At 46.6% G+C, this 121,896-nt stretch overlaps 2 protein-coding genes across 3 annotated transcripts; one reads left to right on the forward strand and one right to left on the reverse strand.

Annotated features, from left to right (window-relative positions):
• Positions 1–8,492: 8,492 nt before the first annotated feature.
• Positions 8,493–42,911, reverse strand: LOC120933622 (mitochondrial fission 1 protein-like). The gene is made up of 5 exons (XM_040346928.1): positions 42,760–42,911; positions 16,636–16,768; positions 15,924–16,000; positions 15,466–15,571; positions 8,493–8,941 (listed from the first exon to the last, which is right to left on the reverse strand). The coding sequence occupies exons 1-5, from the start codon at positions 42,802–42,804 to the stop codon at positions 8,847–8,849; spliced, it is 456 nt and encodes a 151-aa protein (XP_040202862.1). The 5' UTR covers positions 42,805–42,911; the 3' UTR covers positions 8,493–8,846.
• A 7,746-nt stretch (positions 42,912–50,657) lies between these two features.
• Positions 50,658–121,076, forward strand: LOC120933623 (phospholipid scramblase 3-like). 2 transcript variants are annotated; one of them, XM_040346929.1, is made up of 8 exons: positions 50,658–50,961; positions 66,981–67,023; positions 70,150–70,250; positions 80,251–80,278; positions 85,173–85,330; positions 94,221–94,379; positions 111,667–111,807; positions 120,278–121,076. In XM_040346929.1, the coding sequence occupies exons 2-8, from the start codon at positions 67,014–67,016 to the stop codon at positions 120,659–120,661; spliced, it is 981 nt and encodes a 326-aa protein (XP_040202863.1). In that variant the 5' UTR covers positions 50,658–50,961; positions 66,981–67,013; the 3' UTR covers positions 120,662–121,076. The 2 variants fall into 2 exon arrangements, with proteins under 2 accessions (XP_040202863.1, XP_040202864.1); XM_040346930.1 differs by lacking the exon at positions 50,658–50,961 and having other exon boundaries at positions 66,784–67,023.
• The last annotated feature ends 820 nt before the right edge of the window (positions 121,077–121,896 follow it).

Here is a 121,896-nt window from a genome sequence, read left to right on the forward strand (position 1 = left end):
GTGGAATGTGACTTCTCAGCTGTAGTAATTAGGTCATGTTAAATCGGTGCCAAGACCTCTGTCATAGAAATGTGTATTCTGCAGGTGAATCACTTATTGTCGGAGACGGAATGTCTGAGGAATAATTAACTCAACGGGATGTCATTGTCTAAGAGAGTGTGTATTGAAGTGATGTGTGGGTGGAGAGTTCTTTGTTCTTTTGATTATTGTAATATGGTGTACTGTATATAAGACTGAGAGTTACCATTAAAAGTGTTCATTCATTTTGACTCAGAAAACGGAGCTTGTCTCGTTATTTCTGGGGAAATGGGATGTCTGCTAGATTGTGGAGTGTCAGATGACCTGTCGTGAATGATGGAATGGAAATCGTAAACGGTGGTGACCGTTACAGTGTCATTGGAAGGAGCTGGGCCCCCTTGTTGGTGTCATTGGGAGGAACGTGTCCCCATTGTTGGTGTCATTGGGAGGAACTGGGCCCCATTGTTGGTGTCATTGGGAGGAACTGGGCCCCATTTTTGGTGTCATTGGGAGGAACTGGGCCCCATTGTGGGTGTCATTGGGAGGAACTGGGCCCCATTGTGGGTGTCATTGGAGGAACTAGGCCCCATTGTGGGTGTCATTGGGAGGAACTGAGCCCCATTGTGGGTGTCATTGGGAGGAACTGGGCCCCATTGTGGGTGTCATTGGGAGGAACTGGGCCCCATTGTGGGTGTCATTGGGAGGAACTAGGCCCCATTGCTTATGGCATTGGGAGGAATTGGGCCCCATTGTTGGTGTTATTGGGAGGAATTGGGCCCCATTTTGGATGCCATTGGGAGGAATTGTGCCTCATCTTTGGAGGAATTGTGCCTCTTTATTTGTGTCAGTGGGAAGGGAATTATGTCCCATCAGTGGATGAAAAGAGTGCCCCAAGGCCAAGGGCCAGATAAAAACAAGCAAAGGGCCACATTTGGCCCTCGGGCTGCAGTTTGGAGATCACTGCGATATACCAGAACAATGTGGCACATAATTGTGAAGTGGAAGGAAAATTATAAATGTTTTTCAAACATTTTTACAAATAAATATGTGAAAAGTGTGGGGTACATTTGTACGGCGCCCCCCTGAGTCAATACTTTGTAGAACCTCCTTTCGCTGCAATTACAGCGGCAAGTCTTTTTGGGGATGTCTCCACCAGCTTTGCACATCTAGAGAGGGACATTTCTGCCCATTCTTCTTTGTAAAATAGCTCAAGCTCTGTCAGATTGGATGGAGAGCGTCTGTGAACAGCAATTTTCAAGTTTTGCCACAGATTCTCAATTGGATTTAGGTCTGGACTTTGACAAGTCCATTCTAACACTGATTGGCTGATGAGGGGGACACCCAATACACCCTGAGGGCTCTTTCACACGGAGCGGATCCGTAATTGATCCGCTCCGTTAGCCCGTTTGGCTCAGCGGGGATTCCTCCGTAAATCCCCACTAAGCTGTCGGGGGACAGGGCGGTCCCCGCACACTGTGCAGAGACCGCCCTGTCTTTCCTCCGCTCTCCTCTATGGGGAATCGGATGAATACGGACCGTGTGTCCGTATTCATCCGATCCGTTCCGCCGGACGGAAGAAAAATAGGGTTTTCTTCCGTCCGCAAAAGCGGATCTTTGCGGACGGGGATGGTTGCGGACGTTAGCGGATGCATCATCCGCTAACGTCTGCAATCCCATAGGGATACATTACAAGTCCATAAACGGACTTGTAATAAACGGACCGTTTGTCCGTATGTGTGAAAGGGCCCTGACTCTGCTGCTGCCACCCTTGGCCTGGGGTGGTAACGACACCCCCAGGCGAACATTGGTGGTTACTCCCAGCACAGCCATGGCTGAAACAGAGGCTACATTTGGTCACAATTACACATATCTGAGTCAACTAACACTCAGACCGCCTCTAAATTTAAAGCAGCACCTGCCCAACAGAAGCAGTCCGATGCATATATATATATATATATATATATATATATATATATATATATATATATATATATATATTTGTAAAAAAAAAATTGAAAACCATTTATCATTTTCTTTCCACTTCACAATTATGTGCCACTTTGTGTTGGTCTATCACATAAAATCCCAATAACATACATTTACGTTTTGGTTGTAACATGACATGGAAAATGTCAAGGGGTATGAATACTTTTTCAAGGCACTGTACATATACACCGATCAGCCATAAACTTACGACCACCCACCTCATATTGAGGAGGTTCCCCGTTCTCCACCAAAATAGCCCTGACTCATCAAGGCATGGACACCTCTAGACCTCTGAAGGTATGCTGTGGTATCCGGCACCAAGCCATCAGTAGCAGATGCTTTAAGTCCTGTAAGTTGTGAGTTGGGGACTTCATGGCTCGGACTTGTTTTTCCAGCACATCCTACAGATCCTCGATTGGATTGAGAGCCGGAAAATTTAGGAGGTCAGGTCAGTCAGCACCTCAAACTCGTTGTTATGTTCCTCAAACCATTCTTGAACCATTTTTGCAGTGTGGTAGGGTGCATTATCCTGCAGAAATGCCTTGTACACACGGTCGGGATTCCCGACGGGTGAAGGTCCGTCGGAAATCCCAACAGGATAATCGAAAACCTGCTCTGCTGTACAAACGAGTGGGTTTTCCAACAGGAAAACTCAGATGAGAGCCTTTGGCCGGGAATCCCGGCCGTGTGTATGCTCCATCTGAGTTTTTTCCGACGGGAAAACTGCCGAAAACAGACGGTTTTCTCGTACACACGGCCGTGTTTTCCGGCGGGAAAAAGTCAGCCGGGAATCCCGGCGAGAAAAAAAAAAGAGAGCAGGTTCTCTTTTTTTGTCCGGCAGTTTTTCCGTCGGTTTTTAAATCAACACCTATGGAAAATTTTGAGTATGTTATTTTGTTTTGACTAAGTCTTGACAAATTGGACATCTATTTACTTGACTCATTTTTTTATAAATTTACAGAGAATGTGGAGAATTGTGATTCCAAAATCTAATTTCAATGTATTTTCTAAATGAAATTTAGATTTGATAAACAGTTGTGCTGATATTGTGCAACTTAAACAATTGCAACTGTAACCTTTTTTTTTTTCATATCTTATATTTTTATTTTATCAAAAAAGAGATACATACAAAATAAAATACATATTCCATAAAATTCACCGTTCACCAGATAACACATCGAACTAGACATCTACTTCTGCCTTTTTTATTCTATGGGTTCTCTGCTTTGAGAAATTTCAAAATGTTTTGGGGTTTTAGGTGCCCTTTTAGGTTTTAAAAAAAAAAATCTTTTTTATCAATGTGAAAAAAAAGGGCCAAATTATTCACTGTAGCGGCAGGGTCGCTTTAAGGTAGGTAGACATCTTCCTCTGCAATGGTCTGGTTACGGGTCAGCCAGCCAGTTCATGTTCTTTTAACTGCTTGTAGAGCAGGGCCGCATAAGCAGTTTGGTTGCCCTCAAAGAGCCGGTTGTAACTTGGGTGCACTATGTACAGAGTTCAGGATAAACACTTCGTACAGAGTGCAGGGTTCGGGAGTTCGTTATGTACTGAGTGCAGAGTTCAGGATAAACGCTTCGTACAGAGTGCAGAGTTCAGGATTATACTACTTACAGAGTGCAGAGTTCAGGAGTGCGTTATGTAGAGTGCAGAGTTCAGGATTATGCTACTTACAGAGTGCAGAGTTCAGGAGTGCGTTAGATAGAGTGCAGAGTTCAGGATTATGCTACTTACAGAGTGCAGAGTTCAGGAGTTTGTTATGTACTGAGTGCAGAGTTCAGGATAAACGCTATGTACAGAGTGCAGAGTTCAGGATTATGCTACTTGCCGAGTTCAGGATTATGCTACTTACAGGGTGCAGAAATCTGGAGTGCGCTATGTACAGAATGCAGGGTTTAGCGGTGCACTACATACAGAATGCAGAGTTTATGAGTGCACTGTGTGAAGGGGTCAGGAGTGGGTTACACAGAGTTCAAGGGTGTGTTTCATACACAGTGCAGAGTTTAGTGGTGTCCCATGTACAGAGTGCAGGGTTTAGGGGTGCATCCCATACACAGTGAAGAGTTTGGAACCCCAACACCCACCCCATTCTTCCTTGCATCTCTCTCCTACCTGGCCCGGCTCTAGTACCTCCCTCTGTAGGCTGCTCTGCCTTGCCTTACAGGGAGATCGTACTCTCCTTCAGATTCTGGAGATCAATCCCTGCCGTGAGCGCGTGCAGAGATCTGCGAGTCGCTGAAAGCAAAGCTGTCCCTGGCAGGGAGCACAGATTGTAAGAGATTGGCCATCACATTGGCTCTTCCTCCAGCCAAGACCAGAAAAAAACTAAGAATCAATGAACTGTCAATTTCAACCTTATTACCCACAATGCCAAAGGAAGTCCCCATTCTTAAGCCTGCAGTCCGCCCATCTCTGTGGTTGCAGGTGTCAGTTTAACAACACCCCCCCCCCCATTCTGAAGACAGAAACTGCCCACTCTCTTCACATCAACCGATCATCCTCGTGACAAAAGCCTTTTTTACTGCTATGATTAAGCACTGTGTAACGGTGTGAAACGCGTCAGTTTTTGTTCTAATTTTTGCTGTGGCATGTATTTTTTGTGACCAGTTTTAATAAAAGGAGCGTTTTTTGGAGTGCTGCTGTCCAAGTTATCCCCTATTTTTGCAAAAGCCTTTTCGTGGTGACACGTCGGAATGGAGCATGGTCTGGATGGACTTCCTGTGATCCTGTCCTGGAACAATAAAGTTTGGAGTGCTGTCAGTTTCTTTGTTTGAGCGTTCCACCATGGACCAGAAGAAACATCAAGGCGGCCATTGCCTTCATCTTATTATGCAAATGCTGGGAAAACTTATTGACTCGAGTATAAGCCTAGGTAGGGCAGGGGTGTCCAAACTTTTTTCAAAGAGGGCCAGATTTGATGAAGTGAACATGCGTGAGGGCCGACCATTTTGCCTGACATCCTTTGGACCATTAACATTTGTTCTAAGTGTGTTTGTTTGAGAAACTAATACACTGCCCAACAAGAATTCTCTTGCCTATGTGGCTGTGTGTGGTGAAGAGATGAGCGTGGGTGTGTTATCTGGATATACCGTATTTATCAGCGTATAACACGCACCTTCACTTCAGGAGGGAAGTTTCAGGGGAAAAAAAATGTAAATAAAAAAACTGAAGCAAAATAAGGGTCATTGCCCATCAATGCAGCCTAATCAGTGCCCATCTGCAGCCTCACCATTGCCATGAATGCAGCCTCTCCATTGCCATAAATGTAGCCTGATCGATGCCCATCTGCAAACTCACCATTGCCATGAATGCAGCTTCTCCATTGCCATGAATGCAGCCTGATCGATGTCCATCTGCAGCCTCGGAGGGAGAGGGGGCGGGATAAGCACCAACAGATTACATACAGGAGAATCTCCTATTTACACAGAAGCCTCTTTAATACAATTTCTCCCGCCTCCTATGATAGACAGAGGAGTCGTCCAATGGCAGCCCAGGAGACGGGACTTCCTATTACAGATGTCACGGAGTAAACAGGAGATTCTCCTGTATGTAATTGGACAGCACTCGTTCCCCCCTCTCCCCTCCGAGGCAGCGCCGATAAATACAGTATATATCCAAATTACCAGGGGGGCCACATTAAACTGGAACGGGGGCTGCAATTGGCCCCCTGGACGGACTTTGGACGTGCCTGGTTTAGGATCACTGTATACAGCGCTCTTAAACCGCCCCACTCCCACAACTGCATGCAGCACTTTTTGTAATGTCCCGCAAGCGTGTGAAAGCACTCGGGCTGTCACACTGGGGAGGCACGGAAGGCGGGGTTGTCGGGCCATATATATCTTGCGCTAAAACGCCTTTAGTGTGAAAGGGGTCTTATTGTCAGCTTCCGTCCATATGACAGCTTGCTTACTATTGTGATCTGTGACTGGCTACAGCTAAAATCACATGGTACAGGGTGGCAGCTACCATGTGATAGCTGTTGGCCAATGACAGCATCACAACAAGCTGTCACGAATGGCTTGGTTTACATTGTAATCATGTGAGCGCTAGGATTGGTCACAGCAATCACATGATACAGTGGCTGTACACCGAGTCCACCGGACACAACGGTCAAGGGATTATGCCGCTCCTCGCCCCAGGGTGGATGTGCGTCACAACCTACCATTACATCGCAGTGCCTGCAGCAGTAAATGTACAAGTGGATGTAAACCCCTCTCATCCTTTCTAAACTACTGCCATAGTGCTGATCTATAAGGATATAGATGCCCCCTGCATGTATCCTTACCTGTCAAATGTCTCCCCTCTGTCCGTTACAAGAACTGAAAGATTCTGTGGGTGGGTCTGTTGTCTGGAGCTCTGTGGGTGGAGTCGTGATGTCAGTAGACTCCCCGCCCACCTTTACACTCCTCTTACACTGAATTCTGCTATGATCAGGAACATCCAGTCAAAAGCCAGAAAAGTAACCACATGACTTCAGAAAAGGAGTGGGGGTGGGAATTAAAAAAAGAATGCCTGTCTCCAGGCTAGTGCATGAGATATGTAAATAACCTGTCATTCACAGCAAGGGGGCGGAACGGACTAAGATTTTTCTCTGTAGGTCTGTTTTATTTCACTGAACAATAAAAGAGGATTACTCAGAGCTGGATTAACTCTGTGTGGCAAGACTGGGCACAGAGGATAGGAAATCTTTTACTCTACATTGTTACATCCACTTTAAGCTCCAGTCCAGTGACTATGCCTAGGCTGAGATGATGTCATCAGTCTGCTGCAGGCAGGAGGCGGCAGTCCCCCACTCTTCTCTTCCCCAGTGATAAGACTGAAAGAAGGTGAGGGGCTGATCTGTGAAGCCAAGAACTGTACAGGCACCAGGATTTGTAGGATTATGTCATCTTTTTTGAGAAGCAGATGGTGACCCTGGATGATGCTGGTGACTTGTCGGTATTGTTTCCCTATCCAGACGGTTCCTGTAAGGACTGTGCAGGCGCAATCCTTGCCGACGGAAATCTCCGAACCTCGGCCGGCATCCAGGCTCATTCCTTATCATCCCCGTTGATTGGAGATTGTTAAAAAAAAAAAAAAAAAAAAAAAAAAGAGCCAGGAGGCCGAGCGACCAGACGTGAGGTTGACTGGCCACTTTCCTCAAATTCCACGTCGCCCTGGATGCCGGCCGAGGTTTGGAAATTTTCGTCGGCATTGATTGCACCTGCGCAGTCCTTACAGGAACCATCCTGATAGCCGGAACCATATTGGCAGATCACCGGAACAAACATGGCTCTCTCCTACTGGAGAGATAAGCAAATGAAGGCATTGGCAGGGGGGAGTACCGTGATTTCTGTGAGTGGCAATACATACCTGGGAGGTGTTACATTTTGTTGATAAAAACATTTTAGTCAACTAACTTATTAACCACTTCCCGACCGCCGCATGTAGATATACGTCGGCAGAATGGCACGGACAGGCACATGCACGTACCTGCCTAGACGTGGGTCAGGGGTCCGATTGCTCGGGGGGCGATCCGGGACGACGGCGCGGCTATTCGTTTCTAGCCGTTCCGTCGCGATCGCTCCCCGGAGCTGAAGAACGGGGAGAGCCGTATGTAAACACGGCTTCCCTGTGCTTCACTGTGGCGGCTGCATCGATCGAGTGATCCCTTTTATAGGGAGACTCAATCGATGACGTCAGTCCTACAGCCACACCCCCCTACAGTTGTAAACACACACAAAGTGAACACTAACTCCTACAGCGCCCCCTGTGTTTAACTCCCAAACTGCAACTGTCATTTTCACAATAAACAATGCAATTTAAATGCATTTTTTGCTGTGAAAATGACAATGGTCCCAAAAATGTGTCAAAATTGTCCGAAGTGTCCGCCATAATGTCGCAGTCACGAAAAAAATCGCTGATCGCCGCCATTAGTAGTAAAAAAAAAAAAAAATAATTAAAATGCAATAAAACTATCCACTATTTTGTAAACGCTATAAATTTTGCGCAAACCAACCGATAAACGATTATTGCGATTTTTTTACCAAAAATAGGTAGAAGAATACGTATCGGCCTAAACTGAGGGAAAAATAAATGTTTATATGTTTTTGGGGGATATTTATTATAGCAAAAAGTAAAAAATATTGAATTTTTTTCAAAATTGTCGCTGTATTTTGTTTATAGCGCAAAAAATAAAAACCGCAGAGGTGATCAAATAACACCAAAAGAAAGCTCTATTTGTGGGGAAAAAAAGGACGCCAATTTTGTTTGGGACCTACGTCGCACGACCGCGCAATTGTCTGTTAAAGCGATGCAGTGCCGAATTGTAAAAACCCCTTGGGTCATTTAGCAGCATATTGGTCCGGGGCTTAAGTGGTTAATGAGACAGATAAATGCCTGAATCGGCTGCAAAATTTCTGGCCACGCCTCGGCTATAATAAGCTCCGCCCATTTACACTACAACACACAGGAAAAAAAAAAAAAAAAAAAAGACTTGGGGCCACAACGGGGAAGAGATAAATAATTATAATTATTTCCAAAACAGCCGAGAATAGATAGTGCAAGTATATTAGAAAACATCTTCAAATAATTTACTTCCGGGGTGGACGTCTCCTCGAAGAGCCGCGTTATTCTAAGCTGTACGGCACGATATAAGCCGGAGGACAAGGACGGTGTGGAGCAGAATGTCTGTGGATCACAGTGATTGGCCGGTTGGATTCTGGAAGGTTTTATAGGAGGAAAGGACCCGACTCCGCTGCTACAATCATTTCTGACGTCCCCCGAATTGTGCGATTACAAAGAAAAGGTTTTTGGTTACTACGGGGTTAAACAGAAAAACAAGGCTTTGGCTAGCAACATGTTTTTTATTTAGATTTGGCGATGGCCAGACCGATCAGGCCGGCGAGTCCCGCCACTCCGATCGCCATTCCGCCGACGATGGCCATGCCGACGAGCCCCTCTGGAAGAAGATGGAGAGAATTGGGTGTGAGTACATGAAGGATTAAAAAGAGTAAAAACTCTAAAAAAAAAAAAAAAACCGATGGACTTTGTGGGCATAAACATGAGGCAGTAAATTATAAAAAGAAAAGAAGAAGGGGTATATCATTAACAAATATAATACAATAAAAAAAATAAAAAAAAAAGGGGGGGGGGGTATTATATGTGTTAATGATATACCCCTTTTTTTTTTTTTTTGTATTATATGTGTTAATGATATACAATATAAAAAAAAAAAGGAGGGTATATCATTAACACATATAATACAATGAAAAAAAAAAGGGAATATCATTAACACATATAATACAATAACAATTAAAATAAAAAAGGGTATATCATTAACACACATAATACCCCCCCCTTTTTTTTATTGTATTATATGTGTTAATGATATAATACAATAAAAATTAAAATAAAAAAGGGTATATCATTAACACATATAATACCCCCCTTTTTTTTTATTGTATTATATGTGTTAATGATATTCCTTTTTTTTATTTATTTTTTATTGTATTATATTTGTTAATGATATTCCCTTTTTTTTTCATTGTATTATATGTTTTATTGATATAATACAATAAAAATTAAAATAAAAAAGGGTATATCAATAAAACATATAATACAATGAAAAAAAAGGGAATATCATTAACAAATATAATACAATAAAAAATAAATAAAAAAAAAAAGGAATATCATTAACACATATAATACAATAAAAAAAAGGGGGTATTATATATGTGTTAATGATATACCCTTCTTTTTTTTATTGTATTATATATGTGTTAATGATATACCCCCTCCCCCCTTTTTTTTTAATTGTATATAATTAACACATATAATACAATAAAAAAAGAAAAGGGGAATATCATTGACGCATATAATACAATAAAAATTAAAATAAAAAAAGGGAATATCATTAACACATATACCCTTTTTTATTTTAATTGTTATTGTATTATATGCGTCAATGATATTCCCTTTTTTTTAAAAATTTTTTTATTGTATTATATGTGTTAATGATATAATACAATAACAATTAAAATAAAAAAGGGTATATCATTAACACATATAATACAATAAAAACAAAAAAAACACACAGACACCACCCTTAACTTGACAAGGTCAACAGATGCCCAATAGCACAAAAACATTGAGGCATGGATCCTTGCAAAGTTATAGTAGATCCGTAACTCACATGGAATTGGTGTGCATGTACCAACAAATTGGGTCCATGATCCCCTCCATGCTAGCGTGTCAACGCGTTTCGCAACATAAACTGCTTCCTCAGGACATACTGGGAAGGTTTTGCTTGACCTCAAGAAACAGGTATGGGGTGACGTAACAGACTAGGAGCCGATTTGGTCTGTCCACAACTCAGAGTATTAACCACTTGTCACGCATAAATATGCCGCTTTGAATTTCCTGTCGAGCGGGCGCAATCTCCTTCCCCGCGGACTCTATGTCCGCCGGTGTCCCACGATCGTGTCCTGGAACTGCAAGGCATTTCCCTGTTCTGCCTAGTGACAGGACACTGATCGTCTGCTCCCTCTCATCGGGAGCAGCGATGACTGTCGTGTCACTTGTAGCCACGCCCCCACACAGTTAGAATCACTCCATAGGACACACTTAACCCCTTTCCTTGCCCCCTAGTGGTTAACCCAGGCGAGGGCAAACCCCTGTTTTGAAACTACAAGTCCCATGAGACATTGCAAGACCCTGACAATCACAGGCATGACTCCTAGAGGCAGAGGCATGATGGGATTTGCAGTTTCACCACAGCTGGAGGGCCGAGATTGCCCACCCCTGGGTTAACCCCTTCCCTGCCAGTGACATTTACACAGTAATTAGTGCATTTTTATAGCACCGATCGCTGTATAAATGACAATGGTCCCAAAATAGCGTCAAAAGTGTCTGATGTGTCCGCCATAATGTCGCAGTCCTGATAAAAATCACTAATCGCCGCCATTAGTAGTAAAAAAAAAAAAAAAAAAAAAAAAATTATAATAAAAACGCCATAAAACTATCCCCTATTTTGTAGACGCTATAACTTTTGCGCAAACCGATCAATAAACAATTTTTTTTACCAAAAATATAGAATAATACGTATCAGCCTAAACTGAATATTTTTTTTTTTTTGGGGGGGATATTTATTATAGCAAAAAATATTGCTTTTTTTTTTCTCAAAAATTTCACTTTTTTTGTTTAGAACGCAAAAAAAAAAAAAAAAAGCAGAGGTGATCAAATACCACCAAAAGAAATCTCTATTTGTGGGAAAAAAAGACGTCAAATTTGTTTGGGAGCCACGTCGCACGACCGCGCAATTGTCAGAGCGACGCAGCGCCGATTTGCAAAAAAGTGCTCTGGTCTTTGGCCAGCCAAATGGTCCGGGGCTGAAGTGGTTAAAATGCCTGCATTATCCCAGTATGTTTTTGGTAAGTGCACCTTAGGCCAAAACTTGATTTTATTTTTTTGGAGTTTTGGATAAAAGTGATGAAGGGTTAGAGCTCATTTTTTTTTCATATAAATCTCATTACTTGATTGCTGTATTTCACATTCGGGAATGCAGATGCGCCCTCTAGTGGTCACCAATATAACAACAAAATAGGATTTGCCCATGGGTTGAAGGAAATAAAAAAAATTGCTCGATTCCCCCATCAACTCACTCAGTCAGTGTTGATGGGGGGTTTTGGTGGGAGGGGGGTGTTGATGGGGGGTGTTGGTGGGAGGGGAGTGTTGATGGGGGGTGTTGATGGGAGGGGAGTGTTGATGGGGGGTTTTGGTGGGAGGGGGGTGTTGATGGGGAGTGTTGATGGGGGGTTGTTGATGGGGGGTTTTGGTGGAAGGGGGGGTGTTGATGGGGGGTTTTGGTGGGTTATGATGGGGGGTTTTGGTTGGAGGTGGGGGGGTGTTGATGGGTTTTGGTGGGGGGGGTGTTGATGGGGGGTTTTGGTGGGAGGGGGGTGTTGATGGGGGGTTTTGGTGGGAGGGGGGTGTTGATGGGGGGTTTTGGTGGGTTATGATGGGGGGTTTTGGTTGGAGGTGGGGGGGTGTTGATGGGTTTTGGTGGGGGGGGGTGTTGATGGGGGGTTTTGGTGGAAGGGGGGGTGTTGATGGGGGGTTTTGGTGGGTTATGATGGGGGGTTTTGGTTGGAGGTGGGGGGGTGTTGATGGGTTTTGGTGGGGGGGGTGTTGATGGGGGGTTTTGGTGGAAGGGGGGGTGTTGATGGGAGGGGGGGGTGTTGATGGGAGGGGGGGGTGTTGATGGGAGGGGGGTGTTGGTGGGGGGGGGGGGTGTTGGTGGGGGGTTTTGGTGGGAGGGGGGGGTGTTGATGGGAGGGGGGTGTTGATGGGGGGTGTTGGTGGGAGGGGGGGGGTGTTGATGGGAGGGGGGTGTTGGTGGGGGGGTTTTGGTGGGAGGGGTTTCCCATATGTCAGAATACAATGATCACTGCCGATACTTAGAGCCGGGATCGCATGGAAATAACTTGACAGGCTAGTTGTACTGAAGTCGATCAATGGATTGACTTCAGTAACAACCAGCCTGCCCACAGTTGAATCAAAATTCAGCCAGTTCCTGCTCAACCAACCAAATTTCAATCCGTCTATTACACGTTTATCACCCTCTAAAGAACGACTGGTGAATCGTTTTTCAGAGAGCGTTTGAGATTTTGCTTAGGAGGCAATGTCACCTTCTCACTGCCCGTTTACCCCGCACCGCAACCACATGCATGACTCGCAACTGTGGCGAGGCCCAATGTAGGGGGAGGTGTTTGTGAACTACAAAACAAGGGATTTCCCAGCTCACTTACCGGCCAGCCTGCAAAACAACCAAATTGTCCCGTCTAACAGTTTACGTTAAAATAGAGAGATTTGTTTGCACAAGTTTAAAGGGGTTGTAAAGGTAAAACATTTTTCCCCTAAATATCTTCCTTTACCTTAGTGCAGTCCTCCTTCACTTACCTCATCCTTCCATTTTGCTTTTAAATGTCCTTATTTCTTCTGAGAAATTCTCACTTCCTGTTCTTCTGTCTGTAACTCCACACAGTAATGCGAGGCTTTCTCCCTGGTGTGGAGTGTCGTGCTCGCCCCCTCCCTTGGACTACGGGAGAGTCAGGACGCCCACTAACACACAGCTCCTTTCTCTATCTGCAACGTAGAGAGCGTCCTGACTCTCCCGTAGTCCAAGGGAGGGGGCGAGCACACCACTCCACACCAGGGAGAAAGCCTCGCATTACTGTGTGGAGTTACAGATATAGGTTAGGGGCGATGGGCACCGTGCTGTAAAGGGCAGTTATAGGTCGGGGCTGTTGCCGTATTCTTTGTACAGTTGGATGAATTGGGTGCGGAGAGACACACCGGATGCCTTCACTGCCATTGTGCCACCGCTGGGCATTCCTGTGCCTTTAAGGAGGGGTGGGCTCCCTCCAGGCATACCCACCCTTTACCTATCCATTGATCTATGTGCTCCTACTATGGGGGCTCTGGAAATGATAGAATTGGGACCGCCGTATATACAGAGACCCCTCGGCGTGGGCACTGCGGCTTCCGCATAGATCTGTGCAAAAAAATCCCTCCGTTTTTAATGGAAACTGTCAGATGGGAGAATTTGGTTGTTGCAGGCTGGCTGGTCAGTGAGCTGGGAATTTTTTTATTTATTTTTTGTGATGCGTGTTGCTATTTTTTTTTGTACAGTTTGGAGGTGTTTTGTAGTCCAAGTTTAGACTTCAACACAGGACAGCGCAATTTCTGATCAGATCAATGGATTTTTTTTGCACAGATCTAGAAAAACACTTTCAGTGTTCTAATAAAACAGATCGCGGTGCGAGTTTACATTCTCTTTATCTTTAGCTTTGTTCATACAGGTCCACTATAATCTCCCCTCCCCCCCGAGGTGTGTTCTGCTTCCCCAGGCCTCAAGTCACAGCTTATAGACTCCGTCCATGTGACGGCACCGGGGGGCAATGATTTCCCAGCACTGTCACATGACGCGTCTCCTCCGTCCCCAGAGGCACCAATACGTTTACTTTGATGATTGGAGCAAAGAATAGAAGAGTATGTGCTGCTGGGGGATGGGGGCACTTCTCTGGTCCCCCTCCCCCTCCCAGTCATCAACATGCCAAGAACATTTTTAAATGAAACCAATTTCCATGACATGCCTTATTTTACATCTGGGTCCCCATCGGACTCTCCCCTTACCTCAGGGTCCCCATCGGACTCTCCCCTTACCTCAGGGTCCCCATCGGACTCTCCCCTTACCTCAGGGTCCCCATCGGAATCTCCCCTTACCTCAGGGTCCCCATCGGAATCTCCCCTTACCTCAGGGTCCCCATCAGGCTCTCCCCTTACCTCGGGGTCCCCATCAGGCTCTCCCCTTACCTCGGGGTCCCCATCAGGCTCTCCCCTTACCTCGGGGTCCCCATCAGGCTCTCCCCTTACCTCGGGGTCCCCATCAGGCTCTCCCCTTACCTCGGGGTCCCCATCAGGCTCTCCCCTTACCTCGGGGTCCCCATCAGGCTCTCCCCTTACCTCGGGGTCCCCATCAGGCTCTCCCCTTACCTCGGGGTCCCCATCAGGCTCTCCCCTTACCTCGGGGTCCCCATCAGGCTCTCCCCTTACCTCGGGGTCCCCATCAGGCTCTCCCCTTACCTCGGGGTCCCCATCAGGCTCTCCCCTTACCTCGGGGTCCCCATCAGGCTCTCCCCTTACCTCGGGGTCCCCAACAGGCTCTCCCCTTACCTCGGGGTCCCCAACAGGCTCTCCCCTTACCTCAGGGTCCCCAACAGGCTCTCCCCTTACCTCATGCTTCCCATCAGAGTCCCCCCCCCTTACATCAGAGTCCCCCCCCCCTTACATCAGAGTCCCCCCCCCCTTACATCAGAGTCCCCCCCCCCTTACATCAGAGTCCCCCCCCCCTTACATCAGAGTCCCCCCCCCTTACATCAGAGTCCCCCCCCCCCTTACATCAGAGTCCCCCCCCCCTTACATCAGAGTCCCCCCCCCCTTACATCAGAGGACACACAACTAAAACCAGCTTCAGGACAAATAAAACTTTGTATCAATCCAGACATGTCCTGCAGTTCTTTGGAGACCCCTGGGCTAGATAATGCTGGATGTCCTCCATCCACGAAATGAGGTGGGATCTATCTGACTTTCTGCAGCTTCTAATGTACATTGTGAAAAGCTCACAGTGTTCAGCGAAAGCAGAGCAAGCCATTTCAGTCCACGAGAGGAGCCGTTACAACTGTGCAAGTCTGGAGGGAAGGCCAAATGTCAGCTTTAGCTACAGAGCTCTGTTATGAAGCGGTTATGCACACTCAGGAGATGGTGGGTGTTAGATCATGGAGGGTCAGAGGTCAGAAGTTGGGCATAGCAACAACTGCCAGTCTCCAGGGGACCTCTCACCTCCGACTACCATTCTTAGGTCAGCCCAGGTTAATGCAATATCAGAAATCGCTGCCCCCCCCCCCGTATCATCATCCTGCTCACCTTTCTGCATCTTCTTCTCGATGACCTTCTCCAGCTCCTGGGCCTGAGTGTTTTTGGGTTCTTTGTGAAGAAGTGTGCGGACGTACTTCAGAGCCTTCTCATATTCCTGGAAAGTGGAGGACAATAAAAGTTACGCCAAAATTTACATCCCACACCTTCCAAGCCCTATATAGCTTAGCCACTTGAGATCCGTGCTATAGCCAAATGACGGCCACAGCGCGGACCTGAATTGCCGGGAGGCCGTCAGACGTCCTCCCCTTTGCACGCACCCCCTGCAGTCACTGAGACTCGGGTGATCACAGAACCGAGTAAGGGGCCAAAAATATGTATATATAATTTTTTTTTTTAATTATTACATTAATAATAAAAATATATAACAAATGTAAATAAAAATTAATAAAAAAAAAAAAAAAAAGAAGAAACAGAATCTAGATTTTTGCACTTTTGAACCCGCTCACCTTTAACCTGTGATGGGCTACAGACAGGTAGAAGAGATAATCCCGCTGTTCATCTTTATTTGCCTTTGGCAAAAGATCTGTAAAAACACAGAAAAGCACTAATATCAGTTATATCTGGAGAGCGGTGATGTCACTCCTGTATAATATATCTGGAGAGCGGTGATGTCACTCCTGTATAATATATCTGGAGAGCGGTGATGTCACTCCTGTATAATATATCTGGAGAGCGGTGATGTCACTCCTGTATAATATATCTGGAGAGCGGTGGTGTCACTCCTGTATAATATATCTGGAGAGCGGTGGTGTCACTCCTGTATAATATATCTGGAGAGCGGTGGTGTCACTCCTGTATAATATATCTGGAGAGCGGTGATGTCACTCCTGTATAATATATCTGGAGAGCGGTGAGGTCACTCCTGTATAATATATCTGGAGAGCGGTGGTGTCACTCCTGTATAATATATCTGGAGAGCGGTGATGTCACTCCTGTATAACATAACTTTTTATAAATACTTAAAACGAATGCACCGACATTTCCAAATCCTGCGTCAGCATCTATCGGGTCTCTCTAATACCGACACGGCTCCATAGCCAATCACTGTGACCTGTATAATACATTTCCTCATAGGAGAAGAACTCTTACAAAGCATTCTGGGTGATGCATTATAACAGGTTTATAAAGATTCTTCCCGATGGCCCGAGTATCGCTCACCTTCTAGAAGCCCCACCCCTTTCTGAATGTCGGCGGAGTACTTGCTGCGAATCAGACACCAGGCGTACTCAAACTGCGTCCCCTTACTCAGCGATCCCGAAGTCAGCTCAGCCAAGTACTTCTTCTCAAATCTCTGCAAAACAAAAAAAAAAGTATTAAAAGATTATAACAGACTCTGCCTAAAACGTATTACACAGCTGGTGTCCCCGATGGAGAAATTTCTCATCATTTCCTATACTGACAGGAAGTGAGAGCGAATATCTCCAGCAGAGACAAAACTAAATTATGAGAACCTGAGGATCCAACTCTTCCCCACTCCCAAAATGCCATAAAAAGTTTTGCCTGGAGTTGGGCAGAGGATCCGGCAACACCCGATGGAGATGGGGAATGTGAAGCAGCTGGCTTACTTGCCTGTCTTCCGGCGTCCCTTTCATTGGCTCCTGACTTTCCCTACTGCACGAGGTGGGTTCATCATGTCTTTCCTCCCAGCTTTAACTTGCGGGCAACAAGTACCGCCACCATTTCTCCTCTCCTTGGCTAGTGTTCTGGTTGCTGGACAACTGGACGCAGCCTCCTACTTCCACCGAGTCTTTACTCACTGCTATGCTTTAGGCTCTGCCTGTCCTGACTGTCACAGGAGGTGCCTTCTTTAGACCTCATTAAACTGTGCCTCTGTTTTCATGCTGACCAAGTCCACCTGTATCTATGACCGTTTGTTAATGTTATGTACCTTTGTAACGCTTAACGGATACATCTCCTGTCTGCTGCCTGCCCTGACCTTAGCTAAATGTAATGGATACTTCTCCTGCCTGCCTTGACCTTAGTTAGATATTATGGATACATCTCCTGTCTGCTGCCTGCCCTGACCTTAGTTAGATATTATGGATACATCTTCTGTCTGCTGCCTGCCCTTAGCTACGTTTAATAAATACATCTGTCTGTTGCCTGCCCTGATCTCAGACATTTTTAATGAATACTTCTGTCTGTTCCCTGCCCTGACCTTAGCTAGATGTAATGGATACTTTTCCGGTTTGCTGCTTGCCCCGACCTTAGCCAGATTTAAGGCCCCTTTCACACGACGGACCGTTCAGGTCCGCCTGTCAGTTTTGATGGAGGACCTGAACGGCTGCTCCATGCAGTCCTATAGAGCGTCAGATGTCAGCGGAGACATGTCCGCTGACATCCGACCCGATCCGATCAAATCAAACATATGGCGATACGTCCATATCCATCCATGGCAGATCGGGTGAGATCCGATGAAAACAGACATGCTGTTCGTTTTCATCAGATCGCTCCATAGGAATCAGGGGCGCTGCACAAGCCCCTCCCCGCGCAGTGAGCAGAGAGGAGCTTTTCATCAACCGGCTCAGTGGAGATCTGCGGACTGATCTCCTGCTGAGCTGGTGGACTCCGTAGCGAGTCCACCTCGTGTGTAACTGGCCTTTAGGATACATCTCCTGTCTGCCCTTAGCTACGTTTAATAAATACTTCTGTCTGTTGCCTGCCTCGATCACAGCTATGTTTGATGGATACTTCTGTCTGCTGCCTGCCCTGACCTTTGCTGGATTTAATGGATATTTCCCATCTGTTTCCTGTCCTGACCTTAGCTACAGTCAATGGGTACTTCTGTCTGTTGAGTACCCTGACTTTTGCTACATTCAAATGGATTCTTGTCCTGTAGCTGCCTTCCTGAGCTCCATTTAACAGATACATCTCCTGTCTGCTGCCTGCCCTGACACGATGTTTGCTACTTTACCAGATGTCTCCATATGCTGCCTGCCCTGACACGATGTTTGCTACTTTACCAGATGTCTCCATATGCTGCCTGCCCTGACACGATGTTTGCTACTTTACCAGATGTCTCCATATGCTGCCTGCCCTGACACGATGTTTGCTACTTTACCAGATGTCTCCATATGCTGCCTGCCCTGACACGATGTTTGCTACTTTACCAGATGTCTCCATATGCTGCCTGCCCTGACACGATGTTTGCTACTTTACCAGATGTCTCCATATGCTGCCTGCCCTGACACAATGTTTGCTACTTTACCAGATGTCTCCATATGCTGCCTGCCCTGATGTTTGCTGATCCCACAGATTGCCTCCACTGCCCGCCTTCAATCCCAGCTTCTCCAAACTGACTTTCCGCCATTGCAGTACATTACGTCTACTCTTCCACCTTGGGTCCACTAGTGACAATCTACAGTCAGAGTAAATAATTTCTTGTATTAAGCCCTGAAGGCAACTAGTACTATAAGCCCTAAGGCTAAGTGGACTAATAAAGGTGAAGATACAACACAATTTCCTCTGACTGCATTGTCTGCCTTTGGACCGTACAGGGAAGTCTCTGAAAAGGCTATAGGATCAGAGGGCAACATAATTACAGGTTGCAACCTTGGGCGGTTGGCTAATGTAAAGCTCAAGGTAAGGCCTCATATTAATAAAACCCAGGTAAAGGCCGGATGACTGGAGGTCACCCAATTCACCGTAGGAAGGCAGCAGGAACAGATTGAAGAGCCGAGTTCCAGCAGCTGCAGCGGGAAGACGCTACTTCAAAAGCTGAATGGCGAGTGTGACATTCTACCAAGTAGATGACATCAGCGCTCAGTCCATCAGTAATAGAGTGGCATTCCAGGCTGGAACTAACTAAGCTTAAAACAGCTCCCACCCCCCATTCTTACTCCTAGACTAAACTATCCTGTAGAAGGAAGATGCATATACTTTGCTATGCCCAGGGTACTCCAATCTGGTCATGTGATCGGCTTCCAGCTTCAATGTAGAGGGACAGCTGGCAATGGATGCCCCATAGAAAGCATACTGGGGGAGGTCATTCCCCAGGCATTCCATCCGTTGTTGGCGTTCTTTCCTCTCACCTGAAGCCAGGCCGATGGGGAAATCATGTGACCGGGCCCAAGTACCCTGAGAATAGATAAGTATCATCATCTTCCTTCTACAGGGTAGTTAGTATAGGTGCTAGAATGGGGTGGGAGCAGTTTTAAGCTCAAGTTTTAGCCTAGAATTCCACTTTAACTGCAGAAACTGGGAAATTTAAAAGTTGCCCGGCGTTCAGGTAAAAGAGGGAGCGCCTGGTGCTTAGCCAAAATGGAATATCCATGAAATGAGTCTGAGACAGCCCAGGGCTCAGCCCGACCAGCCTACTCATTGAGTCTTCAGAGACAGGGATAGCTCGGTCATCAGCCTGATTGAACTACTCATTGAGCGAGTCTTAAGACACACAGGTTAGCCCAAGGCCTAGCTTTGTCGGCCTACTCATTTAGTGAGTCCACACACACACACACACACACACACACACAGCTCAGGGCTCAGCCCGGTTGGACTACTCATTGAGTGGGTATTCAGACACACAGGTTAGTCTAGGGCTTAGCCCAGTCTGCTTCAGTGTTCAGTGATTCTTCAGACACACAGGTTAGGCCAAGTCTCAGCTTGGTTGGTCTACTCATTAAATGAGTCTTTAGACACACAGCTTAGTGCAGGGGACAGCCTTCTCATTGAGTCTTCAGAGACAGGGACAGCTTGGTCGTCAGCCTGACTGAACTACTCATTGAACGAGTCTTCAGACACACAGGTTAGCTAAAGGCCCAGCTTGGTCGGCCTACTCATTTAGTGAGTCTACACACACACACACAGCTCAGCCCGGTCGGATAACTCATTGAGTGGGTCTTCAGACACACAGGTTAGTCTAGGGCTTAGCCCAGTCCGCTTCAGCGAGTCTTCAGACACACAGGTTAATCCAGGGCTCAGCCTGGTCGGCATACTCGTTGAGTGAGTCTTCAGACATACAGGTTAGTCCAGGGCCCAGCACGGTTAGCCTACTCGTTGAGTGAGTCTTCAGACACACAGGTTGGCCTACTCGTTGCGTGAGTCTTCAGACACACAGGTTGGTCCAGGGCTCAGCCTGGTCGGCATACTCATTGAGTGAGTCTTCAGACATACAGGTTAGTCCAGGGCTCAGCACGGTTGGCCTACTCGTTGAGTGAGTCTTCAGACACACAGGTTGGTCCAGGGCTCAGCACGGTTGGCCTACTCGTTGAGTGAGTCTTCAGACACACAGGTTGGTCCAGGGCTCAGCCTGGTCGGCATACTCATTGAGTGAGTCTTCAGACATACAGGTTAGTCCAGGGCTCAGCACGGTTGACCTACTCGTTGAGTGAGTCTTCAGACACACAGGTTGGTCCAGGGCTCAGCACAGTTGGCCTACTCGTTAAGTGAGTCTTCAGACACACAGGTTGGTCCAGGGCTCAGCCTGGTCGGCATACTCATTGAGTGAGTCTTCAGACATACAGGTTAGTCCAGGGCTCAGCACGGTTGGCCTACTCGTTGAGTGAGTCTTCAGACACACAGGTTGGTCCAGGGCTCAGCACGGTTGGCCTACTCGTTGAGTGAGTCTTCAGACACGCAGGTTGGTCCAGGGCCTGGTCGGCATACTCATTGAGTGCATCTTCAGAGATGCAGGTAGCCCAAGGCTCAGCCTTGTTGGTCCAGTCATTAGGTGAGTCTTCAGCGACACAGACAGCATATGGTTCAGCCCGATTGGCCCAATCGTTGAGTACACACAGACAGAAGTATAAACCTGATGGGGACTTCAATTCTTCTCCACTCTATTCAGCATTTCATAATAAGTGTTGCCTGCAGTTGCGCTTTCAATAAAGCCAAATGGCAAAACAAATTGAAATCAAACTTCACAGAAAGCAGAAATGAGTCAGCCCTGGGCAGGGAGCGGAGGGCACGGAGTGATTCAGAGGCCGAACCTTCGTATTGTCTGTGTCGGATGAGGACATGCGGGGACATCTCCACCAACGTGACACTGTTTACTCAGCGGGCAAGTAATACGTCAATGACAACGCTGGGCAAGGATTAAGAAAGATTTGTTAACCCCTTCCAACTCAACCCTGGCATCTCTTTAACCACTTAAGCTCCGGACCAATACGCTGTCTAAAGACCAGAGGTGTTTTTACAATTTGGCAATGCGCTGCTTTAACTGGTAATTGCGCGGTCATGCAATGTTGTACCGAAACGAAACTTGCGTCCTTTTCTTCCCACAAATAGAGCTTTATTTTGATGGTATTTGATCGCCTCTGCGATTTTTATTTTTTGCGATATAAACGCAAAAAGACCGTAAATTTTGAAAAAAAATGATTTTTCTTATAACAAAAAGTAAAAAAAATAGAATAAACTAAATTTTAGTCAAACATTTAGGCCAAAATGTATTCAGCCACATGTCTTTAGTAAAAAAAATCGCAATAAGCGTACATTTATTGGTTTTCGCAAAAGTTATAGCGTCTACAAACTAGGGTACATTTTCTGGAATTTACACAGCTTTTATTTTATGACTGCCTATCTAATTTCTTGAGGTGCTAAAATGGCAAGGCAGTACAAAACCCCCCCAAATGACCCCATTTTGGAAAGTAGACACCCCAAGGAAACTGCTGAGAGGCATGTTGAGTCCATTGAATATTTAATTTTTTTGTCCCAAGTGATTGAATAATGACGAAAAAAAAAAAAAAAAAAAATGTTTACAAAAAGTTGTCACTAAATGATATATTTCTCACACATGCCATGGTTATATGTGGAATTGCACCCCAAAATACATTCTGCTGCTTCTCCTGAGTACGGGGATACCACATGTGTGGGACTTTTTGGGAGCCTAGCCGCATACGGGGCCCCAAAACCCAAGCACCGCCTTCAGCATTTCTAAGGGCACAAATTTTTGATTTCACTCCTCACTACCTATCAAGGTTTCGAAGGCCATAAAATGCCAAAATAGCAAAAAAAAAAAACAAATGACCCCATTTTGGAAAGTAGACACCCTAAGCTATTTGCTGAGAGGCATGTCGAGTCCATGGAATATTTTATATTTTGACACAAGTTGCGGGAATATGACAAACTGATTTTTTTTTGAACAAAGTTGTCACTAAATGATATATTGCTCACACATGCCATAGTTATATGTGGAATTGCACCCCAAAAGACATTCTGCTGCTTCTCCCGAGTACGGGGATACCACATATGTGGGACTTTTTGTGAGCCTAGCCACGTACGGGGCCCCGAAAACAAAGCACCGCCTTCAAGATTTCTAAGGGCATACATTTTTGATTTCACTCCTCACTACCTATCACTACCTATCACAGTTTTGAAGGCCATAAAATGCCAAGATGTCACACAACCCCCCCAAATGACCCCATTTTGGAAAGAAGACACCCCAAGCTATTTGCTGAGGCATGTTGAGTCCATGGAATATTTAATTTTATGGCCCCAAGTGATTGAATAATGACCAAAAAAAAAAAAAAAAAAATTTTTTACAAAACGTTGTCACTAAATGATATATTTCTCACATATGCCATGGGCATATGTGGAATTGCACCCCAAAATACATTCTGCTGCTTCTCCTGAGTACGGGGATACCACATGTGTGGGACTTTTTGGGAGCCTAGCCGCGTACGGGACCCCGAAAACCAATCACCGCCTTCAGGATTTCTAAGGGCATAAATTTTTGATTTCACTCCTCACTACCTATCACAGTTTCGAAGGCAATAAAATGCCAAAACAGCACAAAACCCCCCCAAATGACCCCATTTTGGAAAGTAGACACCCCAAGCTATTTGCTGAGAGGCATGTTGAGTCCATGGAATATTTAATTTTTTTGCCCCAAGTCACTGAATAATGACCAAAAAAAAAAAAATACAAAACGTTGTCACTAAATGATATATTTCTCACACATGCCACGGTTATATGTGGAATTGCACCCCAAAATACATTCTGCTGCTTCTCCTGAGTACGGGGATACCACATGTGTGGGACTTTTTGGGAGCCTAGCCGCGTACGGGACCCCGAAAACCAATCACCGCCTTCAGGATTTCTAAGGGCATAAATTTTTGATTTCACTCCTCACTACCTATCACAGTTTCGAAGGCAATAAAATGCCAAAACAGCACAAAACCCCCCCAAATGACCCCATTTTGGAAAGTAGACACCCCAAGCTATTTGCTGAGAGGCATGTTGAGTCCATGGAATATTTAATTTTTTTGCCCCAAGTCACTGAATAATGACCAAAAAAAAAAAAATACAAAACGTTGTCACTAAATGATATATTTCTCACACATGCCACGGTTATATGTGGAATTGCACCCCAAAATACATTCTGCTGCTTCTCCTGAGTACGGGGATACCACATGTGTGGGACTTTTTGGGAGCCTAGCCGCGTACGGGACCCCGAAAACCAATCACCGCCTTCAGGATTTCTAAGGGCATAAATTTTTGATTTCACTCCTCACTACCTATCACAGTTTCGAAGGCAATAAAATGCCAAAACAGCACAAAACCCCCCCAAATGACCCCATTTTGGAAAGTAGACACCCCAAGCTATTTGCTGAGAGGCATGTTGAGTCCATGGAATATTTAATTTTTTTGCCCCAAGTCACTGAATAATGACCAAAAAAAAAAAAATACAAAACGTTGTCACTAAATGATATATTTCTCACACATGCCACGGTTATATGTGGAATTGCACCCCAAAATACATTCTGCTGCTTCTCCTGAGTACGGGGATACCACATGTGTGGGACTTTTTGGGAGCCTAGCCGCGTACGGGGCCCCGAAAACCAAGCACTGCCTTCAAGATTTGTGTGAGTGAAATCAAAAATTTATGTCCTTAGAAATCTTGAAGGCGGTGCTTGGTTTTCGGGGTCTCATACGCGGCTAGGCTCCCAAAAAGTCCCACACATGTGGTATCCCCGTACTCAGGAGAAGTAGCAGAATGTATTTTGGGGTGCAATTCCACATATAACCATGGCATGTGTGAGAAATATATCATTTAGTGACAATGTTTTGTACATTTTTTTATTTTAATTTTTTTTGGTCATGATTCAATCACTTGGGGCAAAAAAATTAAATATTCCATGGACTCAACATGCCTCTCAGCAAATAGCTTGGGGTGTCTACTTTCCAAAATGGGGTCATTTGGGGGTTTTTTGTGCTATTTTGGCATTTTATGGCCTTCGAAACTGTGATAGGTAGTGAGGAGTGAAATCAAAAATTTGCGCCCTTAGAAATGCTGAAGGCGGTGCTTGGTTTTCGGGGTCCCGTACGCGGCTAGGCTCCCAAAAAGTCCCAAACATGTGGTATCCCCGTACTCAGGAGAAGCAGCAGAATGTATTTTAGGGTGCAACTCCACATATAACCATGGCATGTGTGAGCAATATATCATTTAGTGACACATTTTTCTTTTTTTTTTTTTTTTTTCTCATTATTCAATCACTTTGGACAAAAAAAAAAAAAATCAATGGACTCAACATGCCTCTCAGCAGTTTCCTTGGGGTGTCTTCTTTCCAAAATGGGGTCATTTGGGTTTTTTTTGTGCTATTTTGGCATTTTATGGCCTTCGAAACTGTGATAGGTAGTGAGGAGTGAAATCAAAAATTTACACCCTTAGAAAGCCTGAAGGCGGTGATTGGTTTTTGGGGTCCCGTACGCGGCTAGGCTCCCAAAAAGTCTCACACATGTGGTATCCCCGTACTCAGGAGAAGCAGCAGAATGCATTTTGGGGTGTAATTCCACATATGCCCATGGCATGTTTGAGCAATATATCATTTAGTGACAACTTTGCGCAAAAAAAAATATATATATATATATATATTTATATTTCCCGCAACTTGGGTCAAAATCTAAAATATTCCATGGACTTAAGATGCCTCTCAGCAAATAGCTTGGGGTGTCTACTTTCCAAAATGGGGTCATTTGGGGGGGTTTTCAATTGTCCTGGCATTTTATGCACAACAATTAGAAGCTTATGTCACACATCACCCACTCTTCTAACCACTTGAAGAAAAAGCCCTTTCTGACACTGTTTGTTTACATAAAAACATATTATTTTTTTGCAAGAAAGTAAAGTTGAACCCCCAAACATTATATATTTTTTTAAAGCAAAGGCCCTACAGATTAAAATGGTAGGTGTTGCAAAAAAAATTTCCACACAGTATTTGCGCAGCGTTTTTTCAAACGCATTTTTTGGGGAAAAAATACACTTTTTTTTATTTTAAAGCACTAAAACACACTATATTGCCCAAATTATTGATGAAATAAAAATTATGATCTTAGGCCGAGTACATGGATACCAAACACGACATACTTTAAAATTGCGCACAAACGCGCAGTGGCGACAAACTACATACATTTTTAAAAGCCTTTAAAAGCCTTTACAGGTTACCACATTAGATTTACAGAGTAGGTCTACTGCTAAAATGACTGCCCTCGATCTGCCCTTCGCGGTGATACCTCACATGCATGGTAAAATTGCTGTTTACATATGACTCCAGACCGACGCTTGCGTTCGTCTTTGCGCAAGAGCAGGGGGGGACAGGGATGCTTTTTTTTATTTTTTTATTTTTTTATATATTTATTTCGCTTTTTTTATTTTATTTGTTAACTGTTCCTTCCATTTATTTATTTTTTTACCATTTTTATTGTTATCTCAGGGAATGTAAATATCCCTTATGATAGCAATAGTTAGTGACAGGTACTCTTTTTTTTTTTTAAATGGGGTCTATTAGACCCTAGATCTTTCCTCTGCCCTCAAAGCATCTGACCACACCAAGATCGGTGTGATAAAATGCTTTCCCATATTCTCAATGGCGCCGTTTATATCTGGGGGGGGGGACATTCCCTCCCACTGAATGTAAAAGCAGTCTAGAGGCTAATTAGCCGCTAGGACTGCTTTTACATGAAAGCCGACCGCTGGCTGAAAAGAATGATACCAAGATGATGCCTAAACCCGCAGGCATCATTCTGGTATAACCATTCAAAATCCTGCAACATACCAGTACGTTGATGGTTCTTGTTGGACATGTATTGTAATCTTTTTTTTTTTCATGCAGTCTGTTGGCTGAACAAAAAAAAGATTGATCGGTGGGTATGCCCACCATTAGAATACCTCCCTTCATCCACCCACTTCTAATGATGGGCATACATGCACCATTTATATATGCCGAAGCATGGGGGCATCCTCCCGCAAAAAAGTTATGCCGCGTACGGTCGGACTTTTCTATGCCGCGTACACACGGTCGGACTTTTCTATGCCGTGTACACATGGTCAGACTTTTCCACAGGAAAGCCTCCGTAGGAATGTCAACCGTATGTACGCGGCATTAGGAGCAAAATCGCTCCTCCGCCCCTAATGCCCCCATGCTCCGGCATATATGCTCTTTTTTGAACTGTAGTGGTGAAATCACCTCCTACAGCATTGGAGTCGCGGCTTTATATATCGTGGGAGCAAACGCTGTTGCTGTCACGCTAAATAAATCCGCACTGCAACTGAATGGCGTACCTGCTAAGCAAATGATGGTTAACATTAAAACAAAGTAACATTCCAGTATAACAGTAAGATCATACCATACCTGCAAAGCAAATACCTATAAAAAAACATAGTAAAAAATAAAACATTTTTTAACGCAACCTGTGCCTAAAATATATATATATGCCAAAGCATGGGGGCATCCTCCCGCAAAAAAGTTATGCCGCGTACGGTCGGACTTTTCTATGCCGCGTACACACGGTCGGACTTTTCTATGCCGTGTACACATGGTCAGACTTTTCCACGGGAAAGCCTCCGTAGGAATGTCAACCGTATGTACGCGGCATTAGGAGCAAAATCGCTCCTCCGCCCCTGCTGCCCGCATGCTTCGGCATATATGCTCTTTTTTTTAACTGTGGTGGTGAAATCACCTCCTACAGCACTGGAGTCGCGGCTTTATATATCGTGGGAGCAAACGCTGTTGCTGTCAAGATAAATAAGTCCGCGCAACAGCTGAATGGCGTACCTGAAAACAGTAAAATAAATTACATACCTGAAAAGCAAGCATGAAAAAACATAACAACAATAAAACTTTGCAGAATAGAATACAGTAAAAAAGAGCAGAACAATAGAGAGAGAATAGAGAGGGAGAGAACAATAAAACGACAACTATTTTTGGTTTTTTTATTTTATATTTTTTTGTGTGTTTTTATTTTTTACTTTTTTTATTTTTTTTTTTAACACTTTTTTTTGTAACTGTGAACTGTAACTTCAACTTTTCGGTTCCAGGTTTGGGTCTCTCAAAATGCGATGGCATCTTGGGAGACCCTGTGTGAGTGTGCCTAGCCTGTGAAATGTTTCACCCTACACTAATAATTAACGTGTGTGTGGAAGCGTTCAAAACATTCACCAATACAAAGACCAGGATTGCCAGGACATTTGGGACAAAAATAACGGGTGTCACGCCTAAATCCGCGCTTGGTACAGACACGACATTTTCTTTGGGGGGCTCGTTGGGTAGGGGTACTCGGGAGGACATAAGAAAAATGCCTCTCATGCAGTCGGCTTACTGCATTTGGTAGGGGATGGTGAGGTACAGTACCGCCTGGATACAGGAGTTCTGTGATGATATCCCTCTGGAATTGAAGGAAGGATTCATTCCGTCCTGAAGCTCTGTATACGACATGAGCATTCAGTAGAGCCAATTGAAATAAATGTAGAGACACTTTTTTGTACCAGCGTCTCGTCTTACGGGCAATATGATACGGCGCCATCAACTGGTCGTTGAGGTCCACCCCTCCCATATTAAGGTTATATTCGTGGACACAGAGGGGTTTCTCCACAACACCAGTCGCCGTACGAATTTGGACTGTCGTGTCTGCGTGAAGGGTGGTAAGAACGAAAACATTCCTATTGTCCCGCCACTTCACAGCGAGCAAATTTTTACATCTGCAGCAGGCTCTCGCCCCCGGCCTAACACGGGCATCTACAAGCCGCTGGGGGAAGCCCCGGCGATTAGGTCGCACGGTGCCACATGCTCCAATCTGTTGATCAAATAAGTGGCTAAAAAGTGGCACGCTGCTGTAAAAATTGTCCACATACAAATGGTACCCCTTTCCGAATAAGGGTGACACCAAGTCCCAAACAATCTTGCCAGCGCTCCCCATGTAATCTGGGCATCCTTCCGGCTCTACCTGACTATCTTTTCCCTCGTAAACCCTAAAGCTCCATGTGTAGCCTGTGGCCCTGTCACAGAGCTTATAGAGCTTGACCCCGTATCTGGAACGCTTGCTGGGAAGGTACTGTTTGAAAGACAAGCGGCCAGCAAATTTAATCAGGGACTCATCAACGCATACAACCTGCTGGGGATTAAACAAGGCTGCAAAACGTTCGTTGAAATGGTTTACGAGGGGCCGAATTTTGTAGAGCCGGTCAAATTCAGGGTCTCCACGTGGACGACAAAGTGCATTGTCACTGAAATGCAGGAACCGCAGGATCGCCTCGTATCGTTTCCTGGCCATGTGAGCAGAGAAAATGTACATATGGTCAATGGGATGTGTGGACCAATACATCCGCAATGACGGAAATTTGTGTATGCCCATGTTGAGGGTAAGGCCCAGAAAGGTCTTAAATTCGGAAACCTCGAGAGGTTTCCATTCTTTGGCAAGGCGAGACTGGGGGTTAGCGGCGATGTAAGTACCAGCATATAAATTGGTCTGGTCCACAATAGATCTATAGAGATCTTCCGTGAAATACAGCGAATAAAAATCAAGTGACATAAAGTTCGCTGTATCCACCTGAATACCGGGTTGGCCAGTGAATGGGGGAAGTACAGGTGCTGTAGAAGTGGTGGGGACCCAATCAGGATAGGCAAATTCTACAGGAAGGGCACTATGGGCACGACGGGCCTGTCTCTGTCTTTTTCTTGGTGGCAGCGGGACACTACTTGTGCTTGCCACATCGCCAGCTTCAACTGCACTTATGGGACTCGCCACGTCACCAAGTGTTACTGCAGTGCTGGATAAACGACCAGGGTGTACTAGGCCGCTGGTGCTTGCCAATTCACCAGAAGGAATAGCGGCGCTAGTACTGGATCTCTGCTCCATACGAGGGTCCTGCGGTTCTTGCTGCTCAACAACATCAGAATGGGATCGGGTACGCCTGGCCTTAGCAGGGACCTCAACTTCGTCGTGCGAGCTATCTGACATGGAGCCGCTGTCGTAAACGGGTTCATATTCTGAGCCAGAATCTGTCAGATGCGTGACCTCCTCCTCTTCACTATCTGACATGCACATGAACTCCAAGGCCTGCTTATCATTGTACCTTCGGTTTGCCATTTTGGACTCTAAATTTAGTGGTACAATGGTAAGGATTCACAGGTAAAAAAAGCACCTGACTATAGAAAAGCAAATGTAGAAAACGCTTCAAAAAAAACTGTAAGCGATCGCAGGGATCAGGCCTGTCTCTGCGAACGCTGCAGTTATGTGTCTTGTGTTTTGTAAGTGACAGTGATCGATCGATACTGCACTTGGGTGGGTTGGGCTGGGCAGAGGGGGAAAACGCAGGTGCTAGCGGGTATCTGGGCTGATTCCGCTAACAATGCGTTTTTGGGTACCCTAAACTGCTGGGTACGCTAGTATAGATCTGATCAGATCAGGTATCGATCCGTTCAGATCCTATACCACTAAGGGGGGTGTATGCTTAGCGAGTGGGTGTAAGCGGTACTGGCTCTAACCTAACGCTGCCTGGGGTGACGCAGACCCTGACTGGCGCTAAAATTAAATTTATATCACCCGCCGGGTGATCAGGGGGTTAAACCTATTGGGTTATATACGGCGGGTGCTCTGATGCTATAAACAGCAAACTAACCAACCAGCGTCAACCGTAACACTTATACGGTGATCACTGGTGAAAGGGTTAACTAGGGGGCAATCAGGGGGTTAAAACCTTTATTCGGTAATATATGGGGGTACCTAACGCTTTCTAAAAACCTGGTGGCGAACCTAAAATAACTAAATAACTAACTGGCTAACCACGTCACCAGTGACACTTATACAGTGATCAGTGGTGAAAGGGTTAACTCTAGGGGCAATCAGGGGTTAAAACCTTTATTTATGGGGGTACCTAACGCTATATAAACCTGGCGGCGAACCTCAAAAAAAACTAACTGCCTAGCGGCAACAGTGACACTAATACAGCGATCAGAAACCGATCGCTTAGTGACACTGGCAATAGGGGTGAAAGGGTTAACTCTAGGGGCAATCAGGGGTTAAAACCTTTATTTATGGGGGTACCTAACGCTATATAAACCTGGCGGCGAACCTCAAAAAAAACTAACTGCCTAGCGGCAACAGTGACACTAATGCAGCGATCAGAAACCGATCGCTTAGTGACACTGGCAATAGGGGTGAAAGGGTTAACTTTAGGGGCAATCAGGGGTTAAACCTTTATTGGGGGGGGGTAGGGGGCTACCCTGGACCTAAAGGGGCCTAAACCTAACTGCCCTGACACTTTTTTCTGTCACACTGACACTAAAAGCAGTGATCAGAAAATAAATGATCACTGCAATCAGTGACACTGTGACAGGGGGTGATCTGGGGGTGCTGGGGGGGTGATCGGGGGGGGTTATGTGCCTATGTGTGCTGTGTCAGTGTGCTGTTGGTGCAACTCACAGTACTGACGTCTTCTCTCCTCTGGAATCAAACGAAAAGACCGCCAGAGGGGAGAAAACGTCACTTCCTCCCTGCCTGTGTTTACAGTTACACAGGCAGGGAGGGCTCTGCTGCAATCCGATTCGCCGAGGGAGATCGAGAGGGGACGGCTGGAAACCAATAGCCGCCCCCTCCTCCCGGACCTCCCGTACACCGTTCCCGGCCGCCGCATGTACCGGAGGGGGTCCCGATCGGACCCCCGAACCGAGGTAAGGCGGGGACGTACCTATACGCCCATGTGCCTGTACGTGCCATATTGTGGACGTATATGTACATGCGGTGGTCGGGAACTGGTTAAGTGTGTTAATTCACATGTGGGGTGGCTGGGACTGTCTGATCACGTGAGCTCCGATATTGGCTTTTACAGTGGTCACATGATCAGAAGCTGAACCAGATGGTCCCCAAATATTACTAAAACAGGGTATGTAATGAAATCACAAAAGATTAATTTTTCATGATTTAATTATCAATGTGATGAGCAGGGGGACGCAATAGGCAGACTTCAGACCTAAACCGCAGTACACGGTAAATCACCACACACTTAAAGTGAGCAGCTACAAATACGGCAGCTGCTGACTTTTAAAAAATGGACACTTAACTGTCCAGTGCGCCCGCGATGTCAGCAGCCGAGGCTGAGCAATCGTTCGGTCCTCGGCTGCTTCCGCCGCCATGCTCGGCGAGGGAATCAGGAAGTGAAGCCTGACGGCTTCACTGCCCGATTCCCTACTGCGCATGCGCGAGGATCGCGGCGTGCCGTCATTGGTCCTCGCTCTCTCCTGGGAACAGTGTTTCCCAGAAGACAGCGGGGGGAGTGACGTCACAGGCTGGATTCCCCGTGGGGATCAGACCTGGAAGTGGTGCAAATACCTGTCAGACAGGTATCTGCACCCCCTGAAAGGTGCCAAATGTGACACCGGAGGGAGGGAGGGATCCAAAAAGCGGATTGTGTGAACCTCCGCTTTAAGGAACGCCCCTGAAAATTTAACACACCACAATGCATAGCAATGCACCGCTGTGTGCTGGGGTGGAATAGTGGTACGTGTGTTTTCTGCTCGGATTTGAATGGGCTTCCTTTAGGCTCCATTCACACCTAGGCGTTTTTACGCCCGACGCTATTGCAGCCTGAAATACGCTGGAGGGGTAATTTAACATTGTCGGCTATGGAGATGGTTCACATCTCCACGCTGTACGCCTGAAGCTCAAAACAAATCCCTGACCCTTTTTTTTCAAGCGGCTTCGGCATTCGGCCATAGCCGACAATGTGTAAATCACCCCTCCAGCGAAAACCGCGGTAAAAAACGCTGCGTTTTGTCGCGGAAAAACGCTGCGGTTTGTCGCGGAAACACGCTGCAATTTGTCGCTGCAAATCGCGGTACAATACGCTGCGTTCAGGTGTGAATGGAGCCTCAGGGACATCTCCACGACGAACGCCGTATGCCTGAAGCTCAAAACAAGTCCCTAAGGCTCCATTCACACCTGAACGCGGCGTATTGTACCGCGATTTGCCGCAACAAAACGCAGCATTTTTTACCGCGGTTTTCGCTGGAGGGGTGATTTACACATTGTCGGCTATGGCCGAACGCCGAAGCCGCTTGAAAAAAAAGGGTCAGGGACTTGTTTTGAGCTTCAGGCGTACAGCGTTCGGCGTGGAGATGTGAACCATCTCCATAGTTGACAATGTTAAATCACCCCTCCAGCGTATTTCAGGCTGCAATAGCGTCGGGCGTAAAAACGCCTAGGTGTGAATGGAGCCTAACCCTTTTTTTCAGGCGGCTTCAGCGTTCGGCCATAGCCGACAATGTGTAAATCACCCCTCCAGCGAAAACCGCGGTAAAAAACGCAGCGTTTTGACGCGGCAAATCGTGGGACAAAACGCCGCAATTTGTCGCGGTACAATACGCCGCGTTCAGGTGTGAATGGAGCCTAAAGGGGTTGTGTAAAAGGTTTTTATTTTCAAAATAGGTTCCGTTAAGCTTGTGCATTGTTGGTTCACAGCATCTCCCCACACGGATGTAGTCCCAAGAGAGGGGGTGAACACGCCGACTAACCCCCCAGCCAGAACGGCTCAGATGATGGAGGAAAGCTTACTGAGGAGGAACAGGAAGTGAGAAATTCAGACAAAGGAACAACATTTAGAAGGGAAATCGAAGGAAAAGGTAAGTGAAGCAACAATGCACTAGCTTAAAGGAACCTATTTAGAAAATAAAAAGCAAACCTTTACAACCCCGTTAAAGCATCACACGATCCTTCTTCAGTAAGGGGAGGGACACCCTGATTTTTTTTTTTTACCAATCGTCCATGGCAGGCACCACATTCCTATCCTCGGAGGATCACTTTAATCCTTGTGGTTCCAGGTTGGCTGTGATGGAAGGATTCCCATGCTGTGACCCATAGAGGAGTGTTTACCCAACACGCTGACAAGTGTCTGTACACACAATGCTGGCAAACACTCAGGACACTCAGGCCCGGATTTACGTAGAAGCGCGCATCTTTGTGCGGGCGTAACGTATCCTATTTACGTTACACCTCCGCAACTTTTACAGGCAAGTGCCGTATTCTCAAACGTTGCGGCGGCGGCGTAGCGTAAATAGGCCGGCGTAAGCCCGCCTAATTCAAATGCGGTAGATGTGGGCGTGTGTTATGTAAATTTTATGTGACCCCACGTAAATGACGCTTTTTACGAACGGCGCTTGCGCCGTCCGTTAAAGTATCCCAGTGCGCATGCTCCAAATTAACCCGCAAGAAGCCAATGCTTTCGACGTGAACGTAAATGACGCACCGCCCTATTCGCGGACTTATGCAAACAACGTAAAATTTTCAAAATTTGACGCAGGAACGACGTCCTTACTTAACATTGGTACGCCGCATCTACGCCTCATATAGCAGGGTTAACTTTACGCCGAGTAAAGCCTAACGTAAACGGCGTAACTGTACTGCGTCGGCCGGGCGTATGTTCGTGAATTCGCGTATCTAGCCGATTTACATATTTCTAGGCGTAAATCAGCGTACACGCCCCTAGCGGCCAGCGTAAATATGCAGTTAAGATACGACGGCGTAAGAGACTTACGCCGGTCGGATCTAATAGAAATCTATGCGTAGCTGATTCTAAGAAACAGGCGCATAGATACGACGGCTCGGACTCAGAGTTACGTCGGCGTATCTGGAGATAGGCCGGCGTAACTCGTACGTGAATCCGGGCCTCAGCACCTCCACAATACGGAGTCGGGGAACCTGCTGCAGGTCAGAGGACATCATGGAGATCCTCCATCATGTGTGACAGTGTTAGGTCCCATACACATTGGGCATTTAACCCCAATATCTCAGAGCCCGGCGGAGAGTCCAGACCTAGAGCCTGTTAAGCTCTATGAGAGGCTGACAGCTGGGGGAAGGGGGAGGGGGGGGGCGGACACACCCACAAGTCATACTTCATATTCCCATCGCACACATTCCTGGATGAGCTCTTGGATTTGGGCGCAACCAGCTGGATACGGGTACAAGTCACAATGAGAATATTTGCCAGCACACCATGGAACGATGTAAATCGCGTCCAAACGGATGATTTATCGCATGATCACAACATAAGGAGGGTGCAACATTTCGGAGCCACGCAGGACCCCTTCGTCACGTCATACCAGTCTGGGGGTGGGAGGAGCTTGCTTTTCTTGTGCGTTTTTTTATTTTTCTGGCTTTTTTGATTGGTTGATGGCTCTAAATTTTGCACACTGTAACCCCACATTTATCACATGCCTGACGAAGGGGTCCTGCGTGGCTCCGAAACGTTGCACTCTCCTTGTGTTGTGATCATGCGATAAATCATCCGTTTGGACGCTATTTATGTATTTTCATGGTGTGCTGGTAACATTGACACCCACAAGGCAGACCCCCGGGTTCATACTACCTTAAAGCCCCTTTCACACTGGGGCGTTTTCCAGGCGAAGCCTCATCTGCAATCCCAATGTGCTTTCAGAGCCCTTTCACACTGCCATCGCCCGAAAAACGCTGGTATAGCACCGCTAAGACCCTAACGTTTTTAGGGTGTTTTGCAGTGCCTCAGTGTGAAAGGGTAAGGCGTTTTTACAGCGCTTTCAATTCATTTCAATGGAGAGGGGCGTTTTTGGAGCGTTTTTTCAGCACCCAAAAGCTGCTCCAAAGATGCTGCTTGCAGGACTCAGTATGAAAGGGTCCATTGAGATGCATGGAGAGCGTTTTATGAGTGTTTTAACCACTTAAGACCCGGACCTTTATGCAGGTAAAGGACCCGGACAGTTTTTGCGATTCGGTACTGCGTCGCTTTAACTGACAATTGGGCGGTCGTGCAACGTGGCTCCCAAACAAAATTGGCGTCCTTTTTTTCCCCACAAATAGAGCTTTCTTTTGGTGGTATTTGATCACTTCTGCGGTTTTTAGTTTTTGCGCTATAAACAAAAATAGAGCGACAATTTTGAAAAAAAATATGAATACTTTTTGCTATAATAAATATCCCCCAAAAAAAGATATAAAAAAAAAAATTTCCTCAGTTTAGGCCGATACGTATTCTTCTACCTATTTTTCGTAAAAAAACAAAAAAAAAATCGCAATAAGAGTTTATTGATTGGTTTGCGCAAATGTTATAGCGTTTACAAAATAGGGGATAGTTTTATGGCATTTTTATTAATATTTTTTTTTTTACTAGTAATGGCGGCGATCAGCGTTTTTTTTTTTCGGTACTGCGACATTATGGCGGACACTTCTGACACATTTTTGGGAGCATTGGCATTTTTATAGCGATCAGTGCTATAAAAATGCATCGATTACTATAAAAATGCCACTGGCAGGGAAGGGGTTAACACTAGGGGCGGGAAAGGGGTTAAGTATGTTCCCTGGGTGTGTTCTAACTGTAGGGGGGTGGCTTCACTAGGGGAAATCACTGATCGCCGTTCATACATTGTATGAACCAGACGGTCAGGCATTTCTTCCCTGACAGGACCGGGAGCTGTGCGTTTACACACACAGCTCCCGGTTCTCGCTCTGTAACGAGTGATCGCGGGTGCCTGGCGGCGATCGCGCCCGCCGGGCACGCGCGTCGTGATCAGGGACGAGCGGGGGGCGGGCACGCGCCCCTAGTAGCTGCTTAGCTAGGCGACGTAGAGCTACGGGCTCTCGCGCAGGCGAGCCGACCTGCCGCCGTAGAACTGTGGCGGCTGGTCGGCAAGTAGTTAAAGCGCTTTCAATTCATTTCAATGGAGAGGGGCGTTTGAGCGTTTTTTTTTTCAGCGCCCAAAAGCTGCTCCAAAGATGCTGCTTGCAGGACTCAGTGTCCATTGAGATGCATGGAGAGCGTTTTATGAGCGCTATTTTTAACGCTAAAACGCTGTAAGAACACTTCAGTGTGAAAGGGGTCTAAATGTTCATTATGGCAATCGGGGAAGAAGCGATGCTCAGTCAGCTTCAGTAGAGTGTAAAGGTGACATTAGAAGTCTAATAAAAAATTGGTCACCTGCACAATGCTATCACACTTGTGAGTCCCCTTATACCAGCAATAAAGCCAAAGTAAAAATTAAAAAAAAAAGTTTTAAAAATTAGAAAAAAAAAAAAAAAAAATCAGCCCCGCCCACATATGAAGAACAAACAGGTGCATGTATACATACATTACAATTGCGTCACATGTATTCCATATCACCACATATGTTGGGGTGACATCATTCACAGTTATCTTTAAATTAATAACCTGTAAAGGCTTTTAAAACATTGCCTATGGACAATTTGGGGTACCGCCGTTGGTTGCCATTTCACTGACATGTTTGGTAATTAACCACTTGCCGCCCGCCAATGACACATTGACGTCGGCAAAGTGGTTGTAGAATCCTGACTGGACGTCAGACGCGAGTAGAGGAGAGCCGATCGGCTGCTCCTGTGACGGGGGGGTTTGTGCTGATCGATTATCAGCACAACCCCCCCCCCCCCCCCCCCCGAGGATGCCCACTGGACCACCAGGGATTGAAAAAATGAAAATAAAAGGTATGCCACCCTAGACCACCAGGGATGAGGACACAAAAAATGGATGCCAATCAGTGCCCACAATGGGCATCACTGATTGGCAGGCATTGTTTGGCACTGATTGGCATCCATTAGTAAAACACATACAATAGTGCCCATCTATGCCCATCCTTGCCACCTATCAGTGCCCATCCGTGCCGCCTATCAGTGCCCAGCCGTGCTGCCTATCAGTGCCACCTGAAAAAGGTGAGGGAGGGGGCGCTAGACCTAGTGAATGGTGTGCATATATAATACAATATACAAATATTAATTTATGTTACTATGTACATATATGAAACAATAAAAAAGTCCAATCATGTGCTAATTTTGGAATAGAAAAGTGATCAAAAAGTCCTTTAGTATAAGTAGTTCTTGTGAAGAAAGATCTGTATCTTGAATGAGTAGTGAAGCCTCCACCAGATAAATGACAATCACCCGATGTGAATAAATAAATTGGCTCCTTACCAACTAGAGTGGACCCTTTAACTAAAAAGAGGTCAAATCAGCTTTGTTACACAAGGTAACCATGGTAAGTGCAGATGGAAAGGTCCCAATCAGCGATCAGAGGCCTGGTAACGGATCTCACATCCCATCGAAAATATAAAAGAAAGGCTGCAATAGTATAATACCGTTTATTAAAAGCAATAAAATAACAGGACAGCCGAATGGCTCCTTACTTGATCAGGTGCCAAAGTCCCGGCACTGAGGCTACTGCGCGTGGTATCGAATACAGAGAGCGGGTCTCTGTGTGTCTCTGTGTGTCTCCGTGAGCGGGTCTCTGTGTGTCTCCGTGTGGCGTGCGTTCCAACTCCACCAACAAGACCCGGAAGTAGCGTGCGTCAGCGTGACCAGTGTGCGCCTCGACATACGTTTCGTAAGGAATTACGTCATCAGAATTACGTCATCCTGATGACGTAATTCCTTACGAAACGTACGTCGAGGCGCACACTGGTCACGCTGACGCACGCTACTTCCGGGGCTTGTTGGTGGAGTTGGAACGCACGCCACACAGAGACACACAGAGACCCGCTCTCTGTATTCGATACCACGCGCAGTAGCCTCAGTGCCGGGACTTTGGCACCTGATCAAGTAAGGAGCCATTCGGCTGTCCTGTTATTTTATTGCTTTTAATAAACGGTATTATACTATTGCAGCCTTTCTTTTATATTTTCGATGGGATGTGAGATCCGTTACCAGGCCTCTGATCGCTGATTGGGACCTTTCCATCTGCACTTACCATGGTTACCTTGTGTAACAAAGCTGATTTGACCTCTTTTTAGTTAAAGGGTCCACTCTAGTTGGTAAGGAGCCAATTTATTTATTCACATCGGGTGATTGTCATTTATCTGGTGGAGGCTTCACTACTCATTCAAGATACAGATCTTTCTTCACAAGAACTACTTATACTAAAGGACTTTTTGATCACTTTTCTATTCCAAAATTAGCACATGATTGGACTTTTTTATTGTTTCATATATGTACATAGTAACATAAATTAATATTTGTATATTGTATTATATATGCACACCATTCACTAGGTCTAGGGCCCCCTCCCTCACCATTTCCATATATTGTTCAGTCACCTGAATTTGGGGAGCAGCTCAATTTAATTTATCCATTTATATATATATATTTTTCACATTTACTGGTTCCACTTCTAGGAGTTCCCGCCGTGGCGCATAGATTTTTTCCATACCTATCTGTGCCACCTATCCGTACCGCCTATCCAAGCCCATCCATGCCGCCTATCCATGCCGCCTATCCATGCCGCCTATGAGTGCCTATCCGTGCCGCCCATCAGTGCCGCATATTAGTGCCCATCAATGCCACCACATCAGTGCCACCTCATCGGTGCCCATCAGTGCCGCCTTGTCAGTGCCCATCAGCTAAGGAGAAAACGTACTTATTTACAATGTTTTATAATAGAAACAAAAAAAAAACGTATTTTTTTCTAAATTTTCGGTCTTTTTTTTTTTTTGCAGAAAATAAAATATCCCAGAGGTGATCAAATACCACCAAAAGAAAGCTCTATTTGTGGGTACAAAATGATAAAAATTTAGTTTGGGTACAGTGTAGCATGACCGCGCAATTGTCATTCAAAGTGCATCAGTGCTGAAAGCTAAAAATTGGTCTGGGCGGGAAGGTGTATACGTGCCCGGTATGGAAGTGGTTAATTACTCAATGCAACCTCATGTTTTATTTTTTACCAAAAATGTAAAATAAATAAAAAAATAAAAGACTGCACATGCTGGCATCAGGTGCTGTGTTCTGGAGGGCCCAACAGATAAAATGAGATGATTGGAGCACAGTGGGCACAAGCAGAACTTGTTACCAGTCATCTGGTGCCACCTAGTGGTCCTATGCAGGAACCACACTGTACACACATTTTATATTAATTATACACACACATTTGTGTGAATATTTTCTTCTATCTTTTCATGTGACAACACTGAAGAAATGACACTTGTGCTACAATGTTGTGTAGTGAGTGTACAGCTTGTATAACAGTGTCAATTTGCCGTCCCCTCAAAATAACTCAACACACAGCCATTAATGTCTTTACATTGTAGCAAAGTGTAATTTCTTCAGTGTTGTCACATGAAAAGATACAAGATAATATTTACATAAATGTGAGGGGTGTACTTACTTCTGTGAGATACTGTAATATATATATATATACACACACACACACACACACACAGAAGTATTGGGACGTCTGCCTTTTCACTGTGCAGCCCCAGGAATGGGTGAGGGGGTAAGACCGGCAAGTATTGGATCTCGCCACCCGACTCCCGGATAGTAGTATTTGTACCCCAGGGGATAATCCAATGGGGGTTCCTCATTATCACGGCCTCAGCGATCTGACTTTCCTCTTAGGACGGAGCCTCTGTCAGGTTTTTACTGCAGAGTTGTGAAGATCTCCCATCCTGTAGAGATAGGAAGTGATAGAAAATCTCCAGACACACAAACCCTCGTCCCATTAAGCACTTTCCTACTGCAATATGTGTGTAATAAATATATATATATTAGGGCTGCGGAAATTAACGATTAATTGGTCGATTAATCGTTAATTTCTTTGGTCGATTAAAATTATTTTGATCGATTGACGATCCGCGGAGTGAGCTCCGCGGTCTCGCCCATAGGAAAGGCCGCGGCTTCGGCCTAGCTCCGGAGCCGCGGCGCGCTGACGTCATCATCACCTGCCCGCCTGCTTGCATCTTCTTCCCTTGCGCACGTGTGTCCATCAGCTACTCTGCAGATGGGTCTGCCTGCCTGATAGTCAGGTAAGAAAGGACAACCATCTGTGTGTGGTAACATTATGGGGCAGATGTATATATTCCTGGAGTATGGGGACAGATGTGTATATTAAAGCATGGGGGCAGATGCTGTAATGTACACATCTGCCCCCATGCTGTAATGCACACATCTGCCCCCATGCTGTAATGCACACATCTGCCCCCATGCTGTAATGTACACATCTGCCCCCATACTGCAAGAATATACACATCTGCCCCCATGCTGTAATTTACACATGGGGGCAGATGTGTATATTCTTGCAGTATGGGAGGCAGATGTGTATATTAAAGCATGGGGGCAGATGTGTATATTACAGCATGGAGGCAGATGCTGTAATGTACACATCTGCCCCCATGCTGTAATGTACACATCTGCCCCATGCTGTAATGTACACATTTGCCCCCATACTGCAAGAATATACACATCTGCCCCCATGCTGTAATGTACACATCTGCCCCCATACTGCAAGAATATACACATCTGCCCCCATGCTGTAATGTACACATTTGCCCCCATGCTGCAAGAATATACACATCTGCCCCCATGCTGTAATGTACACATCTGCCCCCATGCTGTAATGTACACATCTGACCCCATGCTGTAATGTACACATCTGCCCCCATGCTGTAATGTACACATCTGCCCCCATGCTGCAAGAATATACACATCTGCCCCCATGCTGTAATGTACACATGGGGGCAGATGTGTATATTCTTGCAGTATGGGAGGCAGATGTGTATATTAAAGCATGGGGGCAGATGTGTATATTACAGCATGGGGGCAGATGCTGTAATATACACATCTGCCCCCATACTGCAAGAATATACACATCTGCCCCCATACTGCCCCCACCACATTTACCAGTGGCTAATGCAGAGTTGCAATGCAAGGAGATCAGCTAAAAGTAGTTGTATCTGTATGTGCGTTAATTAATCGAAATTAGTCGATTAATCGATTAAAAAAAAAAAAACGATTAATCGAACACAAAAATTTTAATCAGTCACAGCCCTAATATATATATATATATATATATATATATATATATATATATATATATAATTATATATCTATTGTGGTTTCCCAGGTTATAGATGAAGATTTCAGCCATAACTCCAGTATTATTTATTTCGGCCAGCAGGTGGCGCTCTCATGAAAGTGTTCCGAGAGGCTCAAGGGGACCTTGGAGGACCGGAGAGACATCATGACGTCACTTCCTGTCTTTTTTTTTTTTTTTAATCAATAGATCACTTTTTTTTTTTTTTGATCTTTTTGCTTTTACACACTAATGTTTTAGGCGACTTTTTCATTCGCCGGTCATCATCTTTGTGTTTTTTGTTTTATGCACTCAGCTGATTGGTTGTGGGGAATAATATTTCAGTGATGAGGAGTATCGGAGCTCCCAAATGTGGGTGGGGGGATCAGTGATGAAGAGACGTGTTATGAGGGGGGGGACAGGACAGACCCCCCCCTCATCCAGTCATGGAGGACACAGGGTGTACACATCACTATGGAGGAATGGTGACCCAGAGCCACCAATCAGCTTCCATCCTAGGGACAAGATGAACGCAAACTGGTTACAAGCCTGGACAAGGTACATGCTGATTGGTTCATCTAGGTTATCAGTTTGAACAAGAGGGGTGCTCATTGGTTGCTTCGGGTAAATACAAAGCAACCAATGAGCACCCCTCTTTTTCAAACTGGTAACTGATATCAACCAATCAGCATCTACCTTGTCCAGACTAGTAACTCAGAGCAACCAATTAGCTGCCCCCTTGTCCAGACTGGTAACCCAGAGCAACCAATCAGCTTCCCTCTTGTCCCGAATGGTAACCCAGAGCAACCAAGGAGCATCCCTTCTGTCTAGACTGGTAACCCAGAGCAACCAATCAGCTTCACTCTTGTCCAGACTGGTAACCCAGAGCAACCAATCAGCTTCACGCTTGTCCAGACTGGTAACCCAGAGCAACCAATGAGCGTCCCTCTTGTCCCAACTGGTAACCCATGCCAACCAATCACTATCCATCTTATCCAGTGTAGTAACCCATAGCAACCAATCAGCATTCCTCTTGTCCAAACTGGTAACTCAGAGAAACCAATCAGCGTCTATATTGTCCAGAGTATTAACCTATAGCAACAAATCAGAACACATCTTATCCTGTTAGAGTGGTAACCCAGAGCAACCAATCAACATCCACTGTCTCCAATCCTCAGAGGAGTGAACTCTGATTGGTTGCTACAAGTTACCGAGCTCCTCACAGCCCACACCGTACATCCCCTTCCCCCCTCCGCTCTCACCACCAGATCCTCCACGGCCACCAGGTCATTGAGCACGGCCTCCATCCCGACAGGAAGCGGAGTGTCAGGCGCACCCTTCTCTCGTACCTCTAGGTCCCTCTTGCACTCTCCAGCGTCACTAATTCGCGGCGGCCATCTTAGTTGTGGGAAACGCCACTAAGACTATCTGCGGTCGCCATGCCTACTATGGGCAAGGCAATAATTGATTTGACTGTTGGCGGCCATTTTGGTTCCTGGTACACGTCCTCGTGACGCTGGAGGATCACATGGCTGAGGACGTCACTGACATGAGACCGCTATAGTGACACGAGACAGACGGATCATAGAGAACGGATCACAGAGAGAGGGAGAGATGGATCATAGAGAGAGGGAGAGATGGATCATAGAGAGAGAGAGATCATAGAGAGAGAGACGGGTCATAGAGGTTGAGACGAGTCATAGCAGATCATAGAGAGAGATAGATCATAGAGAGAGAGACAGATCATAGAGAGAGAGACGGATCATAGAGAGAGAGACGGGTCATAGAGATAGAGACGGATCATAGAGAGAGACGGATCATAGAGAGAGACAGGTCATAGAGAGAGAGACGGGTCATAGAGAGAGAGACGGGTCATAGAGAGAGAGACGGGTCATAGAGATAGAGACGGATCATAGAGAGAGACAGGTCATAGCGGATCATAGAGAGAGACGGACGGGTCATAGAGAGAGAGATGGGTCATAGAGATTGAGACGGATCATAGAGAGGGAGACGGGTCATAGCGGATCGTAGAGGGCGAGAGATGGATCATAGAGAGGGAGACGGGTCATAGCGGATCGTAGAGGGCGAGAGATGGATCATAGAGAGGGAGACGGGTCATAGCGGATCGTAGAGGGCGAGAGATGGATCATAGAGAGAGAGAGACGGATCATAGAGAGAGAGAGACGGGTCATAGAGAGAGAGACGGGTCATAGAGAGAGAGACGGGTCATAGAGAGAGAGACGGATCATAGAGAGAGACGGGTCATAGCGGATCATAGAGAGAGACGGACGGGTCATAGAGATTGAGACGGATCATAGAGAGGGAGACGGGTCATAGCGGATCGTAGAGGGCGAGAGATGGATCATAGAGAGAGAGAGGCGGGTCATAGAGAGAGAGACAGGTCATAGAGAGAGAGACGGATCAAAGAGAGGGAGACGGATCATAGCGGATCATAGAGAGCAAGAGAGAGATGGATCATAGAGAGAGAGAGAGATTATCCATACAGCACAAGAGACTGATGCACAGGGGAGAGGGGGATGGACTACCCGTGTGTCCCCAGGGATGTGATGGGCATTATCTAGGCCTTCCACGTAGGGTTGCCACCTCATCCCTTTTAAACCCGAACACACATAAGAATTAAACAGGATCTGAGGCCAGTTTATTGCAGATGAGGCCCCAAGTGATCTTGATGACCCCCTTAATCATCCACACAACCCGTGTAATTCATATGTGTTCGGGTTAAAGGGATGAGGTGGTCACTCTACTTCTCCGCACAGTGGGGAGAGGAACTGGTGTGGGACTTTCTCCAGGTTTCCAAACCACAGAAGGGGCCTCACAACCAGGAAGCTTGGCCCCGCTACCAGGACACCAGAGCTGGGGACGCGCTATCTACACCGAGTGGTGAGTGTCAAGGCCGAGCCCCAGCTGCTTGATTGCCACTCGGGACGGAGAAATCACCAGATTGCCAAACCCCAATTTAGCTGTGCCTTCAGATGGAGATCCTCTGCCGGATTTATGCCTTTCATCCTCCTGGAAGTTCATAGTTGCCAACATTGTGAAAAAAAAAATATAGGGACACTTTTTTTGTATGTAAGCAGAGTCTTGTTATAATTAGGGGGCAGGGCATTCGTTTGTAGGCGTAACTTGCTTATTTTTGCGCCGCTGCGAATAATGGGAGTGGTTACACCTTACATCAGGTGTCCCCAGCAGAGTCTCTCCTTACATCAGGTGCCCCCAGCAGAGTCTCTCCTTACATCAGGTGCCACCAGCAGAATCTCTCCTTACATCAGGCGCCCCCAGCAGAGTCCCTCCTTACATCAGGCGCCCCCAGCAGAGTCTCTCCTTACAACAGGTGCCCCCAGCAGAGTCCCTCCTTACATCAGGTGCCCCCAGCAGAGTCTCACCTTACATCAGGTGCCCCCAGCAGAGTCTCTCCTTACATCAGGTGCCCCCAGCAGAGTCTCTTCTTACATCAGGTGCCCCCAGCAGAGTCTCTCCTTACATCAGGTGCCCCCAGCAGAGTCTCTTCTTACATCAGGTGCCCCCAGCAGAGTCTCTCCTTACATCAGGTGTCCCCAGCAGAGTCTCTCCTTACATCAGGTGCCCCCAGCAGAGTCTCACCTTACATCAGGTGCCCCCAGCAGAGTCTCTCCTTACATCAGGTGCCCCCAGCAGAGTCTCTCCTTACATCAGGTGTCCCCAGCAGAGTCTCGCCTTATATCAGGTGCCCCCAGCAGAGTCTCTCCTTACATCAGGTGTCCCCAGCAGAGTCTCTCCTTACATCAGGTGCCCCCAGCAGAGTCTCACCTTACATCAGGTGCCCCCAGCAGAGTCTCTCCTTACATCAGGTGCCCCCAGCAGAGTCTCTCCTTACATCAGGTGTCCCCAGCAGAGTCTCGCCTTATATCAGGTTCCCCCAGCAGAGTCTCTCCTTACATCAGGTGTCCCCAGCAGAGTCTCTCCTTACATCAGGTGCCCCCAGCAGAGTCTCTCCTTACATCAGGTGCCCCCAGCAGAGTCTCTCCTTACATCAGGTGCCCCCAGCAGAGTCTCTTCTTACATAAGGTGTCCCTCCTTACACCAGGTGTCCCCAGCAGAGTCTCTCCTTACATCAGGTGTCCCCAGCAGAGTCTCTCCTTACATCAGGTGCCCCCAGCAGAGTCTCTCCTTACAGGTGTCCCCAGCAGAGTCTCTCCTTACATCAGGTGCCCCCCAGCAGAGTCTCTCCTTACATCAGGTGCCCCCAGCAGAGTCTCTCCTTACAGGTGTCCCCAGCAGAGTCTCTCCTTACATCAGGTGCCCCCAGCAGAGTCCCTCCTTACATCAGGCGCCCCCAGCAAAGTCCCTTCCTTACATCAGGCGTCCCCAGCAGAGTCTCTCCTTACATCAGGTGCCCCCAGTAGCGACACCACTGGTGATTTGGTCTCTGCGCCATCTACAGAAGACCAGCTCGTGTAGGCTGAAGGGAATAACCGAGAGGCAGAGCCTGGGTTCTGCCTCTTGTTTCTTCCTCACAATAGTTGGTCTTCTGTAAAATGCCGGCCAGCGGAGACAATTCACCAGTCCTGGCCGTGGACCCCGCTAGGCGGCAGCGGAGTTCTGCAGCAAAAAATCTAGAAAAAGATTTCCCGGGATACAATAAGACCGGGACAAAGGTCTAAATACCGGGAATGTCCCAGGAAATATGGGACTGTTGGCAACAATGCAAGTTGTGTAATCCAATGAGAAGGTGTGGGGTGAGGCCTAGGAGACTCGCTTCAATGCTGTTTGCTGATGGAGGGGCTCCTTCTCTACATTACCTAACCGCTTGCCACCTGTGTGCCAGATAACATATACGATATATTACCAAAAGTATTGGGACGCCTGCCTTTACACGCACATCAACTTTAATGACATCCCAGTCTTAGTCTGTAGGGTTTAATATTGAGTTGGCTCCGCCCTTTGCAGCTATAACAGCTTCAACTCTTCTGGGAAGGCCGTCCACAAGGTTTAGGAGTGTCTATGGGAATGTTTGACCGTTCTTCCAGAAGCACATTTGTGAGGTGTGTCTGCTAAAAAAGAATATATATATATATATAATTAGGGGTGTAACGGATCGTCACCGATCCGTGATCCGAACGGGCCACCCCGTTCGGATCGGCACACCCCGCGATCCGCGGAGCGCTCCGGAGCCTAGGCCTAGGAAAGTCCCCGGCTTCGGCCTAGCTCTGGAGCGGCGGCCAGTCTGCTTGCCAGAGCCCAGCGTGACACGCCTCCCCGGGGAGGCGTGTCACGCTGTGCACTGGGCTCTAGCAAGCTGAATGGGAATGTTAGCAGTGAAGCACTGGTGTGAGAGGAGGGGGGGGAAGGGGGAAAAAAGAGCACAATAGCAATTCACAGGGGTGGATTAAAGAGGAAGCAGGTGAGGCTGTTTGGGACTTAAAGTACAATCTTGATGTTTTTACAGCAAAAAAAAAAAAAAAATATATATATATATATATATATATATATTTTGCTGTAAAAACATCAAGATTGTACTTTAAGTCCCAAACAGCCTCACCTGCTTCCTCTTTAATCCACCCCTGTGAATTGCTATTGTGCTCTTTTTTCGGATCAGCAAAATAAAAAAAAGGTTCCTTTTTTTAATTGGTCCAAAAAAAAAATATATTATTTTATTATATTATATATATATATATATATATATATATATATATATATATATATATATTTTTTTTTTTTGGACCAATGAAAAAACGGACCCTTTTTTTTTTTTTTTGCTGATCCGAAAATGATCCGATCCGTGACTCCTGATCCGAGGATCGATCCGATCCGTGAGTTTTTTGATCCGTTGCACCCCTATATATAATGTTTGGGGGTCCTGATTAATTTTCTAGCAAAAAAATTGTGATTTTTACATGAAGGAGAGAAGTGCCAAAATAGGCCCGGTGGTTAAAGCGGGAGTTCACCCGAATTTTTTTTTTAACATTAGATTGAGGCTCGTTTTGTGAAGGGGAATCGGGTGTTTTTTTTTTTTAAATCGAAGCCGTACTTACCGTTTTAGAGAGCGATCTTCTCCGCCGCTTCCGGGTATGGTCTTCGGGACTGGGCGTTCCTATTTGATTGACAGGCTTCCGACGATCGCATACATCGCGTCACAAGAAGCCGAACGCCGGTGCGGCTCTATAGGGCGCCTGCGCACCGACGTTCGGCTACTTTCGGAAAATCGTGACGCGATGGATGCGACTGTCGGAAGCCTCTCGGAAGCCTGTCAATCAAGTAGGAACGCCCAGTCCCGCAGCCCATACCCGGAAGCGGCGGAGAAGATCGCTCTCTAAAACGGTAAGTACGGCTTAAAAAGGTTTTTGGGTGAACCTCCACTTTAATCTTTTACAATTTAAAAATTTTTTTTTACTTTTGATGCTTTGCAACCACACCCTAAATGCGTTGTAGGCCAAGACAAGTTTTCGGTGCATTTGTGACATATTTAAAATAGAAATGGATGGTGGCAACTTCAAAGTGCAGATAGAGCTATACTTGCTGCCACGTAAAAGCACACAAAGGCAGCCGTGTGTACACCTCCATCCGCTCCCTGTTGTAACAATTGTTGATTGTACGTTTTGGCATAGTCTTGCTCCTTAAAACTGTCCAATTGCACAGTGCTGTACCATCAGCTGACCATGAGCTTACACTGTAGTGGGCACAGCCAGATATTTTCCTAGAAGGATTTGGTGTGTCAGTCCTCAGGAGCAGCAGCTAAAAGCGACATCTGCCCCTTGCGAACGTGACCCAGGTGCCTATTTTCAATGGGCTAGATTCAGGTAGTAGGCATGTGCAAAAGGGAAAATTTTGTTTCGTTTCGTTTTAATTCGTTATTTAATTAATTTCGTTAAGTTAGGTTCGTTACATGTGTTAAATTCGTTTTCGGAACTCGTTCGTTTTCGACCGAATTTCGAAAAATCCGGTCGAATTCGAAAATTCTCTCTTCGAATATAATTTCGAAATTCGATCGGAATTCGAAAAAAAAAAAAAATTCGAAATCCAAATTCGATCGGAATTCCAAAAAAAAATAAAAAAAAATTTCGAATTCCAAATCGAAAACCCGCGGACGAAATTTGATCGGAATTCCAAAAAAAAAAAAAAAAAAAAATTATTTTTCGAATTCCAAATCGAAAACCCGCGGACGAAATTCGATCGGAATTCGAAAAAAAAATAAAATTCGAATTCCGATCGAATTTCGTCCGCGGGTTTTCGATTCGGAATCGAAAACGTTCGTTCGGATTCAATAAATTCATTAATATTGCAATTCGGGAATTCGTATGCATCCGAATGTCCGAATAATGAAAAATTCGTCCGAATTTCGATTCGAAACGAAATGCACATGCCTATCAGGTAGTAGTTATGGCGGCGTATCATAATTTCAAATCTGCGCCGTCGTATCTTTACGCCGATTCTCAAAGGCAGATACGTTCAAAAAATAGGCTTCCTCCGCCGACGTAACTTGAATACGGCGGCGTATAATTGTGTGCAATTTTACGCTGGCCGCTAGGGGCGCTTCCGTTGTTTTCGGCGTAGAATATGCAAATGACCTAGATACGCCGATTCACGTACGTACGGCCGGAGCAATTTATTTACGTTAGGCTTTTTCGGCGTAAGGTTGCTCCTGCTATTAGGAGGCGCAGCCAATGTTAAGTATGGACGTCGTTCCCGCTTCGAAATTTGAATTTTTTTACGTCGTTTGCGTAAGTCGTTCGCGAATAGGGCTGGACGTAATTTACGTTCACGTCGAAAGCAATGACGATTTACGGCGGAATTTCGAGCATGCGCACTGGGATTCTTTCACGAATAAAAAACGTAAAATACGCGGGGTCACCATTAATTTAAATAAAACACGCCCCCCTCATCATCATTTGAATTAGGCGCGCTTACGCCGGCCCCATTTACGCTACGCCGCCGTAAGTTAGGAGGCAAGTGCTTTGTGAATACAGAACTTGCCTCTCAAACTTACGGCGGCGCAGCGTAAATACGATACGCTGCGCCGCCGTAAGATCGCGCGCAGCTACCTGACTCTAGCCCAATTTCTGTGTGAATGAGGCCTTCAAGCTTAAAGTGGACATTGCTAAAGGAGAATTCCGGGGTGTAGTGGCACCTGTATTTCTCGGGGACATGTTCATAGCTCCCAGCTGTCCCTGACTTCGAGGGACTGTCCCTGATTTGGAGCAATGTCCCTCTGTCCCTAATTTTGGTCTGATCTATATAGTTTCATATAAAATGCACTTTTTATCTATCAAAAACAGTTTTCTAGCACTAAACCTTTTTGCTGTATTTGTAAATTCTAAAAGTCAATATAAAAGGAATAGTGGGGTAGATTCAAAAAGCAATTGCGTCTGCGTAACCATAGTTACGCAGCGCAATTGCTTACTTGCGCCGGCGTATCGAATGCTCCTGATTCAGGAACCTCGATACGCCGACTGCAGCCTAAGATATGCCTGGCCTAAGGCTCTTATGCCGTCATATCTTAGGGTGCATTCTTACGCAGGCCGCTAGGTGGCGTTCCCGTAGTGGTCAGCGTAGAGTATGCAAATTGCATACTAACGCCGATTCACAACCGTACGCGCGCCCTGCTTACGCAGTTTACGTCGTTTGCGTACGTCTGTTTTTGCGTAAGGCTGCCCCTGCTATTAGCAGGGGCAGCCAATGCTACGTATACCCGTCGTTCCCGCGTCGCGTTTTGGAAAAATTACGTCGTTTGCGTAAGTGAATGGCGCTGGACGCCATTCACGTTCACTTTGAAGCAAATGACGTCCTTGCGATGTCATTTACCGCAATGCACGTCGGGAAAGTTTCCCGACGGAGCATGCGCACTACGTTCGGCGCGGGAACGCGCCTAATTTAAATGATCCACGCCCCCTACGGGATCATTTAAATTGCGCGCTCTTACGCCAGGCATTTTTCAGGAGCGCCCACGCAATTTACGGAGCTACTGCTCCGTGAATCAAGCTTAGCGCAGGAAATTTACGGAGGCGCAGCGGCAAAACGGTGCGCTGCGCCTCCGTAAGAAATGGGCAAATGTACCTGAATCTACCCCACGAGTGGTAAAAAAAAGCACTTGTGGGTTTAACCAATATTGTTTTTTGTACAATTCTCCTTTAAGGGGGTGTGGCAAGGGGTGTGTCTTATGCCTGCATACTCTTGCTGACAGGTGTCCCTCATTCCCATCTCAAAAAGTTGGGAGGTGTGCATGTTGGGTGTTGTAATGAAATGTCATCTGCTGCCAATCAGACGGTTTATCATCACAGCCCACAGACACTTCTTCCTGCGGCACAGCGACATTACACAATCAGATTTTGAAATACGAGAATTATTGGTAAGGGGAGGAGTCAGAGGAGAGGAAAACGCAGACTGACTTCCAGATCTGTCATTCCACACACAGCCCCGGAGAGCTGAGACACAGGAGCTGACAATCTACACCCAGCCGAAGCGTACAGGTACTCACCGCTGTCTCTGATTGGCTGCTGCATTCTCAGATTAATTTATCTATTTTTATCCTCTAGATCAGCTGCTGACTATCTATCATCTTACAGCGAACCTGCTGTTAGAATAAAGCCTCGTACACACGATCGGACTTTCTGCGGACAAAGCGGCAGACTTTTGTCCGAAGGGCGTTGTCCATGAACTTGTATTGCATACAAATCAAAGGACAAGGACCAAAACCTAAGAGCGGCGAGCTCGTCTCTCCGCCGTCAATGCGTGTCGGATCTGGTGCTCCTGTTCCCTACGCGTGTCGTCACACCACGTGACTTCTTCAGGGGATCTGTACACAGGCTCGGAAAATCCAACATTTGTCCGTGGAAAATCCGACAACAATTGTCCGATGGAGCGTACAAACGGTCATCACACAATTCCTGTCGGAAAATCCTATCGTGTGTACGAGGCTTAATAGACAGATAGTCAGCGCTGAGCGCTTCTTGTAAATACTACTCACCTGACTGACCCATGGATACTACTGAGCCAGGCACCCCAAGTCATGGACCTGTCGGCCATCCAGGTCACAACAAGCTCAGCTACTGCAGGGCAGGCAGGTCAGCAGAATGAGCTCAGCATTGAGGAGGGAGCAGAATTTGAACCCTTCACCCCCCAGCATCTGCCTGGAGCTGGAATTTCAGTTTACGTCAAAGTGACCTCAGGGTAATATTTACAGAACATCAATTGATTATTGTACACATAGGGCCAGATTCAGGAATAATTACGGCGGCGTAACGTATCCCCTTTACGTTACGCCGCCGCAAGTTTTCGGCGTAAGTGCCTGATTCACAAAGCACTTGCCTGTAAACTTGCGGCGGCGTAACATAAATCTGTCCGGCGCAAGCCCGCCTAATTTAAATTAGGCGCGCTCCCGCGCCGAACGTTCTGCGCATGCTCCGTATGAAAATTTCCCGCCGTGCTTTGCGCGAAATTACGGCGCCCCGACGTGTTTTTTGAACGGCGATGTGCGTAACGTACTTTCGTATTCCCGGACGTCTTACGCAAAAAAATAAAATAAAATTTAATTCGACGCGGGAACGACGGCCATACTTTAACATGGATGGTGTAATTTTACACCATCTAAACAGCACTCTTAACTTTACGACGCGAAAAACCGACGTCCGAGATTGCGACGAACGCGCATACCTTCGTGGATCGCCGTAAACAGCTAATTTGCATACCCGACGCTGGAAAACTACGCGAACTCCACCCAGCGGCAGCCGGAAAATTACACCTAAGATCCGAAGGCGTACGCCTGTCGGATCTTAGCCAAAAGCCTTTGTATCTTTGTTTGTGAATTACAAATAAAGATACGACGCGGCAAATTTGAAAGTTCGCCGGAGTATCAGTAGATACTCCGGCTTACTTTTTCTGTGACTCTGGCCCATAGAAGTGAGAAGACGGATTTTCCCTGGGAGCACATTGTCACAGCTCCCAACTGTCCCTGATTTCAAGGGAATGTCCCTGATCTGGAGCAATGTCCCTCTTTCCGCCTTATTTATCCCTCATTTTGGTCCGATCTATAAAGTTGTATATATATATATAGCCAGATTCATAGAGAGTTACGCCGGCGTATCAGTCGTAACTCTGAATCTACGCCGGCGTTAATTTAAGCGTATTCTGGAAACCAGATACGCTTAAACTAGGCTAAGATACGAGCGGCGTAAGTCTCCTACGCCGGTCGTATCTTAACCACTTCCATACCAGGTACTTACGCAGCTTCCCGCCCAAGCCAATTTTCAGCTTTCAGCACTGTCGCACTTTGAATGGCAATTGCGCGGTCATGCTACACTGTACCCAAACAAAATTGGCGTCCTTTTTTCCCCACAAATAGAGCTTTCTTTTGGTGGTATTCGATCACCTCTGCGATTTTTTTTTTGCGCAACAACTAAAAAAAGGCTGAAAATTTGGAAAAAAAATTACGTTTTTATTTTTTTCTGTTAATTTTTTTGTAAATAAGTTTTCTCTTTCAATTACGGGCACTGATATGGCGGCACTAATGGGCACCGATGAGATGGCACTGATGGACATCGATGAGGTAGTACTGACGGGCACAGATGAGGTGGCACTGATTGGCGGCGCTGGTATGCGGCACTGATGGGCACACATAGGCGGCACTGATGGGCACACATAGGCGGCACTGATGGGCACACATAGGCGGCACTGATGGGCACACATAGGCGGCACTGATGGGCACACATAGGCGGCACTGATGGGCACTCATGGGCGGCACTGGGCACTCATAGGCGGCACTCATGGGCAGAACTGATGGATACTTATGGGTGGCAAAGATGGGCACTGATAGGTGGGCACTGGGCATGGATGGGCACTGTGGGGTGGCACTGATGGACACTGGGGTGGCGCTGATGGACACTGGGGTGGCAGCACTGATTTTTGCCAGGTTGCCAGTCAGTGCCCATTTGTGGGCACTGACTGGCATCTTTTTTTTTTCTTTATGCTTTTTTTTTTTTTTTTCTGTCATTTTTTTTTTTTTTTGTCATTTTTTTTTTTTTGCCCACCCTGGTGCTCCAGGGTGGGCATCCCTGGTGGTCCAGTGTGGCGATCCGAGGGGGGGCTGCGCTGATAAACAATCAGCGCTAACCCCCCCTGTCAGGAGAGCCGCCGATCGGCTATCCTCTCCTCGCGTCTGTCAGACGCGAGTGAGGAAGAGCCATCGGCGGCTCTTCCTGTTTACATCGTGATCAGCCGTGGTTGGACACGGCTGATCACGTGGTAAAGAGTCTCCGCCGGAGGCTCTTTACCGAGATCGGAGATGCAGGGTGTCAGACTGACACCCCGCATCACCGATCGCCGCGATGCGCGCCCCCACGGGCGCGCGCGGCATGAAATCCTGCAGGACGTTCTAGAACGTCCTGTCAGGATTTCATAACCACTTCCCGGACGTAAATCGGCCATAGGCCGGGCGGGAAGTGGTTAAAGTGTAATTTTTAGGCTGGCCGCTAGGTGGCGCTTCCGTTGAGTTCGGCGTAGAATATGTAAACGACTAGATACGCCGATTCACGAACGTACGTGCGCCCGTCGCAGTAAAGATACGCCGTTTCCGTAAGAGATACGCCGCGTAAAGATAAAGCTGCACCCTAGGAGGCGTAGTCAATGTTAAAGTGGAGGTTCCCCCTAAAAAAATTTTCTAACAATACATTGAGAAGACTGATTACACTGCGGGTATGCTGTTTTTTTATTTTTTTTTCGTACATACCTCGATATCGCCGTTTCATCCCTCGGCTTCCGGGTATGATTCTTGTGGGGCTGGGCGGTCCTAGTTGATTGACGTTCCTCCGACCGGCGCATACTGCGCGTCACGACTTTCCGCCAGAAGCCGAACGCCGCTGCGCAGGCGCTGTATAGAGCCGACTCTATACGGCGCCTGCGCAATGACGTTCGGCTTCTGGCGGAAAAGTCGTGACGCGCAGTATGCGCCGGTCGGAGGAACGTCAATTAACTAGGTCCAGCAAGAATCATACCTGGAAGCCGAGGGATGAAACGGCGATAACGAGGTATGTACGGAAAAAAAAAAAACAGCCTAACCGCAGTGTAAGCAGTCTTCTCAATGTATTGTTAGAAATTTTTTTTAGGGGGAACCTCCACTTTAAGTATGGCCGTCGTTCCCGCGTCCGAAATTTGAAAATTTTACGTCGTTTGCGTAAGTCGTCCGTGAATAGGGCTGGACGTCATTTACGTTCACGTCGAAACCAATACGTCCTTGCGGCGTACTTTGGAGCAATGCACACTGGGGTATGTACACGGACGGCTCATGCGCCGTTCGTAAAAAATGTCAGTCACATCGGGTCACCACCCATTTACATAAAACACGCCCCCTCATCCTCATTTGAATTAGGCGCGCGTTACGCCGGCCCCATTTACGATACGCCGCCGTAAGTTAGGAGGCAAGTGCTTTGTGAATACAGCACTTGCCTCTCTGATTTACGGCGGCGTAGCGTAAATACGTACGCTACGCCGCCGCAAAGATACACACATGTATCTGAATCTGGCTAATAGCTCCCAACTGTCCCTGATTTCAAGGGAATGTCCCTGATCTGGAGCAATGTCCCTCTTTCCGCCTCATTTGTCCCTCATTTTGGTCTGATTTATAAAGTTGTATATATAGGGGCAGATCCACAAAGAAAGTACGCCGGCGTATCTAGTGATACGCCGGCGTACTTCCAAATTTCCTGCGTCGTATCTTTGTTTTGAATCCTCAAAACAAGATACGACAGCATCTGGGTTAGATCCGACAGGCGTACCGCTTCGTACGCCTTCGGATCTAAGATGCAATTCTTCGGCGTCCGCTGGGTGGCGTTCCCGTCGTAATCCGCATCGAGTATGCAAATTAGCTATTTCCGACGATCCGGCGGCCGTCGCATTCTTTTACGTCGTTTCCGTTCGGCTTTTTTGGCGTATAGTTAAAGCTGCTATCTGGTGGCGTACGCAATGTTAAGTATGGCCGTCGTTCCCGCGTCGAATTTGAAATGTTTTATTTCGTTTGCGTAAGTCGTCCGTGAATGGGGCTGGACGCCATTTACGTTCACGTCAAAACCAATGACGTCCTTGCGACGTCATTTAGCGCAATGCACGGCGGGAAATTTAGGCACGGCGCATGCGCAGTTCGTTCGGCGCGGGGACGCGCTTCATTTAAATGAAACAGGCCTCCTACTCGCCGATTTGAATTACACGCCCTGTTACGCCGCGAGAGATACACTACGCCGCCGTAACTTATGGCGCAAATTCTTTGTGGATTCGAAGATTAAAAAAGTAAGTTACAGCGGAGTAGCGTATCTCACATACGCTGCGCCCATGCAATTCTACGAGGATCTGCCCCTTATGGGTTTAGCAAATTTATTTTTTTTGTATACTTCTTCTTTAACCACTTGCTGCCCGCCCACCGTTAAATGACAGAGGGGCGGTGCAGGTCTCTTTCTAAAACAACGTCATATGACGTTGTCCCAGAACGGCCGCTCCAGCGGGGGCGCGCAGCGACCAGGAGCGCTTTGTGTTGCTAGGACACAGCGGGACCCTGATCTCTGTAAAGAGCCGCCGCAGAGGCTCTTTAACCCCTTCCATACACAGCATTTTCACCCCCTTCCTGCCCAGACCAATTTTTAGTTTTCAGCGCTGTTGCACTTTGAATGACAATTGCGCGGTTATGCAACACTGTACCCAAACTAAATCTTTATGTTCCCCCCCCCCCCCACAAATAGAGCTTTCGTTTGGTGGTATTTGATCATCTTTGTGGTTTTTATTTTTTGCGCTATAAACAAAAGAAGAGCGATTTATTTTTTAAAAAAACACAATATTTTTTACTTTTTTATTTAATAAATATCACAATTAAAAAAAAAAAAAATGTTTCCCTCAGTTTAGGCCAATACGTATTCTTCTACATATTTTTGGTAAAAAAAAATCGCAATAATCGTATATATTGATTGGTTTGCGCAAAAGTTATAGCGTCTACAAAATAGGTGATAGATTTATGGCATTTTTATTTTATTAATTTTTTTTACTAGTGTTGGCGGCAATCTGCGATTTTTTTATTGTGACCGTGACATTGCGGCGAACACATCGGACACTTTTGACACGTTTTTGGGACCATTCACATTTATACAGCGATTAGTGCTATAATAATGCACTGATTACTGTGTAAATGTGACTGGCAGGGAAGGGGTTAACCACTAGGGGACGCTGAAGGGGTTAATATGTTCCCTAAGGTGTGTTCTAACTGTAGGGGGGAGGGGACTCACAAGGGGAGGAGACCGATGTGTGTTCCTCTGTACTGGGAACACACATTGGTCTCCTCACCTCTGACAGGACGTGGATCTGTGTGTGTTTGCTTACGACGTGAACGTCATTCTACGCAAAGCCCTATTCGCGAACGACTTACGCAAACAACGTAAAATTTTCAAAAATTTGACGCGGGAACGACGTCCATACCTAACATTGAGTACGCCTCATATAGCAGGGGTAACTTTACGCCGAAAAAATAGATACGCCGTCGTAACTTCATTGTGGATCTGCCCCTTAGTGTATTGAGATGCCATTCAAGAGAAATTCCACCACAACACGCGTTGTGTTTGACGTTGCGATGATTGCGTGCAGTAACACAATATTTACCGCAATGCAGAAATGTGAATACGGCCTAAAAAAGTGGCGTCCGGAAACAGCGAATAGACGGGTGCCTGCAAGGGGTTAACATGTTTTCCTGCGCAAGCCCTTGTTTCCCGCGGCTGTGCTCATTTCCTCCTGCTAGCTGAGCCAGAAAGGTGCCAAGCATTGCAATGTTGTTCTGTTTCCTGTGTCCTCGGTGACCTGGGAGCGAGGGGTAACCAGGCTGTAAGGGTTAACGATTCATATATAAAATAAAGTGAAATCGCGCTGAAAGGATACAAGCAGCTGCCATAACAATCAATATAAATTGTGTACAAATAATAAATAAATGCCGCGCTAAAATGGCAAAATGCATGCAGTTAAAATACATATAGCTGGATTCACGTAGGGCGGCGTATGTTTCAGCCGGCGTAGCGTATCGTATTTACGCTACGCCGCTGTAAGTTAGAGAGGCAAGTGCTGTATTCACAAAGCACTTGCCTTCTAAGTTACGGGGGCGTAGCGTAAATGGGCCGGCCTAAGCGCGCCTAATTCAAATGAGGAACAGGGGGGCGTGTTTTATGTAAATGATTCGTGACCTGACGTGATTGACGTTTTTTGACGGCATGCGCTGTCCGTGGACTTATCCCAGTGTGCATTGCTCCAAAGTACGCCGCAAGGACATATTGGTTTCGACGTGAACGTAATTGACGTCCAGCCCCATTCACCGATGACTCACACAAACGACGTAAAATTTTAAAAATTCGACGTGGAAACGACGGCCATACTTAACATTGGCTACGCCACCTAGGGGGCAGCTTTATCTTTACGCAGCGGAAACGGTGTATCTTTACTGCGACGGGCGCACGTACGTTCGTGAATCGGCGTATGTAGTCATTTACATATTCTACACCAAACTCAACGGAAGCGCCACCTAGCGGCCAGCCTAAAAATTACACTTTAAGATACGACGGCGTAGGAGTCTTAGCCTAATTTAAGCGTATACATAGGTAGATTCACAAAGAGTTAGGCCGGCTTATCAGTAGATAAGCCGACCTAACTCAGAATCTACGCCGACCTATGTTGAAGCGTATGCTCAAACAGAGATACGCTTAAACATATCTAAGATACGACGGCTTGCGCCGTCCTATCTTAGATTGCAATATTTTGAAAGGCCGCTAGGTGGCGCTTCCATTGCGGTCGGCGTAGAATATGTAAATGAGGGGATACGCCGTTTCACGAACGTACGCCAGGCCGACACAGTACTTTTACGCCGTTTACGTAAGAGATAGGCCGCGTAAAGTTAGAGCTAGGCTCTAGTGGAATAGTAATGTCAAGTATGGCCGCCGTTCCCGCCGTGAAATTCAAAATTTTTACGTCGTTTGCGTAAGTCGTCCGCGAATCGGGATTTACGTCCACGTCGAAATCAATAGGCCTGTACGGCGTACTTAGCCGCAATGCGCACTGGGAAATGTAGGCGCCCGGCACAGTAGCCGAAAAACGTAAGGTCAAGCCTCATTACCATTAAACACGCCCCCCTCCAACCCATTTGAATTAGGCGCCCTTACGCCCGCCGCGTTTACACTACGCCACCCTAAGTAAGGAGGTAAGTGCCTTGAGAATCATGTACTTACCTCTCTTACTTAAGGCGGCGTAGTGTAAACACGCTAGGCTACGCCGTCTTAAAATTGCGCGCCCCTACCTGAACCTACCCACTGGTTTCCAGAATACGCTTAAATTTAGGACAGCGTAGATTCAGAGTTACATCGGCGTAAATCTTTCTGAATCCAGCTAATAGTAAACAAAAAAGCTAAATTTATTCCCAAAAAACAACAAAAAAAACAACCAAAAGTCAGCAAAAATACAAAACTGTGATAAAGATCGTCCCAAAAGAGGCGAATCTTGCAACACCATCAAATCTCCAAGCGCTCCACCACCTCAGTGCGCAATAGAACCTCTTACCAGAGTAGATGCACTCTAAAGCCTCGTACACTCCATCGGACTTCCATCGGACAGATCCGTCTGCATACAGATTTCCAGCCTACATACACCAAACAATGGGGTAGATTCAGGAAGCAATTACGCCTGCGTATCCATAGATACGCCGCGTAATTGCTAAGTAGCGCCGGCGTATCTACTTTCTGTATTCAGAAAGCTAGATACGCCGACTTTAGCCTAAGATACGACTGGCATAAGGCTCTTACGCCGTCGTATCTTAGGGTGCATTCTGACGCTGTCCGCTAGGTGGCGTTCCCGTAGTGGTCAGCGTAGAGTATGCAAATTGCATACTTACGCCGATTCACAAACGTACGCGCGCCCGACGGTAGTTTTTTACGTCGTTTGCGTACGTCGGTTTCGTCGTAAGGCTGCTCCTGCTATTAGGAGGCGCAGCCAATGGTAAGTATGGACGTCGTTCCCGCGTCGCGATTTTCAAATTTTACGTCGTTTGCGTAAGTCGTCCGTGAATGGCGCTGGATGCCATTTATGTTCACGTCGAAGCCAATGACGTCCTTGCGACGTCATTTACCGCAATGCACGTCAGGAACATTTAGGGACGGCGCATGCGCGGTACATTCGGCGTGGGAACGCGCCGAATTTAAATGATCCACGCCCTACGGGATCATTTGAATTACGCGCGCTTACGCCGGCCCCTTTTACGCAACGCCGCCGCAAATTACGGAGCAAGTGCTTTGTGAATACAGCGTTGCTCCTGTAATTTACGGCGGCATAGCGTAAAAACGATACGCTGCGCCGCCGTATCAGTGCGCGGCCCTACCTGAATCTGGCCCAATGTGTTTTGTCAGCTCTTTACCGCCACCCTTTGGGCAACTTCTGCTATTGTTGTCTGATGTTTAGCATTGGTTCTGAGCATGCGTGTTTGTACTTTGGATTTTAGTCTGATGGATTTGTGTACACACGATCGGATAATCCGACGGAACACATTTGTTGGCGGACAATTTGAAAGCGTGCACAGCCAACATTTGTTGTCGGAAATTGGTGTTGGCGCTTTAATCATCCCGGCACCATGGTTGTTATGGTGTCAGGATGATTGGAGCGCATTATTTCTATTATTACATTGTTATATAGAATGAAATCATTCAACTCACCATAATGCAGAATCAGTGGGACCCCTGAGCGTGTCACTTGCCATGTTGCTTGCCATCAGGTGCCCCCAACAGAGTCTGTCCTTACATCAGGTGCCCCCAGCAGAATCTGTCATTACATCAGGTGCCCCCAGCAGAATCTGTCATTACATCAGGTGACCCCAGCAGAATCTGTCATTACATCGGGTGCCCCCAGCAGAGTCTGGCCTTACATCAGATGCCCCCAGCAGAGTCTGTCCTTACATCAGGTGCCCCCAGCAGAGTCTGTCCTTACATCAGGTGCCCCCAGCAGAGTCTGTCCTTACATCAGGTGCCCCCAGCAGAGTCTGTCCTTACATCAGGTGCCCCCAGCAGAGTCCGTCCTTGCATCAGGTGCCCCCAGCAGAGTCTGTCCTTACATCAGGTGCCCCCAGCAGAGTCTGTCCTTGCATCAGGTGCCCCCAGCAGAGTCCGTCCTTACATCAGGTGCCCCCAGCAGAATCTGTCCTTGCATCAGGTGACCCCAGCAGAGTCCGTCCTTACATCAGGTGCCCCCAGCAGAATCTGTCCTTGCATCAGGTGACCCCAGCAGAGTCTGTCTTTACATCAGGTGCCCCCAGCAGAATCTTTCATTACATCAGGTGCCCCCAGCAGAGTCTGTCCTTACATCAGGTGACCCCAGCAGAGTCTGTCCTTACATCAGGTGCCCCCAGCAGAATCTGTCATTACATCAGGTGCCCCCAGCAGAATCTTTCATTACATCAGGTGCCCCCAGCAGAGTCTGTCCTTACATCAGGTGCCCCCAGCAGAATCTGTCATTACATCGGGTGCCCCCAGCAGAATCTGTCATTACATCAGGTGCCCCCAGCAGAGTCTGTCCTTACATCAGGTGACCCCAGCAGAGTCCCTCCTTACATCAGGAGTTCCCAGTGGAATCCCTCCTGACATCAGGCATTCCCAGCAGAGTCCCTCCTTATATCAGGTGCCCCCCCTTGGAGCCCCCCTTACATCAGGTGTCCCCCCATTGGAGCCCCCTTAATCAGGTGTCCCCCTATTGGAGCCCCCCCTTACATCAGGCTTCCCCCACCCCATTGGAGCCCCTCTTACATCAGGCTTCCCCCACCCCATTGGAGCCCCCTTACATCGGGTATAGCGGTGTCTCTGCCGCCATTACGGTTTCCCTGTTCTCTTAGGGGGACCAAAATAGGGGGTGGGGGGTGGGCGGTCGATGCCGCAGCTTAATTTCTATAGTAGCCAACCGTGTTCTTCTTCTGGTCTTCTTAAAAATGGCTCCGCCGGCCGCAGACCGGAAAAACGTGAAAAAACAGATTTCCCGGGACACAATAAAATCGGGAAAAGGGTCCAAATCCCGGGAATGTCCTGGGAAATTCGGGACAGTTGACAAGTATGATCTTGAGCTAATTCCAAACTGATGGCCAATAGGGGCTTTTGCCTATTGAAAATATAGGACACTGAAGTTCATTGCCGCTCTGCAGGCATGCACACATTTTAAGTTTGACATGTTGGGTATCTATTTACTCGGCGCAACAATCTTTTTATTTTACATAGTTGGGTAATATTTGGCGTTTTTGTGCCCTAAAATTTACTTTAATGTAATTTTTACTGAAAATTTGCACTTGATAAACTGCTGTGACTTGGAGCTACTAATACTTTATTCTCCAGGTTCTCTGCTTTCAGAAAATATAGAATGATTGGGGGTTTTAAGTAATTCTCAAAATATTACAAAATTGGGTAAAATATTAAAATTACAAAATATTACAAAATTAGATAATATATTGCGTTTTTGTTTCCTACAATTATCTTTAATAAAATATTTATTGAAACTTTGCACTTGATAAACCAATGTGCAAATATTTTGTGCCTTGGAACTACAACATTGTTATTCTCCAGGGTCTCTGCTTTCAGAAAATATATTGGGGCAGATCCTCGTACCTTTGCGCCGGGCGCCAGGGCCATCTTTTCCATTGGGCACGCTGGGCAGTTGCCCGAGGGCCCCACTTGCCTGGGGGGCCCCACCGGCTGCCCAGCAACTCCAGTAAAAAATTGTGGAGAGTGACGAGTTAGAACTGCTAATGCCCAGTTTGTGGAAATCACAGAGAAGATCCGATCCTCTACGAGTGCGGGGGGTTGCTGATGTAAGGGGGGAGTGAATGCAAAAATGTAAGGGGGCACTGATATAAAGGTTCCCCCTCCTATATTAGTGACCCCCCTTACCTTAGTGTATTTACTCTACGGAAGGTGGTCTCTGGTCACCAGAGTGCCCCCCACATCAGAGTTCCCCTTTACATCAGAGTCTGCAGGATTCCCCCTTACAATGCAAGGGGGAACTCAGTCTGCGGACCCTGATGTAAGTGGGAAAGAGAAAGCAGTGGACTCTGATATAAGGTGGTCTCTGGTCACCAGAGCCCCCCTCCACATCAGAGTTCCCCCCTTAGATCATTATCTGCAGCGTTCCCCTTTACATAAGAGTTCCCTTTCACTGTAAGGGGGAATCCTGCAGACTCTGATGTAAGAGGAAACTCTGTGCTGGCTGGGTTATAGTAACCTGACCTTCATGTCAACGAAGACATTTTATAGTTTAAATACTGACATTTGCATTGTTCGGCACTGAAAACTGTAATTTTAGGTACTTTTTTTTGCACTGGCAGTAAAAGATGTGGTTCTGCCAGTAAATTTTTATGATTTTTGTCAGTAAATTCTCGTGCGTGATTGTGTAGACCGGGCCCCAGTGCGCACTGTATTGCCCGGGGGCCTATAATGCTCTTAAGATGACACTGCCGGGCGCAGCGTATCTAAGATACGCTACGCCGCCGTAACTTATCTTTTTTTTTTTTAATCCACAAAGAATCCGCGCCGTAAGTTACGGCGGCGTAGTGTATCTCTTGGGTAAGGGTGCGGAATTCAAATGGATGGAATGTGGGCGTGTTTTAGGTAAATAAGTCGTGACCCGACGTAAACAACGTTTTTTTTTAACTGCGCATGCGCCGTCCGTGGGGGTATCCCAGTGCGCATGCTCGAAATTAAACTGGAACCAGCCAATGCTTACGACGGTGACGTCATTCTATGCAAATTCCTATTCGCGAATGACTTACGCAAACGACGTAAAAAATTCAAAATTGGACGCGGGAACAACGGATATACGTTACATTGAGTACGCCTCATAATAGCAGCTTTAACTATACGCCGAAAAAAGCCGAACGCAAACGACGTAAAAACAATGTGCCGGCCGGACGTACGTTTGTGGATCACCGTAACAAGCTAATTTGCATACTCGACGCGGAATTCGACGGAAACGCCACCTAGCGGCCGCCGAAAAATTGCAGCTTAGATCCGACGGCGTACTAAGACGTACGCCTGTCGGATCTAGCCGAGATGCCGTCGTATCTTGTTTTGAGGATACAAAACAAAGATACGACGCGCAAAATTTGAAATTACGCGGCGTATCAAGAGATACGCCGGCGTAATACCTTTGTGGATCTGCCCCATAATGTTTGGGGGGTATCACCCAAACCGTCTTCTCCGCTCCTCCCAAGACTTTCTGCTCTCTAGCTCCCTTGTCTCCTCCTCCCATGCTCATTTCCAGGACTTCTCCGGAGCCTCTCCCATCCTCTGGAACTCACTACCCCATTCTGTCCAGCAATCTCCTACTCTGTCCACCTTTTAGACGATCCCTGAAAACTCATCTCTTCAAGGTGGCCTATCCTGCCTCCAGCTAACAACTGAATCTTCTACTCCCCTCATCAGTTCATCCCTCACAGTCCCTACTTTTTGTTTCACCAGCCCCTCCCTCTTAGATTGTAATTTCGCAGGAGCAGCGCTCCTCTAACCCTCTTGTTTTGAATTGTACTGTTGGTGTTGTGTCTCCCTACATTATAAAGCGCTGCGCAAACTGTTGGCGCTATATAAATCCTGTATAATAATAATGGTTGTTGGTGCCAGATGGACTGGTCTGAGTATTTCAAAAACTGCTGATCTACTGGGATTTTCACACACGACCATCTCTCGGGTTTACAGAGAATGGTCAGAAAAAGAGAAAATATCCAGTGTGTGGCAGTTGTGTGGAGAAAAATGCCTTGTTGAGGTCAGAGGAGAATAGGCAGACTGGTTGGAGATGATAGAAAGGCAACAGTAAAGCCCTGTACACACGATCAGATTAATCGATGAAGCTGACTGATGTGCCTACGCACCATAGGTTAAATAACCGATCGCGTCAGAACGCGGTGACGTAAAACACAACGACGTGCTGAAAAAAACGAAGTTCAATGCTTCCAAGCATGCGTTGACTTTATTCTGAGCATGCGCGGATTTTTAACTGATGCTTTTGCATACTAACGATCGGTTTTGACCTATCGGTTAGGCGTCCATCAGTTCAATTTTAAAGCAAGTTCTACATTTTTTGACCGAAGGATAACTGACCGATGGGGCCCACACACGATCGGTTTGGTCCGATGAAAAGGTCCTTCAGTCCGTTTCCATCGGTTTTGACCGACCGTGTGTACGCGGCCTAGCTCAAATAACCACTCAATACAACCAATTAGGTAGATTCAGAGAGATTGGCCTAAGATTAGGACGACCTAGCCTACTCTTTATAGGCTACACCGCCTTAAATTATTTAGGTTAGAAGTGATTCTCCAACCACTTACCTTCAAATTTTCGGCGGCGTAACCTAAAACGAGCGGGCGTAAGCGCGCCTAATTCAAATGACTGGGAGGGGGGCGTGTATTATTGAAATGATGCTTGACCTCACGTTTTTTGACGTTTTTTACACTGCCCATGCCCCGGGCGACTACATTTCCCAGTGCGCATTGCGGCTAAGTACGCCGTACGGGCCTATTGATTTCGACGCGTACGTAAACAACGTAAATCCCGATTCGCGGACGACTTGCGCAAACGACGTAAAAAATTCGAACCTCGCGGCGGGAACGGCGGCCATACTTAACATTGTTATTCCACCTCATAGGTGGAATAACTTTAGGCGGCCTATCGCGTACGGAAACTACGTAACTCGACGGTGTAGGCCAGGCGTACGCTCGTAAATCGTCGGGAATCGGCGTATCCCCTCATTTACATAATCTAGGCCGGCCGCAATGGCAGCGCCATCTAGCGGCCAAAAGAAACATTGCAGCCTAAGATAGAATGGCGCAAGCCAGCCCATCTTAAGTATGTTTAAGTGTATCTCTGTTAGAGAATACACTTAAACATAGGTCGGCTTAGATTCAGAGTTAGGTCGGCTTATCTGTAGATAAGCCGGCCTAACTCTTTGTGAATCTACCTAAATGTATGCCGAAAGCCATTTCTGAATGCACAACACACCCAACCTTGAAGCAGATGGGCTACAGCGGCAGAAGACCACACCAGGTGCCACTCCTGTCAGCTAAGAACAGAAAGTTTAGGCTACAATTTGCACAGGCTTCCAAAAATTGGATATCAGAAGATTGGAAAAACGATGCCTGGTCTGATGAGTCTTAATTTCAGCTGCGACATTCAGATGGTAGAGAGGTGGAGATAAACCAAGAGTTTTGGGTCAAGTAAGGCCCCTTTCACACTACCGTGACTTTAACCACTTAAGCCCCGGACCTAAATGTAGCTAAAGGCCCAGGCCAGGTTTTGCGATTCGGCACTGCGTCACTTTAACAGACAATTGCGCTGTCGTGCGACGTGGCTCCCAAACAAAATTGACGTCCTTTTTTTCCCACAAATAGAGCTTTCTTTTTGGTGGTTTATCGGTTGGTTTGCGCAAAATTTATAGCGTTTACAAAATAGGGGATAGTTTTATTGCATTTTTATTAATTACTTACTACTAATGGCGGCGATCAGCGATTTTTTTTCGTGACTGCGACATTATGGCAGACTCTTCGGACAATTTTGACACATTTTTGGGACCATTGTCATTTTCACAGCAAAAAATGCATTTAAATTGCATTGTTTATTGTGAAAATGACAATTGCAGTTTGGGAGTTAACCACAGGGGGCGCTGAAGGAGTTATGTTTCACCTAGTGTGTGTTTACAACTGTAGGGGGGTGTGGCTGTAGGACTGATGTCATTGATCGTGTCTCCCTATAAAAGGGATCACACAATCGATGCAGCCGCCACAGTGAAGCACGGGGAAGCCGTGTTTACGTACGGCTCTCCCCGTTCTTCAGCTCCGAGGGAGCGATCGCGAGGGGGCGGCTAGAAACGAATAGCCGCGCCGTCGTCCCGGATCGCTCCCTGACGATTTTTTCTGACCGCCGCATGTACCGGGCCACATGTACGCCCATCTGCCTGTTCGTGCCATTCTGTGGACGTATATGTACATGCGGCGGTCGTTAAGTGGTTAAAGTCGCGCGATTTTGCCACGATTTCACCGTCATTTTGCGCCAGTGATTTCAGGGAATGCCTGTGTAAACTTGAGGTCTATGGACCTTAACTCGCATCAAAGTTGGACAAAGTAGTACAGATATGAACGGTACTCATTGGAAGTCAGGGTGTACGACTTATCCTGCAACTTAGCAGTCCCAAGTCGCAGGACAAGTCACACAAGTGTGAAAGGGGCCTTGGGACAGGCTTACCAATGTGTATTGGCTCCAGCCTGTTTTATGACTATTTACGACAGCTATTGGGAGGTTCTGGCTCTTACACCCGACATACAGGATAAGAGAAGTGGTGCAGTGCAGAGTCCATATATACAGAGTAAGGACAGATACTGAGAATTACACCCAGCGGCACAGCGGCAGTCACAAGTTGCTGAAGAATATTCATAATTATTGTGAATCTAATCATCTTTCTCTTATTTCCTTAGTGAAAATATTCGAATTCCTGTCTTCAGAAAAACATGTCTGCAGGTAAGAAGCACATTTTTAGTGCAGAACAATGCTTTACAATGAACTAGGGTTGTCCCGATACCACTTTTTTAGGACTGAGTACAAGTACCGATACTTTTTTTCAAGTACTCGCCGATACTGAATACCGATACTTTTTTTAAATGTGTCCCCAAATGCAGCCATGTCCCCCCCCATATGCAGCCATGTCCCCCCACAAATGCAGCCATGTCCCCCCACAAATGCAGCCATGTCCCCGCCATATCCAGCTATGTTCCCCCCATATGCAGCCATGTCCCCCCCATATCCAGCTATGTCCCCCCCATATGCAGCCATGTCCCCCCATATCCAGCCATGTCCCCCCCATATGCAGCCATGTCTTCCCCCCATATCCAGCCATGTCTCCCCCCCATATCCAGCCATGTCTCCCCCCCATATCCAGCCATGTCCCCCCATGCAGCCATGTCTCCCCCCATGCAGCCATCTCCCCCCACATCCAGCCATTTCCCCCAAATGCAGCCATGTCCCCCCACAAATGCAGCCATGTCCCCGCCATATCCAGCCATGTCCCCCCCATATGCAGCCATGTCCCCCCATATCCAGCCATGTCTCCCCCACATCCAGCTATGTTCCCCCCATATGCAGCCATGTCCCCCCCATATCCAGCTATGTCCCCCCCATATGCAGCCATGTCCCCCCATATCCAGCCATGTCCCCCCCATATGCAGCCATGTCCCCCCATATCCAACCATGTCTCCCCCCCATATCCAGCCATGTCTCCCCCCCATATCCAGCCATGTCTCCCCCCCCCATATCCAGCCATGTCCCCCCATGCAGCCATGTCTCCCCCCATGCAGCCATCTCCCCCCACATCCAGCCATTTCCCCCCAATGCAGCCATGTCTCCCCCCATGCAGCCATGTCCCCCCATGCAGCCATGTCTCCCCCCATGCAGCCATGTCTCCCCCCATGCAGCCATGTCCCCCCATACAGTCATGTCTCCCCCATGCAGCCATGTCTCCCCCCATGCAGCCATGTCCCCCCCCATGCAGCCATGTCCCCCCATATCCAGTCATGTCTCCCCCCCATATCCAGCCATGTCTCCCCCCCCATATCCAGCCATGTCTCCCCCCATATCCAGCCATGTCTCCCCCCATGCAGCCATGTCTCCCCCCATGCAGCCATGTCTCCCCCCATATGCAGCCATGTCCTCCTTACCTGCATCCCGCCGCATCCCCGCTGCCGCCGACTGGTTAATACGGGTGGGGAACATTACACAGCTTTCATTTGAATAGCTGTAATGATTCGCGCCGCGCTGCGTATAGACACTCCCCCTCGCTCGGGATTGGACAGTTCACCCGAGCAAGGGGGAGTGTCTATACGCGGCACGAATCATTACAGCTATTCAAATGAAAGCTGTAATGTTCCCCGCCTGTATTACCCAGTCGGCGGTAGCGGGGATGCGGAGGGATTCGGAGGGATGCGGCGTAACGGCGGCCTCGATGCGGCATAACGGCGGCGGCAGTATTCTATTTCGGTATCGGGGGTATTTGCGGGAGTACTCCCGCAAGTACTCGAAATCGGTCCCGATACCGATACTAGTATCGGGACAACCCTACAATGAACGTTATTGTGTTATTGAGTGGTGTGGTTCACTTCATTACATGCATTAGACTACTGTAGCAGGATAATCTGAACCCAGCCTAACACAGTACCGTGCTTCCCCAAAAATAAGACCTACCCGAAAATAAGACCTACCCAAAAATAAGACCTACCCGAAAATAAGACCTATAGCTAGATTCACGTACTTGTGCCTAACGTTAGGCAGGCGTATCGCATATACGCTACGCCGCCGTAAGTTAGAGAGGCAAGTGCTGTATTGACAAAGCACTTGCGTCCTAAGTTACGGCGGCGTAGCGTAAATGTGCCAGCGTAAGCGCGCCTAATTCAAATTGTGAAGAGGTGGGCTTGTTTTATGCTAATGAATCGTGACACGACGTGATTGACGTTTTTGCGTCAAATTTTTAAATTTTTACGTCGTTTGCGCATGCGCCGTCCGTGGACATATCCCAGTGCGCATGCTCCAAATTACGCCGCAAAGACTTATTGGTTTTGACGTGAACGTAAATTACGTCCAGCCCCATTCACTGACGACTTACGCAAACAACTTAAAAATTTAAAAATTCGACGCAGGACCGACGTCCATACTTAACATTGGCTGGGCCAGCTTTTTGTTGGACTAACTTTACGCCTGAAAACGCCTTACGTAAACGGCGTATCTTTACTGCGACGGGCAAGCGTACGTTCGTGAATAGGCGTATCTCACTGATTTATGCATTCTAGCCGTAAATCAGCGTTCACGCCCCTAGCGGCAGGCCTAAATAGACAGCTAAGATACGATGGCGCAGGCAGTCGTATCTTAGCTAGATTTAAGTGTATTTCAATTTGAGAATACACTTAAATGTACGACGGCGCCGATTCAGAGTTATGACGGCGTATCTACTGATACGCCGGCTTAACTCTTTCTGAATCTGGCTATCAGTGTTATTTTCTAGGAGGGCTGCAATATGCAGGTGATACTCTAAAAATTAGAATATCGTGCAAAAGTTCATTTATTTCTCTAATGCAAATTAAAAGGTGAAAGTAATATATGAGAGAGACTCATTACATGCAAAGCAAGATAGTTCAAGCCGTGATTTGTCATAATTGTGATGCTCAGGCCCGGACTGGCCATAGGGCACACCGGGCAAATGCCCGGTGGGCTGGGGCCAACAGGCTGAACTTCAGGGCCGCGGTCCGATACCTGTTGATGACCGGGCCGCACAGCGGGAGGTAAGCGGCGACCACGGCCTGGAGAGGGTTAACACAGGCCGTGGTCGCGGCTAAACTCCCGCTGTGTGGCCGTGTCTGTGTCTCCTCTCCAGGCACTCCTGCCCTGCCGACAATGTCATCTATCAGCAGAGCAGGGGCGGGAGGAGCCGGAGATCTGTACACTGACCACGTGCAGGGATCCATGGTTGCTATGCAGCAGGTCGGATCCAATCAGAGCAAAGATTGCTGTCCGTGCACGCGTTCTGCTGCTGTGGCTAGGCAATGGGGACGCTGCCAGGGCTACACTTGAATAGTATTTTTTATTTTTTGTTTGTTACAGGATATCCTGCACTTATCCAGTCCCAGCCACAATGGGAGAACGGCTCCACTATCTCAAAACCAACCGCTATGGTGCCGCCAGGACTGGAGTGTCTTGTAGAGGTTGGTAATACAGCAGCCTATATGAAAGCACTAGGGGGGCGGCTGAGATGTATGTTTTTGCTTAGGATCTACTGTTAAATGGAACTCTGTATATATGATGCAGTCTGTGACTTGTATTAAGGTTTTTTTAAGTTCTCCCTGTAACATATATTTACATTCAAATAGAACAGGTTGTAGCCTATTTACATTTGTGTTTTTTTTCCCATTAACACAGAATGAATGTACATGCACTTGCACTGGGCAAATTGATAATTCTTTATAAATCAACCCTTAAAGCGGGAGTTCACCCATTTGTAAAAAAATTTTTTTTATCCCCTTAGCTTCCTGCTCGTTCGGTCTAGGGGAATCGGCTATTTGTATTAAAATATGAGCTGTACTTACCCGTTTTCGAGCTGCATCTTCTTCCGTCGCTTCCGGGTATGGGTCTTCGGGAGCGGGCGTTCCTTCTTGATTGACAACCTTCCGAGAGGCTTCCGACGGTCGCATCCGTCGCGTCACTCGTAGCCGAAAGAAGCCGAACGTCGGTGCGGCTCTATACTGCGCCTGCGCACCGACGTTCGGCTTCTTTCGGAAAATCGTGACGCGATGGATGCGACCGTCGGAAGCCTCTCGGAAGACTGTCAATCAAGAAGGAACGCCCATTCCCGAAGCCCATACCCGGAAGCGACGGAGAGGATGCATCTCGTAAACGGGTAAGTACTGCACATATTTTAAAATAAATAGCCGATTCCCCTAGTAAAAACGAGCAGGAATCTAAGGGGGAAAAGTGCCCTCTAAGGGTGAACCCCCGCTTTAAATTCATTTAAAGACAAACACAAATCTATAGCCACACAAAAAGGTTGAAGTGGTTGTAAACCCTTGAAGAAAAAAAAGAACCCTGCAGGACAAAGGCATAATGAGCTAGTATGCATAGGAGGATATCGTACCCGTCTCCGGCTGATGACATCTCTCCCGGGGGTTACTTGCGGGTATATCGACTTTGGCGATGTGATTGGCCGGAGCCGCGATGACGTCACTCCTGTGCATGCATGTGGGAGCCGCCGATAACAGCATACTCACTGAAGCAACCGCACATATGTGTCATTGCTTCAGTTTGCCCCAATGCGCATGTGCCAATGACATCGGCACATGCAGGGGACAGAGGATATCTCCTAAACCGTACAGGTTTAGGAGATATCCTAGGTAGCTACAGGTAAGTCTTATTATAGGCTTACCTGTAGCATAAAGTGGTTGTAAACCTTTACAGACCACTTTAAACAAAAAAAAAATAATAATACTAGGGGAGGCGCATTCTCAAGGCCACTGTTGACAGACGTGCTTTCAGTAAGCTCTGCTCCTTACAAGCATTGAACCAATCCTAAAAACAGGCCAGATAAAAGAATATTGTCTATTGGGCTCATTATCACTTGATGCTGCTATTTAGGACCCGAATAAGGTACCTCCCAGCAATGCTGTATCCTAGCCTAGGCCAACAAGGCCCAGGCCTAGGGCAGCACTTTGAAGGGGGGCAGCACGGAAGAAGTCTCCGCCGGCTTGTGCTACACTATTAGTGTAGCACCAGTCTTATGGGGAGGTCTGGGCTGAGAGGCAAATTAGTCTAGCGCCCCCATAAAGCAGCTGCACTGCTTCTGGTATGTGGGTGGCTGGCATTACGCAACTGTGGGGGGGGGGGGGCTCTGCTTTTCATCCTGGACCACAAACCTTCTTCACTGTGCTATATGTTTTCTGCTGCGCCATTGGCATGGTTATATTTTCTTAGTTCTCTCCATAAAATTATCAGAAATGTGTTATAGAGTACGGGAGGGTTGTAGCCCCTGTCAGTTTATTTTTTACCATCCCTGTCCCATTACAGAGATATCTCTTCACTTCCTGCCCCATAGCCAAACAGGAAGTGAGAAAAAATCTATGCAAATTAAGGGAATTCATTGCCCCCCTCCCAGGCCCTCAGAACTAGCGTCCCTGCTCGAAAAATTTCAGGACGGGTCTTAAACAGCAAGGGGCATGGCCTTGACAGAAATGGGTGGGTTATATTTAAATTAGGGGGTGCACAAGTTTAGTCAGGCCTAGGGGGTGCACAAGTTTAGTCAGGCCTAGGGCCTAGGGCAGCACAATACCTAAATACACTCCTGCCTCCCGGGCGTGAGAAGCAAGCTATGGAGCAGCTCTATCAAAAAGGCTCTGGTCCAAGCTGCAGCTAAGATGACGCCTGCTGAATTTGACCTCATTCATAGCTATCTGTATCTCTACTCCACAGAGAAGATGAAGAGGACAGACATGGAAGCTCTCCTTCACCTCAAATGGACATATCAGCCTACAAGGACCTGTTGTCTCAAGGAGATAAAATGGTGCATAAGGCTCTACAGACAATGTCTAAACAGATGAGGGTGCTTCTCAAAAGAGATCCACCAGCTCAGTCAAAGAACGTCTTACATGGAGACAAAAATTAACTACCCCTCAGTCATGGTAAACAACCATAACAAAGAATTAGAATTAGAAAATATTGCTGTCCAATACAAATTAGAGGACCTTGAAAATAGGTCACGCAGGTCTAACCTATGCTTTTGTGGCATGCCAGAGAACATCATGGATCTCCAGTCCACAGTTGCAGCACATATCGAGAAACTGCCTCCTACCATCCCTATTTAAAAACCGGAGTATTTGTCCAAAGTGCAAACATGATTCGAGTGATCTAATTCATATGTGCTGGCGCTGCCTGAAATGATTTTGCCATTGGAAATAAGTTACGGATACTATACCCACAGTATATGTCACTATACTGTCCTGGTAGATCCTGTAATCTGCTTTCTGAGTGCGATAGATGAGGACCCGTATCCTCCTCCGACTCAAATCGTATGACCAGACATGACCAGACAATTTCCTAGTTTCTGAATGTCTCCTCATATCCTCACCAAACAAATACGGCTAGAACAAGGAATTCAATATTAATAAGGGAGACGCTAACATATCAGCATAGGAATACCCTACAAAAATTTTACTCTACATGGCAACATTTTCTGGATACTCCAGGCCTGGTTGCCACCCAATTGATTCTCAATCAGCTCCTACAGTAGGGTGACCAGACATCCCTGGTTTCCGTGGACAGTCTCCAGATTAAGGACACTGTCCCTAGACCAAGTCTGTCCCCGGTTTTGTCTCGGGATTGGATTTGAACAGGGGGTGGGGCAATTTCAAAGACAGTCAGCGCAGAATAATAATATATATTTTTTTTAATTACACCCCCCCCCTCGCTCTGCCGCTCCTACTAGCTTAGGAGGGTCTATTTCTTTCCATTATCTGTGCCCCTTTCTGATGATCATGTGCTGGTCGGATGTTCTTTTGCCTTGGTTCAAGTCCCGGCCAGCCGCCTGCCTGCTTATCTCCTTGCCTTGCCTGGCAGAATGATCTTCCTCCGCTCCCCACTCAGTAGTAGCTGAGGCCCAGAGAGTGAGATCTGACAGGCTGTGAGGTGGGCGGCCGATTGCTGCTAGTAAAAAAAAAAACATGGCCCTGGATTTCATTTTAAAAATCTGGTCACCTTAACCTACAGTTACTGAGGATTTTAATGTTAATCTTATTCTTCAATTCTTATGCACTGTTTTCTCTGTGCTCTGAATCCTATATACCGTATATACTTGAGTATAATCCGACCCGAATATAAGCCCGAGGCACCTAATTTTACCACAAAAAACTGGGAAAACTTATTGACTCGAGTATAAGCCTAGGGTGTCCATCTGCATGCCTCATTGTGCCTCACTTTGCCTCACTGTGGACCATATTCTCATAGAAGTTACGATGGAGTATCTCAGGATACTCCATCGTAACTCCCTTTTTAGGCCAGTGTATCTATGCGACTGATTCTTAGAATCATTTTCGCATAGATACACTTAAGATCCGCCATCTGTAAGTCACTTACACTGGCGGATCTTAAATGTAATGACGCCGGCCGCCGCTAGATGGCATTTACGTGAAGGACTCATTTGCGTATGCAAATGATCCTTCTACGCCAATTCCCGAACGAGTTTGCGTCGCGTAACCGTCGCTAACGTCGTTTGCGTAAGCGGAAATTTAGTCCTGCTATATGAGGATTACATTTCCGCCAGTCCCACGTAGGCCATGTTACGGATGGCGTCGGGTCCGCGTCGTGTTTTTTCGTCGTGTTTTTTCGTTTGGAGCATGCGCACTGGGCTTTTTGAAGCCCGGCGCATGCGCAGTTCATTAGAATCGGGGGCGCGCTTAATTTGAATACAAGCCGCCCCCTTGGAGATCCGCCAGGCTACGCCGGGGCATTTACACTCCGCCATCCCAACTTACGGAGCAAGTGTTTGGGGAATACAACACTTGCTCCTGTAAGTTGGGACAGCGGAGTGTAAGTGCCTTAAGCGCAGCCCACGGATTTTTACAGAGAATATGGGCCTGTGTCCATATCCATGCCTCACTGTGCCCATGCCTCACTGTGCCCATGCCTCACTGTGTCCATGCCTCACTGTGTCCATGCCTCACTGTGCCCATGCCTCACTATGCCCATGAATCACTGTGTCCATGACTAGGCTGACGTTTAACATGGGAGTTTATGGAAGGGGTGCCCGGATTTGAAAAATCGGTACTCCCCAGCCATAGGTCCTTTAGACAACAAACCTTGCTCACTTGTAGAGGAGAAAATGGGCTACACGTGTGCCAAGTTCCGGGCCCAGGGAACCTACGACCGGCCAATACTTGGTCCCCAAAGTCACCGGAGAAATTACCATTTAACATGGGAGTCTATAGAAGAGGTGCCCGGCTTGGAAAAATCGGTGCTCCACGGCCATAGGTCCACCAAATAATTGTGTGCCAAGTTTGGGGTCCAGGGGACCTACGGCCGGCCGGTACCGTTTCCCCAAAATCCGGGAAATCAGGTGCAAAAGGGTGACTCGAGTATAAGCCGAGGGGGGCATTTTCAGCACAAAAACATGTGCTGAAAAACTCGGCTTATACTCAAGTAATACGGTATGTTTCCCTTTTCGCACTCCGGTACCCTCAATGGCCACAACATGTTAATCCTAAATGTCTAAGCTTCATGTAATCCTCGTCAAAGTTAGGGGTCTAAATTCTCCTAATAGTACTCCATATTCCATTCGCACACGTTCCTGGAAAAGCTCTCAAGGGTTTGGGTGCTGCAGCAACAACCAGCTGGGAACTGGTTCAGAAGTCACAAGGAAAATGTTTGCCAGCACACCATGGATCAACACGGAAGTGTCCAAGCTAATTGTTTAATGCATGATCACACCACAAGAGTAGTGCAAGGTTTTAGAGTCACGTAGGGCCCCCTCGGCATGTGTAATAGTCATTGCGCATGCGCCGTGTAGAGCTGACTCTGAGCTCTACATGTTTGGCTATTATCGGAGGCTCATTTGAGGTTCGTACTGCGCAGTACAGGGGGGGTCCTTATCTTATTCGGCAGAACACCGGCCGTGTGTATGCTCCATCTCAGTTTTTCCCATAGGAAAACTGCCAAAAACGACAGCGGCAAAAAAGAGAGCTGGTTCGGAAAAACTGCGATGAGAATAAACACGACCGGGATTTCCGGCCAAAAGCTCTTCTCGCAGTTTTCCCGTCGGAAACATTTCATTTTTGAAATGATAGAAAGATATACCGCAAGAAGCGGAAGTGGTTTCCCCGTGACCGGTGTTTCTCAACTCCAGCCCTCAATGTACCCCAACAGGTCATGTTTTCAGGCTTTCCATTATTTTGCACAGTTTCACTGCCTGAAGCCACGTACACACGGGCCAGAATCTCGTCAGGAAAAAAACATAGTTTTTCCTGACAAAATTCTTGGCAAGAATCTCTTGCCGCCTGAGCAGTGGCGGCCCGTCCATAGGGGGCGCCCGGGCGCCGCCCCCCCTCCCCCCAAGTCAGTAAAAAAAAAAAAAAAAAAAAATTATTTAAACATGTCCCTTTAAAAAAAAAAAAAAGCAAAAAAAGGTCCCTATGTGCACTGTGCCCGGGTGCTGGGCGCCGGGTGCAGTGCGGTACGAGTAGCGCCACGTCTGTGCAATCACAAGATTGCAGACGAGGCGCTACATTGGCAGGCAAAATATGCCTTTGTGGCTATGCCCATCGCGCCACTTGCTTCCGGCGCGATGGACTTGTGACCGGGCGGGTGCACGGCACCCAGTGTATACTGTGCATAGTGCCGACAACAGGAAGTGACGTCAGCACTATGCATCTCAGAGGGACGCATCAGAGTGAGCCTGCAGCCAGGTGAAGATGCCTGCTCCCGATCCCCCTCTCCCTTAGTAAACTTATGGAGGCAGGAATCATATAACTAATCCATCACTAATGGATGGGCACTGGAGCTGACCGTGCCGAACCTGAGCCTGAAGCTGAAGGTGAGTGTGGGGATCGGAGGTTCTCTCTCTCTCCAGCTGAGAGTTAATTTCTCCTCTCATGTGTCACTCTCTTGCAGCATGGCTCCGTTTGTGTTCACCCCTCTCCCCCCCCCCTCCAGATTGTTCTCCACTGGCTTTCCCTGTCATATCTCCCCTCTGTCTCTGTGAAGCTGCAGGATGTTTTTATCTTTTCAGTCACACTGAGCTAGTATTGCAGACCACTGAGCTAGGATTGCAGCCTTTTTCTCTTGTACTTTGCCTCTTATCAGACCAGTTATCTCCCTGCAATCCCAGCATTCCAACTGCTTAGCCTAGTAATATATACAGGCATACCCCGCTTTAAGTACACTCACTTTACATACACTCGCAAGTAAGGACATACCCGCAAGTGTATGTAAAGTGCCTTACAAGCACTGTACAGACATTTTGCAGCCGCAGTAGAAGGAGCTGAAGCTCCGAGAGCATAGCCCGCCCTGTTCCAGTGTGCCCCTGACACCCCCACCACAGCCCCTGAGACCTCAAATACAGCTTTTGACACCCCCACTACAGCCCCTGACCCCCCACTACACCCTAGACGTGAAAAAAATGTATTGTTTCACTTTAAGTACATTTTCGTTTTACATACATGCTCTGGTCCCATTGTGTACTTAAAAGTGGGGTATGCCTGTATATATTATCTGCTCTCCCCCCCATCACAGGCACAGCTGATCAGCTTAATTCCAATGGGATGTACAATTAACTCTACACTGTCCAGCAGCTGCCTTTTTACCTTGTGCCCTATATAATGTGCCCTGCACCCCTCCCCATGTAATGTGCCCTGCACCCCTCCCCATGTAATGTGCCCTGCACCCCTCCCCATGTAATGTGCCCTGCACCCCTATCCTACATGCACCACCATACACTCCTCACCCCTCTCCTACATGCACCGCCATACACTCCTCACGCCTCTCCTACATGTACCGCCATACACTCCGCACTCCTCTCCTACATGTACCGCCATACACTCCTCACGCCTCTCCTACATGCACTGCCATACACTCCTCACGCCTCTCCTACATGCACTGCCATACACTCCTCACCCCTCTCCTACATGTACCGCCATACACTCCTCACGCCTCTCCTACATGCACCACCATACACTCCTCACGCCTCTCCTACATGCACTGCCATACACTCCTCACGCCTCTCCTACATGCACTGCCATACACTCCTCACCCCTCTCCTACATGCACCGCCATACACTCCTCACGCCTCTCCTACATGCACCACCATACACTCCTCACGCCTCTCCTACATGCACTGCCATACACTCCTCACGCCTCTCCTACATGCACTGCCATACACTCCTCACCCCTCTCCTACATGTACCGCCATACACTCCGCACCCCTCTCCTACATGCACCGCCATACACTCCTCGCACCTATCCTACATGCACCGACATACACTCCTCACCCCTCTCCTACATGCACCGCCATACACTCCTCGCACCTATCCTACATGCACCGCCATACACTCCTCACCCCTCTCCTACATGTACCACCATACACTCCTCACCCCTCTCCTACATGTACCGTTATACACTCCTCACCCCTCTCCTACATGTACCGCCATACACTCCGCACCCCTCTCCTACATGTACCACCATACACTCCTCACCCCTCTCCTACATGTACCGTTATACACTCCTCACCCCTCTCCTACATGTACCGCCATACACTCCGCACCCCTCTCCTACATGTACCACCATACACTCCTCACCCCTCTCCTACATGTACCGCCATACACTCCGCACCCCTCTCCTACACATACCACCCACCACTATACACTCTGCAGTATTTGCAGTCTTTGATTCTGTCCCGTATGCTGTTAGATCATGGTATTGTAAAGCTGTTTAAAGCAATGTAGACATTTCTTAATTTTTCATTGCATTGATTTTTTTTTCTTGCTAAATACTCCTGACGCTAGTGGAATACAGGGGCGGAGTGGGTGGATTATATAAGGGGTGTGGCTTATGAAAAGAGGGAGTGGTCAACAAGGAGGGGCGGAGTCTGGCGCCCCCCCATTCTAAAAATTCACCAGCCGCCACTGCGCCTGAGTGTACAGACTCTCCTTTCAAAAGAACCGCGGTTCTCTTGAAAGGCAAGAATGTGGTGACGTCATCGTGTACGACGAGCATGCGCTCGTCACATTCAAAGCCATTGCCGCCATCTTGCTGCACCCTACCTATGCCTAGGAAGCTACCGCACATGCATCAAAGTCATTTCGAGCATGCACGGGTTTCCACGGCGACCAGGTTAGTATACACACTCTCGGGTTTCTTGGCAGGAAAACACTGCCGAGAATCACGACGAGAATGTGTTCTTTATTTTTCTCGTCGAGATTCTGGCCAGTTTTCTTGTCGAGAAACCTAAAAGCCTCGTACACACGCTCGGTTTACTCGGCAAGAAAGCTCTGCCAGCAGTTTTCTTGCTGGTTCTTGCCGAGAAAGTCGAGCGTGTGTACGAGGCTTTAGTAATTACCACAGCCGTTTCATCTGAGGGAAATCCTGAAAACATGACCTGTTGGGGCGCCTTGAGGACTGAAGTCGAGAATCACTGACTGAGACTACCAGAGTCTACCCATATAGCTAGATTCAGAGACAGTTACGCCGGCGTATCAGTAGAGACTCCGTCGTAACTCTGAATCTACGCCGTCGTAAATTTAAGCGTATTCTGGAAACCAGATACGCTTAAATTAGGCTAAGATACGAGCGGCGTAAGTCTACTACGCCGTCGTATCTTAGGGTGCATATTTACGCTGGCCGCTAGGTGGCGCTTCCGTTGAGTTTGGCGTAGAATATGCAAATGACTAGATACGCCGATTCAGAAACGTACGTGCGCCCGGCGCATTTTTTTACGTCGTTTACGTAAGGCTTTTTCCGGCGTAAAGTTAGTCGAACAAATAGCTGGCCTAGCCAATGTTAAGTATGGCCTTCGTTCCCGCGTCGAAATTAGAAAATTTTACGGCGTTTGCGTAAGTCGTCCGTGAATGGGGCTGGACGTAATTTACGTTCACGTCAAAACCAATACGTCCTTGCGGCGTACTTTGGAGCAATGCACACTGGGATATGTCCACGGACGGCGCATGCTCCGTTCGTTAAAAACGTCAATCACGTCGGGTCACCAATCATTAACATAAAACACGCCCCCCTGTTCCACATTTGAATTAGGCGCGCTTAGGCCGGCCCATTTACGCTACGCCGCCGTAACTTAGGAGGCAAGTGCTTTGTGAATACACCACTTGCCTCTCTGACTTACGGCGGCGTATTAGTGAGTCGGCGTATCGTATTGTATTTACGCTACGCCGCCGTAAGTCAGAGAGGCAAGTGGTGTATTCACAAAGCACTTGCCTCCTAAGTTACGGCGGCGTAGCGTAAATGGGCCGGCCTAAGCGCGCCTAATTCAAATGTGGAACAGGGGGGCCTGAATCTAGCCCTTAGATGGGTCCTCAGCTTCGGTTAGATAACACAAGAGAGACTTCCAAGAAATAACAGTACAGCACATAAAAGCACAAAACAGAAACATGGAAAAAATAAATAAAAAGAAAACAATATCAAAATTACTTTTTTTTAAAACATTTGTTTATTTACTTTCAGGTGGAAGAAGTGATATTAAAGGATAAAGGTAAGAGAAGGGAATGATTAGAGATTATTATAGAGTTTCCTGTCCCTGATGCCGGTCACTTTTTCTGGAGTAACAAGGATCTCCGTACTTTCTAATGAGAAATGTGACTGTCAGGGAAGGGGTTAACCACTAGGGGGCTAGGAAGGGGTTAAGTGTGTCCTAGGGAGCGATTCTAACTGTGTGGGGGCGGGGCTTACTGTGACACGACACTGATCGCTGCTCCCGATGATCATCTTTTTTTTACAGGTTTTTAACCACTTGCCGACCGCTGGCCGTCATATGACGTCCTCCACTTTGTGGTGGGATATCTGAATGATGGCATCCTTCAGATATCGGCGATTTCCTGCACCATAAGAACGATCATAGCGGCTGTTCCGCCGCTTGATCGTTCTTACGGGCAGCGAAAGGGGACGCCCCCCTACCGCTGCCCTCCGGTGCTTCTACCGACTCACCTGTGCGATCGGTAAGTCTGTGACAGGCTCCGCCGGCCCTGGATGTTGATCATAGAGATTTCTGGTGGACCAGATGGTCGTTGAAGTCTCTATGATCGTCGGAGGCCGGGCGCAATGTCATGACGTCACGCCCGGCCTCTGCATTCGAAAAAAAGGCGCCGCTTCAGTTGTGAAGCGGTGATCTTCTTTTTTTTTTATTATTTTAGGCTTCACAGCCTAGAGGTGAGATGTGGGGTCTTATTGACCCCCATATATCACTGTAAAGAGGACCTGTCATGTCATATTCCTATTACAAGGGATGTTTACATTCCTTATAATAGGAATAAAAGTGAGCACATTTTTTTATTTTTTTTAAAGTCTCCAAATATTTTTTTTAAAATAAACTTAACAATATTTTTTTTTTAAAGTGCCTCTGTCCCCGTGTGCTTGCACGCAGAAGCGAACGCATACGTAAGTCCCGCCCACATATGAAAACGGTGTTCAAACCACACATATGCGGTGTCGCCGCGAACGTTAGAGCGAGAGCAATAATTCCAGGCCTAGACCTCCTCTGTAACTCAAAACATGTAACCAGTCGCCTATGGGGATTTTTAAGTACCGAAGTTTGGTGGCCCTCTCGCGAGTCCTGTCCTCCGTGACCACGCCCGTGGGACCCAATTGCTGCCGGTGTCCCGCGATCGGGTCACAGAGCTGAAGAACGGGGAGAGGTAAGTGTAAACAAACCTTCCCCGTTCTTCCTAGTGAGCTTGTCACTGATCGTCTGTTCCCTGTCATAGGGAACGACGATCAGTGACATCACACACCCAGCCACGTTCCCCCCTACAGTAAGAATCACACATTAGGGAACACTTAACCCCTTTAGCGCCCCCTACAGGTTAACCCCTTCACTGCCAGTGTCACATTCACCGTAATCAGTGCATTTTTATAACACTGTTTGCTGTAAAAATGACAATGGTCCCAAAATAGTGTCAAAAGTGTCCGATGTGTCCGCTATAATGTCGCAGTCACGATAAAAATCGCTGATCACCGCCATTACTAGTAAACTAGTACTAGTAAAAACACTAACGGCTCTATACGGCGCCTGTGCACCGGCGTTCGGCTACTTTCGGAAAATCGTTACGCGATGTATGCGACCGCCGGAAGCCTGTCAATCAAGTAGGAACGCCCAGTCCCGCAGCCCATACCCAGAAGCGGCGGAGAAGATCTATCTCTAAAACGGTAAGTACTGCTTCGATTAAAAAAAAAACAGTCTGTGACGGTATTGGTATGATATCCCCGTCAAAGTCTTCCCTTCTTCCCATAAAGATAATCACCCCAATATTCCACGAGGAGGGATATTCCTGGGATCACCCAATAAGCCACACATGCCAAGCTTACTGCTGGAACAACACACTTTAATGCCAGCATTCAGCTGGTTATATGCAGGTTACAAGCTGTTAATGACAATCTCCGCCCCCCCTCACACAGTGGGGGTCTTCAATACAGATCCTTGGAAACAATGATCTCTCCTTGAACTAATCAGTCTCTAGACCCTCTGGCACCGAACCTGCCAGACACATTTCTTTAGATACTGACATCAGTGGGGGGTAATTATTACAATGAAGCAATCAGAATAATTAACATGCCACTTATCTAATCATTTAGCTTGATGATACAATACACATCTTTTAAGGGTAAACACAGATCTCCTTCACACAACACAATAGACCAATTAACCTTTAGAATAGTGAGGGGACATTAGCACTTCAACAGGCTGTTTAGCAGAGGACTGAATCACACATTAAATGACTTTCTACCTCTAACACAGCATCAAACAAGCAGGGAGAATTACAATGAGACATATAGGCAAATGCATCACACAGTCGATTCCCCTAGACAAAATGAGCGTCAATCTAATCTTAAAAATTAACATTTCCACTTTAAATTGTCGCTCGTTTCGATTTTTTTTGTTTATAGCGCAAAATAAAGGTGATCAAATACCACCGAAAGAAAGCTCAATTTGTGGGGGGAAAAAAGGATGTAAAATGTATTTGGGTACAGCGTCGCATGACCGTGCAATTGTCAGTTAAAATAACGCAGTGCCGTAGTGCAAAAAAAGGCCTGGTCATTAACCACTTCAGCCCCAGACCATTTTGCTGATCAATGACCGGGCCACTTTTTGCGATTCGGCACTGTGTCGCTTTAACTGACAATTGCGCGGTCGTGCGATGTGGCTCCCAAACAAAATTGGCGTCCTTTTTTTCCCCACAAATAGAGCTTTCTTTTGGTGGTATTTGATTACCTCTGCGGTTTTTATTTTTTGCGCTATAAACAAAAATAGAGCGACAATTTTGAAAAAAATTCAATATTTTTTACTTTTTGCTATAATAAATATCCCCCAAAAACATATATGAAAAAAATGTTTTCCCTCAGTTTAGGCCGATACGTATTCTTCTACCTATTTTCCGTAAAAAAAATCGCAATAAGCGTTTATTGATTGGTTTGTGCAAAAATTATAGCGTCTACAAAATAGGAGGTAGTTTTATGGCATTTTTATTAATATTTTTTTTTTATAGTAATGGCGGCGATCAGCGATTTTTATCGGTACTGCGACATTATGGCGGACACTTCGGACAATTTTGACACATTTTTGGGACCATTGTCATTTTTATAGCGATCAGTGCTATAAGAATGCATTGATTACTGTAAAAATGCCACTGGCAGGGAAGGGGTTAACACTAGGGGGCGAGGAAGGGGTTAAGTATGTCCCTGGGTGTGTTCTAACTGTAGGGGGGTGGACTGACTAGGGGAAATGACAGATCGCTGTTCATACATTGTATGAACAGACAACCAGTAATTTCTTCCCCTGACAGGACCGGGAGCTGTGCGTTTACACACACAGCTCCCGGTCCTCGCTCTGTAACGAGCGATCGCGGGTGCCAGGCGGTGATCACGCCCGACGCGCATTGACACCAGGGGCAAGCAGGGGGCGCGCGTGCCTCCGTCGGCGCGCACGCACCCCTAATCACTGGAATGCGAAATGACGTATAACTACGTGATTTCGTGCAGCCGAGCCGACTTGCCACCGTATAACGGCGGCGGCTGGTCGGCTAGTGATTAAGGGGCATAAATGTTCCGGAGAGCAAGTGGTTAAAGGGGTTGTAAAGGTACAATTTTTTTCCCTAAATATCTTCCTTTCCCTCAGTGCCATCCTCCTTCACTTACCTCATCCTTCCATTTTGCTTTTAAATGTCCTTATTTCTTCTGAGAAATCCTCACTTCCTGTTCTTCTGTCTGTAACTCCACACAGTAATCAGAGGCTTTCTTCCTGGTGTGGAGTGTCGTGCTCGCCCCTCCCTTGGACTACAGGAGAGTCAGGACGCCCTCTACATTGCAGATAGAGAAAGGAGCTGTGTGTTAGTGGGCGTCCTGATCGTATTTTCGCGCCTGATTCATAGATTCAGATACGCCTCACGGTTGCCAAGATACGAGCGGCGTGAGTCTCCTACGCCGTCGTATCTTGGGGTGCATATTTCCACTGGCCGCTAGGGGCGCTTCCGTATATTTCCGCGTCAAATATGCAAATGAGCTAGATACACCGATTCGCAAACGTACGTACAGCCGGCATATTAAAATACGCTGTTTACGTAAGGCGTAAAACTGCGTAACTTTACCCCTCATAAAGCAGTGGTAAGTCATGTTAGGTATGGACGTCGGAAACGTCGGAACAGCGTCGTATTTTACGTTGTTTGCGTAAGTCGTCCGTGAATGGGGATGGGCGTAGGTTACGTTCACGTTGACTAAACATTGAGCCGGCGTAACTTAGGGAGAAAATTTGACGTGATACTGAGCATGCGCACGCGTACGCCGTTCGTTAGGTGCGTCATTTACGTGGGGTCACGATTCATTACCATACAACACGCCCCCTACCAGCCTAGTTTGAATTTGGCGGGCTTACGCCGGCCCATATACGCTACGCCGCCGTAACTTAGGGCGCAAGTTCCTTGTGAATACGGTACTCGCCCCTCTAAGTTACGGTGGCGTAGCGTATCTAGGATACGCTACGCCTGCACAAAGATACGCCCTCCTACGTGAATCTGGCCCTAAACCTTTTTCACAAACCAATCAATAAACGCTGATTGCGATTTTTTTTTTTTTTTACCAAAAATAGGTAGAAGAAAACGTATCGGCCTAAACTGAGGAAAAAAAATATTTTTTTTATATTTTTCGGGATATTTATTATAGCAAAATTAAAAAAATATAGCTTTTTTTTCAAATTTTTCGCTCTTTTTTTTTTGTTTATAGCGCAAAAAATAAAAACCGCAAAGGTGATCAAATAGTTGTCAGAGTCAGGTGAACGCCGCTCATCCTTGCCGGCGGCTGGAGCTCATCTTTAGTACATAGGGCCCCCAGCATAGTGTCTGTCTTTTTAGAGGAGCTCTTTGACCTGATCCATGATTCAGTTTTTCAGACCAAGAACGGGCAGGATCTGTTCACTGTACGGCGGGAGTCGGAGTGCTGTGGACCTTCACTGAACCTGCGACTTCGTAATCCATACAAGAGGGACGTGGTTTCCCTGTACCTGATCTCCGATGGAGGCTGCTGCGGAGGGCAAACCTATGTAAGTATTCTGTAAAAAGTGTTCCTGTAAAAATCTGCTGAATTCATTTGTTAGGCCATGCTGCAGGAGATGATCAGAGACTGGGGACTTGCTTTAGGGGATGATAAGAGACTGGGGACATGCTGCAGGAGACAATCAGAGACTGGGACATGCTGCAGGAGATGATCAGAGACCGAGGACTTGCTTTAGGAGATGATAAGAGACTGGGGACATGCAGCAGGAGATGATTAGAGACTGGGGATATGCAGCAGGAGATGATTAGAGACTGGGGATATGCAGCAGGAGATGATTAGAGACTGGGGATATGCAGCAGGAGATGATCAAAGACTGGGGACTTGCTTTAGGAGATGATCAGAGACTGGGGACATGCTGCAGGAGATGATCAGAGACTGGGGACATGCTACAGGAGACAATCAGAGACTGGGGACATGCTGCAGGAGATGATCAGAGACCGAGGACTTGCTTTAGGAGGTGATAAGAGACTGGGGACATGCAGCAGGAGATGATTAGAGACTGGGGATATGCAGCAGGAGATGATTAGAGACTGGGGATATGCAGCAGGAGATGATTAGAGACTGGGGATATGCAGCAGGAGATGATTAGAGACTGGGGATATGCAGCAGGAGATGATCAAAGACTGGGGACTTGCTTTAGGAGATGATCAGAGACTGGGGACATGCTGCAGGAGATGATCAGAGACTGGGGACATGCTACAGGAGACAATCAGAGACTGGGGACATGCTGCAGGAGAAGATCAGAGACCGAGGACTTGCTTTAGGAGATGATAAGAGACTGGGGACATGCTGCAGGAGATGATCAGAAACAGAGGACATGCTACAGGAGACAATCAGAGACTGGGGACATGCTTTAGGAGAAGATAAGAGACTGGGGATATGCAGCAGGAGATGATTAGAGACTGAGGAGACACTGCGGGAGATGATCAGAGACTGGGGAAATGCATCAGCAGATGATCAGAGACTGGGGACATGCTGCAGGAGAAGATCAGAGCCTAAGACCTTTTTAGCAGGAGATGATCAGAGACTGGGGACTTGCTTTAGGGGATGATAAGAGACTGGGGACATGCTGCAGGAGACAATCAGAGACTGGGACATGCTGCAGGAGATGATCAGAGACCGAGGACTTGCTTTAGGAGGTGATAAGAGACTGGGGACATGCAGCAGGAGATGATTAGAGACTGGGGATATGCAGCAGGAGATGATTAGAGACTGGGGATATGCAGCAGGAGATGATTAGAGACTGGGGATATGCAGCAGGAGATGATCAAAGACTGGGGACTTGCTTTAGGAGATGATCAGAGACTGGGGACATGCTGCAGGAGATGATCAGAGACTGGGGACATGCTACAGGAGACAATCAGAGACTGGGGACATGCTGCAGGAGATGATCAGAAACAGAGGACATGCTACAGGAGACAATCAGAGACTGGGGACATGCTGCAGGAGAAGATCAGAGACCGAGGACTTGCTTTAGGAGATGATAAGAGACTGGGGACATGCTGCAGGAGATGATCAGAAACAGAGGACATGCTACAGGAGACAATCAGAGACTGGGGACATGCTTTAGGAGAAGATAAGAGACTGGGGATATGCAGCAGGAGATAAGAGACTGGGGATATGCAGCAGGAGATGATTAGAGACTGAGGAGACACTGCGGGAGATGATCAGAGACTGGGGAAATGCATCAGCAGATGATCAGAGACTGGGGACATGCTGCAGGAGAAGATCAGAGCCTAAGACCTTTTTAGCAGGAGATGATCAGACCGGAGACTTGCTGTAGGAGATGATCAAGAATGGGGGACTTGTTTTAGGAGATGATCAAAGATTGGGGACATGCTGCAGGAGATGATGAAAGACTGGGGACATGCTGCAGGGGATGATCAGAGACTGGGGACATGCTGCAGGAGATGATCAGAGACTGGGGACATGCTGCAGGAGATGATCAGAGACTGGGGACTTGCTGCAGGAAATGATCAGAGACAGGAGATTTGCTGCAGGAGATGATCAGAGACTGGGGACTTGTTGCAGGAGATGATCAGAGACGGGGGACTTGCTGCAGGAGATGATCAGAGACTGGGGACTTGCTGCAGGAGATGATCAGAGACAGGGGACTTGCTGCAGGAGATGATCAGAGACTGGGGACTTGCTGCACTAGATGATCAGAGATGGGGGACTTGCTGCAGGGAATGATCAGAGACTGGGGACTTGCTGCAGGAGATGATCAGAGACGGGGGACTTGCTGCAGGAGATGATCAGAGATGGGGGACTTGCTGCAGGGAATGATCAGAGACTGGGGACTTGCTGCACTAGATGATCAGAGATGGGGGACTTGCTGCAGGGAATGATCAGATACTGGGGACTTGCTGCAGAAAATGATCAGAGACGGGGTACTTGCTGAAGGAGATGATCAGAGACCGAGGACTTGCTGCAGGAGATGATCAGAGACGGGGACTTGCTGAAGGAGATGATCAGAGATGGGGAAATGCTGCAGGAGATGATCAGAGACTGGGGACTTGCTGAAGGAGATGATCAGAGACTGGGGACTTGCTGAAGGAGATGATCAGAGACTGGGGACATGCTGCAGGAGATGATCAGAGACTGGGGACTTGCTGCAGGAGATGATCAGAGACTGGAGCCATGCTGCAGGAGATGATCAGAGACTGGGGACTTGCTGCAGGAAATGATCAGAGACTGGGGACTTGCTGCAGGAGATGACCAGAGACGGGGGACTTGCTGCAGGAGATGACCAGAGATGGGGGACTTGCTGCAGGGAATGATCAGAGACTGGGGACTTGCTGCACTAGATGATCAGAGATGGGGGACTTGCTGCAGGGAATGATCAGAGACTGGGGACTTGCTGCAGAAAATGATCAGAGACGGGGTACTTGCTGAAGGAGATGATCAGAGACTGGGGAAATGCTGCAGGAGATGATCAGAGACTGGGGAAATGCTGCAGGAGATGATCAGAGACTGGGGAAATGCTACAGGAGATGATCAAGGACTAGGGACATGCTGCAGGAGATGATCAGAGATCAGGAAAATGCTGCAGGAGATGATCAGAGACTGGTTCAGGTTCCCTTTAGTATGAAGGTTATCATCCTGTATTGTTATATTGTTATGTTATGTATATAATCAGTGGCGGCTGGTGACGTTTTAGGATGGGGGGGCGCAATACCCTGCCCTTCCACATTTGGTCCCTCCCACTTATCATAAGCCACACCCCTTATAGAATCCACCACTCCGTCCCCTGTATTCCACTTGCTTCCACTCAATGTCAGGAGTATACAGCTCAGCGTCACAGCACAGAGTATATAGCCCCAGCATCACAAATCATGGTATATAGCGCAGCCTTACAGATCGGTGCAAACAAACTAAAATATGACACTGTTAGTAATGAAGGACTCGAAATGGGCAGGAGATTACCAGAGACTGCGGACATACTGCACAAGATTACCAGAGACTGCAGACATACTGCAAAAGATTACCAGAGACTGCGGACATACTGCAAAAGATTACCAGAGACTGCGGACATACTGCACAAGATTGCCAGAGACTGCGGACATACTACACAAGATTACCAGAGACTGCGGACATACTGCAAAAGATTACCAGAGACTGCGGACATACTGCACAAGATTGCCAGAGACTGCGGACATACTGCACAAGATTACCAGAGACTGCGGACATACTACACAAGATTACCAGAGACTGCGGACATACTGCACAAGATTACCAGAGACTGCAGGAATTACTTGTCCTGCGACTTGGGACTTAAATGTTGCATGACAAGTCGTACCCCATGATTTCCAATGAGAACCGTTCATATCTGTGCGACTTCAAAGTAGTCCCTGCATTACTTTGGTCCCACTTTGATGCAACTTGAGGTCCATAGACCTCCAGAATACACAGGCATTGCTTTAAGTCACATCAAAATTGCAGTAGAATTGTGCAACTTGACTGCATTAGCCTGAAAGTTGCAAGATTCTGCCACAATTTTTTGGTGCGATTTTGCAGCGACTTGAAGCTATGCCTATGTATTCTGGAGGTCTATGGACCTCAAGTCACATCAAGGTGGGACAAAAGTAATGCAGGGACTACTTCAAAGTTGCACAGATATGAACAGTTCTCATTGGAAATCATCGGGTCCAACTCATCCTGCAACTTTCCAGTCCCAAGTCGCAGGACAATTTGCAAGCGGGGGGTGGTGTGGTGTTGACGGCCGATATTTTCCCTGCACATTAAGTATAAAAAAAGTTTTTTTTTTCAATAACTGGGGGGGTGGTCGGTCTGGTGGGGTAGTGTTACCGACCGCTATTTGTGCTGTAATGAATTTTTACATAGAAAAGAAATGTTGTTAATAAGTGGGTAAATGAATTATAAAAAACGTTTTTTAAATAACCGGGGAAGGGGGGGGGGGGGGGTTGGTGGGTTTCCGGTTATTGAAAAAAACTTTTTTTATAATTCATTTACACACTTATTAACAACATTTATTTTCTATGTAAAAATTCATTACAGCAAAAATAGTGGCCGGTAACACTACCCCACCAGACCACCCCCCCAGTTATTAAAAAAAAAAAAACTTTTTTTATACTTATTGCTAAATTGAATCAAATATAAAAAATAAACTGTTAATAAGCTTAATATATTTAACTAATATTAAATAAAAAAAAAAACATTGATTGGGGGGGGGTTGTTGCCTGGCATTATTTTCGCTGAATATTAAATATTAAAAAATATTAAAAAAAAATATGAAAAAAAAATTGGATTAAGCAGGGGGGGGGGGGATAATTTTTATAAGCGGGGGGGGGGGGGCCGCCGAATAAGAAAAAAACTTTGTGGAAATCTCGGGGGGGGTTGAATGCAGCTGTATAAGCGGGTGGGGTGTTGTGTAGCGGCCGCCGATGATTTGTATTACATAAGGGGAGAGGTGAAGACATGTCAGGCAGGCAGGCAGGCATAGCTCAGCTTACCTGTTCCTCGGTCGGGCGCACTGAGCTCGAGCAGTCCCGACGTCACTTCCTGTTTTTCCAGTGACGTCGGAACGAGCACAGAGACGGGCGGGTGCACACAGAAAGTGTATGCACCCGCCCGGCCATAACAATACACTCCATCGCGCCGGAAGCAAGTGGCGCGATGGAGAACGCCACAAAGGCATATTTTTTATGCCAATGTAGCGCCGCGTCTGCAATCCCGTGATTGCACAGACGTGGCGCAACTCCTACAGCACTGTGCCCGGCGTCCGGCGCGCGGACACAGTGCACATAAGGCCCTTTTTTGGCATTTTTTTTCTTAAAGGGACAGATTTAAAAAAAAAAATTTTTTTTTTTTTTTTTTTTTTTTTTTACTGACTTGGGGATGGGGGGCGGCGCCCGGGCGCCCCTATGGACGGGCCGCCACTGTATATAATATGTTTGTGATGCAATTGCCTATATATGCTTCAGTCTAATTCTCTCCCTGCTAACTTAATGCTGTGGGTTAGAGGTAACAGGTGTTTCATGTGTGATTCATCTCTCTCTGTAAAGACTGTTCATATGTTAAATAAGGCTAGCTTTTGAAAGGCCTTTAATTGTGTGACAACGCTGTCTACAACCTAGTGATACTCAGAGGTGTTACTAGGTGTCAAACTGGATGCAGACAAAACGTCTGCCTAAGAAACTCAAGGGTGTGAAGGTGGTTTGTTGTTATGCTGTTTAAGGAATGTGCAGTGATTAGACATGATGATTATCAGTCGGTGCCGACCTGTCTAGAATGTTTTAGTAATTAGCCTTAGTGTGTGATTAGGGGGGGTGGAGATTTCATTGTTGCTTCAATGTCTTGGACTGTATAAAAAGCTGAGAAGAAAACCATTAAAGTCTGTGTTGTTCCAGCAGTAAGCTTGTCTCATGTGTGGCTTTCTGGGCGACTCCAGGAATATCCCTCCTCGTGGAATATTGGGGTGATTTTCGTTATGGGAAGAAGGGAACGTTGACGGGGATATCATTGTAATACCGTCACAACTGGTTGGCAGCAGCGGGATTTTCCCTTCTACTCTCCTTTACACCCGGATTCCAAGCAGACACTGGAAGAACTACTGGAAGTTCGTGGAAGGATTGCTAGCAACAAAACCAAGCGGGTCATCATAGCAGAATTAATGGAGATAGACCAGGAGGACGGGATTGCAGCAACGCCAGCAGTACAAGAGATGGAGACACCAGTGATTCAGGAAGAGGAATCGCCAGCCAACAAGCTAATGAGAGAGAAGCTAGCATGGTTCGGTCCGAACCCAACGGCGGATGTGGTGCTGAGAGTGATGGAGCTACAGGAGGCTAAAGAAATAAGAGACGCAGAACTACAGTTAAAACTGGCAGCAGTCCAACAAGCAGCCGCACATTCTCCAAACAGTGAGTACAGCACAGCAGACACAAGGAAGATTCCGTTTAGCGCTTTTAAAGCTTTTGATGAAAAGGACTGTGAAATTGATAACTACCTGGCAGATTTTGAGAGACAATGTAACCTGCACCGAATAGCTAGAAGAGAGTGGGTCGCAATATTGTCAGACAAACTGTCAGGCAAAGCTTCTGATGCTTTCCGGACCGTGCCAGATCAGGATATCCATAGCTACGCCAGGGTTAAAGAAGTGCTCCTGGCTCGTTATGCAGTAACCCCAGAGTCCCACCGACAGAAGTTCAGGGACTCACGCAAAACCACGGAAGACTCTTACGCGGAATGGGCATGCCAGTTATCCCTGTCGGCCTCTAACTGGGTTAACAGCAGCCAGGCCACCACCGCAGAGGACATTTTGCAACTAATGCTCCTGGAGCAATTTTACAATCACATCCAGACGGATGTCAAAGATTGGGTGAGAGATCGCAGGCCCATGACTCTACCAGAGGCCGCGAAGTTGGCGGATGAATATGCGGATACTCAAAAGACAAACTAGGTCACACCACGGGTACAACCTCCACGACCAACGGCGCCCTCACACCCACCAGCCGCTAGATACCAACCTCCTAACAGACCGGTGACATCTAGCCCTCGCTATCCAAGCCAGGAGGACAACGAACAACGCTGCTTCCGGTGCAAACAGCTGGGTCACTTCAAGCAGAATTGCCCCATGAATGACAACACCAGGTCAAATTGGTCTCAACCTGGATACCGCCCACCAGCAGCAGCCCATTGTGTAGACTGGGCGTGGGATCCCCAGGAGCTGGGTCCGGAAGAACCATTGGGCACCCTTTACGAAGTCCTCACGGTACAATCTTTTATTACGGACAACAGGGAACACCATTGTCAGCTGGTCATGGGCGATAGCCATGAGCCGGAGGGGCCCTGGAGGGAGCTGGGCAGAAAGAGGCACCGCCGGTCACCCTCCAAGAAGAAGAGGTCCTGGAAGCCGTATAACAAGCTGACCTGGGAGGAGAAGAAGCGACTGGAGGAGAGGGAGTCGCAGCGGGCATCCCAGAGGCGGGCCGAGATGTTCGCCAAGGGCCCACCGGTGGCCCCTTACACCACCACCCAGTTCCTGATGATGAAGGACCACGTGGAGAGCCTGCAGGACATGAGCAAGCAGGAGCTGATCCGTGAGTACATAGAGCTGGAGGAGTGCATAAGCCGCATGGAGGAGGAGAACAACCACCTGAGGTCACAGCAGGCTGACCCCCCCCAGGCTCCATGAACTGGAGATGGAGCTGGAGAAGCTCAAAGAGGAGAACCGGCGGCTGCGGAGGGAGCAGGGGGTGGCTGACCCTATGGGGCACTGATCCCCCCCCCCCCGGACTCCGAGCACCAGTGCTACAGCCTTTCAACAAATATAACTTTTTCTTTATGAATCTCCTGTGATTGTCACTTCAGAGCCATAACCTGCCCCTCCCATAGCGGGACACCTAGACGGCGGCGCACAGACCCATTCGCCGTCTTCACACTGACTTCTGGTGACTCTGCAGATCGCACAAAGACTTGGGGGACTGACCGGCGTGTGATCTGACGACCCGGTGACATACCTAAGTCGGAAGCAGTTGCCAAGGGAGGTCAGTCACGCCAAACGGAGTTAACCTCGGACTGAAAGCTCTGAACCCGTCAACCCTACTGGACCAGGATGCAATTGCCTATATATGCCTATATATGCTTCAGTCTAATTCTCTCCCTGCTAACTTAATGCTGTGGGTTACAGGTAACAGGTGTTTTCATGTGTGACATCTATCTCTGTAAAGACTGTTCATATGTTAAATAAGGCTAGCTTTTGAAAGGCCTTTAATTGTGTGACAACGCTGTCTACAACCTAGTGATGCTCAGAGGTGTTACTAGGTGTCAAACTGGATGCAGACGAAACGTCTGCCTAAGAAACTCAAGGGTGTGAAGGGGGTTTGTTGTTATGCTGTTTAAGGAATGTGCAGTGATTAGACATGATGATTATCAGTCGGTGCCGACCTGTCTAGAATGTTTTAGTAATTAGCCTTAGTGTGTGATTAGGGGGGGTGGAGATTTCATTGTTGCTTCAATGTCTTGGACTGTATAAAAAGCTGAGAAGAAAACCATTAAAGTCTGTGTTGTTCCAGCAGTAAGCTTGTCTCATGTGTGGCTTTCTGGGCGACTCCAGGAATATTCCTCCTCGTGGAATATTGGGGTGATTTTCGTTATGGGAAGAAGGGAACGTTGACGGGGATATCATTGTAATACCGTCACAATGTTATATAAGTTATTTTATTGGTGTATTGTTATATTTTATTTATTGTTATGTTATTATGTATATAGTATGTTATATTATCATGTTTTGGCTATATTGTTGTATGTAATTGTTGTGTTTTATTATTTATCAAAATATTATGTTATATTGTTATGTTATATTATATTCTTATGTTATGTATTCTTATGTTATGTTATATTGCCTCCCCCAGCTGAAAGTCAGTGTTCAGTCTGCTCACCACATCGGGATTGTCAGGATCATCAGCTCCTCCAGCAATATGAATGTTTCCATTGAGAGGGGGAATGGAGAGCCGGTGTTCAGCGCCAAGCTGCCCGTATCTGTGGGCTCCAACAAAGACAGTACTATTGAGGTGAGGCTACTACTGGGTTGGGCAGCAGAAGGGAAATAAAAGTTCAAGCTAAAATTATACACAAGCCAACGAGTCAGAGCACTGTCTCCTCCCCAACCTCATGGACAGATTTTTTCTTACAGTATCTCACAAAAGTAAGTACACCCCTCACATCTTTGTAAATATTTTATTCTGTCTTTTCATGTGACAACACTGAAGAAATTACACTTTGCTACAATGTAAAGTAGTGAGTGTACAGCTTGTATAACAGTGTAGATTTACTCAAAATAACTCAACACACAGCCATTAATGTCTAAACCGTTGGCAACAAAAGTGAGTACACCCCTAAGTGAAAATGTCCAAATTGGGCCCACAGTGCCAATATTTTGTGTGGCCACCATTGTTTTCCAGCACTGCCTTAACCCTCTTGGGCATGGAGTTCACCAGAGCTTCACAGGTTGCCACTGGAGTCCTCTTCCCCCTCCTCCATGATGACATCACAGAGCTGGTGGATGTTGGAGACCTTGCGCTCCTCCACCTTCCATTTGAGGATGTCCCACAGATGCTTAATAGGGTTTAGGTCTGGAGACATGCTTGGCCAGTCCATCACCTTTACCCTCAGCTTCTTTAGGTCATCTTGGAGGTGTGTTTGGGGTTATTATCATGTTGGAATACTGCCCTGCGGCCCAGTCTCTGAAGGGAGGGGATCATGCTCTGCTTCAGTATGTCACAGTACATGTTGGCATTCATGGTTCCCTCAATGATCTGTAGCTCCCCAGTGCCGGCAGCTCTCATGCAGCCCCAGACCATGACACTCCCACCACCATGCATGACTGTAGGCAAGACACACTTGTCTTTGTTCTCCTCATCTGGTTGCCACACACGCCTGACACCATCTGACACCAAATACGTTTATCTTGGTCTCATCAGACCACAGGACACGGTTCCAGTAATCCATGGGCCAGATTCTCGTAGACTGGCGTATCTTAGCGGCGACGTAACGTATCTGATTTACGTTACGCCGCCGCAACTTACACGGGCAAGTGCTGTATTCTCAAAGCACTTGCTCCGTAAGTTGCGGCGGCGTAGCGTAAATGGCGGAGCGTGTTTTATGTTAATCTACTTTGACCCGACGTGATTGACGTTTTTCACGAACGGCGCATGCGCCGTCCGTGGAAATCTCCCAGTGTGCATTGCTCCTAATACGCCGCAAGGACGTATTGGTTTTGACGTGGACGTAAATTACGTCCAGCCCCATTCACGGACGAGTTACGCAAACGACGTAACTTTTTCAAATTTCGACGCGGGAACGACGGCCATACTTAACATTGGCTGCGCCTCATATAGCAGGGGCAACTATACGCCGGGAAAAGCCTAACGTAAACGTCGTAACTTTACGGCGTCGGCCGCGCGTACGTTCGGGAATTCCCGTATCTAGCTAATTTGCATACTCGACTCGGAATTCGACGGAAGCGACACCTAGCTGTGAAAAAAAAATGCAGTTTAGATCCGACGGCGTAAGAGACTTACGCCTGTCGGATCTAATGGATATCTATGCGTAACTGATTCTAAGAATCAGTCGCAGAGATACGACGGCGTATCTGGAGATACACCGTCGTATCTCGGTTGAGAATCTGGGCCCATGTCTTTAGTCTGCTTGTCTTCAGCAAACTGTTTTCGGGTTTTCTTATTCATCATCTTTAGAAGAGGCTTCCTTCTGTGACAACAGCCATGCAGACCAATTTGATGCGGTGTGCAGCGTATGGTCTGAGCACTGACAGGCTGACCCCTCCCCCACCCCTTCAACCTCTGCAGCAATGCTGGCAGCACTTATACGTCTATTTCCCAAAGACAACCTCTGGATATGATGCTGAGCACGTGTGCACAACTACAACTTTCTTTTGGTGGTATTTGATCACCTCTGCAGTTTTTATTATTTGCACTATAAACAAAAAAGACCGATATAAAACATATATGATAAAAAAATAAAAATAAATCAAATCTCTTCATAAATTTAGGCCAATATGTATTCTGTTACATATTTTTGGTTAAAAAAATCCCAATAAGCGTATATTTATTGTTTTGCGCAAAAGTTATAGGCCCAGATTCTCGTAGATGGGATACGTTACGCCGCCGCAAGTTTTACGGGCAAGTGCTTGATTCACAAAGCATTTGCCTGTAAAGTTGCGGCGGCGTAGTGTAAATCCTCCGGCGCATGCTCCGTCCCTAAAATTTCCCGACGTGCATTGCACTAAATGACGTTGCAAGGACGTCATTGGTTTCGACGTTAACGTAAATGGCATCCAGCGCCATTCACGGACGACTTACGCAAACGACGTAAATTTTCAAATTTCGACGCGGGAACGACGGCCATACTTAACATTGATGAGAAAAAAGAAGTCGCGCTAGTTCAAAAATAAAAAATCTAAAAATAGTGAAAATCCTGTGACTAGTTAAACCAAATAGTTAAATATATGGTGATAAGCACCATCCATGAAAAAGTGCAATTAACATATAACCACTAAGCGACACAAATATATCTAAATCAATACAACATATTGACAGTCCAAGTGAGCCAAAAGGTTAAAGTAGTCCGCAGGTGTGTGATGAAAAAGAATCTTCCGACTAACAGTGATATCAACCACGCTGTGTTTTAGACCAACAGGAGACCTCCACCACAGATAGTACTGACTCTTACCAGAATTCAGTAAAAATTAGGCATGAATATCAAATCCAGCAGCAACATACAGGGTAATCTTCAACCAGCAGTATCCATAAATGAATATTCACCAATAGAATCCAGGCTCCATAAATGCAAAGGAAACACCAAGAGAGGAATATAGTGTAATACTGCGCTGGTTTATTGTAGCATAAAAAGAGCCAAATGCTTACTTACATCTCCAAAGAAAGAAATAGGCATCAAGCGGACATAAAATCAGGTACAAGGTAAAAAAACACACAGCCGGCCGGACTGTGTATAGGCGTGCGTCCGGATATCCGGATCCTTACACCTGGTAAACGCGGCAACGTCAGAGCGTCTCCTCCCGACGTTTCGTCACAATGGGGACGTGTTCACGGGGTAAGGAGACGCCCCAACCTGCCGCACATATAACAGATACAGGGGCGGAGCCAACCAGGGAGCAGATCTGGTCACGATCGTTAATCCTCCATTTTGACTCCTGGAAACCCGCAGTTCCTGCTGATGCAGACCACTGCCAAAGTAAGGGAAAAAAAATTATATATACAATATTACCTCCCTCCCCAAGGGGAAAAAAGAGAGGAAGGAATTACTTTTAAAACCTTCCATTGGGACTCACAGTATTAAAACCGGAGGGCCAAGGGAAGTGAACCAATACAAAAAAGAGAAATGTATAGTCCTCATATGACTGAGGTCAACGGACAATGCTGCTAGCATATTAATCCCTGTCATACCGGACTTTTATAACAAAATAAAAACTTATGGAGGTACGATCACCAGAGTCCGCCCCTGGTCGTCTGTATCCCCTATGTACATAAAACACATATAAGATTACTGCAGTAAGCAATCCAGCTAAATAAAATCAACAACATGTGTAAAAGAAACAGAATTGACTGTCTATGTTTACACTAAATAAAAAACTTAAAAAAATTTTATAAATGACATAAAAATGTATCACATAAGTTAATGAAACATACATAATGTACAACATCACATTAACACCCATATTTAAGAGTCTCTCGTTTAAAAAAGGAATTCAACATACTATATCAACATTAAGGACTAGTAAATAAATCCGTAAAAAACGCGACTTTCATATTTGGTATAACCCTCCATAACGGAAATATACGTGAACAGATCTCAATCACATAAATCCTAAAGACTATGAGTTATCCAAAAAACAATTCAAGTCTACCTCGATATTTAAGCCGTGAGGCGAGTAACATTTAATCTTATGTATCCAGGACATCTCAGTCCTAGATATAGATCTAACCAAGTCGCTCCCCCTCCAATGGGCGGTAAACTTGTCAATCCCAAGGAATATAGTGTCCTTGGGATTACATGCATGGGCAGTGAGGTAATGCTTGGATACGGAATGCTCCGTGAACCCACTCCTAATATTCCCAATGTGCTCATTAAGTCGCACATGTAGCGGGCGTTTAGTCCTTCCTACATATTGTAAACCGCACGGACATATTATTAGGTAAATAACTCCAAATGTAGAGCACGTGATGAAGGGCTTAATCACAAAACTCCTACCATTGCTACTGGAGCTAAATTCCACTGTCCTTTTCTTAGTGCGGTTATTTAAACTGCAGCTCTGACAGCGGCCACATTTATAGAAACCCGTCAGACCTGCCAAAAACATCGAGGGTATTTTCGGGGGATTCATTATATTGCCAGCCACCTTGTCTCTTAAAGAAGGGAGACCCCTAAAGACCATCTGCGGCCTCTCTGGCAGTAGACCTCCTAAAACGTTATCACTTTTGAGGATGTGCCAGTGTTTTGACATTATATGCTTAATCCCCCCATGTTGACAGGAAAAATCCGTGATGAAAGGGCATTTAAATTTGTCAGACTTGTTACGAGGCTTATCCTCGAGTAAAGGGCCCCTGTCTAATTGTGTCACATGTTCCAGAGCACTGGACAAATCTTCCGACTTGTATCCCTTTGCTAAAAAGCGATGTGTTAACACATCTGCCTGTTGAGCAAACGATGTCTGTTTGGTGCAGTTCCTCTTAATGCGTAAATATTGGCTCTTTGGAATGGAGTCAAGCCAGGGAGCATAATGGCAGCTGTCCCTAGAAATGTACGCATTTCTGTCTGTTGACTTGAAATGGGTAATTGTCTGAAAGTATTCCCCCTCCACCGAGATCACCAAATCCAAAAAATTGACTTGCACCTGGCTAGCCTCATAGCTCAGCGAGATGCCCCGATCATTTACATTTAGAGCAGTCATGAAATGGGTCAAGTCATCTTTAGTGCCATTCCACAGGAGGAGGATGTCGTCGATATACCTGGCCCACAATAGTATTTGTGGCCTGGATGGGACACAGACGACATCCTCCTCCCATAGTGCCATGAAGAGATTGGCAAGGCTCGGAGCGTATTTAGCCCCCATCGCTACACCGCGATTTTGTTTGTAGAATTTGCCATCATGCCAGAAAAAATTATGCGTTGCCGCAAATTCGAGGAGTTCCATAATAAAAGATATCTGTGTTTTCTCCAAATTACTGTCCCTATTTAAATAATGTGAAACTGCGTGTAAACCTAGATCATGTGGTATTATCGTGTACAATGAAGCAACATCACATGTTACTAGCCATACGCCTGGAGGTGGTTTAATCCCAGATACAATATTAATTACCTCTTTGGTGTCTTTGATAAATGATGGTATCATTTTTACCAGCGGTTGAAGGAAAAAGTCTATATACTTACCCACCCGGGACGTAACCGAATCTATCCCACTTATAATGGGACGTCCCGGGGGGCAAGTAAGACTCTTATGTACCTTCGGCAAATAATATATAATCGGCGTTCGCGGAGCTTTGGGGACCAAAAAATCTCTTTCTTTTTCATTAAGAATTTTGTTCCGGAAGCCTCTCTTCACTAATTTTGTCAGAATTTTCTTGTATTTACTGCCTGGATCGAGGAGAAGTGGAACATAAGTTTCCTCATCCCCTAGAATCCGCTGCATTTCCTGCATGTAGTCGGTTTTGTTAAGAACCACAATCCCACCGCCCTTATCCGCCGGGCGAATAACCACATTTTTATTGTGGCATAGGGATTCTATCCCCTTTTGGATGTCCTGTTTGCATCGAACCTGCTTCACTTGCATATCATCAAGGTCTCTCAGGGTAAGGTCTCTAAATACCTTGAGAGCAGCTGGAAGATGACCCGGAGGGTTCCAAACGGAAGCATTAGACAATCCTGAATGTATTATATTCGAGGTGGACAATGCGGATTGATTAAAAGGGTTAGAAGCACAATATCTCTGGATATTGAGCTTTCTAATGTATTTGTGTATATCCATATACACCTTAAATTTGTTAATATTGGCGGGAGGGACATATTTAAGTCCTTTATCCAAAACTGTTATCTCTGAGGGGCTTAGGATGTGAGAGCTCAGATTAAAGATGCCTTCCCCTTTCACAGTCTCGACCTCTTTGGGCTTCCTGTTCCTCCCCCCTCTGATTCCTCTTTTCTTTCTGCGGTTCTTTTGGTACCTTGGTTGGCCCGGGGAAAACCCCATTGTGGGCGGTTAAGGCCATTGTTCACATTAGGAACATTAGACCCTCCATATCCGAGTTCATAGGTCCCAGGTTGGAGGGATCCATTTTGTCCCTGGGGAGGGCCATAAGCACCTTCCCCCAAGTCCAGTGTATCTTCCAAGGGAAGAAAGGGGTTATGGGTTAGTATGTTAAACTCTGGTTGTAAACTTTCAGCAAAGTGAACTACCTCCTGGATTCCTGAGGTTGGAGGAGGGCCAAAATATTGCCCTCCATAGGCTTGACTGCCTTTATGGCCTCCAAACTGATGCTGATAGCCAGTATTATACTGGGGGGCAAAAGGGGGTGGTGGTCCCTGAGTGCCTCTTCCCCTTGGTGTAGGGGTACCAGATGGATAGACAGAGCCCCACTGGTAAGTGGGTGGGCAAATCGTGGAAGTCGGTCGTGCTCTTTGGGTAAAAGCACCTCTACCTCTATTAGCAGCTGGTGCAGCAGAGAACTTTTTAGGTTTCTTATAGCCCTTTGGGGTGCCTCCCTTTGCGGAATGATTTTGAAGTCCTTTAAGGACATGGGATGGTGGAGGAAGAGAGTACATAACCTCAGTTTGACTTGAGGTAGGTTGTAACGGTACCTCCATCTGGGGATTGTTCAGGGCATTGGCTTCCGCTAGCAGTTTCTTTTGCCAGTCGAAAACCACGTTGCCCTGATAGTCAACCAGATCTCTATTGAATTTTTTCTTTTTTTTGATTTTTTGTTCCCTCTCTTCTTTTTCCAAGATTTTTTGAAGGGTTTGAGACCTTTCGCCATACTCTGGACTGGCCATAAAGGGAACCAAATTATCTTTTAAAAGAATAATTTCTGGTTCACTTCCCTTGGCCCTCCGGTTTTAATACTGTGAGTCCCAATGGAAGGTTTTAAAAGTAATTCCTTCCTCTCTTTTTTCCCCTTGGGGAGGGAGGTAATATTGTATATATAATTTTTTTTCCCTTACTTTGGCAGTGGTCTGCATCAGCAGGAACTGCGGGTTTCCAGGAGTCAAAATGGAGGATTAACGATCGTGACCAGATCTGCTCCCTGGTTGGCTCCGCCCCTGTATCTGTTATATGTGCGGCAGGTTGGGGCGTCTCCTTACCCCGTGAACACGTCCCCATTGTGACGAAACGTCGGGAGGAGACGCTCTGACGTTGCCGCGTTTACCAGGTGTAAGGATCCGGATATCCGGACGCACGCCTATACACAGTCCGGCCGGCTGTGTGTTTTTTTACCTTGTACCTGATTTTATGTCCGCTTGATGCCTATTTCTTTCTTTGGAGATGTAAGTAAGCATTTGGCTCTTTTTATGCTACAATAAACCAGCGCAGTATTACACTATATTCCTCTCTTGGTGTTTCCTTTGCATTTATGGAGCCTGGATTCTATTGGTGAATATTCATTTATGGATACTGCTGGTTGAAGATTACCCTGTATGTTGCTGCTGGATTTGATATTCATGCCTAATTTTTACTGAATTCTGGTAAGAGTCAGTACTATCTGTGGTGGAGGTCTCCTGTTGGTCTAAAACACAGCGTGGTTGATATCACTGTTAGTCGGAAGATTCTTTTTCATCACACACCTGCGGACTACTTTAACCTTTTGGCTCACTTGGACTGTCAATATGTTGTATTGATTTAGATATATTTGTGTCGCTTAGTGGTTATATGTTAATTGCACTTTTTCATGGATGGTGCTTATCACCATATATTTAACTATTTGGTTTAACTAGTCACAGGATTTTCACTATTTTTAGATTTTTTATTTTTGAACTAGCGCGACTTCTTTTTTCTCATTATGCTTGTCTGTGCTGTATGGCACACTTAAGACGCGGCTGGTATTTATTTATTTATTTTTCATTTTTTATTTTATTTTTTGCACTTTATGCTGGGTCTGCGCAACAATCTTCTCTTTTTTTATTGCTGTTTATACATTTGTTGCAGCGACCCTAGAATATTTAGTATTCTGTGAGCACTAATTAGTTTAGAATTTTTTCTTTTCCTTTTTTTGGTGCTTACACTTTAAATAGTTTTTTGTCATGGACTTTTTTGATTTTCGCGCCAAGAGAGTAGTCAATACTGATGGTGTATTTGAAGTCTTCAAAGAGGGGGATGGGGATTTAGGTGGCCTCTTTATGAGGCTCAAGAATCTCACAGTGTCAGAACTGCATACCCAATGGGATATCGCCTTCTTGGAGACTTACATCAAACAACAGATGGTTCCCAGGAGCCTCAGATGGGAGATACAGCCCCAGAAAGGTGATACAGACCTTGTGGGGTGGTTCAAATATTTCAATGAGGCAGGTCTTAGTCTTTTGCAGTTTTTAGGTGAACGTAAAGCTACTAAACTGAAAAGATTAGATGCAGAAATTATTCTTTTAAAAGATAATTTGGTTCCCTTTATGGCCAGTCCAGAGTATGGCGAAAGGTCTCAAACCCTTCAAAAAATCTTGGAAAAAGAAGAGAGGGAACAAAAAATCAAAAAAAAGAAAAAATTCAATAGAGATCTGGTTGACTATCAGGGCAACGTGGTTTTCGACTGGCAAAAGAAACTGCTAGCGGAAGCCAATGCCCTGAACAATCCCCAGATGGAGGTACCGTTACAACCTACCTCAAGTCAAACTGAGGTTATGTACTCTCTTCCTCCACCATCCCATGTCCTTAAAGGACTTCAAAATCATTCCGCAAAGGGAGGCACCCCAAAGGGCTATAAGAAACCTAAAAAGTTCTCTGCTGCACCAGCTGCTAATAGAGGTAGAGGTGCTTTTACCCAAAGAGCACGACCGACTTCCACGATTTGCCCACCCACTTACCAGTGGGGCTCTGTCTATCCATCTGGTACCCCTACACCAAGGGGAAGAGGCACTCAGGGACCACCACCCCCTTTTGCCCCCCAGTATAATACTGGCTATCAGCATCAGTTTGGAGGCCATAAAGGCAGTCAAGCCTATGGAGGGCAATATTTTGGCCCTCCTCCAACCTCAGGAATCCAGGAGGTAGTTCACTTTGCTGAAAGTTTACAACCAGAGTTTAACATACTAACCCATAACCCCTTTCTTCCCTTGGAAGATACACTGGACTTGGGGGAAGGTGCTTATGGCCCTCCCCAGGGACAAAATGGATCCCTCCAACCTGGGACCTATGAACTCGGATATGGAGGGTCTAATGTTCCTAATGTGAACAATGGCCTTAACCGCCCACAATGGGGTTTTCCCCGGGCCAACCAAGGTACCAAAAGAACCGCAGAAAGAAAAGAGGAATCAGAGGGGGGAGGAACAGGAAGCCCAAAGAGGTCGAGACTGTGAAAGGGGAAGGCATCTTTAATCTGAGCTCTCACATCCTAAGCCCCTCAGAGATAACAGTTTTGGATAAAGGACTTAAATATGTCCCTCCCGCCAATATTAACAAATTTAAGGTGTATATGGATATACACAAATACATTAGAAAGCTCAATATCCAGAGATATTGTGCTTCTAACCCTTTTAATCAATCCGCATTGTCCACCTCGAATATAATACATTCAGGATTGTCTAATGCTTCCGTTTGGAACCCTCCGGGTCATCTTCCAGCTGCTCTCAAGGTATTTAGAGACCTTACCCTGAGAGACCTTGATGATATGCAAGTGAAGCAGGTTCGATGCAAACAGGACATCCAAAAGGGGATAGAATCCCTATGCCACAATAAAAATGTGGTTATTCGCCCGGCGGATAAGGGCGGTGGGATTGTGGTTCTTAACAAAACCGACTACATGCAGGAAATGCAGCGGATTCTAGGGGATGAGGAAACTTATGTTCCACTTCTCCTCGATCCAGGCAGTAAATACAAGAAAATTCTGACAAAATTAGTGAAGAGAGGCTTCCGGAACAAAATTCTTAATGAAAAAGAAAGAGATTTTTTGGTCCCCAAAGCTCCGCGAACGCCGATTATATATTATTTGCCGAAGGTACATAAGAGTCTTACTTGCCCCCCGGGACGTCCCATTATAAGTGGGATAGATTCGGTTACGTCCCGGGTGGGTAAGTATATAGACTTTTTCCTTCAACCGCTGGTAAAAATGATACCATCATTTATCAAAGACACCAAAGAGGTAATTAATATTGTATCTGGGATTAAACCACCTCCAGGCGTATGGCTAGTAACATGTGATGTTGCTTCATTGTACACGATAATACCACATGATCTAGGTTTACACGCAGTTTCACATTATTTAAATAGGGACAGTAATTTGGAGAAAACACAGATATCTTTTATTATGGAACTCCTCGAATTTGCGGCAACGCATAATTTTTTCTGGCATGATGGCAAATTCTACAAACAAAATCGCGGTGTAGCGATGGGGGCTAAATACGCTCCGAGCCTTGCCAATCTCTTCATGGCACTATGGGAGGAGGATGTCGTCTGTGTCCCATCCAGGCCACAAATACTATTGTGGGCCAGGTATATCGACGACATCCTCCTCCTGTGGAATGGCACTAAAGATGACTTGACCCATTTCATGACTGCTCTAAATGTAAATGATCGGGGCATCTCGCTGAGCTATGAGGCTAGCCAGGTGCAAGTCAATTTTTTGGATTTGGTGATCTCGGTGGAGGGGGAATACTTTCAGACAATTACCCATTTCAAGTCAACAGACAGAAATGCGTACATTTCTAGGGACAGCTGCCATTATGCTCCCTGGCTTGACTCCATTCCAAAGAGCCAATATTTACGCATTAAGAGGAACTGCACCAAACAGACATCGTTTGCTCAACAGGCAGATGTGTTAACACATCGCTTTTTAGCAAAGGGATACAAGTCGGAAGATTTGTCCAGTGCTCTGGAACATGTGACACAATTAGACAGGGGCCCTTTACTCGAGGATAAGCCTCGTAACAAGTCTGACAAATTTAAATGCCCTTTCATCACGGATTTTTCCTGTCAACATGGGGGGATTAAGCATATAATGTCAAAACACTGGCACATCCTCAAAAGTGATAACGTTTTAGGAGGTCTACTGCCAGAGAGGCCGCAGATGGTCTTTAGGGGTCTCCCTTCTTTAAGAGACAAGGTGGCTGGCAATATAATGAATCCCCCGAAAATACCCTCGATGTTTTTGGCAGGTCTGACGGGTTTCTATAAATGTGGCCGCTGTCAGAGCTGCAGTTTAAATAACCGCACTAAGAAAAGGACAGTGGAATTTAGCTCCAGTAGCAATGGTAGGAGTTTTGTGATTAAGCCCTTCATCACGTGCTCTACATTTGGAGTTATTTACCTAATAATATGTCCGTGCGGTTTACAATATGTAGGAAGGACTAAACGCCCGCTACATGTGCGACTTAATGAGCACATTGGGAATATTAGGAGTGGGTTCACGGAGCATTCCGTATCCAAGCATTACCTCACTGCCCATGCATGTAATCCCAAGGACACTATATTCCTTGGGATTGACAAGTTTACCGCCCATTGGAGGGGGAGCGACTTGGTTAGATCTATATCTAGGACTGAGATGTCCTGGATACATAAGATTAAATGTTACTCGCCTCACGGCTTAAATATCGAGGTAGACTTGAATTGTTTTTTGGATAACTCATAGTCTTTAGGATTTATGTGATTGAGATCTGTTCACGTATATTTCCGTTATGGAGGGTTATACCAAATATGAAAGTCGCGTTTTTTACGGATTTATTTACTAGTCCTTAATGTTGATATAGTATGTTGAATTCCTTTTTTAAACGAGAGACTCTTAAATATGGGTGTTAATGTGATGTTGTACATTATGTATGTTTCATTAACTTATGTGATACATTTTTATGTCATTTATAAAATTTTTTTAAGTTTTTTATTTAGTGTAAACATAGACAGTCAATTCTGTTTCTTTTACACATGTTGTTGATTTTATTTAGCTGGATTGCTTACTGCAGTAATCTTATATGTGTTTTATGTACATAGGGGATACAGACGACCAGGGGCGGACTCTGGTGATCGTACCTCCATAAGTTTTTATTTTGTTATAAAAGTCCGGTATGACAGGGATTAATATGCTAGCAGCATTGTCCGTTGACCTCAGTCATATGAGGACTATACATTTCTCTTTTTTGTATTGGTTCACTTCCCTTGGCCCTCCGGTTTTAATACTGTGAGTCCCAATGGAAGGTTTTAAAAGTAATTCCTTCCTCTCTTTTTTCCCCTTGGGGAGGGAGGTAATATTGTATATATAATTTTTTTTCCCTTACTTTGGCAGTGGTCTGCATCAGCAGGAACTGCGGGTTTCCAGGAGTCAAAATGGAGGATTAACGATCGTGACCAGATCTGCTCCCTGGTTGGCTCCGCCCCTGTATCTGTTATATGTGCGGCAGGTTGGGGCGTCTCCTTACCCCGTGAACACGTCCCCATTGTGACGAAACGTCGGGAGGAGACGCTCTGACGTTGCCGCGTTTACCAGGTGTAAGGATCCGGATATCCGGACGCACGCCTATACACAGTCCGGCCGGCTGTGTGTTTTTTTACCTTGTACCTGATTTTATGTCCGCTTGATGCCTATTTCTTTCTTTGGAGATGTAAGTAAGCATTTGGCTCTTTTTATGCTACAATAAACCAGCGCAGTATTACACTATATTCCTCTCTTGGTGTTTCCTTTGCATTTATGGAGCCTGGATTCTATTGGTGAATATTCATTTATGGATACTGCTGGTTGAAGATTACCCTGTATGTTGCTGCTGGATTTGATATTCATGCCTAATTTTTACTGAATTCTGGTAAGAGTCAGTACTATCTGTGGTGGAGGTCTCCTGTTGGTCTAAAACACAGCGTGGTTGATATCACTGTTAGTCGGAAGATTCTTTTTCATCACACACCTGCGGACTACTTTAACCTTTTGGCTCACTTGGACTGTCAATATGTTGTATTGATTTAGATATATTTGTGTCGCTTAGTGGTTATATGTTAATTGCACTTTTTCATGGATGGTGCTTATCACCATATATTTAACTATTTGGTTTAACTAGTCACAGGATTTTCACTATTTTTAGATTTTTTATTTTTGAACTAGCGCGACTTCTTTTTTCTCATTATGCTTGTCTGTGCTGTATGGCACACTTAAGACGCGGCTGGTATTTATTTATTTATTTTTCATTTTTTATTTTATTTTTTGCACTTTATGCTGGGTCTGCGCAACAATCTTCTCTTTTTTTAATACTTAACATTGACTGGGCCTCATATACCCAGGGGCAACTTTACGCGTCGCAAATCTTACGTAAACGTCGTAACTTCACTGCGTCGGTCGGGCGTACGTTCGGGAATTCGCGTATTTTGCTAATTTGCATACTCGATCGGGAAAACGACGTCGGCGACACCTAGCGGCGGAAAAAAAAATTGCATTTAAGATCCGACAGCGTAAGAGCCTTACGCCTGTCGGATCTAATGGATATCTATGCGTAACTGATTCTATGAATCAGTCGCAGAGATACGACGGCGTATCTGGAGATACACCGTCGTATCTCGGTTGAGAATCTGGGCCCATGTCTTTAGTCTGCTTGTCTTCAGCAAACTGTTTTCGGGTTTTCTTATTCATCATCTTTAGAAGAGGCTTCCTTCTGTGACAACAGCCATGCAGACCAATTTGATGCGGTGTGCAGCGTATGGTCTGAGCACTGACAGGCTGACCCCTCCCCCACCCCTTCAACCTCTGCAGCAATGCTGGCAGCACTTATACGTCTATTTCCCAAAGACAACCTCTGGATATGATGCTGAGCACGTGTGCACAACTACAACTTTCTTTTGGTGGTATTTGATCACCTCTGCAGTTTTTATTATTTGCACTATAAACAAAAAAGACCGATATAAAACATATATGATAAAAAAATAAAAATAAATCAAATCTCTTCATAAATTTAGGCCAATATGTATTCTGTTACATATTTTTGGTTAAAAAAATCCCAATAAGCGTATATTTATTGTTTTGCGCAAAAGTTATAGGCCCAGATTCTCGTAGATGGGATACGTTACGCCGCCGCAAGTTTTACGGGCAAGTGCTTGATTCACAAAGCATTTGCCTGTAAAGTTGCGGCGGCGTAGTGTAAATCCTCCGGCGCATGCTCCGTCCCTAAAATTTCCCGACGTGCATTGCACTAAATGACGTTGCAAGGACGTCATTGGTTTCGACGTTAACGTAAATGGCATCCAGCGCCATTCACGGACGACTTACGCAAACGACGTAAATTTTCAAATTTCGACGCGGGAACGACGGCCATACTTAACATTGACTGGGCCTCATATACCCAGGGGCAACTTTACGCGTCGCAAATCTTACGTAAACGTCGTAACTTCACTGCGTCGGTCGGGCGTACGTTCGGGAATTCGCGTATTTTGCTAATTTGCATACTCGATCGGGAAAACGACGTCGGCGACACCTAGCGGCGGAAAAAAAAATTGCATTTAAGATCCGACAGCGTAAGAGCCTTACGCCTGTCGGATCTAATGGATATCTATGCGTAACTGATTCTATGAATCAGGCGCATAGATACGACGGCCCAGATTAGGACTTACGACGGCGCAAATGGCGTTGCGCCGTCGTAAGCCCTTTGAGAATCTGGGCCATAGTGTCTACAAACCATGGGACATATACTGGAATTTTAATTTTTTTAGACTAGTAATGGCAGTGATCAGCGGTTTATAGCAGGACTGCGATATTGCGGTGGACAATCTGACATTGACATTAACTCTAGGACGATCAAAGGGTTAAATGTGTGCCTAGCCAGTGTTTTTGTGTACTATGTGTGCTGCTTTCACTAAAGGATGTAATAGCTTTTACTCCCTGCTTTACAGGGAGAGAAAATCTATCACATCCTCGCTGTCAGAACGGAACTCTGCCTTGTTTACATAGGCAGAGCTTCATTAAGTGCGGTGGGTGCTAGCGGACGTCCATTTGCTAGCACCTGCTGATCAGCTTCTGGTGTGAGTAATCACAGCAGAAGCGGCGCGTGTGCGCCCCCTCTGGCGTAGCTGCAGAATTACGTATATATAAATACCATGTGACATAAAAAAATTCAACACCCCCCCTTTTTTTCTCTAGGGCCTCTGCTTATTATATATATATATGGGTGATTCTGCACAGAACAGCCTCCCATAGCGGTATATTATGAAGGTAAAAAACCTGTGCAACTCCACAGGCCCTCTCTAATACTCACCTGAGCTCCCTCTTGATCCAGCAATGTGCACAGACTCCTTCTCCTCATTGGCTCAAGTGAATCACATCCAGTGAGCCAAAGAAGAGAGAGCGAAGGGTGGGGCCAAGCACAGCTCTATGTGCAGGGCTCAGCAGCAAGCACCCACCCTATAGCAATTGGCTTGTTATTGAGGGCACTGGTCTAGGGGGAGGAGCTCTGGTTGGGGACCCCAGAAGAGGAGGCTCGGGGCTGCTCTGTGCAAAACCATTACACAAAGCAGGTAAGCATGTTTGTTATGTAGGTTTTTTCATTCAAATAGTAACAAACGTTATACTTACCTGCTCTGTGTAAAGGTTGTGCACAGAGCAGCACTGATCCTTCTCTTCTGGGATACCTCGTCAGCGCTCCTGGGCCTTCCCCCCTGATGAGTGACCCCACAGCTAACAGCTTGCTATGGTGGCACCCGAGCAGAGTTGCCGCTCTGTGTGTCCATTTAGACACGGCGCCACGGTTTGGCCCCACCCCCTCTCTTTATTGGCTTACTGACTTTGATTGACAGTAGTGGGAGCCAATGGCACCACGCTGCTGTCTCAGCCAATGAGGAGGGAGAGCCGAGACTCTCCTACAACATCGCTTGATCGAGATGGACTCAGGTAAGTATTAGGAGGGCTCCTGCACCCAGAAGTTTTTTTTATCTTAACCACTTCCAGACCTTAGGTGTTTTTCAGATTTGGTGTTTGCAAGACTAAAACAGTTTTTTCTGCTAGAAAATTACTTAAAACCCCCAAACATTATATATATATTTTTTCTAACACCCTAGAGAATAAAATAGTGGTCATTCCAATACTTTTTGTCACACCGTATTTGCGCAGGGATCTTACAAGCGCACTTTTTTTGGAAAAAATTCACTTTTTTTAATTAAAAAATAAGACAACAATAAAATTTGGCCCAATTTTTTTATATATTGTGAAAGATAATGTTACGCCGAGTAAAATGATACCCAACATGTCACGCTTAAAAATTGCGCCCGCTCGTGGCATGGCGTCAAACTTTTACCCTTAAAAATCTCGATAGGCGATGTTTAAAAAATTCTAGAGGTTGCATTTTTTGAGCTACAGAGTAGGTCTAGGGCTAGAATTATTGCTCTTGCTCTAACGATCGCGGCGATACCTCACTTGTGTGATTTGAACACCGTTTTCATATGCGGGCGCTACTCGCGTATGCGTTCACTTCTGCGTGCGAGCTCGTCGGGATGGGGCGCTTTAAAAAAAAAAATTTTTTGTTTTCTTATTTATTTTTATTTATTTTATTACTTTTTACACTGAAAAAAAAATAAAATAAAAATTGATCACTTTTATTCCTATTATAAGGAATGTAAACATCCCTTGTAATAGAAAAAAGCATGACAGGTCCTCTTAAATATGAGATCTGGGGTCAAAAAGACCTCACATCTCATATTTAGACTAAAATGCAAAAAAAAAATAAAAAATTTGAAACTGTCATTTTTTCAAATGACAAAAAAAAAATTGTCTCTTTAAGAGGCTGGGCGGGACTGACGTTTTGACGTCACTTCCGCCCAGCAGAGCTATGGGGACGGGCGAAGGAGATTTTTCCTTCAGTCTCGTCCCCGCTCAGCTGCCGGATGGTCGCGATCCCCTCCGCCGCTACTGACGGCTCCGGTAAGCGGCGGAGGGCGGCGAATCCGCCGCGGAGACCGCCGTTATCGTGTACCAAACCGCGCACACTAAAGATCGATACCTCGGTTGTGGCAGCAGCTGCTGCCGTTACCGAGATATCAATCTTTAAAAACAGGACGTACATCGTCGTGCGCAGGTCTGGAAGTGGTTAATGCATAGAATTTGTGCATTTGTGTGTCTTTTCTATCTGCCTGCAGTTCCCCTTTATTGTAATCTGCTTCTACCCCTTCAGATACTCGGCATGTACGGCTCCCAGCCTGTGGCTGTCATCACCAAAGAGAAGGAAGGGAAGTCTTCTCAGGTCATCTTCCGCTTCCCGCTGAACATGGAGGCCGCTCTGAAGGCCGTGATCCTGGCAACTTTCCTCTATGTGGTGAGTGGAAAGGGCCGGGCTGGTTCCCGGACTCCTAGAAGGTCAGAATGGAGAGAGCAAAGAGTCCATCCAATCCTAGTAGATACAATCATATGGAACAAAGAACAAGCTCCTCCAAATACCATAGTCCTGTCCGGTGGCAGTGCTCTTACTGCAGGCAAAGGGCCAGATACGGCCCATTGTTTGCCTTTATTCGGCCTTTGAGGCACCATTTATCACACTGATACAAGGTACTGTTCCTCCTACTGACACCAACAGTGTACTCCTACGCCACTATTCAATGGTGGGGCACTGTTCCCCCCACTGACACCAACAATGAAGCACTGTTCCTTCCATAAACACAAATGATGGGGAATAATTGCTCTAGCTGATAACCAATGGTAGGGCACTATTCCTCTCACTGATACCAATGGTGGGGGAACTATTCCTCTCACTGATACCAATGGTGGGACACTATTACGCCCACTGATACTAATGATGGGGTAATATTCCTCTCATTGACACCAGTGATGGGGCACTATTCCACCTACTGACATCAATGATGGGCCACTATTCCTCCCACTGACCCCAAAGATGGGTCACTATTCCTCCCACTGACACCAAAGATGTGGCACTATTCTTTCCACTGATACCAATGATGTGGCATCATTCTTCCAAATGACACCAATGATGGGTCACTCTTCTCTCATATATAGAACAATAGGGGGCACTATTCTTCCCACTGACCCCAAAGATGGGTCACCATTCCTCCCACTGACACCAAAGATTTGTCACAATTCTTTCCACTGATACCAATGATGCGGCATCATTCTTCCAAATGACACCAATAATGGGTCACTCTTCTCCCACATATAGAACAAAGGGGCACTATTCTTCCCACTGACACCAATGATGGGGCACTATTCTTCCCACTGACACCAATGATGGGGTACTATTCCTCCCACTGACCCCAAAGATGGGTCACTATTCCTCCCACTGACACCAATGATGGGGCACTATTCTTCCCACTGACACCAATGATGGGGTACTATTCCTCCCACTGACCCCAAAGATGGGTCACTATTCCTCCCACTGACACCAATGATGGGGCACTATTCTTCCCACTGACACCAATGATGGGTCACTATTCCTCCCACTGACACCAATGATGGGTCACTATTCCTCCCACTGACACCAAAGATTTGGCACTATTCTTTCCACTGATACCAATGATGTGACATCATTCTTCCAAATGACACCAATAATGGGTCGCTCTTTTCCCACATATATAACAAAGGGGCACTATTCTTCACACTGACACCAATGTTGCCCTTACTTATTCTTACTCCTCCTTATTTGCCCTTTCTTGCCCTTACTTATTCTTACTCGTCCTTATTTTCCCTTTCTTGCCCTTACGTATTCTTTCTCGTCCTTATTTGCCCTTTCATGTCCTTGCTTATTCTTACTCGCCCCTGTTTGCCCTTTCTTCTCCTTACTCGCCTCTGTTTGCCCTTTCTTCTCCTTACTCGCCCCTGTTTGCCCTTTCTTCTCCTTACTCGCCTCTGTTTGCCCTTTCTTCTCCTTACTCGCCCCTGTTTGCCCTTTCTTCTCCTTACTCGCCCCTGTTTGCCCTTTCTTCTCCTTACTCGCCTCTATTTGCCCTTTCTTCTCCTTACTCGCCCCTGTTTGCCCTTTCTTCTCCTTACTCGCCTCTATTTGCCCTTTCTTCTCCTTACTCGCCTCTGTTTGCCCTTTCTTCTCCTTACTCACCTCTGTTTGCCCTTTCTTCTCCTTACTCGTCCTTGTTTGCCCTTTCTTCTCCTTACTCGCCCCTGTTTGCCCTTTCTTCTCCTTACTCACCTCTGTTTGCCCTTTCTTCTCCTTACTCGCCTCTGTTAGCCCTTTCTTCTCCTTACTCGCCCCTGTTTGCCCTTTCTTCTCCTTACTCGCCCCTGTTTGCCCTTTCTTCTCCTTACTCGCCCCTGTTTGCCCTTTCTTCTCCTTACTCACCTCTGTTTGCCCTTTCTTCTCCTTACTCGCCTCTGTTTGCCCTTTCTTCTCCTTACTCGCCCCTGTTTGCCCTTTCTTCTCCTTACTCGCCTCTGTTTGCCCTTTCTTCTCCTTACTCGCCTCTGTTTGCCCTTTCTTCTCCTTACTCGCCTCTGTTAGCCCTTTCTTCTCCTTACTCGCCCCTGTTTGCCCTTTCTTCTCCTTACTCGCCCCTGTTTGCCCTTTCTTCTCCTTACTCGCCCCTGTTTGCCCTTTCTTCTCCTTACTCACCTCTGTTTGCCCTTTCTTCTCCTTACTCGCCCCTGTTTGCCCTTTCTTCTCCTTACTCGCCTCTGTTTGCCCTTTCTTCTCCTTACTCGCCTCTGTTTGCCCTTTCTTCTCCTTACTCGTCCTTGTTAGCCCTTTCTTCTCCTTACTCGCCCCTGTTTGCCCTTTCTTCTCCTTACTCACCTCTGTTTGCCCTTTCTTCTCCTTACTCGCCTCTGTTTGCCCTTTCTTCTCCTTACTCGTCCTTGTTAGCCCTTTCTTCTCCTTACTCGCCCCTGTTTGCCCTTTCTTCTCCTTACTCACCTCTGTTTGCCCTTTCTTCTCCTTACTCACCTCTGTTTGCCCTTTCTTCTCCTTACTCGCCTCTGTTTGCCCTTTCTTCTCCTTACTCGTCCTTTTTAGCCCTTTCTTCTCCTTACTCGTCCTTGTTAGCCCTTTCTTCTCCTTACTCGCCCCTGTTTGCCCTTTCTTCTCCTTACTCACCTCTGTTTGCCCTTTCTTCTCCTTACTCGCCCCTGTTTGCCCTTTCTTCTCCTTACTCGCCTCTGTTTGCCCTTTCTTCTCCTTACTCGTCCTTGTTAGCCCTTTCTTCTCCTTACTCGCCCCTGTTTGCCCTTTCTTCTCCTTACTCACCTCTGTTTGCCCTTTCTTCTCCTTACTCACCTCTGTTTGCCCTTTCTTCTCCTTACTCGCCTCTGTTTGCCCTTTCTTCTCCTTACTCGTCCTTTTTAGCCCTTTCTTCTCCTTACTCGTCCTTGTTAGCCCTTTCTTCTCCTTACTCGCCCCTGTTTGCCCTTTCTTCTCCTTACTCACCTCTGTTTGCCCTTTCTTCTCCTTACTCGCCCCTGTTTGCCCTTTCTTCTCCTTACTCACCTCTGTTTGCCCTTTCTTCTCCTTACTCGCCCCTGTTTGCCCTTTCTTCTCCTTACTTATTCTTACTCGCCCCTGTTTGCCCTTTCTTCTCCTTACTCGCCTCTGTTTGCCCTTTCTTGCCCTTACTTATTCTTACTCGTCCTAATAAAAAAAAAAAATACCAACCTTGACCTTTGATCCAAACACTAACCCTGGCACTGACCTTGATCTAGGTATTTTTTTTATTATTATTATTATTATTATTATTATTTTTTTACACACAATTTTTCTTTTTCTCTCTGCAAGGAAAGAGAGAGAAAGGATGTATCTCTCTCCTCCATTCAGAGAGAGAAAACACTTTGTGCGGGCTTCACAGTGACTGATCACTATGATATCCAATCAGAGGCTATCACACCGATCAGAATCTGGACCTAGTGTCAGATCTGTGATGTCATGAACCCAATTATGACACGTGTGTGTGGGTTGTTACCTACATAACAGTTTACAGGTACCGACACCCCATAGAAAAACAATAACCAAAGAATCAAGATTTTAATGGTACTAAATTCATTCAACATGCAATACTGTTAAAAGCATTCATTGTCAACAACTCATTAACCTTTTCACTGCCAGAGCTGTTTTTTTTTTGCACACATGTTAAAAAACATTTTTAGCCATGAAGATGATGTAAAACTCCCAAACATTATGGGCCAGATTCAGGTAGAATTACGTTACGCCGCGGCGGCGTAACATATCCCATTTACATTACACCGCCGCAGGTTTACAGCGCAAGTGCCTGATTCACAAAGCTCTTACCTGTGTAACCTAAATCCGCTCTGCGCAAGCCCGCCTAATTCAAATGGGGTGGGCACCATTTAAATTAGGCGCGTTACCGCGCGGAACATTCGGCGCATGCTCCGTTAGGAAATTTCCCGACGTGCTTTGCGCGAAATTACAGCGCCCCAACGTTTTTTTTTGAACGGCGACGTGTGTTACGTCGTTTCGTATTCCCGGACGTCTTACGCAAAAAAAAAAAACGAAATTTGACGCGGGAACGACGGCCATACTTCTAAAGATAAGCCATGATAAAGCAGGCCTAACTTTGCGACGGGAAAAACCGACTAGCGACGACGTAAGAGATTGCAACGAACGCGCGTATCTTCGTAGATCACCGTAACTAGTCATTTGCATATTCTACACCGACCGCAATGGAATTGCCACCTAGCGGCCGGCCTAGAATTGCATCCTAAGATCCGACAGTGTAAGTCAATTACACCTGTCGGATCTTAGGGCAATCTATGCGTAACTGATTCTATGAATCACCCGCATAGTTAGGACAGGCGGATCTAAGAGATACGACGGCGTATCAGGAGATACGCCGTCGTATCTCTTTTGTGAATCTGGCCCTATATATTTTCTGAAAGCAGACACCTAAGGCCCCATACACACGATAGAATCCATCTGCTGAAAAATCCCAGCGAATGGGTTTCAGCGGATAGATCCTATGGTGTGTACACTCCAGCGGATCTTTTTCCGAGGATATTTATCCCCTGGGATGGATTTCCAGCGGATAAATATTTGCTGACATGCTATCAAATCTATCCGCTGGAATCCATCCCAACGGATGGATCCGCTGGTCTGTACAGACTCACCGGATCCATCCGTCCGAAGGGATCCCCCGCATGCGTCGTTTCCTTATATGACAGCGTCGCGCACGTCGCCGCGTCATAATCACGGCGACGGCGCGACACGTCATCGCCAGAGGATTTCGGCGCGGTTTTCGATTCGATGGTGAGTACACTCCATCGCATGGAAATCCGCGCAAATCCTCGAGAGGATTTATCCGCGGAAACGGTCTGCTGGACTGCATTCGCGGATAAATCCTCTCGTGTGTATGGGGCCTGAGAGAATAAAATAGTGGTATTTTCAATTTTTGATGTCACATGATATTACTGCAAAGGTCTGGGAAATGCAAAATGTCGGTAATAAACACACTAAAGTGAATTTTAGGGCAAGCAAACGCAAAATAAATAACCCAAATTTTTATTTCATTTTTATTTCATCAAAAATTTTGACAAAAAGTCCCCTATGTGATGTTTTTTAGATGACAGGTTCTCATTAATGAGACGTGCAATGACCACCAATGTCTCCTCTGGGCTCCACTGAATGTTTTGCAATGCACATCGCATGGCAATACATCCCTTACCGACTATGGTAGCTGGGGACACTGAGAGGCTGACCCGGAGGTGAGGTCATAGACGTCTCTTTTTGGGTCACAGCAAGAAGAAGAGGAGAGCAGACATGTGTCCGCTGGTCTCCTTCCCTCCCCGGTACTGGCGCCCCTCCCATGGCACCCACCATGTTGGTCCCGGGCCCGCAGATGGGCAAATGGAGTGCTGGGGCACGGCAGCGTGGGGAGGGGCGCCAGTACCGGGGCGTATGTGCACAATCGAGCTGCCGCCCAAAGGCTTTTACTTGAGGGGCTCGAGTCTGCCGGTCAGTTCGACACACAATCCTGGTGGCTGCATCTACTGGATTGTGTGTGAACCCCCCCCCGCTGTGAGCTCCCCACAATGTATGGACCTGATAGCGAAAAGGGTTAAATTCACAACATTTTGTATTTTGTACAAAAGCTCAAATCAGGGTAAAATCCAGTACACCTCTCCCATTACCCCCCAAGTAACCAGAAATGTATGCGTGTCTACACACTATTAAGATGACACATCATCCAATCACAGAGTACTGTATGTACAACAATCAAGGCATCACTATTGTTACCTCATTAGTGGGCAGAGCTTGTTATATCAACGCGTTCCATGACTGGCACCCACTTCTTCAGGGAATGTTGAGAGATCAGAATCTAAAACAATATGAAAGCTATCATAAGTTATCCAATGGTACACTTGTACATAAGCCTTTCCACATGCATTTGTTCCTGCCCCCTCGCCCCAAAAACACATATTATTAATGAAAATAGCAAATAAATAAAGGTAGGTCGCCAGGGCTTTTTTTCAGGGGGAACTTGGAGGAACTCAGTTCCACCACCTCTGGCTCAGACCCTTTGGTGCCTGCTCACCACAATCACTTGTAAACACAGAAGTCTGGTTTCTGTGTTTACAAGCAACAGCTCTGTACTCTGGGCCAGATTCACATAGAATTACGCCGGCGTATCAGCAGATACTCCGACGTAAGTCCGAATCTAAGGCCGTCGTATGTTTAAGTGTATTCTCAAACTGAGATACACTTAAACATGCCTAAGATACGACGGTCTGCGCCGTTGTATCTTAGGGTGCAATATCTACGCTGACCGCTAGGTGGCGCTTCCATTGCGGTCGGCGAAGAATATGCAAATGACTAGTTACGCCGATTCACGAACGTACGATTGCCCGTCGTAGTGATTTTATGTCGTTTCCGTAAGAGTTACGTGGCGTAAAGATAAACATGCCCCCTAGGTGGCGTACTCAATGTTAAGTATGGCCGTCGTTCCCGCGTCGCAATTTCTAAATTTTACGTTGTTTGCGTAAGTCGTCCGTGAATGGCGCTGGACGCCATTTACGTTAACGTCAAAACCAATGACGTACTTGCGACGTAATTTCGCGCAATGCACGGCGGGAAAATTTGAGACGGAGCATGCGCAGTACGATCGGCGCGGGAACACGCCTAATTTAAATGATCCACGCCCCCTACATGGATCATTTGAATTAGGCGGGCTTGCGCCGGTGGACTTTATGCTACGCCGCCGCAAGTTTACAGGCAAGTGCTTTGTGAATCAAGCACTTGCCCGTAAAACCTGCGGCGGTGTAACGTAAAGGAGATACGTTATGCCGCCGCAGTTATACGAGAATCTGGCCCAGTGTGTGTAACCCCCTGAACTCTGCACCCTGTGTGTAACCCCCTGAACTCTGCACCCTGTGTGTAACCCCCTGAACTCTGCACCCTGTGTGTAACCCCCTGAACTCTGCACCCTGTGTGTAACCCCCTGAACTTTGCACCCTGTGTGTAACCCCCTGAACTCTGCACCCTGTGTGTAACCCCCTGAACTCTGCACCCTGTGTGTAACCCCCTGAACTCTGCACCCTGTGTGTAACCCCCCCCTGAACTCTGCACTCTGTATGTAATGCAATCCTGATATTTAATGCCCCTTTAAGACCCTTCTACTGTTTGTGAAATCTGAACAGGGTCCTGGTTGAGTTCCTGCACCTATTTTCTGAGAAAAAAAGCTCTGAAGGTCGCTGATGGGGGGGGGTGCCTCAGCTGTCACAGGACTGTCTACAAGAGGTACCAGAACTTATTTTGTGCATCAGGCATCCCACGATTCTGTTTGCACGATTTTGGCACGATTGGTCGGGTGACAATCGTGGCAAAATCGCACCGCGATTTGGTGCCATTCATAGTAACGAGGATCGCAAGGGCATCACGCGATTTGTGGCGTTTTCCAAATTGTGGGCAGAATCGCTGCAATACTGCCTGAAAAACGTAAAGCCATGGTGTGAATGGAGCCTTCTGGACCAGAGTCCTGGTAGTCAGAGTTTGGAGGTTCTTCCCTCTCAAATATCAAGCAAGCGAGTACTGGATATCAATCCTCTCTCTAGCTAGACACCCCTGGAAGGCCTTGTGACGGTATAAGAATGATATCACTGTCAAACATTCCCTTCTTCCCATAAAGAAAATCACCCAATATTCCACGAGGAGGAATATTCCTGGGATCGCCCAATAATCCACACATGAGCCAAGCTTACTGCTGGAACAAGAGACACTTTAATGGTACAACACCTAGCTTATATGTAGTTACAAACTGTTACAATGACAATCTCTGCCCCCCCCCTCACACAGTGGGGGCTCCCATACAGATTATAGGCAGACACTTTGGAGCCGACCCTGTAGACACATTTCTTAAGGGTAAACACAGGTCTTCTTCACACACACAATAGATCAATTACCCTTTAAAATATAGAGCTGGCTGGGGGTGGGACATTAACATTTCAACAGTCTGTTAGGCAGAGGAATGAGTCACACATGAAATCACCTTTTACCTCTAACACACACACAGCATTAAACTAGCAGGGAGAATTAAACTGAAGCATATAGGCAAAACGTCCTTCACACACCTCATCCTGCATGAGTGAGAACCCCTGGGTACAGCAATATCTCTACAACTGTCCCCCACAACCGCAAATATTGGGGAAATGTACCTGCCGCCCAGGACACACTATGGGTGTCCTGGACATAATAAATACTGTATGTATATACTGTTGCTGCGACATGTCAAGAGTGTATTGATAAAGTTTTATAAAGTCACCTAAAGGTCCTCTTTAGTATGGGATTTGGCTTTGTCATAGCTTTGTATTTTCTTTTTTTGCAGAGTTTCCGCATACAGGAAATGTCTTACAGCCACAGCTCTAGTGATAGCGATGATGGCTGGGCCCATGCTGGTGGGGTAGAGTTTGCTGATATGCACGACCATCACCATGACCATCACCATGATTTCCACCATGACAACGATTCTGGACACTGGGACCACCAACCTTTTCATGACGTGGACTCTGGAGGACACCATCATGGGGACTGTGGAGGCAGTGACTGGGGTGGTGGCGGTGGTGCTGATGACTGTGGCGGTGGTGCTGATGACTGTGGCGGTGGTGCTGATGACTGTGGCGGTGGTGCTGATGACTGTGGTGGTGGTGGTGATGACTGTGGTGGTGGTGGTGATGACTGTGGCGGTGGCGACTGTGGTGGTGGTGATTGATTTTTATACTAATGCTGCCATTTTATGAGAGTGTCTGTACCTAACAACACTGTAAAAACAAAACAAAAACAAAAAAGCAAGAAATTGTAAGACAATTCAGTTTAACATTTAGGTATGGTGAGCTATGACTGATGGAGCAGGCTGGAGAGTGTTTGTTAACATTGTTCCATTGCTTTAACGTATATATGTTAATATTTTATACTATTTTTGTATTTTTTTTTTTTTACAAGTTTTGCGGTTGTTTGTTTATTTAAAGAGTACCTGTATAAACCAACAGCATGCGAAGGGCTGCTGGTTTATAATGGGCTTTCCTACCCTACCAAGTCGTGACCCTCCTTGTAGCTGTACTTGACAATACACTGTGGGCCAGATTCTTGTAGACTGGCGTAAAACAGCGGCGGCGTAACGTATCTCATTTACGTTACGCGGCCGCAAGTTTTACGGGCAAGTGCTTGATTCACAAAGCACTTGCCTGTAAAGTTGCGGCGGCGTAGCGTAAATTCTCCGGCGCAAGCCCGCCTAATTCAAATGACATTTCCCGACGTGCATTGCGCTAAATGACGTCGCAAGGACGTCATTGGTTTCGACGTTAACGTAAATGGCGTCCAGCGCCATTCACGGACGACTTACGCAAACAACGTACTTTTTTAAATTTTGACGCGGGAGCGACGGCCATACTTAACATTGGTTGTCCCTCATATGGCAGGGGCAACTTTTCGCGTCGCAAAAGCTACGGAAACGTCGCAAATTCTCTGCGTCGACCGCGCATACGTTCGGGAATCACACGTAAATAGCTAATTTGCATAGACGACGGGGAAACCAACGTCGGCGACACCTAGCGGCGGGAAAAAAAAATGCATCTAAGATCTGACAGCGTAAGAGCCTTACGCCTGTCAGATCTAATGGATATCTATGCGTAACTGATTCTAAGAATCAGTCGCATAGATACGCCGGGCCAGATTAGGACTTACGACGGCGCAAATGGCGTTGCGCCATCGTAAGCCCTTTGAGAATCTGGCCCACAGACACCAGTAGTGATAATTAGGCTTCAGTCATTTTAGTTTTCAATGGACCAATAGACTTGCGGAGAGAGGGTTTTGGCCAAAAAAAATGGATGCTGGTCTAAATGTTTAGAGGAGCAGACTTCAAGTAATATCACAGTTGATGATGGCCATTTTTTCAGGGGAAGCCTCACAGTTACAAATCCTTTAGGAACAGCTAGCGGTGGTGACCCT

This window comes from Rana temporaria, chromosome 3 (assembly GCF_905171775.1).
Source record: "Rana temporaria chromosome 3, aRanTem1.1, whole genome shotgun sequence".
Lineage (NCBI taxonomy): Eukaryota > Metazoa > Chordata > Amphibia > Anura > Ranidae > Rana > Rana temporaria.

Excerpts from the sequence above, each read along its gene's own strand:
- LOC120933622 (XM_040346928.1), bottom strand. The coding sequence starts at position 42,804 with ATGGAGGCCGTGCTCAATGACCTGGTGGCCGTGGAGGATCTGGTG. Across the intron at positions 15,572-15,923 it reads TAGCCCATCACAGGTTAAAG|GAATATGAGAAGGCTCTGAA; the intron begins GTGAGCGGGTTC and ends TCCACTTTCCAG. Across the intron at positions 8,942-15,465 it reads CGAGAAGAAGATGCAGAAAG|AGGGGCTCGTCGGCATGGCC; the intron begins GTGAGCAGGATG and ends ATCTTCTTCCAG.
- LOC120933623 (XM_040346929.1), top strand. Across the intron at positions 70,251-80,250 it reads GACTGGAGTGTCTTGTAGAG|GTGGAAGAAGTGATATTAAA; the intron begins GTTGGTAATACA and ends ATTTACTTTCAG. Across the intron at positions 85,331-94,220 it reads GCTGCGGAGGGCAAACCTAT|CTGAAAGTCAGTGTTCAGTC; the intron begins GTAAGTATTCTG and ends TGCCTCCCCCAG.